General features: G+C 41.5%; 3 protein-coding genes across 6 annotated transcripts in view; 2 read left to right on the top strand and 1 right to left on the bottom strand.

Annotated features, from left to right (window-relative positions):
• Positions 1 to 37460: 37460 nt before the first annotated feature.
• ANKRD10 (ankyrin repeat domain 10) lies at positions 37461 to 75008 on the top strand. 2 transcript variants are annotated; one of them, XM_041418153.1, is made up of 6 exons: positions 37461 to 37778; positions 43814 to 43966; positions 52250 to 52341; positions 66655 to 66890; positions 70379 to 70474; positions 73351 to 75008. In XM_041418153.1, exons 1-6 carry the CDS (start codon positions 37578 to 37580, stop codon positions 73815 to 73817), a joined length of 1245 nt encoding a protein of 414 aa, XP_041274087.1. In that variant the 5' UTR covers positions 37461 to 37577; the 3' UTR covers positions 73818 to 75008. The 2 variants fall into 2 exon arrangements, with proteins under 2 accessions (XP_041274087.1, XP_041274086.1); XM_041418152.1 differs by having other exon boundaries at positions 73333 to 75008.
• Positions 75009 to 114505: 39497 nt separating this feature from the next.
• Positions 114506 to 120826, bottom strand: ING1 (inhibitor of growth family member 1). 3 transcript variants are annotated; one of them, XM_041418124.1, is made up of 2 exons: positions 120685 to 120826; positions 114506 to 116132 (listed from the first exon to the last, which is right to left on the bottom strand). In XM_041418124.1, the coding sequence occupies exons 1-2, from the start codon at positions 120824 to 120826 to the stop codon at positions 115429 to 115431; spliced, it is 846 nt and encodes a 281-aa protein (XP_041274058.1). In that variant the 3' UTR covers positions 114506 to 115428. The 3 variants fall into 3 exon arrangements, with proteins under 3 accessions (XP_041274058.1, XP_041274060.1, XP_041274059.1); XM_041418126.1 differs by lacking the exon at positions 120685 to 120826 and adding an exon at positions 117826 to 118048; XM_041418125.1 differs by lacking the exon at positions 120685 to 120826 and adding an exon at positions 117509 to 117763.
• Positions 120827 to 122232: 1406 nt separating this feature from the next.
• The window catches only part of CARS2 (cysteinyl-tRNA synthetase 2, mitochondrial), a 43371-nt gene continuing 21424 nt past the window's right edge, over positions 122233 to 144179 (top strand). The window contains exons 1-9 of the mRNA XM_041418027.1: positions 122233 to 122674; positions 129840 to 130101; positions 130675 to 130725; positions 134978 to 135095; positions 137658 to 137729; positions 138312 to 138417; positions 139133 to 139216; positions 141623 to 141752; positions 144013 to 144146. Coding sequence (XP_041273961.1) covers positions 122233 to 122674; positions 129840 to 130101; positions 130675 to 130725; positions 134978 to 135095; positions 137658 to 137729; positions 138312 to 138417; positions 139133 to 139216; positions 141623 to 141752; positions 144013 to 144146 — 1399 coding nt within the window. The remainder of the gene's footprint in view (positions 122675 to 129839; positions 130102 to 130674; positions 130726 to 134977; positions 135096 to 137657; positions 137730 to 138311; positions 138418 to 139132; positions 139217 to 141622; positions 141753 to 144012; positions 144147 to 144179) is intronic.

Genomic DNA, 144179 nt, shown 5'->3' with positions numbered 1-144179 from the left:
AGCGGGCGGTTGGCGCCTCCGCGGGCGCGCAGCGGGGCGGGAGCCGGAGCCGCCGGGCGCCGCCGGCCGCGGGGAAAAGTTGCGGGATACCTCGGCCCTCGTTTCGTCCTCGGACGGCGCCGTCGCGCAGAGAACGAACCCCCACAAGCCTTCGGCGCCAGGCGCGGGGAGGCTGGTTTCGGACCATCTATCTCCGGGAGCACCGGCAGCGGGTTCCGGCCCGGCCGGCCGCACTAACGCGATCTCTGCCTTTGCCCGTCGTTCCCCTGCGCACGGAAACCCGTTCGGGAACCTCGGCCCAGCGGCCGGGTGGCGGGCTCGCCCCGGTGCGCGCCATCCCCGCCGTGCGCCTGCCGGGATGCTCCATCCCCGGAGCGCCTCCTCCCACACCAATGGTCTGCGGCACCGCCTGGGAAGCCAGCGTAAACACTCACAAGTACTGTGAAGGCTAACCTGAAACAGAGCCTTCCTGTGCCTTTTATTCTGACAAAAACCATTCCTCAAGGCTTTGCTTGGACAGGACACTATGAGCAATCAGTAGTTTTTGTTAGGAGCTGGCTGGTGTGTTGCCATCAGCCTCCCTGATGCAGCACACACGCCAGGAGAGGCGATATCACCACAGCCTCTGCTTTCCCTTCTGGCCCCACCTGACCCCCTCGAGGGGCAAAACGCCTTCAAGGCAGAGGGAATAATGCCAACCCAAACTCATCTCTGCTGTTCTGCTTCCAGCCTGGCGTTCTGCATCCACCACCATCACAGTCCCCTGAGCAGCAGTTCTGGTACGTTCTTTTGACCCAGAATCTCCTCCAAAAGCACCGGCCAGCCCAGAAAGACAGAGATGCATTTCAGTTTGATACAAGATAATCTAATTGCAACACTCAGTCTCCTTCTAACCCATAATAGGCGCAGATTTCCTTAAATTCTGACACTTCGGATAGATACCTCTTCCAAAATTTGTTTTTCCTTTTGCTCCTTGTTTTTTGGTCAAGGTGAGAGCAGCAGACTGGCCTCTGCCAGTATTAATGCCCACCTGGACTCAAGCAGGATGAGATAAACAAGTACAATGCACACAGCAATGCACACAGAAGGCATTTATTACTTCAGCATTCCCAACAGGGGTTCCTCAGTAGCTTCCAGAGCAAGGTGAGCATCAAGTGGGGCCATCCCTGGCACTGGTCCATGGTAGAGAACCATGGGCATGAGTTTATGACACTTTTTATGTGAGAGATGTGATGGGTACATGAACAAGGTGAGAAGCGCATGGCTGATTACAGCAGAGAGCACGATGTGGGAAAACCCATCCAAAGGCAATGGAAGTAACAACATATTACAACACAGAACAGTGATCTTAACAAAGCATAAAGGGTTTCATTATAAGCAATATCTGGGTTGTCACTGACTGACATCCATCACCTATCTCCTCACCATTCTTCTGCACTTTACACCCTTCCACATTTATTTTGAGCAACAACTTCTGATCCAATAATTTTCCATCTATGAAGAACACAAACATGGCAATTTTTTGCTGTTGGGAAGCTGTGTGGATGGATTGCCTGGAGACTACTAAAAGAAGCTTGACACAGGACAGGAAACAATTTCCAGATCTTTAAAGGAAAAAAATTGAAGTGACCAAAAGATTCAGGAGCATGCCACACCCTTCCTGGCTTCCTTTCTTGTCAGACTTTCCCCTACAAGGTATTTACTGCAAAGGACCTGAACTCTCTGCACAGCTCCCTTGTTTTATTCTTTCCTCCTGCATGTCCCAGTACTGTCCATTTACACTACAACCTTGTAGGACAGACAGAAACTTTGCACTTGCGCCGTCTGGCGAGTGGAGCCCATGCCATGGTGGGAGTTTTGAAGCAACACAGACAATGAAACATACAATTACTGCAAGTCTGCACTCCTTCTTCTTCTTTGTTTCACAATTAAAGATGCTCTGAGTCCCTTATGCCCTGACTCTGGTCCCACTGTTACTCCTAAATCATAAACTCATTAAATCTTTATTCATGCATCCATTTTGATAGTATTTAAATAATCTAAATTCTTTCTGAAGTTATCATAGAGGGTTGATTTCAACCACTTTTTTTTTTTTTTTTTCTGCAAAACACTTTAAATTTATGCAAAGCTGAAAAAGTAATCTTGGTACTGACTCTCATAAACAAAGGATATATATAAAGTATGTGTGGAGGTTCAGGTAACTTCCAGGCCTTAAATCTGTTTACACAAGCAAATAGATTCTTATATTGGGGAGGAGGGAGGGATTTCAGTTTAATAATATCTGAACCTCTTTTGAACAAGAAAGAAATAAATGTTCTCTGAAATACATCAGACAGCTTTGTCAGAGGTCTAATAGATTTAACAGCACATAATTTTGTATAAATAAAGATTAAGCTGTTGACAATTTGGTCTTTTCCAAGCTTTTGTCATATTCTTATGAGAAGTTACTAAGGAAACCAGGTAGGCACAAGGTAGAAGGTAAATTTCTGTCATGGATTAGTGACTGGTTGAAAGAAAAAACAGCAGGAATAAATTGCCAGTTTGCAATTTGACCAAAAAGTTATCAGAGGAGCTACATCCTCTATTCTGTGGTATGATTTAACTGAAAGTCTCCAAAAGACGATTATAGTTCTGTGGATTTTATTTATTCTTTTAGCCTGAACAATTGGTTTTGGAGGAGGAGGAACAGGAGAGGAAGGAAAGAGCAGGTAAAGAAAGCTACACTTTCATTTTGGCCTTCCATTTGCCATTTTCCATTTTCAGCTGTTAATGCCTTGTCTACCTGCCCCTGGACAGCAAAGACATGCTTTGGCCAGATACACAAGTCTCTGTTTTCCCTGTGCCAAGCCAAGGTCAGGATTTCAGTGTGGAGGTAACTAATTAATTATCAGTCCAGCTTGAACAGAAATTGCCTTGACAATCTGTAATTAGCTATACAGGGGTCATACTGGATCAATTGCTGTGCTGGGGCTCCCATGCTATACGTAATTATCTCTGTAGTTTTAACCTAGGGAGGTTTACATCTCTCTGTAGTAAAAGCCTCACCCCAACAAAGCACACTTCTGTGTTAAACTCAGAGATGCATTTCCATGCCATTTAAACCTACCTTTCAAAGGAATCTTGAGGCTTGTAGAGGAGCTAGTCTTTTGCAGCTCCTGAAACCAGCTATCAGGAGCTCAACACCACCAGCTCTCTCTGCTGTTGATTGACTACCTGTCAGCTGAAGGGGTCAGTTAAAACCCATACATCAAAGATTGTGTTGGTGAATTTGGGAAGGCAGATCAATGAGCTGTGTGGTGCTGGCACAAGCCTCTATGAATTAAAAAAAAAAAAAAAAAACAAAAAAACAAAAAAAAACAAACAAAAAAAAAAACCACAACAGAGAACAAATTATTTCATCATCTTCTGAGTTGCAAAGTATTTTAATAGGTAGATGGAAAGTTTTTTTTGTCCTGAGAGGCCTGTCAATCGAACATAAATAAAGGAGTACCATACAGAGAGCAGCTAAAGTGCTGATGCAGAAACACAAATCCAGGACTCTGACAGCAGGTGTTTGACCAAGGGTGACAGCAGCATGATGCTCAGGACTGCACTGCTCAGCTCCAGGGCAGCACCATGGATGCCCAGGCAGGCTTGGGCCTCTCAAACAGGGATCACCGAATGTAGTGTGTTGAATACACTGGCGTCCAAGCCATCGCCAAAAACAAAACAAAACAAAACAAACAACAACAAAAAACAAACAAACAAACGAAAACAAAACAGGTGCTTTCAAACTACTTTCTTTCATGCAGGCTGCAGGCACCTGTTGCAGAATTTGAGGGAAAACAGGGATGCTTAGCACCCTGAGAGCTTTTAGCTGTGAGAGAGATGCCCTGGAGATCAGGTCCCTCATTTATTCCCCCAATCACAAATCTCAAATCTCCCAAGGATCTAATGCACTTGCTCTACTGCCTCCTGTGCAAGTGCCTTTAGGGTCTACCCAAAAGCAGATGTGGTCACCATGTCTTTACTTTAAATCAATGCAGCCTATTGACACTGTGCTCTGATTGAGCTGAATAGCCAAGTCTTTGGCTATCTTAATCCTAGCAGTCAAATTTTTTGTTAACATTTGCTTGATTTGATGAGGCAATCCTGTTTTACAAGCTTTATCACAGTCACTCATGCTTTTGTAGCTTTTACCCTGGCTATGATCTTTAGGAGGAAATATACAGAGTCCTCTGGCAAGTCTGAAGTAGCCCAAAATGTAGCTCTGCTTCTGCACTCCCGAGAGCATCAATTCAAGAGCTGCCTTTGTCTTCTAAGAGCAGTTCAGGATAATGGCATTGATCCACTACATTTTTTATACTTTCAGAAACCAGTAAGTGTCTCTGCTTTTGGTGGAGATGAATATAAAATGAAGGTCCTTGCCATGAAGGGCTTAGTCTAAATCACAGATGATGGAAGATGAAGGATAGATCTGAGAAAGGAAGAAATGAAGCAGGACAATAGGCTGCAGCACAGTTACACTTAGGCTCTCTCCACAGGAAGAAACCTGTTTTAATTGCCATTTAAAAAGTTTTATTCACATTTAATAAGGTCTGAAAAAAAAAATTAAGGACAAGAATAGAACAGTGAGAAATCAAAATTACTGAAATGAATGAAAATGTTTTGAATTTAAACAGACAAAAAAAGGAGCTGAGATTCTTGGATGTTTTTAAACAAATGCCTAACGAATGAACAGTATTTTCCAAATTCTGCCCCTCATTTTGTTAGCATGAGCTGGAGTAAGTGCTTTTTTAACACTGCAGGCTGGACAGAAGCAAATCAGTGGTTCCCCTGTGGAAGGGCTTGGGGGAGGGGAGTTGGCAGTGAGCTCCACCATTTCAGGCCAGACGCAGAGAAAGCTGTGTCCTGCAAGCTGAAATATCAGATGCAGATCCCCAGCTGGTGGAAGTTGTCACAGCTCTCTTAAAGTTGATGAATCTATGACATTTTTAAACAGCGAGCTCAACAATTTGCAAAGAGCTCTGATCACAGGGGACTGACATGACTATCCATAAAAAAGGCAAATTGGATTCTAAATTGTATCTGATGAAGAATTTTGGGCAGAGTAAATGTAAGAGTGTTACTGAGTCATCAGTAGAAACTCGTTTGAATTATAGCACAGAAACTTGGACACTTGTTCTTTGGAAAAACTAAATCACACAGCAATAGAGTCATTAGAAGACTGACAGTGATCTTATGGGAACTCGGCTTGTTTGCCCTGGTGAAACAAAGCCTGAGAAAGGGTACAGGAGGGCCGTCTATAAATACACCACTGGGTAAATATCACAGATAGGCATGCAGCTATTTAAGTTTCAGGACAATGCTAGCACAAGAGCAAATTGATGTAAACAGTTTCTGAATAAATTTGTGCTGGAAATCAGTAAAATATATTTGCTTCTTCTAGCCATAAAAATTTTCAGTGCTGAGAAGAAAGAGCAGGGAAAATAACCCAGCTGTTTTTCGAGGGGTGTACAATGTGCAGGCTAAAGTGATTTTATGGTTTGAGTGCAGTAGCAGGGACTGGACACCACCCAGACTCCGTTCCCCGGCAGACTGCGCGTTACGCCTACCAGAATCAAAGTGGGCCAAGCATTCATCATGATGGATAAGGTTTAGTGAGAGAAGTCAAATAAGCAGAACCGCAGTCAAAGCCATTCTGTCACTCTGAGTGAATGCTAATGACACTCGTTCATTGCCACTTGGAAAATGCACTCAGTGAACTAGGTTAATGGAAGAAAACCCTTTTCTCTGAGATATAGGCTCACAGAGTTGCAAGCTACACATAGTGACCCTTGGATTTTATTTTAGAGCCCTTTTGTATTCAGATTTTTCAATCCTATAAAAGCTTGCTATAGATTTATACCTCTTGTTTTTAAACACAGCAATTACCAGAGTGAAGTAGCGTCCTGCTACTCCACTGCTTGTTCTCCACTGTAGTCCAAAATCCTCAGCACCCGACAGACAGTTTTGAAGACATTTTTGAAGTGTGGGCAGATGGAAGGGCAGCACAGGGAATGAGACAGAGGAACAGAACACAGGATGATAGAAGCTCTTAGTCAATGGATTGAGCAGGAGCATCAAAATATACAGCGCTTCCATCAGTGTATTTATGATAAGATTTCCACACTTGGCTCAGGTAAAGAGAAGGAGAACTGATTTTGATGGGATTGGTTGGCTGGTGACGTTTACAAGAGGATTCTTATTTACAGTTCTATGAGTGGCCAACATACTGGATACATTTGATAAAACTATGAAACTGGATTAGTCCCCATTCACAGGGGAAATTGCTGTCTCCCCGTAGGACAGCCAGTGTCACCATCTGCTGGGTCACCCATGTGCTTTTCTGGGTGTGGGGGCTGCACTTGCTGCCACTGACAGCAGGGCATGCTCCTGGGAGGGGTTTGGGAACCTGCTCCCCTGGCACTGGGCCAGAGCCCCAGCCTGGCACGCAGCAGAGCTCAACAGAACATCTATGGCTCGATCAGGCTGTCAAGAGCTCTCTGGACTACTTTTGCAAGAAACCACGTGAGCTGACGGAGCTGTTATTTTTAGTCCTACAGTACTATTTGTTGACTATGGCTGTTTCCTATGCAGGAGCTACTGAAGGGCCAAGGCACGAGAAGCCTTCTAATGATTGACCAATAAGTGTTACAGTCAATAAATGTTACAGTCAATAAACTGCACCATCTGCCTTACAGTGAGCATCTGCACTCTTCCAGCCCGTAATGATATGATATGATGTTGTGTTATGTTATATGTTATGTTAATTAGCTTAAAGACCTTTGTATCATCACCAGTTCAGATTTATTTGTAACACCCTCAATCAGTAATAAGATGGTCTTCTAGTGCTCCTTTTGAAAGAAACCAAATACTAAGTCCTGCTGTAGGCTTACCTAGCTTATGGGAGCCTCACCTCCCTACACTGTAGGGTTTTCAGGGGTGCTGTCACTGGGTACCAAGAAAAGGGTGGGGGCCCACTTGTGGAAGCTGCTCAGACAGAATATACAGAGATGACAACAGCTGAAATCTTGTACTTTGCCCCAGAATCTCTGGGCACCTCTGGCTACTTTCTTTTTTGCTGATTAAAACTACAGCCACCCAACAAATATGGATTATGATTATTTGGCTCAGCTCTCTACCATTTTCTCTTTAAGCTCCCAGGGTTTAAGGACATTAATCTTGTTTATTTTTCCTTGGCTTTTATAGTCCTGTTGGCAGCAATTATAACTCTCAGTGCTCTTAATTTTTGGCCAAATAAAACTAATAAGTATACTCGGATAAATTAGTAGTTACTTGACAGGCAACTTACCAAACAAAGTCTTTTGGAAAGCTTGAATCCTAAAGTTCTACAATGTTACAAAATCCAAGGTGTACATAGTTACACCAGGGCTGATTAGAAAGGAGAAATAAGTATCACTGGCATGCTGAATTTCCTAGAGTTCTCAAGCTCAGGTGACACCACCATTTAGCAAACAACCTCTCTGTAAGGTCTGCCCTCACAGGCCATATTCTCCCATGCCATATTCTCCTTGCAACCTTTCCTATTTGAATTGGAACAGGCTACCTAGGGAAGTGGTGGAGTCACCATCCCTGGAAGTGTTCAAAAAACAAATAGTCATGGCATTTCACAAGGTAGTTTAGTGGGCACAGTGGTATTCAATCCAAGGTTGGACTTGATGATCTTAGAGGTTTTTTCCAACCATAATGATTTCATGAATCTAGGATTCTATGTATAATCCCACCAAAATTATTACCCCATATAAAATTATTCCTTATAAGGAGAGCATCAGGCTTTCATTACTTGATGGCCTTGTGTTAAATCTTGTTTCCAACCAAGTAATGGGATATTCCTGCTTTTAAACACAGGAACCGGACTATGAAACATTGAAAGGGTGAAGACTGTCTGAAATTTTCATCTCCTTTTACTTTGTCCATGATTTCTATGCTCCCAGTGGAGAGTTTCTGTATTCATGTAAAGACTGTTTTGCAGACAGATCTGCAGCCATTGCTGCCACATCTCAGCCAATTTCCAGAAGTTCCAGATATTTATCGGATATTGCTACAGAAAGAAACAACATTGCATAGGTAAGAGATTTTTTTTTTTTTTTTTTTTTTTTGGTAATTAAACAAAGTAAGATTTTCAGTGTCTACCTTGAATTTTCTAGGGAACCTTCAAAGCACTGCAGATCTCTGTATTTTCAGCATGTTACATGTGATGTTCTGATGTGATGATATTTATAAACCTGTACTAGATTAATCAGTAATTGATTTAATTGATTGACTCTATACCTAGTTATCTTTCAACCTGAAGAGTGTTCAGTCCATCTCTGACAAGAATCTCTGTCTGGTCAGTGAAACAGACCATGATAAATGCTGTGTAAAAAAGCTTCCTTCTTTACTAATTGGACTGGACTTGGAAACCAGAGGTTTCCTGGGAGCATTGCCTATTTTCCTCATAATTATTTGCATATTCAGTTCAACAGCAAAACAAGTCTGTAATTGTTAATTTCAGAAATTAAAATCTCCTTATCATGTATGTCAGTCAGAAGAAAATGTGCAAACACTGCAACAGTGCCAAATAGTACTAAATTGGTACTACCTGCACTAATTTAAGATTAGGAAGTGTATTAAACAATAACTTAAGAAGCAAAGGATGTTAAGGGAAGGAAGTTTGCTGGAGACATTGTTTAATGTATCCTTGTTAGTACAAGGAAGAATTTTTCTACTGCTTAACATGTAAATTATATTCACCGTCTAATTACACCAATTGAGGCAATCTGAGGTAGTTTAACATTAAGAAATGTTTTGTAACCAATTTGTATTTTATGTTTAACTCACAACAGTATGAACATAATCTTAACATTTAATAATATGGGCGGGATCAGATCTAAATGTGAGCCTTCTGCTTTGATGTCTGAAAAGAGTAATGTACACAAGAGGTGTTCAAATGCTGCTTTGCTGTGTTGCTGTGGCTTGAATGTCACAGTTTAATGCCAGTGGGAAGAAATAGCACCACCAAAATAACTTGAATCCACCTATTTAACCTTCCAAATATATACCAGGAAATGGAATAAAGCCTAAAAAAAAATGTTGGTGTGGAGGTAAAAAAAAAGCACCTGAAATAGAGTGTAGTTCTCACCATTCAAACCCACATTATTTTCTCATGACTTTGTTCCACCCAAACTCACAAGACTGTCTGGACCAGTAATGATTAGTTTTACACCACTACATTACATTATAAAGATTTGGTCAAGGTCTTCTTAAAACAGGATTATTTAATTAATTAACACAGAAGTCAAAACACCAAAGTTCATGCTCAAGCAAATTTGCCTAAAGTAAATAGGCGTTTTACACGAGAAAGAAGTAACAAAAAAATTCAAAGCCCACTTCTGACTTTTTTTCTACCCTAAATTTCAGTACAAAACAAAGGAAAAATACTGCCCTAAACATGAAGTATAAAATCTCATATTACCATTTATTCAAACGATGTAACTGCAGCAGACAAATTTCAACTGTGGCAACTTCTGTGGACGAGAATAAACCATTCTACAAAACTTGTAGCTGAATAATATTTAAAAAGTAATTTCCTTGGGTGCAGTTTCCCATGCTGAGGATTTGATCATATAAACCCGGATGGAATGAGCAGACGTGTGAGAGACAAACTTTCACCAGCTCTATTCCACCTTTGATTCCAAGCTCAGCTATGTAACAGATATCAATGTAACAGATATGGCACAGATGAGTCTGGGGCACCCAGAAAAGCAGGTCTTCACAAATGGGCTCCCTTGTGCAGTTTCAATATTTTGTTCTTGACAAGAAAGATGTTCAGAAGTTAACTCTGCAAGTCTGGAGTTGTTTTCTAAACCAGCAGGGAGAAAAATGCCCTTGACTACTGTCACACCTGTACAACTGTACTATTTTTGCTCAAACGAATATAAAAATACTCTTTTAAACAAAACTTTCATACGTATATTAAGTATTTCAAAGAAAAAAGGCAAGAATTGCTGTTTCCTGCCATTCATACAGTTCTGAAATGGCAAAAATAAATGAGAGACACCATTCACTGCTGCTGCTGCCTGAGAAGAGGAACTGGGCTGTTTACCAGGGTCAGTGAGCACACACCCCTCTGAATCTGCACTGAACGTCCTTCCAGGAAGGATGCTGCTCCTACATCACCAAACAGCACTGCACTATCCTGAACTGGAGAACTGCACAAGAATGAGAGAAACACTGGTGCAGGAAGATTGTACATTTCCCAAGCTTCATAGCTCATTATGTTGAAAACCAAGGTTCATTTTTGCCAAATTAAAAGGCATTGGAGAGAACTGTGGCAGGACCTTTATAGGGATTTTCCTTCCTTACTCTCTCCTACTGTCTTTAATGCATGAAGAAATAATTCATGTCCAGGAAAAATTGTTCTGAATTTCTCTGGATTTTGAATACTGGTTGATCTTTATGCAGAAGTTGCAACAAATTTTGAATTAATAAATGCAACATTGTGTTTGGACCATAGTTAAAGATCATACATATGTAAAAAATAAGAAGTGAAAATAATAAAATGATGAATTCTACAACAACATGAGGTCTTTATCTGTGCTCTTTCAGCTAGTACCCAAGTTGATTTAAAGGAAAGATGTAAACCTTTGAAGACTCCGACTCTGGAGAGAATTATGAATCAAGTAGTTCAATACCATATATATTTATTTAAACATTGCACAAAAACCGACTGTAATGTATTTGATTTAAAAAATAGCAGCCACAAAGTGATCCCATATTTTTTATTCAGTCCTAGACAAACACACTTTGCCTTAACAACTGCAAGAGCAGGTCTTCTGTAGCAGTAATGAAACATAATTGAATATTGTGTGACAAGGCTGGGATAGTCTTATTCACATGGAAATTGGCTTTACTCCTCAAAGAGACACAGCAGAGGAGCAGATACTGTTCCACAAAACAAATAGACCAAAATTTGAGCCCAAGACACTTTTATTTAAGACTTGGTTTGTACTTTTAAATTTGCAAAGCACAAGATAATTTGCTTTATTTTAAAGTACATTTTAGGGGTGTATTTATTTAACACTATAGGTTACCTGAAATATACTTATTTTTACATTTAATTTACAGCCAAATAACCTAACAAAACGAGAAAGAGAAACTATGGCACATCATGCCTGCAGGACTACAAAGCTGGCTATAATTTAGCTTCCTCTCCCAGAATGAAAATAAAAACTAAGCAAACAAACTTTGAAAGATTTCCACTTTTTGTAGTCAAATATTGTTCTTTTACTAGGTTTGTAAACACTAAAATCTCACATAAGCAAATTTAGCTTCCACAAAGGCATTTAATTGTTTACTGCTGTATATCTTTTTGATCACCATTCAAGCCAAGAGAAATCCTGTTTCAAGTTGAGACCTAAAAATAAGATGACTGTCACAAAATATTCACTTTTAGACCATGAACTTTGACACTGCCCTTTAGTCATAAGTATAAAAATAAATTTAAAAACTCCAATGTGCTACAACTGTACTTCCTGTAACATATGTTTGTGATTGAGTTATCTCACACAGGATGTGCTCAGATGAAATGGAAACTGTCCCTTCATGACAGCCAGCTGAGCTCCCAAAATAAGGGTGAGTTTGTTGACCACAGCACAATTAAGCCTCAGCTTTCTACTCAGGCAGGGAGGTATGACAGCAGGAATGCTGCAAATAATCTGAATATTCAGCTAATAATATTGAAACTTATTCTAGAAGCAAATGAGATGTGCAGACAGTGTTTCATTTAAAGGCTCAAAGTGACAATGCAAGCCTACAAATGGATCCACATCCCACCTGGTCACTAGGTACCAGGATCTGTTTAAACACATGGGAAGCGTGGGGCACTGGTTGCAAGAAGAAGTGGAAAAGACTTTTTGAGAGAGGCATTCAAAGTGATGCTGAACTCTAAATTCAAGCTACACATATGGAGACTAAGCAAAAATATTGTTTTGAAGAAAACTCATATAAGCACCTTGAAGTAGAAAAAATTAAAACTTTTAAATCCATACAAAAATTTTATCTGCTCTACATCAACCCCTGGTTGCCTTGAGCACTCAGAAAGTAGCAAGCTGGCCAAGAGAAGTGGGGTTTTTCCTCTCTTGCTCCCACTTGAGAGGCTACCTCTGGAGGAGTACCTCCTGCTCTGGGCACCCCAGCACTGGAGACTTGCTGACAATCTGGAGCCAATCCAGCACAGGGCCACAAAGAGGGTCCAGGGGCTGAAGCACAACATCCAAAAGGAGAGGCTGGGAAAGCTGGGCTTGCTCCACCTGGGAAATACCTGGCTCTGTGTTATCTCGTGTAGAGGAGACCACATGCTTCAGTTTACTTAAAACCCAACTAGAAAAAGTCCTTTATAAGCCTTGCTGGATTGGCTGCTGGACTAGAGACCTCCAGGGTTTCCTTCTGACCTAAGTTATTCTACAATGCTGTTCTGGGATTATGTGAGGTGAAATGATCCAGGTTTGTCGTGAAGGGAGCACAGATGTTTCATGGTGGGAAGCTGGGCATGGAAGGCAAGTACTATTGCCCAACAAGAGCTGTCTTCTAGGGGCAGACGACTCAGACTCTCCACCAGCTGGTAGCACAGACAATCTAGCTAATTCAAAATTAAAGCTTTCTGAGGGCAAGATACATAGCCCTGCTGCACAGGGCTGTTTCTACAGAAGGAAAGGCAGCTGCATGAAATCGCCCGGTCTGACATCCTGTAAACAGAGGCAAATGCAAGGGATATCTGTACTTACTTGCTTTTCATTCTGGAGAGCTGAAAACAGAAATCAGTCTTTAAAAAATACCAAAATAAAACTTTTAAGTTCCAATGACTTAGCAAAAAATGTTTGTTGTTCTGACCTTAGAAATCTTGTGTCTTTACCAGTGAATAAAATAATTTAGATAAAATACAAAAGCAAGTATTGATGTTTCACTATCAAGAAGTTACTCACTGTGAAGATTCTAACTCCAAGTACTTGAGGCAAAAATGAAAGAACAATAACAATAGCTACATGTGCTATTGAAGCTACTGATAATAGCAAGGGGAAAGTGAGAATGCAAGGCAGGAACAACAGCACAGCACACAAAATATATGACCAATGCAAAAAAATTGAACATATCTTCAGATACATAGAAGGGCTATTGCAAAGCATATGGAAAGAATGTGTTTTTCATGTCTGTGATGAATGCAATGGAAAGGAACTGCAGCAAGGCAAATTCAGATTGGACACGAGGAAATGTCCTTACAGGTTTTCTGGAGAGGTGCCGTAACCTTAGCATTGTTAGCAACCTTTAACAAACACTAGACCAGAATCTGTCAGAAGGGATTTATCTACACATGTTCCTGCCTGGCAACAGAAAGATGCACTAGATGAACTTTGATGTCCTTTCAAGCCAAATGATTTCATACAGAAACTTCTATATATCAAACAATTAAAAAATCCACAAAAAATTCCCTAAATCCAAAATACAATCTAGAATACAATCTGAACCATAATTACAGCTATAAATTAAAGATCAGTAATCATTGAATTTTAGAGAAAAAATAGCCAGTCTTTCCTTGTGATAGTATTTGCTTTTCGGAATTCATAGCAATCACCTTTACATTAAAAAAAAAAGTATAGGAAAAAGCTCAAGGCATTTTAATACTCAGTATTGAATAAGCAGATGAGACAGCATCCCCTTATCAAGCAGAACCTCTGTGACTCTGATTTGGGATGTGGCCTGTGTTGAAGAGAATGTCAGGCTAAATAATCATCATTCTCACTTCTGGTCTTAAAGTGCAGGCATAAAACAGGATTTCTCTTTGGTCACCAAAGATCAGAAAGACTGAAACAGTTATGGTGATTGCATATGATTTTCCAGGACAAGAAGTTGCATTCACAAGAATGTCTCTGATCTACTCTTCAAGAATATGCAAGGAAAAAAAAAACAAAAAACAAAAAAAACCCAAAAAAATTCCAAATTTTTAACACATCCTTTCTGATAAAGAAAACAGCAACTCAAAATGAACCTCTTGGTGTTAGCAAGACTCTATACGATTTCTTTAGCAGGATGATGTTAGGCAAACAGCATCTTTTTTCCTTTCCTCTCAGCTATTTCAAGAGGTTACCTCATCCAGATATCTAATAAAATCACAAAAGCTGAAAAGCATAGTTTGCTGAGCTCACTGATGTTCTTAGCAGTGCCTCTTAACAGTTACTCTTACAGTGCCTCCCCTTACCAGTAAGATGAGCTCAATGAAGGGGAATTAATTTCATCATGTGTCGCTGCCAGAAGCAGCTTCTCCTTCCTGTCACGTTCTGGCACTGAAAGGCTCTCCCCAACTGGGGAGTTCACACTGCTCAATACATACAAATTTTGTTCAGGCAGTATGAATTCTGTCCACACTGATTTTACATACACATGTGTGCAACAGTAGCTCAAAATAATACAGCTACCTCATGATTCTCTTAATTCTGTTGTAGTGTAATTGTCCTCCTCTACTTTAGCAGTGGACAAAGGCATTTTTGCAAGCAGTTAAAAATAAGTGTATTTGAAGGCTAACCATAGCAAATAAATAGTAATTAAATAAAACCTATTTATGTGAAGATCTTAAAAATATCCAAGTGTTACTAACAATCAAATAAATCTACTGATTTTGTAATTGTTAAAATAAGATTGATAAAAAGAATAATCTTTCGCAAGACTTACTGTAAGTGGTATGTGAATAAACATTTTAAACTTGCAGATAAGAAACAAGTCCATTCCACATTCACTTTTCCTAGCCTTTTGCTAAACAAATATATCTGGCAGTACTGTTTGCACACATAAAGTAGTGCAAGAAAATATTATTTGCATTTGCACAATCAGGAAAAATTTTTGAAAACATGAGAGCTATAGAATCATAGCAAACTCACTGAAAGAATATGTATGGATGATGTCTTCCTTAAGAATACCCTGCCTTATGTATCACTATGAATTAATTTTATTTAGCTGAAAAGTAGCATGGAATATATGGTACATATAAACTTAGATGTCTTTCCCGGCATCAGTGCTGGACACCAAAATCAGGGACTGAAGAGAAGACTCAAGCTCTAATCCAGGCCTGAGAGTCAAACCCCAAGAATAATCATTCCCACTCTGACTCCAGTCACGTGGTCTATTTCCTACTCTCTTTCTTGGTGTTCTCTCCCTCCTCTGTATACACTTTATTTATTCTCTGTGGGGTTTTTTCTCTTTTTCTTTTTTCATTACTGGTAGTAATGTTGAATTCTCTGCCCAGAGGAATTTGACTACACATGCACATAGAAATCGGTAGTTTATACTTCCCACACCATTTCTGTAACTCTAACAGTTCAGACAAAGTCAGGATTTTAAGAGATGCAGATTGCTGAAAAGGATCAAATGGAAATGAATGCCATGGCCACTTAAAAACAATTATAATTTTTTAAAAAAATAAATTGTATGCTTTGGTTGGCAGAAAAACTTGTTCTTTGGTCTGCTTTTGAAAACTGTCCAGTAAGATTAGTAGAACTATCTTCTGATGGAAAAGTGTGACATTGACCATGTACAAATTTGCCTTGAATTCTCCTTTTTAACAAAAAATAATAGAAGTTTTAAAATGTTTCCTTGAGTTTTCAAGTGAAAATACTTTGGCTTTCTCAAATTGTAAGCCAGAATCCAGGGAAATTTTTGAATCCAAAATTTTCTTTTTTCATAGTGGTCCATACCTTTTAGGGACAAGATTTTCCCAGATGCATTTTCCAGTTTACCCCTGTTCTTTTATCCCTGATTTTCAGCTGTGTGGTTTCTGCCAGGGATTGGTAACTACAGTCACAGCAGTTCACAGGCCTGAACAGTCATTCAGACCATTTCCAAAGTGTAAAGGCTCTCTACCAACTAGAGAAAATAACCCCCAGCCACCTGTTCCAAAGGTAAATGTTAGCTCATGTGTTACAGATTGGGAATCCGTGCTCCAGCATGGACATGGTGAATCAGCACATCCCTCAGCTGCCCTGACCACAGCCCCAGGTCCTGAGCACTTGCAGAGTCTTCATAGCAGGAGTGTGCCAAGTGGCTCCATGCCAGGCCAGCTCCTCTGTGGCACATCCCTGGAACCTGTGCCCAGGAGGGCTGCTACTGGTTATGCCTGAACCTGCCCCAGATTCTTCAAATAAGCAGCAAGGCCAATGTAGGACAGAGGACTGGAGGGCACATTTTCTGTGTAATGAAGCAATGACCAGCCAGAGAAGTGGGAACAGAGACAGCAACTGCAGGTTAAAAAAAGAAAGGTCTTGTGATTACTGTGTGTGGGCTCCACACCCTGACAGGAATGCCTGAGTTTGATTCACCATTGAGGCTCTAGGGTGTCAGCATAAAAGAGTATACGATCAATCCAAACAGGCAACATGTATGTTAAACAAATAGCTGGAAATAATAACAAAAATTTGACAGTGTTCATAGCTGCTTATTTAACAGGTTAGAAACACCATGAATGACTTCACAAATTGCTGCTCAGATATAGTGGCAGCATTCAGCTGTCTAGGTCACTCAACTGGACATTTAGCACCATCCTTCAAGAGAGTAACATGAACCTGTTACTAAACATGGTCCTAAAGTGTCAGCAGTCCAAAAAATGCATTAATCCTTTTGCTACACTTCAAGAGCTTCACATTTGATTGGAAATATTATACAGATAAAAAAATATCTGCAAAGAGAAGATGCATAGGCAAGTGGATTATTTGAAACAATACATAAACCAGGACTTTTAGGAAGCTTGCTCTGCCTAGCTTTCATGCAAGCTTTCCAGTCATGTAACATGATGTAAAATAGCAGAGAACACAAAGTCTACCATGTAGGGTAGTGACCCTTTTCAAGTGGCATAATAAATTCTATACAACCTTTTACATCCACAGACCTGTTTAGAATTTTAAAACTTGTGTAGACTTGTATCTTGGTCCTCCAAATAATTCTATAAAGTGCAGCATTTTTCCTTTTCAGGACACTTTTTTACTTTTAATCTAGCAAGATAAATTTTCCTAGTTTGCAAAACATGACAGAAATAATATCAGCACCTCTATGAACTGACAGAATGTCACCCATCTTTGACCTAGATACAAGACTTAGCAGAACACAGAAAACCCAGCTCCCTGTCAGCAGATTAAGAGTAATAAAATATATTTCTCTGGAGGAATGGGAGATGAAGAAATCCGTAGTATTCATAAATCTTGCTTCAAATCTTCATTAGAAATGAAAGAAAACTTAAAAAAATAATGAGATTTGCTTCAAAATCATGATATCTGCTATACAAATAAATTTGGGATAATTTATCTGCCGTTGAAATTTTGAGCCTCTAGAGTGTGCTCCAGCCATATTTTCAAGCATTTCCTCAGAAACTAGAAATGTGTAGGTAATTTATGTCCAATGAAAGCTGAGATGCATTCAGAAAAGAAAAATGTGATTTCTTAAAGAATCTGAACATTTGAAAAATATTTTTTGAAACTAATAAAATTACATAATTAGTACTACAGTAGAATATTAGAAATACAATAGAGGAGGAGATAATTAAACTGACAGCAGAAGGCTGGAAATGTATAAGCATTTCTGAAGAAAGGAAGAAAAATTTCTTTTGGTGCCAAGGAACATAAACTCTAGAATTTAGAGGGTAGTTTAGCAAGCCACTTGGGATACCAGTTCAGTTATCCACTCAATAAGCATTAATACCAACTGCACCAAAGAGAGGCTTTTCACAATATTGAATGCTCTATGCCTTTACAAATTCTGAACTGATTCCTCAAATATTGAGAGTTGGCTTGCAAAAAGTTTCAGATTTGCTTTACAACAATTCATTTTCAGCTGCTTTTATTTGCCTTCCAAGGTTCTTGCCACATTATTTTTGACATTTCAAGACATTCCAAAATCTAAGACTAAAAAGTTTGCTTTTATTTAAAAGAAAGTAGGCTTTTAAACAATAATAGAATCACAAAACATCCCACATTGGAAGTGACCTCAAAATATTGCCTGGCCCAACATCATGATGAAAGGGAGCCTTGTTGACATTATCTAGCACCCTGTCCAATGGCATCTTGAAAGTCTCCAGTGGTGGGGGTTCCAACAGAGGGGAAGTTGCTCCAGTGAATGATTGCTATCATCATAAAAAATTTCCTTCTTATACAGAGATGAAACCTCTCCTGCTGCAGAAGTTACTGGAATACTGTGATGATGTCCCCCAGGGCTTCTTTTCTCCAGGGAAAAGAGACCTGACTGCTTCAGTCTTTCCTTGTGGTCCTCCTTTGGACCCTCTCCAGCCCCTCTGCTGCTTTCTGGAATTGTGGGGATGAGAACTGAACACAGCACTGCAGGTGCAGCCAGAAAAATGCTAAGAGGAGTGGGATAAGCACGTCTCTGTCTCTGCCAGCCACAGCCCTGCGGATGCAGCCCAGGATCCAGGATGCCCTGGCTGCTGCAGCGGCACGCTGCCGACTCCCGCTCAGCTTGTGTCCACCAGCAGCCCCAGCAGTCTCTCAGCAAGGCTGCTCCCCAGCCACACTTCATTAAACTTCATAGTGCTCTTGCTTGCCCACTCTCGCCGCCTGGCCAGGCCCCTGAGTGAGAGGGTTTTCCCTTCTGACACACCCATCTCAACCACCCAGGTTGGTGTCACTAGCAAACTTGGTGAGGCTGCTTTCAACACCATCATCCAGATAATTTATGAAGATGTTGAATAGTATAGGGTCCTGCTTTCATCCCTGCGGAATTCTACCTGTGACAGGCTTTCAGCCTGAGTACAAACCATTGATCGCTACCCTCTGAGTGCCACCTCTCAGCCAATATCATACCCATCTCACAGACCACCCATGCAGTCACTTGCCACTTTGTGAAGGAGAAGGCTGAAGGAAAACACGTTGAATGCTTTGCCAAAGCCCAACAAAAGGCTGAAATCTTAAGGAAAACACCAAAAGTTGCACTAGAACCATGAAGGCTAGCAGCCCTGCATCCTCTAACTCAAGCATTTACTTGAGACCAAACCGACATGAGATGGCAGTGCCTGTTGGCTCTATCAAGTCCATGCTAAGTCCCAACTGTTCCGTTCACAAATAAGAAAGCAAAATTCTGTATTACACATCAGATGTATTACATGTGTATTACACATCACATGATTGATTACAAATCAACCATGCCAATAATCTTCTAATTCTCCCAGCAGTTCTGCAATAAGGATGTAGAATTAACCATGGTAACAGGCATAAATGAATTCAATTAATTTTTGTTCACTGACATGACACATTTGCTCACTGAATGCCTGCATGATAATTTGATAAGCTAGAAGCTTTTAAGTGGGAAAAAAAGGCAGGGCTCTGCTCCTATATATTCAGACTCAGGTGACCAGTTTATTTTCTGTGTAGAAGTCATGTACATTTGAATCCAATATTCCATTTTTCCTACTGTCCCCAAGCTGAACACATATAACTTGAGAGTCTCCTTAATTTTCCCATGTCATACACTGGCCAAGCTTCAACTAGAGCAATGAATTCTTTTGCCTTCAATTCGACCTATACCCCAGTGGCTGAAGCACTCCTACAGGCAATAGATGGACACCAGACTTCTCTGCAGCTTGTGATGTGTGTGTTGTACATGTTAAAAATCAATAGAGTCCTTCTATTGACCTGGCAAGAGTATGAAGAGCTATCAGATTATTTTTCCTGTAACTTACACCTATGAATTTCTCTATTAATGGTGGTAGTATTTATGTTAGATTGGTAAATGAGGATGAAAAGCTCTTCATTTCTAGCACAACAAAAAAAGAAAAAAATTTAACACACCTTAAAAGCTATGTGGATTCAGATCTAGTAGCAGGTAATTGTTGAATTGTGAAATATGGCTCCATAATCATCTGATTTGTCACTCAGCCCTCACCCAGGTAACACACACATAGATTATTCTGGAGATTTACTTAAGCACTCACTTCGGTATTCATGTGTACATACTTCATTCTGCAAAGCCACGCTTCCAAGCAGGCTGGAACACAGCCAGATTTCCTCATATAGTAGGGAGAGACAGATTTCCTAAGGGAGAAAAACTACTGTCCAGAGTCTGACAAACAGTTGCAGATGCATAAAGCACTTCAAAAGCACACAGGTGCAGTACGTGGGCCGGGAGAGGATAATGAACAAAGGACGGTGAAAATATCTTGGCAGAGACACGGCCAGGAAACAAAACCACATGACAGTAGGACTTCAGGGTGCATGGCAAATCGCTAATAGATTTTTGTACAGAACAAAAAATTAACAGGAACTGACGTTGGCCACCATTTTCCTATTCATACCCTGTGCAGGGCTCCATAAGAACAGCAAACACAATGCCTCAACTATAAACCAGCACACAATAGCCCCATGCCAGGCCTGTGGATCACAGAGAGCCTTTAGCTTCTGCAGTCTCTTGATTAGGTCCCTGATTGGGCCTTTTTCACAGTGCTAACACAAAGACACACTTTTCTACCCAGCGAGTTGGGCTTTGTCCTCCCCTCTCTTACACCTGCCACGTGTGCTTTAAGTATTAGAAAGACAAAGAGCTTGAAAATACTTCTGAAGCAAGCACCGTAATTCAACTCCATTGTGAATTTCATTATTTAAATAAATTGCTATTACTAAGCAAATCTCATGTTGCTCATGAAATTGTGCACCAGCTAGTAATCACAGTGATTTTTAGCTCAGCTAAAAGAATAGAAAACAGGCTGATAAATACAAGAAAGCTGGTACGGAGTTCAGGGGACACTTCACTCCAGTACAATGTACAAAGAACTGAAAAAAACCCTATGCTTTTATGAACCAACTAATGAGGAGTGCTACTGAATGCACACTGCTAGTGAGCTTGCTCGGGGATTGACCTTATAATCATCAGCTACAGAAATGTGTGTGCAATGAAATAACGCATCTATAGAGAACTAAGTTTTTTAAAAAAAAGCATATGATTTTGGTGACTCTAAAAATGAAAGAGTTTAAAACACCATGAATTATAACAAAAAACTGTAAGGAGGAATCAATGTGAAAGCAGGATGCAATTGAACCCAAAAAGTATGGGTAAATGACAATGAGACTTGTTATTCCCCAGTCACCAAAACAGCCTTGACAGTGAGTGAAAATCATTATTACCTAATAGTTGTGTATTATGACTTTTAAGTGAACAATTCCAACAGTCTCTAGACAAGCCTCCATGGGAATGTGCACACCCACTACCAATTTTTTATTGCATTTGGTCTCATTTCTGCATGAACTCCCTAAAGACAAACTTCTGCTATAACAAAGGCAATCTTCAGAAGCCTGCATGCACTGATGGTGAGGAGTGCAGACTGCCTCTTGCCTCTCTTTGTTCTGGTTCATGCTCCAAGGCGTGCAAGCACCTGTAACATTCTTCTCAGGGCACAGCAAACAAGAAGCCCGTTCCTTCAGTTTCTCATCTGCGTCCCTCACAATTCTTTAATACGTGCTTCTGTTTTCCCTCAAAGCTAAAGTCAGTTCTTCCCCTACAATCATGCACAAAACATACAAATTCTGCAACTGAGTTGCTTTGACTCAGGTAAATCTCCATCAATTTCTCCATATTATCCAGTAAATTTCTTGTGTTTATCACAGTTTGCTATTCCTTCATCTAGCATGCCAAGCAACTGACTTAAACCTTCTCAATATTTAAGTTCACATGGGTAGGGATTCAACACCTACAAGTAAAGACAAATCACATGTACAGTACAGTCTGTATATTAGTGTTTCTAGCCACAGGAAAATGTAAGGCAAAAGCCTTGATTTAATTATGTATCTCTGTATTTGTTGCCACACACATTTCCTGTCCAACTACAGTAGCGTAGGTCACTGCCTTTCCCCTAAAAAACTAAGAACCAGTAAGGTTTCTAAGCACGACTATAAGAAGCCACACAAAATTCTCATTGATCCATGTGACAAATTCTGTATTTTGCAAGATGGTTTTGTGACATCAAAACCATCCCTGATTCTCAAAATTGTTGGCAAACATGACTAAGCCATAAGAAAACAAGTTAGACTTTCTATTAAAACACATGTGAAATTCTGTTCTAAGACTACCTAACTTAATTTGAGCAGCTATACTACAGATTTTTCCAACTTCAGAACTAATTCTGTGAAACTCAGCTGAACCAGAAACATTGCATTTTGGTCTCTTATTGGTATTCCCAATAGAAAGAAGCCATAAATGGAGTCACTCTTCTAATATGCTGATTACTTCATGATCTCCCTCTCCCAAACCCTCCCGTAACAATCATCTGCTCTAAACACTGGAGCAGCCATATGTTGATGCAGAATATTCTTTTGTTAAAAAGCTCTCCTTTTCTCCAGACTAGCTGCAGGCACAGAAGTTCAGACTAAAAAAGCTCATTCAACATTTGTTGACACATAAACTCTTCAACGTATTCCACATTCGTAGATGGGCTTTTGGCTCTCCACACTTCTCACCATCTGCTGGAGGGCAGGATGCCCACTGATGTTAGCCAGATTCTGTGCCAGTTGCCAAAAGAAAGGGATATACAGTCCTTCAAGTGACATCTGTTTCACCAGAAGCCCTTTTCTCCCTGAACAATGTTTCGCTTTAATCTCAGGCACACTTGTTAAGAACAGCATTAAAAAGACAAACTAATGAAAAAACCTGGAAAGTATTGAAAGGAAAGAGAAGCATAATGATGGTCAGCATAAGGGTACATTTCACAGATCTGTGGAGAATTCTTTTAGTATTAACATGATGGGAATATTGGAAGAAAACTGTAGGTGCTCTGGCTATATGGACAACCTCATGGCAGATGAAGTTACCAAAGGACAAGAGTAACCACAAAGGACTCACTGTAATTTACCCCAATTCAACAGCTGTGCTCTTAAAGAGAACACTGGAGGAAAAGGCACAACTGAAGTTTAATAAGATAATGCCTTTTCACATGTATGAAAGACTGAAAAAAGAACAAGCCATTATGTACCCTTAATCAAATCTTATTGATTCAGTGAGACAAATGGCAGCTTGTGTGTGAGAGGAGGGACATCAAATGATGCAGGTTGTCTGTCTTCTGCTTGTAGACTTATCGGCACATCTAGAAGTTGGGTCCATAATGCAAACACTACTCAATCTACTAACATTGGTGAGATTTCTGTAAGAGAACACAAAGTCTCTGGCAATTACATCCCAACTAAACTTGAGAAACAAATGGAGCAGAGGAAAATTTATGAAGAAAAGAGGGAGATCATTCAGGAGTCATTAGCACTTATAAAAACAGAGAGATAAGTATGATACAGTGACTGTTTCTGGAATGGTGAATGAAAGGAGAGGATACAGTCCAACAACATACAAAACTCATCTCAGAGATCTATTGACTGCATTCACTGAATCTTTTGTGCACTAAACACATACATCACATGTAGAAATCTACACCATAGACATCTAAACTGAATCTGGAGCTGATTCCATCTCTAGGAGCAGGAACTCCTCTTTTCATTCAAGATCAGTGATGACTTGTCCTGGATATGCGCTTCATCAGAATATGTAGCTGGGTTAAGGCTAAGGCATGTACCCACACCAAAAAGCCTGGAAATGTTCCTGAGCTTCTCAACACAGGATAACGATATAACTTCTTTTCCATCCAACAATTTGAGTCCTTTGAGGACATTGATAAAAGTAATCTCTTCCATTACCCCAAGATTTTTGTTACATCTGTGTCTCAGATGGAAAACTGAAGTACTACTGTTGGCAGAACAGTTTAAGTTTTAATTTAGTCTAGTTTTAAGGTAGCCCAAAAATTATTTGGTCTTACCTTAATATGCTTGGCTGCAAATTAAAGAAATTCAGCAGCTGCTACATTGAACAGCTGAACTGTCTTTGCACTGAGGGTGGAAAACCCCATGTCATGGGATGGAAAGGACAGCTGGGAACAGGAAGTGTCACAGCCATCACTAGATGAGCCTCTCCATTTGTGATTCAGTACCCTCACTGTTCCTATTCTTAACACACTGCTCTTACAAATACATAGTTCTGAACAATAGGCTTTCCCATTTACATTCCCAGCAGTATGTCATCTGTATAATAGTAACTGTAGAGTCTAGGTGACACTAGAACACCTATATTGTGCAAGAATTACACCAGTATTAGAAAAAACATCATAAAGCATCATAGGAACTCTTGGCAGTTATGAGTTCTTTCCCACAAAGAAGACACAGGGGAAAACTGAGTTTCTTTCAGTTAAACTGCCTAGCAGTAAAACCATGGAAAATCTGAATAAAATTGAGGTAATGCTTCTAAGAAATAGCTAAGTATGTCCCAAATCTAAACTGTTGGATTAAACTCAACTAATGGAACTTATTACATAAGACCTACCCTGGCAGAGCTTTTTAGCATTTGGTCAGGATAGTTCAAAGGGGTGGCTAGAGGTGAGAAGTACAAAGTTAGGTGGAAAAAAATAATTTTCCTTCTGATTCTCGTTCTCAGGAGACATCCTATCTGTTTGAGACTCCAGCATTGCGCCCATTCCCAAACTGTCTGTTAGCTACATCTCTCTTTAAAAGCTCTGCTCCTAAATTCACTATAGGCCTGATCAGCAACCATCCTTACAATTCCCCAGTGAACTTACAGACTCATACTCCTATTTTAATTAAGCTTTTTATCAAAACTGAACATTTAAAATATACTTTCTTTTCATCGCAAGCACTACACATTTTGAAAAGTATGCAGACTCCCAGATAAAGTTCCAAATACACGTGGTATGTACTACATGCATAACTTTAATTTCCGAGGTCACACATCTCAGCACATCTAGTGCTAGAATATTTGAAGTCTAAAATAGTCTAGAATATTTAAAACCACAAACAGTGGCAAGCATCCTCTTTTTTTTTTTTTCTTTAGTCAAATCTGAAAGTAGAACAGCTATTGACAATGAATCATAAAGATCTTGGTCTTTGGTCAAGGCTAAAACAGACTGGCAGGGCAATGATTTTCAACACTGTGGTCCTGCTGCTGCCTTTACCATGTCTTATTCTGCAAGGGCTGAACTTGATTCCTCAGTCTAGTACCATCAAAAACTTTATACACTTGTTCTACAAACTGATTTAGATGGAGCACTACAACATCTAACCTTGAATGTATTCATACCCAAACAGGTGCCTTGGCTCCTCTATAGTGCAGTTTTGAATGGAGGGCTAACCCAACTCAGAATGAGCAGCTTAAAACAGCAGATTTGCTCCTTGCCTTCCCCTGAGAATGGGTATGGACCCAGTATGCTGAATTTGTCTCAGTGAGCCAGGGGTGATGCTGGGGCAAAGGGCATCACATATCTCATTATATACGTACCTCTCAAACTCAAGTTCACACATTGAAAAAAAAAATCAGAAAATAAGAAAAATAGAATTTCACTATTTTAATAGTGAAAAGTACTCCTTCTTGATTCTGACATACAGGCGAACAATTAATTGCTTTGGTTATGATTTATGTAACTTGAATGCAAATCATACATTGCATTCAGCTAAGAAAATACATTAATAAACATGTGAAATGTGTGAAAAAAAAATCATGTAATGATACACATACAGAAAGCAAAGAACTATTGTTCTGCATAACTATGTATCACAACAGCCTGGAATTATTTCAATACTAATTTGCTTATAGCACCAAATGTTAGGGTTATTTGAGCCAAATGGCTCTTATCCACACACAGGGCTTTATTTTCCTACAATTTCATTGAGGAAAAAAGCCCAAAGCATTTTTCAGAAGTTTTATAGCTTGTACTTTTTGGGTTTTGTCTGGTTTGTTTGGTTTTTTATTCCAGTGGTAATATGCCTTTTGATATGAATATATTACAGCTTTAGTATCAAAGATGTTTTCATGGGTGATGTATTATAGAAACTTGTAGGCTTTTGTTTATGTATTTCTATTTCTGTGTCCTTGGTAGTCGCTCAGGACTTTACATAAATTATACTTAGCCTCACAAACCTTGTGGAACAACGGAGACCCAGCAGTTCTCCCAGACTATTTTCCCATGAATATGGACCTAGGTGCAGATCCACTATAGGTTTTAAGGAGGTAACTGCTATTTAAAGAGGGTTTCAGCTGCTACAAATGTGAGCAAGAGTCTTTGTAGGTCTGGACCAGTATGTCTGGGACAACATAAGAAACCTCAAGTAGTGGATGAACCAAACCCACTCTACCATAATGCAGGCTGGTATCCAAACTGCTTAGATATTCCTCAGCTTCTCAAATGCTTGAAAGTCAAGGTGGATTGCAAGTTTGGCCATTCATTTAATTACTGTGATTAGCAGACAATTATTCCCCAAGCAGGGAGAAAATTATGTGTGTTTCAAAAAAGATAACACATTTTAGACATAGTACTATCCGTCATTTCAAAACCTGGTATGGCTAAAGATCTTCAGCACCAACTTTTATGCCAATGTGTGATATCAGACAGCCTCTCATGTCCTGTCTGGTTGCTTAAAATAACACATTGCCATTCCTTTGGGGTTACACCACTACTTTATGTTGATATAAATAATGGCTGTGGTTTAAGCTTCCTTGTAAGATGCTTCATACAACTTCCTAGGTCTAATTTCAGAAACATCTCCAGAATGGCAACACCATGACTAAACAAGATATATCTTTTCTCCCTGAAATCTCTGTACCTGTCAGAAAGATTGGTCAATAAAAAGAATATCTGCATGTTAGCACATTTTGACACAAGAATGTTGCCACTATGGCCAGCTAGACAGCATCTGATAGAATAAAAACTACTCCATGGAGAGGCTTCCAGGCTGCCATGTTGGTTTGCTCTGCCTAAGGCTTTTGCTTTCAGGCCAGCATTTACTCTTAGTAATTCCTGCTGAGAACTGTGTTATTTCAGAAAGTATTCTGAAATGCCCAGCAGACCAAGGAAAACATACTGAAGCTGCACATAAGGCAAGGTCTTTGCAGTCACTTTCTACACAGCTGCACTTAGTCCATAACCATTTCTTCAGTCCAGACAAATAGTTATCACTGGCACAGATTTATACAGTAAAATCACCAATCTAATTAATAAAGCTAACACTTCAAAGCTATTCTGTAATTTGGTGAGTTCAGTGCAAATTAGTATGATTCCAACCAGATCAGAACCCGGACTTAGATATTGCAGAAGAGACGGCACTGCTGAAAGACAGGCTGGTGTCTGGAAGAACCAAGGGTGTGCAATAGGGTTTTAGCAGCATTTAGCTGATTTAAATGAGATGTAGCATCTACTGGAGATGTAAAAATACAGTATATTTATCAATATTAAAGTTTTATAAAAAGGACCAAATATTCAATTGTTATAATACAATACCAAAGTAAATGATAAAAAGAGACAACACTCATCTGAAGGTGAATTCACAGCAAATATCACTGATTAACTTCCACTGGACTCTCACACTGGATATTCAGTACCATGTACATGATATCTATAAACTTTCAGAGCACAGATAAAGCTCATTTTCCTCCAAAGATGTTTGAAATGTCTTTCTGCATCAAAAGTATTTTATTTTTAGCAAATCAGGAGTTTACTATTGAAGCAAAAGATTTCAGTGAAGTAAATTATGCATTCATTTAATATGTCAAGGTACAAAGAGAAGCAGGGAGATAAATAGTTTCATTTTTTGATGAATTTCCAGATTGTGGCATTACAACATTCTCTTCCAAATTCTGCCATTTAATTATTTCACAAAACAATTTAAATACGCTTTCCTTACTGCTTTGAATAACATAATTTCTGACCGCCAACTCAGCATAATCCTAGTTAACAGAAACAAAAAAAATCTGGACAAGGGTAAGTCTAAGACTGGTCTGCTAAAAGCATCCATAAACAGTGGATGGCAGTGATTTATTCCTAGGGAAAATCTTACTCAACTTCTTGTTTATTAATATGGAAGTGCTGACCTAAGAAACGTATCTATGACTACAAATTCACTTAGCAACAAGAAGCTTCCGGAAGCTGAATCCAGGTAATTCTAATCAACCCTGATCAGTTCTGTTAAATGAGTATATGCTGATAATTTTCAACAACTTTCATAGAGTTTAGCACTTAGAGGGAATGCAATACTTTAAAAAGGTACTCACTTCCTAGCAGTCCATTTTTGCATTTGATCCTCTTTTAACTTTTTTACATTCCACATTTCTTAGAATGTGTGTTTATTCTCCTCTGAATGTGCTACAATTGCCAAATTTCTGGACTTTTATATGCCTTTCCATAAAAAAGTTCCACTACATCTGTCTGGGATCTATGAATCTATGATTTCAGTTTCACCAAAGTAAATACATGTTTTTGTGGAAACATAGGAAAAATAAGTTTTTGCTTCCAGTGCCACTCAAATATGTAGAGAACCAAGCTGTGGTTCTAGGTAACTGGTGGATGTCTTGAGAGATGAACAGACTCAGTTTTTGAAAGGAGACTTTCTGCATCCTAACAGCTACAGAAATTATGCAGGTTAACCACTATTATTTTAAATTGTTAGTCTAACGTGTTATCTTCCAGAATCCTGTACATTGAAAGACTTATAGCCGTAGATTATTTGTGTGAAAAATAATTCCATATTAATATTGTTTCTGTTGTTCCAGCACTCAGAATAATCATCACTGTCATACCAGCAACATTTTTGGAGGGAAGATATTATAACTCATTTGCTTTTAACCTACTTCCAAGAAATAGGTTACAATCCTCTCCTACATGTTTCATTCAAAAGATTGTATCTCCTTTACTAGATGCAAGATAGAGAGCAGTAATTAAAATAGAAAGTAAAGATCTATGATTTCTCATGAAAATTATTGTTGGCACAGCAGAGCAAACACAATCTTACTGATAGATTATGTCCAAATTCTACATGGCATATCTGTCATTTCCCTACTTACGTTCTCTACAACTGTGGTGCTTCGTTCAATTAAGTAATTTTCTCAAACTGTGAGGTGTCATTTGACTGTTTGATCTTATTTAGAATGACATGGAAAACAATTTTTCCACCTCAAGAAAAATACAATTTTTTAAGTCTCCTCTTTAACTGAGGAGAAAAAGTAAAGATATCAGTAAGATATTTTAAAAAATGAAAAGAAACTTAAGCATCTTATTTAACAGCTTAAAAACATTTCAATTTTAGTATGAAGTTTTGAAAGATTTCAGTAATGTTTTGAAAATCAGATTTTCATTTTAAAAATGTTATACTTAACAAAGAAAACATATTCTGAAGGAGCCCATGCATATTTTCAGTAAAAAAGCAATCAGAATTCCCTGATTGAAAATTTTATCAGGTCTAATTTTAATCCAATGTCTCAAATACTTTCTCAAAATATATTTTTACAATGTCTTTGCAATCCAGATATAGTAAAAACTATTACTAATCCTGTCTCTCCTAGATCTCAAAGTCTACCTTCTAGTTCAGCAGGAACAAATATTAGTCTCACTTCAAACCCCAATTGCAGATTTGCATTTTCCTAGAACAATCTTTTCTTCAACTCTGAGAAACACAATAAACTTCAAATGGCACATTCTAAAGTAAGTCTTATCTGTTAGTTGGTGTGTGTGCACAAATTCACCAGAAATATAGATTCCATGCATTTTTGCCCTCAATCAATTTCAAAAAGCAATCAAATAAAATCTGTAACATTTTTGCTCTATTTTCAGCAAGTTATGGTGATCCTTGGCCTGGATATTACATTCAGTTACTAAAAACTGCAGCAGGCAGATGGCTACCCAAGCTGAATCATACATAAATTTACGCAAAGTTATTAAGGAAAGTGAACATGAAACATAGCTGAAGCTTGTGTTTATATGGCTTAACTATGGTAATTTGGTGGGAATTTAAAAAAATATATTTAAATAAATTGATACAAGCCTCAGTGAGCTAATCGACACAAAATAAGTTTGCTTATCTACTCAGGATTTTGTGGATTTATCAAACTCTAAAATTGGTAAGTGCTACTGTGTATCAGCAAAGAGGTGAAGAAATCTAACTGTTGTATCATCTAAATGTTGGCTCCACAAAACAAGTTAAAAGTCCAGGAGCAAAGGGTAGGAATGCCTTGTGCCTGGAATGCCCAGAGTTCCTAGTGAGCACATTTCAATGAAGATTACATATCTATAGATAGATATAGATACATACATACATATAGACATAGATACAGATATAGATCACTCAGCATAACAAACAGCTCCTCTAAGAGTTGTATGTCAGAGGACATGCTGGTAATTGTTAGTTTAAAGCAAAATTTAGAGTGCAGATTACTGTGTTTGTCTGAACAGAGCTCAGAGGACTAGCAATTACTGGGATGAACTGACTAGCAGTGAAATCAGACTGGACACATCTAGTTTAATCCTGTATGAACAGACAGATGTGCTATTTTAGTTCAGAAGATTTGGTAGAACTGGGACCTGATAGAAAAAAAAAAATTCTCTGAGTAAAAACATTTGTAAAGTCAAGTGTTATTTGGAAGGTTACATTTCTAAACAACAGAAGAAAAATCATCACAGAGGTGTAGAAACATGTTTGACTTCAGCTTTTCAAGGAAATTTACTGCAACGTTTTCTTTGCAAAGGAGACAACCACAAGATGGCTCCTTTTATATGATGCAAGCTGAAATAGAAACCACTTCTGATAACACAGGCTGTTTAGATTTTTTTCAATCCCTCTCCTGAAACACCAGGCACCAATGTCCAATGAAGATGCGGTGCCACAATTGCTTTGTTAAATCATGGTTTGGGGAGGAGCATAGTCTTTTTGAGAAGTAAGAACTAGATCCCTCAAATATAAGCATCTGATCTCACTGCATAGGATGCAGGTTTCAAGAACACTTGCTAGGCTCAGAGACAGATGTTTCACACTCTTCACCTTCCTCTGGATTTTTGTTTCCTCTCTTTGTAAGTAGAAATGGCATTTTCACCTTTATTAAATACTTTCCCATGTGAAGGTTTCTAGATTATTACACAATTAACCCATCCAGTTTTCCAGATAGGAGTTACTTACTGAATCCAAGCAGTCAGCAAGTAAAATTTATATTCACCCTAAATGTTAACTTTTTTTCCCCCTTTATTTTTACAGTCAGGACACGATTTGAAGATGAGGACATTGAAGAACCTTCTCGTTACTGTGGTTCAGGCTCAATATAAATGGAAATTGTTTGGTATTGATTTCTTACAGTACTGTTTTTAACCACAATACTGGTATTTTGCCACTCAGGAAATGTTAATTTTTGGTTAAAATTGGTAAGGAATGTGGGGAAAAGAAAGGTAGTTTGTCAAAAAGCCAAGAACTATAATTAACTACCTTATCTTTTAGGGACTAGACTTCTCAGCTGAGTGCAGCCCAGATGATTCACACATATGAAGAAGAGAAGAGCAGAGTTGCACAGAGGCAGAATTGACAAAGCCTTATGATGAAAAAGGTCACTCTTCCCAGGCTCATAAAAGATGGCAGCTTTACAACTGTAGTGCAACAAATCTGTTTTTATTTATTACCCACGAAATCACATCGTTTCCTAAGCAGCAAAGTTTTTAAAAAAGGCTTCTTTACGCATGAGTAAATATTTTCCCAATGAACTCTTGGTTTGTCTTGCAACCCAGCCCTGGTTTATTTAACAGTGAGATTGCTTTCTCCAGGGAAGGCAGTCAGAAATGGGGGATGGGAAAAGGAGAAATTGGCTCTGTCTACAGGGCACAGCTGCTCTTTGCTACTAGCCTCCAACAGAGTAATACATCAGTAATTATTTGAAAGTCAGACAGATTCCCTGCTTTTCTTGCCAGACAAAACTCTGAGAACTGAGGAGTGGAAAGGAGGATAAAGGATTTTCAGTTTACTGTTTTTCCACTCATGACTTTTTTTTCCATGTTAGCCGCTACTGCTGCTATTAATTTTCTGATCTTTGTACCTCCAGAGGCCTTACATACTATGCACACTCAGTTTTAGCACTTGAACACCAAGGTTTCTAAGTTTATGAAATCAGATTTTACAAAATGTTTCAGCTCTTTTACCCATTAACTTCCATCTGAAAAAAAAAAAAAAAGTTTATTTCCGATTCTGTTTTAGGAGTGATTTAAATAGAACACTTGGTCTTTGCTGAAGAAAGGTGAAGACAGCTAAAGATCTAGATAAGAACAACATACTTCAAGTGGTGCATCACTCAGCTGTGGTTTAATTTAACCAAAAATAGGAAGTAAATCTAATCTTTGAACTACTCCCTGAAAATTATGAGTCAGTCTCTATTTACACTAGAAAAATGATGTAAAGTTCCCACCACTGCTAAAAAAAATCATGGCATCTAAAGAAATGTCACATTTTCATTACAGTTCACTGAGAAAAAAAGGAAAAAAAAAAAGAAATAAAACCGGAAAAAGAAAGAAAAAAGGAAGACGAATAACATCTTAATAAGTTTGTCCTTTTGGAAAGTCACCCTCAAAGACAGGAAAACAGAATAAACAATGACCCACAAACCCAGAACTACATTCAGGCATAATGTAGGGTGTAAACAGTGACTCTGTGACAACCTCCTTCAAAGACAAGAGGTTTAATGGGACTCAGGACCAGACAAAATTTGAGGAACTTCTTATGTGACTGGGCACATCAATTTAAATGATATTTGTGGAGAAGAGTTAGCCTAAGAAGCCTTCAGATTCCCAAGATATCTATCAGCTCTGTGCAGGCACAGCAGAGAACTTGTGTAAACTTACCTCGTTCTGCAGCAGCAGCTGGCAACAGGGACAAATATTCTTGGGCATCTCAAATGGCACTAGAAATGTATGTATGGGCAACTAAATAAAGCCCTAAGTGTTAACCAGTGCAAACTTGCTACAGCAAGAATGGAGGTATTTGAATGAATTCTGTTTTCGATTGAATTCTAGAATACTTTTTACCAAAAACCCTAAAAAACAACAACAACAAAAATCTAACAGAATCCTTACTTTGTCCAGTACAAGTTATTATAAAATGCTCCATATTCAACCTGTCTGAAAAAAAAGCCAGGCAAATATAATTTATTTGTATCAGTGGCATAGAGAAGACAAGTACACTACAGCTAAGTAACACAGCAAATCCTTTTCCACAAACCACATGTTTAAAATAACATGTTTACTTTTAAAATATATACTTGTTAGACTAATGAATATTCAGGAACCCTTCATTTATTGACCATTTTATTTCTGTGCCATTAGCCAAAACAGAACATAAAAGCAAACTTCTCTAAAATAGAGCCAATCTCTTCTTCCTCTCCACTTTGCCTATAAGCTCCTCTGTGAGTTCTGTTGTTTGAAATTTAATTCTGTTAAACGCCCCAACAAAACATGAAGTCTTCCTCCTTGATCTGACAGAAACAGAAACAAAGCTTCTCACTTCCCTTAAAAGACCAAGAATAGAACTGAGGATTAAATTAATGCAAATAACTACTTTTTTCAAATATACAAAAATGTGTTCTACTAAGTTTAGTAGGTGAACTCTCTGAGTAATTAAAAAAAAAAAAAGTATTTTTAAAAATAAATAATACTGTAAGCATTTGCAATACTAATTACTGCATTCCAATAAAGACTTCAGTTTAAAAAACATATTAAACACTAAAATGTCTTTATATAAACAGAAAATGCAAAGAACCTGAAATGTTACGTATTACTGTGCCCCTTTTTCATAAAAGTTTGTAAATCACAGTTTAACCCATGACTCTCAATTTTTTGAATTATGCCATGTACAAAGAGACCATAATAGCAGGTAAAGGAAACCAGATCTATCATCTAGAAAGAGGTTAGAATCACAAAACAGATTTCTATTTTATGTATCTGATCTTTTGCACAGCAAGTCTGTTGAAAATCTCTTTAAGATGTGTCTTGCTCTGTACAGAATTAAGCTACAATATGATAGAGAAGTACAAAAGAATAAATTATAATGTAATTGAAACAAAATGTTAAAAACTCCAGAATTTCCGTGGCCGCAGTTTCACAAGTTATGACAGTAGTTAAAGATTTTACTTCTATTAAATTTAACTAACTTAAGAAGTCCATTGCCAAAATATTCTAAGGAGGTCAGAGGAAATGCAGAATATCAAAACATACACATTTTTACATTTATCTGGATAATGATTCACATTTCAAAAAATAGAGAGACAAATGTGATTTCACAAGTCATATGCCAGCTACAGGCTGATTAAGGAATCAGTCTCATATAGAAAGCACTGTGCTGTGCTATTTTGGAACTTTTGGTGTAGATCACTAGCATGGAAATAAAAAAGTTTGACCTCATAACAAAGAATTTAGTCACAAAACAAGATATACCAGAGTTCATTTCCACATGCCAAATTCCTGCATAGTATTGTTAAAGACTCTTCCCCTCCCTGCATTCTTCCTCCACCCCTCCAAAAGAAATGCAGTGGTAGTTGTCTACCTCGTAGGAATCACTAGCAGGTAAATGAAGTCACTGTCCATAAGGAAAATAGCCAGACTGCCTTTGTCTGGTGTGGCACTTTCTATATCCCTGTATGACATAAAAAACAAATCTTGAATATTAAGAGATTTAAGGAACCGTTTTGTTCCTCTTCACTATAATCCATGTTCTTTACATTTATTGCCTTTTATGATTGTTATCACTAATATGTGAACAACTATGTCAGTGCTTATACACTACACTATAAAAAACATTGCTTTTTCAACATGGGAAACCATGTTCTTTAATACCAAACATTTTGGTAAGGTCCACTTTTATGACATAAGCTGTGGTATAGGTTGGGGTTTTTTGTTTTGGTTTGGCTTTTTCCTTGTTTGTTTTTGGATTTTGTGTGGTTTGGTTTTGGGTTTTGTGTGGTTTGGATTTTTCTCTTTTTCTTTCAATTGCTCCATTATATAGGATCTGCATTATTTAATCCCCAAACCAGGCATGCAGTTATAAAAGTGTTAGCATCTGCCTAGCTGCACACGGGAAAAAAAATCCCCATAACCCAGGATCAGAAGTGCATATAGGATGATGAACTTTCGGAGCTTTTGAAAACTAAGGCCAGCTTTTGAAAACTAAGGCAACATAAAATGGGCCAACAAAATGTTCGTTTTTGTAAGGCTAAGGATAAGGCACTGAACTGAAAGTTGCTGTAGCTGAAAGTACTCCCTCCCCTGGCCAAAGCATTTCGCTTTCCCGTGCTTCAGTGTCACCATCTATAAAAGGGCTGATTTGCAATCCATCCTCCTCTGCACATTATTCTCAGATCTATAACTTGGCAGCATTCTAGAAGCTGAAGCAACACTTTTTTTTGGTGAATATGTAATAATATATAGGGGATACAAATATTAGCTGCAGTAATGCCTCACATTGAAATGCCTCGTCTGTATATGCATATCACAGTGTTATGTTTTATACTTCAAAGCACTTTGATTAATTGAGCTTCTTAACACCACTCAGGACAGGATTTTATTATTCCCACTTTGCAGATTAAAAAAAATTAAATAAGCCTTTACAGTTTAAATAAAAAAGACAGCTAAGGTTAAAACAAAGTTTCTGAAAGCAAGATTTCCATCTTCATATTCTGACTTGATACAGCTATAAAAATATAGCCACGTTTCAAGTTAATTATTTTTATGAATTTAGAGTTAAATATCTTGATACCAGACTTGTGCTTCGAGTCCTAAATACAGAGAGATGTATGTTATGATGTGCAGATCAAAATAAAGCTTTGGGAACACAAAAAAAAAAAGGTGTTTAATTTTGCTATGATTTTTACAGCCTAAATCCATGGTTTGTAACTCAGGCCATCCCTGTGATATTTTAAGGAAAATCTTAAGCCAAATCTCCAGTTTGCTGTTGCAACAGCTTTCTGGAAAGGACCTTCTCTACATGAGAGCAGTACATTCCAACCAAACACCCACTCTTTGTCAGTGCCTTTCCATAATGCATGAATTCCTTAATCACCTTCTTGAAGGCTAAAAAATGGTGTATGCTGACTGTCCAATTCCTTTCATAAGATTTTACGTATGTACAAAAAGAGTATTTGCCATGGGATGCATATGTCAGAGGGGCGTTTTGTGCTGGGCTGTAAGCCAAGGTGCAGTTCTTTCTGTGTGCAGATGTTTTTCTTTGTGCTGGAACCTTATCTCGGAGCACTGGATACTGTACACACAGAGCTTTATAGAAGGCAAAATGAAAAGAAGCCAAATAAATGTGAAGAATGCCTACAGAATCACAATTTCTGAGAAGACAGAAGTCCTATATTAAGAAAAAGATATTTCACAGTATCTTAATGATCAATTTAGACTGATGTTAAAGAAAAGCTTTTTAAATACCTGGGTCTCTTGGCACTTTTAACAGAAATTTATTTGTTCCCTCTTTGCCTCAGAATATAATTCCTGGCTTGCATTGCTTAATAATGTATACTGAACAAGGAATACTCTTTGACACCCGGAGAAGTTGTGGAAGCCCCTGGAAGTGTTCAAGGGCGGGTTGGATGGAGATCTCAGCAATCTGAGAGGATTCCTAGTGGAAGGTGTCCCTCACCATGGCAGGGGGATTGGATGGTCCCTTCCAACTGAAGCCATTCTATGCTGCTGTTATTCCATGATTTTCAGCAACAGGTGAATGCACTTATGTTTAAACAATTGTACTCTTCATTAACATCAATTAAATTTTGCTGGTGTCAGAAAAAGACGTTCACAAATGCTTCGGACAGAAAACAATTAGGAGCAACCAACAGAAGCTCCTTAAAATTTCTGCGGAGCCATTACTCAAGGACTGGTTGTTGGTTTAAATAATTTAAAATCAGGCGTTGCCATTTTAACCAGACACTGACAGGGTTACCCTTTGGTTTGCAACCCACTGAGCAGGACAAACTCATAGTGATATCCGAGGGCTGAAGCTGCCTTGACAGCACGTCCGTGGTGTACGGGAACAAACCACGACAGCCGCTGCCCCGCGGCTCAGCCCTGTGCCGGCACCCTTCCCCGAGGACACACGGGCCGGCGCTCTCAGCCGCGGCTCAGCCCTGTGCCGGCACCCTTCCCTGTGGACACACGGGCCGGCGCTCTCAGCCGCGGCTCGGCCGGGAGCACAAAGCGCTCCCACACCGGCCCGAGGCGGCGGCGGCGAGAGCGGCTCTGCCGCCTCGGACAAAGGAAAATCGGGCAGCGGGCGAGGAGAGGGAGAGAGAAGAGCTGAATGGAGAAAGGGGAGGGACAGAATGAGGGAGAAGGAGAGAAAGAGGAAGAGGGAATGAGAAGGAGGGAGAGGACGAAAGGGTGAGGGAAGGGAAGCGAGTGGGGAAAGAGAGAGAAGGGAAGGGAGAACGGGAGGGCTGAGGAAAGGAGGAGAGACACGGAGAAGGAAGGAGGGACAGGCGAACCCGGAGCGAGAGGCGGGAGGAGGAAGGAGCCCGAACGGGGAGGGAGGGGAAGGCGCGGCCCCGCCCCGCTCCCTTTGTGCCGGGGCCGCGCGCGCCAGCCGCAGTCGCCGCCGCTTCCCGCCAGGGCAGCGCCCGCCCGCTCCTCTTTCCCCTTCTCCCTCCCCCATTCCTTCCTATTCCCTCTCACCGCTCTCCCGCTCGCCATGTCGCTGGGAGCCGGCCCCGAGGCGGGCTTCTCCAGTGAGGAGCTGCTGACCCTGCGTTTCCCCCTGCACCGCGCCTGCCGCGATGGGGACCTGCCCGCCCTGTGCGCGCTGCTCCAGAGCTCGCCCCGCTCCGACCTGGCGGCCGAGGATTCCTTCTATGGCTGGACGCCCATCCACTGGGCCGCGCACTTCGGCAAGGTGGGGCCTGGCCGGGCTCAGCCGGCGGCGGGAGCGGGGGTGGGAACGGGAAGGAGAAGAAGGAGAAGGGGAACGGGAACGGGAAGGAGGGCGCGATTCCCGCTCGCGCGCAACGCGGCGCCATCTTTGCCCCTAGCGCGCGCTGTGCCGGGAGGCGCCGTCGCCCCCCGCCTCTCCTCACCGCCTCCTGCCGCTCCTCAGGGAATCGGGCGGGACCGGAGCGGACGGCCGTGGCGCTTGGCTCCGTTCCTGTCCCCGCGGTCAGCGAGGCGTGGGTGGCCGCAGGTCACGGGGCTGGCGGCACCTGCCGTCTCGGCATCACTCATCCCACCCCCACTGCCGGCGGCAGCCGCCCCTCTCCCTCCTCGCCGTTTTCCCGGCTGACAGCGACGGCCCCGGGCCACCGGCGCAGGAGCGAATGACGAGGAGCAGCCGATACCCCTCGGCGGACGCCGGCCGTGCGGGCTGGAGGCACCGCCGCGGCGCGACCCCTTCCCCGCCCTCGGCTGATCCTCCTTCCCCGCGGGCCTCCCTCCCTCCCGGGGCGCTTGGCGCTTTGTCTGCGCGGTCTGCTCGCCTGAGGCTCCGCACCTGGAGACCGTGGTGTTGTGGTGCCCGTGTTATGACAACCGGCTCGGTAGCAGTTTGGGCAGAAGGTGCTTGTTGTGCCTGTGAGGCGCTCCCCTTGTGCCTTCAGTAGGAAAGATAAATTGTGGTTCATACGTATGGAATTTTGTGCAGTGGCGTCGTTGCATTGCAGAAAAGACCGAAACATAAGAAGTAGCTGTGCTAACTTCACATCTTAGAATGAGTGATATTCTAATTCGTCGATTTTAATATATGCATTTCCTGTTTCTGATGCAGTGAGTGTCTTAGACTATGCAGGATTCCAGCCTAGAGATTTGGGATCTGTTTTTTTCCCTCATTGATTTGTCGGAGTTCAGTATTCGAGGGGCTTTTGTTCTTGTTCTCCCTCCCATTTCCCATATACTTCTATTTGCTTATTGGTTGTGTGCCAGAGGAGGAAGATTGATGTACTTAGGCAGTTGTCATGCTTTATAAAAGGACATTAGGAGATGGTTTCTATACGTTATGTGATCTTATCTGTAGTTGCTTCTTCGAGAAGCTTTTCGAAGCAGCTTTAGCTAAGTAGTCTTCCAGTCCTAAAACAAAGGACAACAAAAAACCCTAAACTCAAAAAATCCAAAAGGTAGAATAGTCTTTTATGTGATGAGAAAGAAGCTAATAATCTGCACTCCAAAAAAAGTGGAGCACCTTTATTTTCCTTGCGAAGTGCACTCGCAGGAAGTATTAAGGTACTAATTGGCCTTACAGTCTTCTGTTTCTTTTTTCTGTATTTTAAGAATTTCTTTTCAGTATGAGCTTCTGGCAGTCGTGCTTTTGCAAGGTAGTACTTACTTAATTGTTGGCTATAGATTATGGATAGTGTATGTGTTGTGTTGTTTTTTCCTTTAAGCATCTTCAGCTTTCTGCTAACCATCCTAGGTTGAGTGAGCTTTTATGTGCATTCCAGTTTCTGTTGAAGAGACTCTTGCAGAAATAGCAAACAAAGGGAACAAGTCGGCCTGCAAAATGTTATGCTTGTATTTGCTGTTTTCCTTCTTAGGTATGGGCAAAATTTGATAGGTGGTGGTGTTACATATGGGGGGAAATCTGGCAGATGAAATGAGACTTACAGAGGTGGCATAGGCAGTAAATGGGTTTTTCTAGAATTTTGTTTATATGTTATTTCCTAAAAGCCATCAGATCCACACAGCAATTTGTAGAAGTTCTCTACGTACCTTATAGTCGTGTTCCTTTCTCAGAGCCAAAGACTGCACAACACTTTGAAGAAGTTACAGTAGTGTAATTGGATCCCAAACTCGACTGGCTTTGTGTTTGTTTGGCATAGTTACACTTGTACTTTTCACCAGTTAACTGAGTGTTGCCAGCAGTGACACAAGAGCTGCTCGGATACATGTCTTACGTTCACATTTGTGGCATTTTTGTTTCCCAAATTCACATTCATCAAAACAAAATAGAAAATTCTTCGGTTTCTCGAAGTACCACAGTTTTCAGATGTTAATTTTTGAAATGCTGATTAACAGTTACTGAACAGGTCTCTTTCTCTTCAGTTCTTTGTTTTTCTAGATTTTGTGGGATAATCACTTGCTTGTTTTTTTTTTTTTCTTTTCCTGGAAGAAATTATGTGATGACAGAACTTCATGTCTGTATGTTTGATATAGGGCCAATTAGTAACATGGTCCACCAGACCATTGCTTCTCACTGCAGCTCTGTAGAATGCTGAAAAGACAAAATTGATTTAGTTCTTTTCTGGAACTACTTGTAAGCAGTGAAATCTAACCCAGTTCATACACGTACACACATTTGTGTCTGCGCACACAGCAGGAGTCCAGGTTTGGTGGACTTCAAACAGAATTTTCTTTCCCTCTGCCTGTGGCCCAGGTTGAACATAAGGATGGCTCTCCCTGCATCAAAGGGCAGTACAGAATTACAGTGAAGCTGTGTAGAGCTAAATGCTTGCATGCAGCTGTAGATATGTTTCAGGAAGGAAGTAGCAGCAACAGTCAAGTTGGTTATAAATGATTATGTGAAACAGGAAAGGTGGCTTATGAGGGAGAAAATACTGGTGTAACTGCACCAGTACCAGTAAAAATGGGGTCTCTTACAACTAAAAGTGAAAACACAGAGTTCTTGAATAACTTGCTCCAAAACACACTTCTACAGTTTGCAGGTAATACTTAAAATACCAGCAAAGTCAATTGGAGGGGATGGATATTGCAGCTTGTGTTTCTAGTTGTAATATCTGGGCATTTAATGACAGTATGGAGCTCCTTTTGGAAATAGTAGCAAGTGCAGATTTACTGGTGTTGAGTACCTGTGGTGCATTTTCAGGACATTCCCTGACTGCAGAAAAGTGCTTGTCTTCTGAGATGTGAATTAATTCCCGTTAGAGTTTCTGTATTTTAATTGGAGTTAATTATATAGTGCCCTAAATTACACTGGTATTCCACAGATTTCTGAGAAGATGGGTCAGAGTGTAAAAATGTTAATAGTCTAAAAAAGCTACCAGAGAGGTAGAAAATACAGGGCATACATAAAAAATTGATTTGGATCTTAATTTTAATTAACTTTATTTTGGACTAATATGTTAATAGTCTAAAAAAGCTACCAGAGAGGTAGAAAAACAGGGCATACATAAAAAATTCATTTTGATCTTAATTAAAATTAACTTTATTTTGGACTAACATTAATTTTCTTTTTAATCACTTGCAGTTGAATTTTTATTTTCTCTGACCACGTCTCTTTGCTTGTGCTCTTCGCCTGCTTTTCTTTTTTGTCGTTTGACTGTTTACATTATTGGAAGCAGTTTAGTATTAAACACGTTCTGTTTCTTTTGGAACAAAAGCGGTAGAGATGAAAATGCCTGTCTCCTGCTTGGTACTTTGCCAGTGTTGTGGTCTGTATGGAGGCCTGTCTTTCTTCACTAAATCAATTTGACCTCTGCTTTAGGTTGGAAAATATCCTCTGTATTAAATTTAGGTTATTTAATGAAAGTGGACTTGTGTGTCCTGATCTCAAGCATAAATGATCAAGTGAGGTAGTGTTTTTGTTGTGTTGACGTTCCCTGTTCATGGATGACATTGATCTCGTTCTTCCATAATGTTGCAAGAAGCAGGTTTTTCTGACAGCCATGATACAGAAGATCCATTCTCAAGCTTTTAATGGGATGAAATGTATTTCTAGTTAAAGGCCTATGGCTCTATAGTCAGAGTATGCAACAAAAAAAAAAAAGGAAAAACAATGTTTAAAAATGAAGTTACATGGATAATCATGGTGTGTGGCTGTCTTAGATTTAAGCAGTGCAGGACAGTGCTGGTGAATCAGTTTGTGTTTTTTCCTTTTCAGTTGATGGGCTGTAATGCCTGTCTAATTAAGGAATTCTTTTAGCTCGGTGCCTGTGCAGGAAATATTATTCTTTCCTGAAGTTGTAATGCTTGTCTGGAAGTGTTTTCAAATGAACTCTATTAATAAAGTCTATTGTTCTAAAAACTGGCTGAAATTTATTTTTGCTTTCAGTTACCACAGACAAACCCCTTGGAGTAGCTGGAGGGATGTTTTCTATCACATGACTTACTAATAGTTTCAGGGTTACAGTTTAATTAATAATTACAAAGGATTGACAGTAATATTATCGGTGCTAACGTGTGAAGATCATGGGAAGTCTAATATTGGCAAATAGAAAATGTAGTTCAGTAGTCTAGCGTTGGAGTTAGAAGTTTTCTTAAACAAGTTATTGGATGTGGGGTTTTTCCCCCAACAAAAGTTCTTATTTTCTTTTCAAGGTACTTTCTCTTTGGCAATGTTGATGTTTATGGAGCTAGACTCATTAATATGCAATATTCCAGTTATCTTCACCCTTACTTCATGCAGTTAGAGAGTTCCTGGTACAACTGTGTCCAGCCTTAACTCCAGTACAGTCCAAAAAAATGGCTTCTGTATATCCCAAGGGATAGGGTTCACATGTGTTTGTTTGAGTTATATGAGGGAAGGAAACAAATGAAGTTGACAACTTATTTGCAAAATTAATATAAAATACTTAATTACAGTGGTTGGTACTTTTATCTAATTTGTAATTCAGCAAGATCAGACATTTACAGGTTAGAAGAGGGAGAAAGAAAGGCTGACCTACAGCGACAGAGAAGAATGTTATAATCCTGATGTTGATGCTTCTGTCTGAGTCAAGCTGCCAGCCCACATTCAGATACTTAATTGCTCCTTTATGGACAGACTGTTCCACAGCTGTGGTGTGGCTGATGTTTTCTTTAATTGTGATACACTGAGACACCCACAGATTTGTTTTATATGAATCAATGCCTGAGCTGGTGTAGGGATCTTTGTTTTGCTGTTGGTATTTGTTTTGTGCAGTGGTATTTGTTTTGTACCCACAGTAAATGGATGCCTAGACTAAACTGTTTATTTCAGCATAGTGAGTTTCTTTTCCTATCAACAAGACAATGTTACTGTGTGACAGGAAAGGAGTGTTGTTTTGACTATTTTTGAAAGTTGAGGTCATTGTAGCTGTGGTTTGCCTAGTTTCTACAAATGAGAAGTTATGAACCTTTAAAAATAGTATCTGGTTATCTGATGCTTCTGGTTAGTATGTTAGGAAAAAAGGCAGAACATAATTTGACAATTATTGCAATTTTTCAAAAGAAAAAAGGCTTTTATTATCTTTGTGGTGCCACAAACAAGCAGCCTGTTTTGTTTTTAACAGTTTCTTGTCTGAAATAACAAGAAAATGGTGGAATTAATTCATTTTATAGATTTAACATATTATACATATTCTTAAGTATTAGTTTTCTTGACTAATCTGTCACTCCAGGAGTGCATTAAAGAAGTGAAAAATCTTTTGGTTTTTCTGATCTAGCTTTATATAAACTCTGCTGAGAGTATGAATCCAGCATCTATGTATCTCCTAACAACACTTTTGTTTTGGCAAATGTTACCTAATAATGTCTGGTTAGTGTCATGTTTGTTGGATCAGAACCCTCCCCCTTTTTTCCTCCTTTTCTTTCTTTCCTCTCCACCCTCTTAACAAAAGTGAACTGAATATCTCTTCCAGTTATGACTGAAGCTTATGCCCCCTTTTCCTCTTTTCTCAAATTAAAGATGAAATTCAGGTTTGGAGGTGAGAATTAAGTACTTCTCAGGTGTGGTCTATGACCAAATGAGGAAGGAGTGAAGGAGGAGGGAGGAAATCCTAAATTTTGTATTCTGTCTTGTTTTTCATTATGTAGTCTTACTGGTAAGTTTAGCAGTCTATGACCAAATGAGGAAGGAGTGAAGGAGGAGGGAGGAAATGCTAAATTTTGTATTGTCTTGTTTTTCATTCATGTAGTCTTACTGGTAAGTTTAGCTCTTCTAGGTTCTATGTATTTATTACTGCATGCTGATTGTCACAGCACATCTGTGTAACGTTTTTGGTTTTATTTTCCCTCATGTCTTTAAAGCTGGAGTGCCTAATGCAGTTAGTAAGAGCTGGAGCTTCTGTAAATGCCAGTACAACACGTTTTGCTCAAACACCAGCCCACATTGCTGCTTTTGGAGGACATCCACAGTGCCTGAATTGGTTGATTCAAGTGGGGGCCAACATAAACAAACAGGTATGGATTAATGTGTGTTTCATGTATGCATATAGTTCTGCAAGGGTTGTCTTGATCCCTTTTTATGACATGTATGAGCCTTACATTAACATACAGATGCTTCATTTTTGACATCAGCTGAAGTCAAGTGACTTAATTATCAGTTAGATACATTGCAGTAGAGGTAGGACTAATAAATGTCCTTTAAGCCTCTAGGGGTTTGGAGGATATTTGTTTTAGGAATTGACATCTTGCTGCTTCTTGAAAAAAGTGGTAATGTTGCCTTGGTATTGGCAGCATTAGCAAATACTCTGATATTGTAGTGCTGCTGCAGGGGCAAGAAAAGACTAGTGAGGAACATAATAAATATGCTAAGAATTGAAAAATTTACTATTATCTGCAGAACCATGAGACTTTTGTGGTGCTTCATGATTTACTCATACATCTAGCTAGTAAGAGCTGCCTTGATTTATTTTAAGGTGCATCTGGTTTTATGTTGTTTTTCTTTTAGATTTATTTCTGAAGCTTTTGTAGTAGCTTTGTGAAAGTATATGGGAAACATGTACTTGACTAACAAAGAATAAGTGATTTTAAAAATTTCATTTACCTTTTTTTTTTTTTACTATAACTTTCATTAGTTTTAGGTGAGTATGTAATGTATTTGGTAGCAGAGAGTGCATTAATGCAGCAAAATTCCTGCAAAGAAGTGTTGTACTCTGGTACAGTAACAATACAGAATCAATACTTAAAAACTATCATCATGTTTTTGAAGAAACTGTTTGAAGTACTGAATGAATCTGTTATGTATGCTGGTCATACATAACGTCCTTTTTAAAGGTAATAATCAAAAGTATTTTTAATAATATTCTGGGAGTAATTATTACTACAGCATATGCTGTTGTTAAAAGCTGTGGTATAGCACAGCATCCATAAAATGTCTGGCCTGTTAAATCCTGCATCATACTTTTCTTAAAATATTTACGGGCCAGACTGCGTTTTATATGCAGTAGAGTTAAGCTAAGTCTGCTGAAGAACTAAAACATTTGCATTTCTAGAGTTTGGTTCTCTTTTTTTTTTAAGCTGTGCAAAAATAAGAAATGGGGAAGTTTGTGTTGAGTTTTCAGAAAAGAAGTCTGGTGCATTGAGAACAGCTGTGAGACACCAGGAGAATTGTAGAAACAATGAAGGTGGCTGGATGCAGAGGCTATAGATCGCATCTTCTCCTTGATACCTGACAAAAGTAACTTATGCAAAAAGTTATTGCTGCATAGTGGTAGAATCTTCAGAAGAGAAAATACAAGAACTGTAAATGCATCTGGAGACCAGGTAAGAATGTAAAGAAATGGTGATTAGAGAGGAAACGTGGCATGCACAGAATAAAGATATACAAATAACTGCTAAATGAGAAGAGAAGAATGAATGAAAGTGAATGAATGAGAAGAATGAAAGTTTCCAGCTATGAGGATAAAGAGAAGAACTGACCAGTGAGGTTGAAATGGATTTGAAGAACAAGCTTGATGTCCTGGAACATGATGAGGGGGAAAAAAAATCACATGTTGAGTGTGAGTGAGGTTGTAGCAGAGAAGAAAATAGCAGCTAGCTCCCAGAAGAAGAGGACAAGAGTGTGGAGAGATCTGTCCATGGGCTGAGGGCAACATGCAGATGGCTGTAAAAGAAAGCAGAAGGCAGTATAATATGCAGTTAAAAATGGGCAGGAGACTCATTCCAGCTTAAAAGAAGTTGCTAAGGCAAGCCAGTGACTCAGGAGTCTGCATGTTGCTGGCTTGTTGCCAGAGCAAATGGTCCTCCACATTGTCAAGTTCTCAGATAGTGATGATAGTATCCTATAGACTGCTAGGGGCAGACTGAGGCAGTGACAGACCACGGACACAGCAGAGATGGGTCCTGAGAGCTGACACGGGTGCCTTCTATGTTGTTAATGGTAGGCTTAAGTTACACTTGAATGTAGTAAATTTTTTTTGCACCCACAAAATACTAATTGAACATATGACCAGAGATATTTCAGACTCAGTTTAGTGACAAAGTAAGTACCTCTGGTTAATTAAAATGGTAGTAGAAACAAAAAAGTCTCTGAAGTTTGTAGGATACAACTGGTCAGTCACACTGTTTTCTCATGCACAAGCACTGAACGCTAGGCAGCGTGCCTTGGTGATAACTAAAGCAGAAAGCTCATCCCACAGATAGTTGGAATGTTTCATACATGGCTATGTAAAGCACAGTGCATGCTTTGCTATCCCCAGTTCCTTCAGCTGTTTATTGAACTGTAGTCAAATTCTACTATTCTTGTTTGATTTGAACTCCTTAAATGATCTCTATTCCTTATTTAACTTGCAAGCACTTCTAGGTGATCATCTAGGGCTTCCACCCACACTTTTGAGCTTTTGGAGCGCTATTTCCTGATGTGTATTTTGTTTATTCCTTCCAGCTCGCTGACTGATGCTGTACTCCAAACAGACATAGTCACTGGCTAATGCTTGTGTGAGGACAAGTGTTCCATGGACACTGGATACAAAACACATGCTGAGAGAGATCTGGGAATGCTTGATATTTAAACTAGTAAACTTTTCCTTCCAAACTGACTTCTGGTCATTGGCTACAGACTAACCCTTCACTTCTGGAAAAAGAAAAGGATAGCTTCTGAAAAGGAATCCACTCGAGTCTCTCAGTTTTACCGTAAACCTCCGGTACTCAGTAGAGTTTGCATGCATGCTTTCATATCTGCCCTGAGGTATTGTATTGTAGCTCATGCTGCCTACCCTGAAGTTTAGGAAAACTTAAACATGTCTTATCTCGTTGCTGGTGACAGTTGCCCAGGACACTTCTCAGGCAGCAGCAATGAAGGACAAATGCTGAAAACTGCTTGTCCCAACTGCACTTTGTTCCCCAAATAAATTATGTGAGTATATCCTGTGATGCCCAGCTCTCTTATGTAACTGTATGTGCTGGCTAGAATCACATCTGTCTCTCATCAGTGGGCAGTTCCTTACCCCCAGGATCACCATATAAAAGTACACAGGAAGAAAGCTGAAGTGCCAAGCAATGGTGTGTTTCTACCCACCAGTGTATTCAAGACAATGTCCTACTGTTTCTGATTTTTCTTTTTTTTCCCCTCAGTGGGCTGTGACTGCTAATAGTTCTTAGTAGTGTGACTCAGGACCTGCATTTGGCTGGCTGCCTGCTCTAGTTCACTGTATCAGTGCAAAGCAATTATCCTGCTAGTTCCTGAGGATTTTTTTCTGATGTTTTATCCTTGTCACAACACATATGGGTTCTGGGCTGTTGTATATATTAGATACATCAGATAATAAGTACTTTCCGATTTAGGAAACCGCTGACTTCATTTAAATGTATTTTCCCTCTAGCCTCAGCCTATTAAACATTTCTTTTGTATGTTGCCTTTGTTGATTGGCCAAAATAAGTGTTGTGTGGCCTGTCATAAAGGGAAAGGAAAAGAAATACTGCACCCTTTCAGGAGATGCAACTTGCTATTCATGTGGTCAGTTAACATCACATGGCAGTGGTGGCAGATAGTTTTAGGAGGGTTAGACTACCCATAGGAGCAAGAACTATATATAGGCTGATATCCTTGGTGGAGAGGAAGAAAATGTTCTTTGGGTATATTACAGTTTTTTTTTTTAAACAACAATTAGGTCTAAATCCAGATAAAAACATTCTGTAAGTTCTCAATTGCACACAAAAGCCTTTTAGCAAAGGAGGAAAAGTACTCTGTGTTCTCTAGTTTCTGCTTCCTAGCTTCAGAAAGGATAGTATACGGGTTCGAAGAAATGTAAGAAATGAGAAGTGTTTGGAAATGTGATCATCTGATAGATGATTGAAATTCAGTCAGTTGAGTTAAGGAATGGAGTTAGTTTGCAATTATTATTGCCCTAAGTAAGGGCTGCTGTGTCTTAGTCAGGTATCACTACTAGAAGTATTTTAGAAGTGCTTGTGCAGTGTTGAGGTTTAACCCCAGTGGAATCTAAGCACCACACAGCTGCTTCCTTGTTCCCCCACCCACTGAGGTGAGGGGGAGAATCAGAAGGGAAGCGTGAGAACTCATGGGTTGAAATAAAAAGACAGGAAACAAAGAAAAAGAAATCCAAGAAAATCAAGTGATAAAACATTTTCAAAAACCTCAGTGCAAAAAGCTTTGTTGCTCACCACTACCTGACTGATGCCAGCCAGTGCTGGAGCAATGACAGCCCCAGTTCTACTTGCTGAGCATGATGTCATATGGCATGGGATAATCCCCTCGTCCATTTGGGTCACTGGTCCCAGCTGTGGCACTGGTGTACTAAAAACACTTCGCTGGTCACAAACCCAAAACGGATACTGTGGAGAAAATTAACTGTCCCATCCAAAACAGCATACATAGTTGAAAGTTTTCAGTACTAATGTATGTGGAAGCTTTTTATTTTGAAAACAAATTCCTGCAAGTAAGTTAAGTTGCTTTTGGTTGGTGCGTTGTTTTGGTTTTGGGGTTTTTTTTTATGTTTTTGTTTGTTTGGGGGGTTTTTTGGTTGGTTTGATTGTTTTGGGGTTGTTTTTTGGTTTTTTTTTTTGTTTTTTTTTGTTTGGTTGTTTTTTTGATAAATGGAAGGAATGTAAAGGTACCAGTGAGTGAGATCAATTGAATCATGTCCAGGGACTTGGAATTTGGAGAACAAAATAGGAAATGTGCTCTAAATTCAACTGGACCCATCCTTAAGCTGTCAGAATCCAGGTCTCAAAGAGACACGAGGAGGAAAAATTGAGTAAAAAATGGCTTTAGACTGAATTGAAAAAAATACCCATACATGAAAGAGACCTGGGAGGAGAGTTTGAGAAAAGTATTTAATTGGTAGAGGAAGTGTCTTTCAAGGTTAAGAGCATAGTGAGGAACTGGAAACTGATTAATCAAGCTGAGATAGATTTACTGATTAAAGCCAAAAAAAGCAAAAGACTCTTCAGCCACATAAATAAAAAGATAATAAGGAAGGAAGCTAGATGTTTATTCAGTAAAATGAAATAGAAGTCAAGGGTAATCTAGTCATGATCCCAAGCTAGAGCAAACTGCCCTTGTCTGTGTGAGAGGGTAGCCATTGTTTCCAAGGGCAAGGAGGAAGGCATTCAGCAATGAGTTGCAAAAACTAAATGTCTCTGTGATGGTTCACAAATTCTTTTTGCCATTTCTTCAAGAGCACTGTGTACAAAATATTTAGTAACCACAGAACCAATCAAATGTATTATCTTGAATGCTAAATTAATGAAACTTATTTGAGTTTCTACTCATTTATTTATAATGCATCCTCTAGATTGTGAGACAAGTTTGGGCTGTTTGTTCTGCTCTAGTTGTGAACGGCCACTACAAGTCCTTGATGCTTCTCTTCCTGGAATATTATTACAGACTGAAGCACAGATGGGGAATGTGACCAATTTGAAGGACTATGAGGGGTAATGAGGAATTAATAGAGCTTCTCAAAATAAAATAACTTTTGTGAGATAAAAGAGATAGGCAAAGAAGTATCTTACACATGAGAATGTGCTAACAGGCTATACCCTGAACAGCTCTCTGGAACTTCTTGGAAAAAAATGTTACTTTCTTTTCCTGTTTGGTCACATCCATTCCAGTTGAAGCAAAACAATTGTTTTGAGACTCATACAGAGTACTTTTGTGGTCTTCTGTATGCGCTGAAAGATTTAAAAGCCATCTTTCGGTGGGATATATATATTTTTCCATATATATTTCTTTTCCATTTAGTCTAACTTATAATCTAGAGAGAATTTCTGAGGAAAGATAATTTCTGGGAAAGTGTTTCAGTGCAAATATATTTGGCCCCTTACGAGAATTTCAAAGCCGCATAATGGTACTGATGACTAAAATTTGGGTGCTGTAATTAAAAGGAATGCTATAAAAATCTAAATCTGTGTATTCTGTCATTTTTTAAGTATTACTTGAATTCCTTAACTTTAGGCACATGGTTTTCTGGGTCAGTGATTAAAAGCAGCCCTTCTCAAGACATATATTCCCTTCTGAACTACTAATCTTTTCTGTTTGGTGATGGAAGTGGTAGCTGCTGTAAGCTTAGCTCATTCTTCTAATGCAGTGCTGGGGAGTCCTTTTGCAAAGGTCTTCTCTCATCCTTTTTGTGTTTCCCCACAGCAATTTTGGAATTCAGTTCTCTAGATCTTACTGTGGGCAGTGTGCCAGGTTTATAGGGCTAGAGATTTTGTTATCTCCGTCATATGCATGGCCAACTAACCCTAACCTGAACTTCATATGAGTGACTCTCTTGTAACTTGGGCTTGGGCTTGTAGATACTAATGCTGACAAAAGAGGCAAATCACTTACTTACTGTACTTTGACCACTTCAACGAAGGGGGGGAGGGGAGGACACAGTAACAGAATGATGAATCGAAGACAGATTTTATGGCTGGAAAATTTATTACCCAAAGAATTTGTTTCTGGATAAATCAGCCTCAAATAAATTTCCATGTATGATGGTTAAAAAAATTGTATTCTCTCTTAAACTTCTTGCTTTTCCTGTTACTTCAGGGGAAGTTACAAATAGGAAAAATTTGCATAAACATGATTGGAAAGCAGTCTTCTATCCATCAGCTGCATCCATTTTGGAAGAAAGGCTTTATAGCCCTTTTCTAATCTCTAAGACATTTGCTGCTCTTTCCTGTGTCCAGACTTTTTTTAAACAATTTTCCTTGTTTTATAAGAAAGTAAACTTTGTTTGGTGCCATTGTTGTTCCCTGCTGGGTGTGCTAGGTAGTTCACTGTTTGGCTGAATATATGTCTTAAGCACTGGTAAGCTGGCTTACCCTCAGTGGTTTTGTAACTTGTTATAAAGATACTTCACCATGAAATAAAATTGTCAAGTAGAAAATTGAGAATACATAACTTAAAATCCAAAATTAAGTTGTACTTACATGGTCTAAAAGATAGGATTACATTTCTCAAAAGCTTGGCAGACAATTTAGGACACTTAGTAGCTTCTAGGTAGTATGATCATATTTTGCATATATTCACATTTCAAGGAGAGCTCAAGTCAAGCCAGTACTGTGGAGTTAGGCATGAACACTGTTGTGTGTAAACACTGTTGAATCAGTAAAGGTGCTGCGTTAATTTAATAGCTAGTGTTGATATTTTAATAAAAGGAACAGGGAAGCTAAACTGAGGCACATACAGTTAGAACATGTTTAATATCTGGAACAGACTAGTGAAGTCTGTCAAAAGTTTGGAGACAAAGAGAGAAGGGGGAAGAAAACAAAGCAAAAAAAACCCTTGCTACACTGTGGAAGTGCTGAGGATGAATCACGTTAACAGACCAGTAAAAACATTTACTTGCTATTCCAAGGCAATGCTTCATTACAGATTCTTCTCTGTGGTTCTTAATACTGATGGCTAATTGCAAGTACTGAATTTCCTCTGCAGCCTGTAGATCATGATATATGAATACTTGCTGCTTGCTTGGGGAGGGGGGATTTGTAAAATTGTTGTAGATTCTCCCTGTTACCTGTAAGACAGCTAACGGTGGGGGGTTGTCTGAAAAGCAAAACTCTACCCCCAGTATGTCTGCACATTATGCAAAAAAAAAAGAAAGGATTGGATGTGCTGGTTAATAATAATGGGATATAAATTGACAAAGAAAATCAGAAGACAAGTATATAGTAGGATTGGATGTGCTGGTTAATAATAATGGGATATAAATTGACAAAATCAGAAGACAAGTATATAGGATGTGAATCAATGTGTATGTGTTGGGAGAGATCTGGCCTGTCCTATGAACACTGGGCATACCTCTATTACAGCAGAGCTCTGCATATTGCTCCTCTCCTGCCAAGTACTGATGGTGCAGCCCTCAAGGACTGAGTCAGTGTGCCAGCAAGATCTGAAAGCAGCACAGTCCCACAGGCTCAGCCTTGCTGCTACCAAGCTCAAGAGGGCTTGTGCAGCCCAGTGCATTGGGAAAGGAGTGCCAGGAAATGAAGGTGTTAGAAAAACGCGTTACGGTGGTGGATGCTGGGAGGGTTAACCAGTTTTCTGAATAAGAGTCTGCTGATTGTTGAGCTATTCTTGTGAGTTAAATGCCTTTAATGTTACTTCTTGCTAAAAGTCTAATGTACTTGGCAGCCAACTGCAGACTTTAAAGTAATGATGAAGTACCTGGTGTATTTGCTAGCTAATAATAAATGCTTCTTTTATATATCTGCTATCTTAATTAAAATAATGTAATAATATTATTTTAATTTCAAGAAAGATTATGCTTGACAAAATGTAGTTTGTCTTTACAGGATTATGTTGGTGAAACTCCTATTCATAAAGCAGCACGGTCTGGTAGTATGGATTCCATAAGTGCCCTTGTGGCTCATGGTGCGCAAATAGAGTAAGTGAGGTATTTTTTTGTTGTTGTTGATTGTTGTGTGTGTAGCTGACTAACTTAGATTGGTAAACATAGATACTAATTTCAGAAAGAAAAGTCAAAACAGCAGGCATATGATCCAAAAAATAATGACAGCTAGACATGTCCAATTGTAATGAAGCCTAAGATATTTTGCATGTCTAGTAATAAAGTTAATTCTCCTTAAATGATACCACTGTGCTACATTAGTGTTGCACATACATCTGATATAGTAAAATATTTATTGTGTTTGTCAGATGACCCCAAACTGTACACTTTATTCAGCATGTAGTTATTTTTTATGAGAAATCTACACCTTGCACGGGTGAATAAATATAGAAAACAATGCAAAAGCAACATTATGTGCAAAACAGCAATTCACACACTTCACCATTAGTTTATTACTGTTTGTTAGTGTATTGTGTATTTGCCCTGTTAACTTTTTTCTTTAAAGGTTTATGTACTGCAAAAACATTCAGAAAAGCTCACAAACTTTTGCAACTTACAGCATGGACAAAATGGATGCAGTTTTCACCTAGAAATGTTGAGTATAAGCTCTATGGCTTATAAATAATATCAATACTTTAGCAATATGTTTTAATTAGAACTAGCTTTATTATCTTGAATGGTAACTAGTTACTGTATTTTAACCTGCGCTATGAAACTTTGAAGTTGTAAGTGAAATAAGAATCATGTAGTTAATTTCTTGTTTTACCCTTTGGTTTCCATCTTACTGTTTTTGTAATGCTGCCTTGATAAATCTACCATAAAATTTAAGTCTTTTAGTTGTGTCATATCAGGAAATATATTGCCTTTAAGTTAATAGTAGTGAACTAATTGCTTTGTGTGAAGAGATTTCCTTATAGAAAAACAAAATAAGCTCAGTTACTGACAAGCACATTAAATCAGTCTTAAATGTATAATTTCCTATTTTTCACTCACCTTTGGATATTTTTAAGATAAACTTGGAATTAAATTTACTGTGGAATTGAGCAAACCTTAATTATCATCATCAATTAGTATGTAATCTTGTGGTTTTAACAAAGTAGCCAACCAAAAGAAAAGTTATGGAACTGCATAAACAATGTGAAATGGGTGATGCCTGTCTTTGACCAAAGCTATTTGCAGCAGAAGCACTGTAGGTTTATAGCAGTTTTAATGAACAGGAAATAACGTGAATTCTCAGTTTTCTAACTTAGAATTCCATCTATGTTTCAGATAAGTAATTAAACATCAGGTCCTATCATGGGATTGATAAAATCAGGGATGCAAATATAAAAGGCTTGTGGAGCAACCCAAGTTTAATCATTTAGAGAATTAGGACTTGACCCTGTCACCTTAGGGAGTTAGCTATTGACTGATAGGAATGAGAATTTTTTTCCTTAGAATTCAGTTTCAGTATGTTAAATTAGGCCAAATCCATGTATATGCTTTTGACACTGATCAATTTTGGGTCATCTGGTTTTGAAAGCTGGCCCTGATTAATGGTTATGTGGATTTCCTCATTTTTGTAAAAACATGAACATGTAGATGCTCTGGAAGTTCTGACTCCTTTATTTTATGACTCCAGTTAGAGGAAAAGAAGAGGGATTTTAGCCATGTATTTGGGTTTTAATTTGTATATATTAACTGAAATTATAATTGACTGATAAAATTAACTGATAATTGATAGATAAAACCAAGGCAAGAACTTTATGAAATACAGAACTAAGCACTAAGTAGAATTAAACTGCTGATCTGTACTGATGATGACTAAGTACTTTCTATTTTTACTGGGATTAGTTCTTCTAATCCAGTTTTTTCTTTATTTCTTAGTATAGTTAACAGTATTGAAGTCTGGTTTCATAAGGATGAATGAGATACCCCTTGGGACTGCAAATAGTCAAGTATACTACTATTACATGATACTTATAATGTATGTGCAAAATGCCATCATCCCTAGTTTTTTATAGCAAGTAGAATAGGGATGCTAAGATTTCATTATTACACAAACACTAGTAACCACTAATGTAATATTGCAAGAAATGTGTTTTTTATTAATGAGTGATTATTGCTGTTAAAATTAAGTAACCTGGACTAGAGAAATCTTGTTATTGGTGTTTACCACATTTCTACTTTATTTCCTCCTTTGGTTACATTGGAAGACAAAGAATATTGATAATAGTCAAGGATAAAAGTAAGAATTTTTATTTTAATAAAATAGCATCACTTGAATTTTTCTAGCTTACTATATTTCAGGCTTGCTAGTGTATTGCTTTTGCAGAGAAAGACAGGATATTGCAGTATAAATATCATTAAGCTGTTGCATTGTTTTCCTAATTGATGAGAGAGAATTTGGGTCTCTATTCCTGTGTAAATTTTTAATAATATTAAAAAATAATAATTGTACCCTAGTGAAAATATTTTGATTTTTTTTGTGGTATTTACCTTCTCATTTTAGCTGAAGCATATTCTGTGCACAGTATGTCCTACAGCCATAAAAATGGTTGCTCCACTAACTATGGTATTCATGGACCCTTGAAGAGGGGGAAGCAGGTGGTCACAATGTCCTCATATGAGTGAAAAGGTTTGCTGTGTAACTGACTTTTTAATGTGGATAGTACCTTTTAAAGTATCCATAGTTACTGCTGGATTTTCAGTAAAAGACAATTGATGTATGGTTAATTGTGTATTATTTATCATGGTGACAGACAAGTGTCCACAGCTCTTTATAGAGGAAAAGCCTTCTTGGTGCCATGTTTTGTTTTGCTCTTTTGTGCTGTTACGTAAATGCTGTGTTTTAATGTAGTTATGTAGATTGTATCACAGCATATATAAAAATACAAAATTTAGCTGTAAACACAGGACACGCTTGAATCAAAAAGAAGCAGATGCAGGTATTGATTATCCTGACTTGTTTCATGTCCACTTGCATGTGGTGCACTTGTACTTGTGTCCACTTGCATTGTGTCCACTTATCTCTGAATAAAAATTCTTCTGCGGCTGTCATTTAAGCAGTTCTGTATTCCTTAGTGTCTTGATTTTGAGCTAAGAGGGGTGTTTCAAACACTGTGTTATCCTGGGATAGAAAGAGGTGTAACTTGTGGAATGGGCTGTGGCTTGGTATGCACCCATCCAATTGAGCACAAATTCTTGCTGAGGTTTTACTCATCATGATATTTGAATAGCATTATAGAAAAGCTTTTTATTTGTCTGCCAGAAATCTTCAGGTTTTGAGTAAATTTGGGTTATATACTATGATGGCATGTTATGAGACCCTAAAGAGCTAATTTCCTTTCTAGTTCAGTATACTCTGGTCTCAAGGTTGCAGTAGAAGCAATGACATGCTGAGATAAATAAACCAGATAAATAAACATCTGTTTCCACCAGATGACAGATTCGTACTGTGATGTTGGTCTGGTTTAGGCAGACACTTCAGCCACTTTCTTGTTAAAGCTGTCTGGCATTCATCTGAGTGTGCAAATTCAGTGCTAGAAATGTCCGATCACTGATACTAAGTTTTTCAGCAAGACCTTTATTCTCATTCTTTGACAGGGATTTACTTAATTCTATTTCTTCTTTTCAAACTTGTATGTCACAAACTGCATTGTGTTGTTCAGAAAGGCAATATTAATATAATTTTTCTTTTTCACAACTGCTCTCCATCTTCCATAACAAAAATCTGTCCGCTGTGATTTTTTTTAGTGCTGCTGGATTAGTCCTTTGTGAAATTCTTGTATTCCTGTTCCACATGACCATTCTTGTGATATCTCAGCTTTTATTCTTCTCATTTGTACTTTTGAGATTTCTTGACTTCCTGAAAATAGGTCTCCTGTAGTGAAGAGACAGTCATGTGTTGTTTGAATGACAGCACAGAAGTCGGCCATTCCTTTCTCACGCAAACCCTCAGTTCCTTTTCAGTCTGGAGGAGAAGCTTACATGGCCTGTTTTCTTGAAGGGGTCTCAGGGTTCAGAAATCTCCTGTCTTAGTTAATGGATATCTTCTTGATTTCTTAAAGTCTTGGGAGCTATTTGCAGGTTTTTACTGTGAGCTTGTTTTTCTTGCCCAGCTAACAAAACTACCAAACTTTTGATATTGAGTTGCAGTCCATTTCTGGTGTTAACATACTTGTGAAGTGCCACAACTGTGTCACCTCTTTACTTCAAAAGCTATATTACAGCATAGGTTCATTGCAGAAGAACCAACATTCTACTTTCTTACAGTCATTAAATCAACCTCATCTTGAGATGCTTCAGGATCTTACTGATCATTTGGATTTAGGTGCTTTTTCAACTGAGAGGTTCTTATCTGTTAATTAGTATATTAGTGCTTGTATAATCTGTTTGGTACTTTCCAAACTCAGACCACATCATACACATTCTTTTTATAAACTTGATTGCCTCCATGTACTAGTTAAACTGTTGGATTAATTGCGGTTGATGCATTTTTAAACATTGCTGTATAATTAAGGAAGAATATATGGCAATTCTTGTTTAATTGTATGTAACAAGCATTTTAAGGGCCATCACTGTAGTATTCTTGTAGTGACCATTTTTCCATGTAGAGGATATACAAGTTAAAATTTATTCTGCCTTTCCCTTTTTATATAAGTTGTTATGGGAAGGCAAATTCAAAGTGGCATGTACATTTCAGTGGTAAAACACTAATTCTCCTTTAAAAAAACTGCAACTAAATCTTGGTAATTTCTTCCATGTTTGGTTTCCTGTTTGGTTGCTATGGTTGTAGCAGTTCTTGAGGTGGTTTGTAGGAGCTTGTGATCACGAAGTAGGGCAGTAATTTTGATTTAGTCTGAAGAAGAGATTTGGAAATACCAAAGCAGAATGTATATGCATGGTTGACTGATAAAAAATGAGAGAGGCTCAGTCTTAGAGTAAACCAGTCTGAAAAAGTGTAGTTTTCAGGGTTACTGATACTTCAGATAATTGCAGGAAGCTGAGGCAAACTTGTACCACTGAATTCCTATTCTGTTTGAATGCAGATTATTTTTAGTGGGTGGAATAACAACAGTGATTACTGACATCAGCTGGAAAATAGCACAGAATATGAGACGCTGTGCTTTTTATGAATAAAGTAAAACCCATCATTAAAGCAATGACACTTATGACCTTTCTGAAACATGGAGAGGAAATTCACTAGATACGTGTGAGCTTGGTAGTTTAGCTTATTCATTAGTGAGGAAGCTTTATAGCACTTGCAGATAGCTCAGATTTCTGACAGGAATGTTTGGGGTTTTTTGTTGGTATTAATCTGCCTTTGTATAACATATTGTGCTGATGTTCACATTAATGTGTGCAGTTTCCCTTAAGATAGATTTTTTTTTTTTTTTTTTTGTCTGCAAGATTGCAAGATAAGTATTCTGTCGCTGTTCTGGCTGCAGAAACCTGGGTACAATTAAGTCAAGCAGAGAAACCGAAGTGTTACAAAGTGGAGCTTTGCCAGAGTTAAGTACAGTGAAAGAAACAATTATAATCCTAATATAGTAGTCTTACTAGTTCTGATGGTTACTCCAGGTGTCAGTGGTGGTGATCCGTAGGGGTGCTATGCTTGGTCTGGCAATAGTTTTTGACTAGATAGGTGATGAGAGTATTGTTTATTGCAACGTCTGCTCTAGCCTGCCATGTTGATTTGGGTTTTGTTTGCTGATCTGGTTTCTGTCTTTTTAGTAAAGTTGTTCATAGACCAACTAGTACCTAGTAGCCTCTGGACAGAAAAACCCAGGAGGTAATTGTGGTGTGGCCCAGAACATGTTCAGGTTAGTCAGAAAAGTTTTCTAATGTGTGACATGCACTGTTGAGTATCTCGTGGCATGGAGGCTTAACAAACCATGGAAGAGTTTTGGTAATCATAACTTAGGGAAAGTATTACTCTTCAGCTTCATTCTCTTTTACTTGATTGGGTTTGTGGATAAATTTTATTATAAAGGGAGAAAAATGTAAGTTCAAAAAACTTTTTCATGAAGCTCATTTAAACTGGTTTTATGCACTTCAGCAGTTCCTTAATCCAAAAGATTTTATGTCTGCTTGAGTAAACACACCAAGTTATTTTTGACCAAAAAAACCCCAACAAAACTGTGTAGTTTGATAGTGTCCCTATTATGGGAAAATAATGAAACCATCTACTACCTATAGTCCTTTCATTCTTGATTTTTGCCCTGCTTTTGGCACAAAAGTACTTTAACATTAATTTACCTCTTCATTTTTATTTCTGGACTTCCACTGTCCATACTTTTTGTACTGAACAGTTTGAACTTTCAGGTTTGGCACAGTTGAGAGAAGCTTGCTTCCTTGATTTATCTAATTCTAAGTTGCCTTTGGGTTTCATTTGCTGTGTTGATGAGCAATAGTACTAGAGTCATCTTGGTGGATATCTGTGTTGCAAGGTTGTTTTATCTTTTCAAGCCAGAGTTTGCTCTGAACCTGTCCTCAGTAATCTTCCGTTACACTTTCTTCATTGTTAGCAACTTTATTTGCTATTCTTGCTCTGTTTCTAGAAACATGAAATCAACAGCAATGACAGTTCTCATTGTCATAAGGTTGGCTAAGTAACTCTTACATTCTTTGTGTTTAAGATGGCTGCAGTACTATAAAGATGCTCATATGGAATTAAATTTCGCTAGTGATCTAGGAAATACTTTCATTTTAGTAGGAAAGGTCTTTTCTGTTATACTGTATTGCAATCAGACTAAGAATTACCATAGTCTTTCCTTCCTTCCCTTTGTGAATTTTTATCAGGAATCACTTCTTAAATAATGAAATAGGAATTTAAAAATATTGTTGCTGGAACCAGGCCAAGTCAAGCCTGTATTGGTCAGTTTACTTGGAAATGTGAATATTTTGTACAAAAGGCACTGAAAATGAAGTGCACTGTTTGAGGTCTTCAGTAAAGCATATAAATAGGAATACAGAGAGAAGAAAAAATCCTGATGGCGATGTTTGCGGTAACTGCAACATTGCCTACCATGGTTAATGAATTCTTTCTTCTGCCAATGTTTGCTCAGTCAGGAGTTGAAGTATCTAGGAGCTAATTATAGCTGCATAATTCATAGTGAACCTTGATTTTCCTGTGGAGAAAGTGGCTTCATAAAACACAGTCCTTCTGTTCAGTATATTCCTCTTATGATTTTGGATGATGTTCACAGGAACTCTGCCACTGGTTTTATAAGTGTAAAATAATTTCAGCTGCCAGATGCTTTGTTGTGAAATAAAAACTTGGCACCAACTTGTGCTTTTGTAGATGCTCAGTGTGTAATTCTAGCATGAATTTGTATAGCTGCCCCAGCAGTGACACACATCTATTTAGTTAAGATTATTTTTCTCTTGGTATCTGGAAAAAAAAAAGTTTGAAACAATTTTATAACTTCTGTATTTGGACACCAAAGGGTTAAAACACTTAAAGTTTAGTATTTTAAAATAATTTTGCTTTAGAAATTTTAGACTAGTATACTACTGTTTATATAGGAAAGAGTTTTTCTCACTGTGGGCGTTGAAGTGTTCTGATCTTTTTTTTCTCTTTCTTCTTTTGTTTTGTTTTAATCCTTGTATCTGCTAATTTTTTTATATAGGAATAGCTACTAATTCTTTTGAGATACAGACTACTAAATTTAAAGTAATTGAAGCCATGAGTTGACCGGTAACTTTAATCCATTCTATATAAATTTCAGTGAAGAACTGAAAAATTGGTTTCAGGATGAAAGTTATAATGCTTTTAAAGGCATAAGAGGCTTAGTATCTTGTTGTTAAGGTGGTCACATGATAATGGCTTACATATTGAATAATGTGCTACAGCACTTTATGTATGTTAATGTACTTTTAATCTTAATGTTGCCTGCAAATATGTGATCCCTTATAAGTTTCCTGTTTATGCACCATTGCCCGTTTAAATCAAACAGAAGATTCTGAAACTGTAAAAACTACACATGTCAATGTTTTACAGCTACGTAATTCGAATTGACTTGATTTTTTCAAGTAATCCTAGAAAGGGGGAGCATTCCATATAGAAACTGCTGAAACTGCCACAGGTGCTTCTCCGAAAACCTTACAGTTGTGGCATTGAATGTTCAGTATCGCTTCCTTTCTGCACACAAGGCATACTGTTGAGGTATTTGTTGCGGTGATTGGTTTTAATGCTAATCTAGGAATTCAGATATAGAATCTATAGATTTGCATGCTTTGCTTACCCTAATTTACAATTATCTACATTTTTATTTGTAAACTAACAATAGATAAGTTGAGATCAGTAATTTTTAACAGATATTACATTGATATACGAAAACTGTGGTTTATTTTCTTAGATTGTCGCATGGCATTAACAAAAACACAGTAAGCTGTAGGTGCTGTAATCACTATTTCAAATTAAACATTCAGGAGAATTTTTTTACATATATGATTTTCAAAAATATTTATTGTTGACCTTTTGTGTAGCAAATGTTTGTTTTGTTTTTCAAGGTATGTGACATTATAAGTTGAAGATAGATTTCTGTCTTTTTAATGTAGAAATATCTTGGAAATACACTATCTGTTTTTTTCTGCCAAGGAATATGAAAAATGAACAATTGAAGCAAGTTAGAAGCAATTTTTTTGAAGTACATTCAATGGTATTTACAATTCAATATGAGAAGCACAAGTCTTTGTTTTCTTTCTACAGATCTTTGGAAGAGTAAATTCTGTACATTACACTGAAGTAAATCTTCCTAGCACAAAGTGATATTTAAACAATTCTAAATTTTGAGTGTTTTGTTGGGTTTTTTTTTTTTTTTTACTTTCTGTGGCTTAGCCATAGTGGAAGCATCTTGAATAATTTTTAAAAGGTTGCCTCAATTTTTTTCTTCCTTTAGTAAACTTCTTAAATTCGGTTAAAATAATAAAAATCTCCTCCTAAGTAAAGCTAAGCTGAAAGTTAAATTTGTGCTTCTGTACACCAATCCTGTTTGGCCAGATAATGGACTTGTCTCTTGGTTTAGAGCAACAATTGCACTCGCAGCCAACATTTTTGAAAAAGAGTTTCAGAAGAAGGAAATACCTAAAGTCATGCTTCATCAGTGTCCTCTTTATAGCTACTTTAATTGGGTACCAGAACTCTCAGATGAACAGGGCATTTAGAATGGGAGTTCAGATGATGTCAACCCAGAGGGAGAAGAATGGATCCTAAAAAAAAAGCCCTCTTCATGCCAAGATCAGTCAGTTTTGAAGACTGCCTGTGAACATCACTTGATGGAAGAAGAAAAACGTGTTATAAGAGTGTTTTAAGCTCTGTAGGTCTGTAAATAAACGCATATGCAAAAGTCAGAGCATTAACTCAATATATCAGTGTGTGTTTTGAGTTTATTTATGAAAACACCTGTCACTGGAGTGTGATAAGCAAGCGTCATGTCAAGAAACTTCAAGATCACCTGCTCATCCATATTCAGACTTTCATCGTCTTTTCTCATGTTTTTTTTTTCTATTTAGAATAGCTTTATAATATGAAAATGTATCCTTCCTTACATTTCACTTTCATTTTTTTGTGTTGGAGTTAGTATTTTATACTTGCGTCTATCTATATGTTAGCATCTTTGAAGAAAACAAGATGTTTTTATTCCCATCTCCTGGATTTTAGCCTACAAGAAGGCTGAGGGTAATTCTCATGCTTCATGATTTTAATTTGTTTCTAGTAATAAGCATTACATGGAAACAGTGAATAAAGTATATAGCAAAAAATTGCTGCTTAGTGAAAAGCCCTGAACAGGACTCAGTCATTTTTCAAATACTTGAATTGCCTTGGAAAGGATGCAAGGTATGTGTTTTCTAAACATGGAGTGAATTGCCTTTCTGATGACTGCCTTTAGCCCTGGGCAATGTTAAGTAAAAAATTTTTCTCCTGTTTGTCAGTTCGTGCCTTCATATGTATTCCTGTCTGAAGCAGGTGCCAAAAAAGGAATGACATTTTCAGAGCTTTTGTTTTCAGTGTCCTTTCTTCATTTTTTCCACCTGTTCCCGTAGCTAGACTGATCTTCAGAGTTGTCTTTAGTTTTTGACTTTTTTCTTTTTTACTGAAAAGAGAAAGAAGTACATTTTTGGAGCACTGCTCTCTGATTTGATAGTTACTAGGCCAGCCTTTAGAAAATTCTGCATCAAGTCAATGAATACTGTTTAATAAAGGCTGACTAAACATAAAACACATGTCACTTTCTAAGACTTATTCTGATTTTCTTACTTATGTCTTCCTTCCATCCTTCCACGCCTTCCTTGCTGCTGGCTTCTTCCTTCATAATGAACTCGTGAAAAATGCAGTGTTTGTGACCTGATATTTGTCTTGTTTCAGCTAGAAGCCTAGCCAAGAGATGAACCTTGGAAAGATACATAAGCTTGTCCTGAAGTTTGGCATCTTTGTCACAAAACAAGAAGTTTTTTTAAAAAGCCAACAACAACAAAAACCCCTACAAAACAATCTGTAAAACCTGCTGGAAATTTCTGTACTCATTCTTTAATTCTGCATAATGCAGTTGCAGAAATAGACCTGTCATATTTGCTGTATCATTAGGAGTAACAAAAGGACAGTTTGCCTGAAGATTTAATATCAGTGTGTTCTGAGCTTCTTGGAGCTTCCACTATTTCAAGGTGTTCAGAATAAAAGATCAAAGCTGGCACCAGAGGGGTTTTTAACTAACTAAAAAAAGCAAAGGATGGGTGGAAAAGAAGATTTTTTTTTTCCAAGACCCATGACCTTGAGGTAGTTCTGTCCATGTTGTCCACTGTTTTTTCCAGTGTTTTTCTTTTGCAGCCCAGGTCTTGAAATTACTTTTAGTTATAATGTCCTTTACCAATCCTTTTTCTTTATGTCAGCAGCTACAATAAATGAAGTACCTTTCAAGGAAGAGCTGTATATTTACTTGAATATAGTGATTATCTGTGAGTTTCCTGCTTGTTGATTTTTCTTCCATTTTTTTTAGCCACGCATTCCATGTCATGTGGCTACTACACTATGTATCCAAATCGGTCACATACTATTCCTTCTCTTTTTCACTTGGTAGTTTACATATAATTGCCGTTCATAACAAAGGGCTGACAGGGATCGCACATAAGAGGTTGAACTCCTCTTATGTGTGGCTGGGACAGTGAGCCATTTCTATTTTCATCTGTATGATCTAGTCTGTCTGATGACACTTAAATTCTTAGCTCCTGGGAGCTCCTCAGCTCGTCTAAGCTGAGGCAGACACTTCACTGCCAGACATGGGCGGCAGATTTAGTATTAGATGTGTTCCTAGTTCCTTGTAATTACAGCTGTAACAGGGTGCTTCCACTCCAAGTTCAGATTAACACTTTTAAAGAATGGGCTAGTGGATATCTTAGTTTTTTTAATTCATTCAAGTACTCCAGGCTTTCTGGAAGGACTGTGTTATACTGTTTTTCTGTTACAGACTCAGAATTCTTACAGTCGTTGACAATATTTCTAACTTGTTTTGAAAATACATAAACTATTCCAGTCTGGTAAAACTCCATGCTATCTGTTAAGAGCATTTTCTTTCCTATTTTGTTCCTATTTATATTAGCAGGTTTTTTTTATTACTTGCATTTTGTTATGATAGGCTAATATACCAGAGCTACCTCTTGCTGCCTTTTGTGTTCCCACTGACAGGTTTTTTTCCTCCTAGAGAAATCAGCTGAATAAGTAGGTCTTTTATCTTTCTAGCCTGTTTTTGAGAAAGTGACGGAAGGTTTTTGCAAAATTTGTCAGCTTTTCCTTTACTGCATCCTGTTAATGTTGGAGTGCAAGGCAGTATAACAGAAATTTGAATATATGAAAGTTAAGAATAATCAGGCTTTGATTAAAATCATGGACATGGACAAGTGGATATTGGAAATGTATTCAAATTAGTTTTCCCACTGTAAGTGAGCAGAGAGGATATCTGTCCTCTTCCATAACATTTGTTCAAACAGTTTCCAGAGTTACCTAGAACTTGTAATCTCTTCTTTGAACTTTTTTTTTCTTTTCATTACCAACTTGATAGGCTAAATTCAGATTCACACTTTAAAATAGGTGTTTCTAAACTTCAGAAGCAAGAATATTAAATCCAATAGGCTTGAGTCCCTTGAAATCTATGCAGTGCTTCCAGGATATTTCTGTAAAACAAGCACATCTTTGTCTATCTGTTAAGTGTAATATTAGTTCCAGAAGAGGTAGGAATGGGACAGATCTTTAAATATCAAAGGTCATTACATTTTAGAGTTTTGCAGTCTCTAAGTCCTGTTTATTTCTTTCTGGGAAATTTAGTTTTTCTTTCCCAGAGGTTGGTTGTGTAGCTTTATACATTTTGATCTTAGTTTATAAATCTCCAGATGCCTCTGGCATCTTACATTGATGATCCTTTGGAAAATGGTGCCTTAACTGTGGTCTCTTACAGTCAACTTTGAAAGGCAGAGTTAGTGTTCAGTAGTACTTGCTAAGTAATATAGTTACTTGAACTTCTCTTAAATTAGATGGCCATTCAATACCATATTGGTTTTGTCATTTTTATCTTTGCATAACTTTGTTTATTTTGCTCTTGCTTAGATTTCTCTTATTGCTCTCTTGGGGCTCAGAAATTTAAAAAAGATGTCGGAGAACTAAGCTTTTCTTCTTGAACAGAGCAGATCTGTTAAAATTTCTGTTTCCTAAGCTGTAGTTTCATTGTTCTACATCCTTATGCTGACAAGTAAATCAGAATTGCTAGAGGAGTGTCAAATATTTGTTGCTTAGCTGCAGCTTCAAGAGATCATCTAGTTCAGCAGGGGAAAGGATTGACAGTAGAATTTCTGGTATCATAGGCAGCTCTTACAATGAGGAGAAGAGATCCCTATCAAGATTCAGCAACCTTTATACTCTAAAACTTTCTCCTGATGCTAGCTTTTATTCTCCTTTTTTGATATCAGTCCCTTCCATACACTGCCTACCCTGGATGCACAGTGCTTTGCAGCTCTCCTGTAAGCATTCAAAACTAATACCACCTCAGTGTCATTTCTTTTGACTAACTAGGATTTCAATATTCTGAAGTCTTACTTTCTAGAGTGCTCTTGACTGCTGTTCTGTGGATTTTCACTTGTAGTCCAAGTAAATAATGACTTAGAATAGTACAGTATGGAATGAAATTAATCCTGGTTTAGATTATGAGTTTTGTGATTCTGTAATGGTCAGTTTATAAAGGTTTTCTTATTTATAGCGAGTAAGTTACAGTGATCTAGGAAGCAAATCTGGGCTTTGTTCTTTGATTTCTTAGGAGATTGAGTTTCAAGAGAGTCAAGTCTTCAATTCAAAAGAATCTTCTTAATGCTTATTCTGTTAGCTGGTCTGTTTCTGGATTTTTAAGTAAAGAACTTCTCTAAATGACTGAAGCCAAGAAAAAAAACCCTGCACTTCTCTGACTATTACATCTCTGGAAAAATATTAGGAAAGATTAATGGGCATCTTTTGCATCACCATCTAGTTTTGTCACTCCTGGCCTTCTTGTCTCCACTTTTATGCTCTTCCTGATGAAGTTAGCCTAAATTACTAAGCGCAAGACATCCTCTGGGTTTGTGTAAATGCAAGTGATACAACACTTTTTGAAATGAAACCTCTGCGTATCTACATGTCCTCCCTGATTTCATTCCTAACCTCCTTGATGCACTAGAATATGCAAAATCCAGTGCCATTCTCTTGTGCACAGAAAAGTCTTGGTTGAAATTACCAAAGCAAGTCCCAGTACTTATGATGTCACACACTTTGAAATGAGAAACAAACCTGAAACAAAAGTATAAGCAAAGCACAGCTAAGTATAGCATCTTTATCTATCTTTTACTATATATGTATGTATTTTGTTGTTAGGAAAAATAGTGATGTTGTTGTTACCTTAGAAACCAGAATGCCATGGACAATTGCCAAGTCATGTTAAGTTTGTTTTGAGTACTTGAACTTTTGCTCAAGTTAAAGCAATAGCTTGCAGAATAAACTGCAGAAGATGGTAAAATTCAACACTTAGTCTGAAGTTCATGTAAAGATCAGCTACTTCAGACTATTTTAGAATAAAGCATTTTGAGAAGTTTAAATAGGAAGATGGTTTAAGGCACATAGTATATTGATTTTATTTAAAAGTGTATTGTCTCCCAAATTTTGCTTAGAAGTGAGATATATGTGCAAAAAGTTAAGATAGTTATAAAACTAAGATTGATAACTAATTTCTTAATGGAAAATTTGCTAAGTGAATGTTTTCTCTCATCGCCAGCAGATAGATAGTCAGTAAGGGCAGCAGCAACAGCCAGCTAGCGTGATGAATGAGTGTAATCCAGTTTCTTTGTATTGTACAGCTTGAGAAATGCCAGTGGCCTGACAGCAGCAGACCTTGCACATACCCAGGGCTTCCAAGAATGTGCCCAGTTTCTCTTGAACCTCCAGAACTGTCACCTGAATCGTTTCTATAGCAATGGCACCTTAAATGGGGTTCATCAGAATGCAGGTCCCAATCCATTCAGTGGTGGGACAAGTCGAAAGAGATCCTTTGAAGATGCGGAGTCTGCTGGAGTAAAGAAGGCTAGAACAGAAGGTGAGACCCCAGAGGTAAAAGGGATGGGTTGATACTGTTGCTGGGAAAGGAAAATAAACATTTTAAAGTCTTTTGGAGTGGATGTTGAGTATTATTGACTAACTCACATATCTAAATTACATATTAATACAATTACTCCATGCTGCAAGATCCCAGTCCTCCCTGTCATCATCTTGGCGTGTTCAGAAATTTCTGTTTCCAGAGAGTGCTAAAGCTGCATGATGCTGAGAATAATTATGCAGAGGAGTAGGAGCTGAAATAAGCTTCTACTCCTTCCTCAGTTTTTTCAGCTTTAGCAGGGCCAAGTAGTGTTCCATTGATTCACAGAGATACTTTGATGTTCTGATGGTAATTTCCTATTCAGGGATTAATTCACAGTTCAGAAACTGCTGCATAAGGTGTATGGAAGAAATTGAATGCACAAGGGCTTCCCAAATCAAGAGGGGTTATATCTTTGAATCAACATACCCTAAGTTTCCAGGATTGTTTTCCAAGGGGAGCTGCTATCTTACACAATGTGTAAGAACAGAATGAACCTTAAGGTTTCCTATCCAGCCTTGTATGTTAAGGATACTGCTTTGCCAGCTATGATGAAATAGTACAACCTAAAGATACTTTTTGGTAGCTCTATGTAGAAATCTTTTTAGATTTTAGATGTTCTAAGAAACACCTTGAGTAACATGGTGGCGGAGCGTTATCTTCGTCCTTTTTATTGGTCATCTCATTAAATTTTTACTGAAAACAAGGGAGTAATTCTGCATTCAAACCTCCTTTTTCCTGATGATGCTAAACGATGCTTTTCTTTAGCATCATCAGGAAAGGGACTTCATAGGTCTTCATTGAAGGCTCTTTGCTCAGTTGAAGCTGACGTTCTAACATAAGTGACTTTCAGTGAGCCAAATAGAATGGGCTTAAACAGTGCTTAATTCCAGATAGCAAAGGGGGAATTGAGACCTAAACCATGTTTCTAAATATGACATAGGCAACATCAATCACATCAGTATCAACACTACTGTTTGTTCAGTACTTGCTATCCAAACATCACTTCACCTATACCAGGATCAAAGACCTTGACTGGATACTCCATGGCCAATCATAAATGGGATATGTTGCTTCATGTAGCTGGTCTAAATGATAAATTTCATTATGGAGAAGAGTCTCTGGGCAATTAAATACACAACTTCAGGAATAACTATTTCCTAAGTAGCTACATAGAATAAGAAAACTTGCCCAGTACACAAGTGTCCATAACAACTGCAGAAAGACATTTTCAGTCCGTTGATCTACCAGGAGGCATTGCTTGAAGTCAAGTTAACTTTTCTTGCATTTTGAAGAGCTGCCCCATCTGAGTGTTCCTAAGCAGCTGTCTCTTTCAGAATATGCTCCAAGCTAGTCAGTGGGCAGCATTTCCCCACAGTCAGGAGGGATATGCTATATCTGCATTACCTTTCACTGTTCAGAGTTGGTCCAGCACCTGAGTTAGACTGAGCAAATAAACAGAGTGCTTGAAGTGAACAAGTGCTCCTGAACAATTACAGAAATGTTGGAAAAGCAATCAGAGCAGATTATTTTTGAAATAGTTAACAGTATGACTTTTTAAGACCTTCACAAACAAATGCAAATGCAAAGGCTTTGCTGTTTTTGCTTGAGGGCTTTTGGAGTAACTAAGAGATGCATCCCAGCTGTGGGAGTTTCTAATATGACGTGTTTGCCCTCAAAGACATCAGCATCAGTAATAACTACTGCATCGTTGTAAAAAGTCTCTTGCGCTGAGAATGAGTCACTGTTCCTGAGGCATTTTGGTAAACAACAAATAGATATAATACTAGAGCTGAGTAATGAGTTATCAGTACATCTTTGTGCTTAGCTGGCCTTTTTACAGAACAAGCCCAATTTTGAGTTATTTTTAAGCCCTTACTAAAACCACACTGATCTGTTGTCCTTTAAAGGCTATTTGCACAGGAGATTCCAGATGTTTAGAGAGAGAAGCCAACCTGTATTTGCAGGGAAAAGTCAGGTTTTGACAGCCATACCCCAAATCACTGCTTTGAAATTACTTGCTGCAACAACATATGTCCCTTACAAGAAGCTGTAAGCACTGGAGTTGAGAGAAGATGAATGCTTAAGGTGTGCTTTGCCCTAGAATAACTAACCTGGGCAGTGGATGGGCATTACTTGTAATTGTTTATATGCACACAGTTGTATCTGCTAACCAGGTGCATAGTAGTAAAAAAAGCCTTGAACCTCAAAATTAGGCAATACTGATACATGATACACTGTATCAGAAACTAATTACACAAGTGTAATTAACAGAAGTAAATTGGTGACCACTTTTAGAATATATGCCAGATAGTTTTTAATTTTGATTTAGAAACATAAACTGAATTTTATGTCCATCTTTCTGAAATCAATTTCAGAAATTTCATTCTGCTTCCTGGGAAGATCAGCAGAGGGTGCACAGGTTCAGTGATGATGGTGATGCACCCTGGGCCAACTGGTTACACAGCTGTGTTTGTGTCAGTCATAATCCTGACCCCTCTAGTCCAGCCCTCAGCAGGTTGACTTGTGCTCTGTGATGTGTGTGCTGCTTACAGCCAATGTTTTGGTGTCACAAGCCTCAGCACAGGTGCTTTGGGTGTTCTGTGTGATGGAGGGCATTCCTGGAACTGGACCTTGGAATTGGCCAACATGAAACTGCACTTAGATATTCCTGTAGTTAACTGAAAAAAAAAAAAAGTCTTTCCCTTTCTGGTTTAGGGCAATTTGAAGCCTGCTCATCCAAGGGCCCTGATGTCATTTAAGCCCTCGGTGATCTCTTTGGCCCTGGAACACTTTAGGATTTAAGGTTCTTTAAAAATGAGTAGCTTATGAAATTTTGGTTGTGCCCAAGGTAATGGGAGCTGAATTGCAGTCCACCAAAGCAGGCATTTACAACCTAATACTGAGAGTGTGTGCAGTGTGTGTAGGAAACTGTTAATGTCGGTGTGAGAGCAGGGCAGGGCCTGCTGGGATAGTAGTGGAGCAGTGCTCTGGGTAGGTACAAGAAGTAGTAGTGAAATCAAGCCCATCTTGCTTATTAAAGCGTTCCCCCCAGCAGTCTAACCACTTGGCAGTTTATTTCAGAAGACAGTTCTGCTTGTTCAGCTCTTGAAGAAATCCCTGAAGCAGTCTGGTGTGGATAAGGGTGGGGTTTTGGGACCTGGCCCTCGACAGTGAAAAAGGGAGCAGTCTAAACTGACAGTAGACAAATGTGAGTTGGGCAATGTGCTGGTTTTGCCACATCACCTGTAAAGCCTAAGTATGAGTAACTTAAATTTCTCTTCATTCAACCTATTTGTACATCAGACTAGTAATTTTAATATGTAGGTGCAAAGTCTGATAGGTACCCTGGTAGTTTTCTGTTTTTCTTTAATAATCAAAGTACTCACCTTTTTGTTGGCTGAGTTTTCAAGTGGGCACTTATGACTAAACATGACTTTTTTTGTCAGCCTGCAGCTTTGATGGCTTAATACCAATGCTGAATGGAGGAGCTGAGGACGATGCTGACAATATGCACGTTGATAGAGAGTTTGCTGTTGTATCAGGTGGGAGTGGACAGTTTCCTGTTAACTACAACACTCAAATGGTTGAAGACACGAAACAACAGGAGAGTACTTCTGTTGGACCAAAAGAAATTGAAATATACACTGTTTCTGCAATGCAAACTCCTTGTCGTTGCAAGAATCAATATGCGTTTTATTTTTAATTTAAGTATAAAACTTAGTCCTTTATTTTTGCACATTGTTGTCTGGAGTCTTGAAAACTATTGTATTGCTGTAACACCCATTATATTGGGGGTTTAGTAGGTATCAAAAACTAGCTGTTTCATGAAATGTATTGTAATGGTGAAAGAGAAGGTTTATTAGTAATTTCTTAACATTTCAAGTAAACAAGTCCGCGATGGCTGTTTCACTTTTAACCTGAGGCTTGTATTACGTTGTGCCTTGCTTCTAGTTGCTATAATTTTGAGTTAAAGGAAATTCAGAAATAAGATAAATTATTTGTTTAATTTTGATTGAGTGGATAGTAAGAAGACTTGATAGGGAAGCATATTCTAGCTTTGAAAACAAGGTGTTGTGATAAAACTATAGTACAAAAAATACTATAGAGAATAGTCTACATATAAACCCTGTGTTCAGAACTTGCTCAGACACAATGACATAAGTGCAGAATCTTGCTGTGGGGTTTTTTATGTAAATATAAGACCAGACATCACAGTTCTAATCTCCTATTTAGAACTGGTGTACCTGGGAAAACAGATCTTGTGTTTTGTACCAATCGTAATAAAACAGTCAAAATGTTACTAGGATTGGTCAATATTAATGCTCTAGATTTTTTAAGGGCTGCTTAATCAAGATGCTTTTGGTGACAGGATGTGTATAGAGCTTGATTAAAACTGTCTTGGGTCAGCCTTTTTTGCACTTTGTAGGTTAAGACATGGAGTTACTGCAGTCATGCATTATTGCATTCAGAAATTAATTTCCTATTTATTATTTTTTTCTGCCAGAAATATGTTTATGCTTTGTACCACAGACCTAGTTCAACAAAGGGAATGATAATGATAGATATTTTAATATATTAGGAATAAATAGATATACCTATATATAATCAATACTTTAAAAGTAGACTATGGTATTTTCCAGTGATAATTACTAAGTGTTCTTATTTATGGAAAAACTATTTTCTTTCATAAATATATACTATTGCTGTATTACTATAGGTGCTCATTTTTAACCAATAATAACATTCTATAATTATCACTAAAACTATCCATTACCTACTTTTGCATATTGTCTAATAGAAGTGCCAGATTTATTAAATTTGATTTGGCAAAACCACCCTATAATGGGTTACTTTAAACAGTTAAAATTTTGCACTTTTAAGTTAATAAATACTATATGAAACTCCTTCTGTGCGTTTTTATCACTGAAGTATTAACTTCGATGTCGTAATGGGTTTGTGGGGGTTTTTTTCCACTTTTAATGAGAATTCATGGTTAGTGAGGTTAGCTGATGTGGTTATTTTAACTGATGTAGGGACTGAATGGGAAACTCCAGTTAGTACATCCAGGGAGTTACAAATTGGACACATTTCTTGTGTAACATACTGGTGTCTGTGAAGTATCAGTGTTGTAATTCGTACTTCAAATAATAGCCATGCAAAAAACAGAGAGAACCAAAACTCCAGATTCTTCCTTTTCAGACAGTGGTACTCATTATGTGTCACCTAAATGGGAACCCAGTGTTTTACAAATGTGGGAAGTTGCCAACAGACTAAATTAACTGAATTAATTTGCATACACGCAATAAATGCAATCCTGTTTTGCACATGGGTTTATGCATTCATGGAGACATAAACATATGTGCATGTATCCAGGGATAATCACAGAATGAAAAACCTTCAAATGTCATCACATAGCTCTGCAGTTGCTATGTTTGCCTTGCTCATCTTTACAAATATAGGCATAAATTATATTTTAAAGGCAGAATGTATCATGCATTTTTTGTGCTTGTACTTTTGAGTACCACTGCAAAAACATGCATTTCAGACAGACTGATGAAATCTGTTCATGGAAACAAAACCTACTGTAATAATTACTAACTTCAAAGGGGAAATTGATTCAAAACAGTTGTCAGTGATTTTTGCATGCACATTTTTAGAATTTTGTTTCCTACTACTATTTTTCAGTCTTCTGTACACTCTGCTGTTGCTGTTGTATGGCATTTTGCATGTGAATTATACACATGCTGTTACAAACATAGCATTAAATACAAACCTGCCCAGTATGTTATTTAGCAAGCTTCTAGGTACATTGAAGTACTTTCTGAATAAAGGAACTTGGAAACATTTTATATTAGTACTCCAATGTAACATTTCTTCATGTGACTTACTTCAGTGCATACTGTACTGTGAGAGTTACAATTAAAAAGAAAAAAAAAGCCACAGTTAAATTACAGCTGAAAAATGGAAAAAAAACCCCACCCTTCACCCTCTCACAGATTCTCAGTTCTTGTATGTACATTATCTTCCAAGAGGGCATTGTAGTTAAGGTGGAAAGATCACTTTTATTCTTGCCTTGGAAACACTGCCCAGAATGTTGTCATCTGCACTTACTTCTTACAGTTAAATGAAAAAAAAAAAAAACCAAACTGAGAAGTTCACACTGTCTTTGCAAAGATTAATATAGGCATATTTTCAAAACAAATGTGGAGAGATAGTTGCGTTTTCAACATAAGAATACATGCCACAAATATACTGGTCAGATCTCATTACTTGGAACTGCATTGTTATAAAGAAAGGATAGATTCATTTTCAAAGCTGTGTATGGAAACATCTTTAAGTAAATGAAGTATAGTGGAGACATTTTGATGTATTTCGATTTATTCTTAATTGTTGGTGACAGGTGTATTTCTTAATGCAGATATGAATAGCAGTAGCTCCATATTGAATGCACTGACAAATGGATGTGCCATCAATGGACATTTGGATTTCACCGCCGCACAACAGCTCAATGGGATGGATGCCAGGCGTGAGGAGTGCTTAGCATTAACACCTAACGGAGTCATTCCTGGAGTAACTTCTCCCAGCAGGCATCGGATTCATACCAGTAACGGCACCGAGGAGCCCGAGAAAGCCATGAGTAATTCCACCGATATGTGTGGATCTCTGCACCTGAATGGAAGCCCGAGTAGCTGCGTTTCTAACCGGCCCTCGTGGGTGGAAGACCCTGGAGACACTTTGCACTATGGACACTATCACGGTTTTGGGGATACTGCTGAAAGCATCCCTGAACTCAGTAGTGTTGTTGAGCATTCCAATTCTGTCAAGGTCGAACAGAGATATGACAATACTGTCCTAGGCACAATGTATTTGTACCACGGTTCCTAGATCGATGACATTTATATCTAATGCATATTGAAATTGCTACCAAATGAAACTGGGGGGACAGAATCCTCACATAGCATTAAATTTGAAGATCGCAACTTGTTGCTATTTTTACACTTTGTTTATATGAAAAGTAAACCTTTAATTTGATGGCCTTATACAATAGTTGTAGTTTGTTGCATGTATGGGGCTTATTTAGTGATAAAATAGGTGCTGTCATGATGGAATGTTTATTGTTTTTATTTTTTTTATTATGGAATGTTCTGGTTTTGTATTTTTTTTCTAAGCTTGTGAACACTATCTTTCCCTTTTTAGAGCTGCTTTCCCTTTTGTTAAAACAATGTTTAACTGAATTTTGTGAAGAAAATGCTACATATGTGCATCACTTAGAGGTAAAATTTTTTCTTTTCTGTATCTTCTGCTGAAGCTATGGTAGCAATATCAATGCCAGCTCTCACTATGCAAGGTTGAAAGTGGCAATCTTCTGGAGCTTCTCTGATTTTATAGTTTGTACATTTGTTTGGTATAATTAGATGTTCATCTTTAAATTTTTCGAACGAGTTGTTTAAAAATGCGGAGACAAATTTGGAAGAAGTTGCTGTTTCACTTTCTGTAGCGTAGAAGTGCTTTTTGTTGTTGTTGGGCTCTTTGCATTACAGAGTGGGGACGTGGGCTGCCTTTGTTCGGTCGCAGTTGGGTGTGCCTCGGGTTAGCTCTGTGGTGGGTTTCTTTGGCTTCTCTCCTTTGTATGTGTGCTTGATGTTTTACCATAGCTCACAGACTGGAGGCATGTTGGCACTGTTCTGCTTTGTACACAGTTTAAAATTGCTGTTACTCGTTATAGAATTTGCCAAGTCAAAATATTTGAGTTTGACTGTCCTGGATATACATTTATTGTCTTTTTCTTTTTAACATATGCTTTGAAAATGTAACGTTGTGTACTCTTTGGGCTATGCTCACGGAAAATACATTGTATTTAATGCTTAATACACAAATCAAAATTCATATAAGTGCACTATATGAGCACTAATACTATAAGTTGCTGCTTGTGTTATAAGTGAAGAGTGGGGAAGAATATGGTAAATGAGATAAGCCCTCTGAATTGTGTTGATTTTTTTTGTTCTTGTTTTGTTTATAAAGGGACCTTTACAAGTTGGATTTTAAAAAAATAAAGAAACATATTACATTGTATCTGAATATTTTGTTCAGATGTTATTATTTTAGCAGCAAGTTGAGAAAGCGTTCAGTAGTTTATAAGTCACAATTCTCATAATCTTGCTCAGTGCTGCTGGTGGATTTTTTCTTATTGGTATGTGAAAGCCAATGGGAACAGCCCAACAAGCTATCCTTGATTGAATTACAGAAACAAACTGGATACCCTGGTGTATGACAAGTCTCATCAGCCTTCAGCTTAAAAAATACTGGGTTAAAATATTGCCTGTCCATAAATAAAAAAATATAGTCTCGTTCAAACATTTTTAAGCAAAATGCTATTCATTTTAGAGATGTCAGTGTTTCAATTAGCCTTTACACTCTGAATGGTTCACTAGGCACAAGTTGCTCACAGTGTATTCAGATTGAGAGTGGGACTGGCAGGAAACTGGACCAGTTCTTTTGCAGACCAGCAGAACTCCTTGGTGCCTTCTGGAAACAAACAGAAAAAAAAAAGACCATTAATGAAAGCTGAGTGTCACCTGAGATGAGCTCTGGCATGCACATTAATCACGTGGGTGTGCTTGGACAGCTGTACCTGGGCCCTGGTTTTGGGTGGTTTAATTTGCTGTGCAGTGCCCAGAGGAGCACAGGCCATTGCCCTTGTACTGACAGGAGACAGTGGCTCTCGTTTGCTGTAGCACTTGGGTTTCGGGATCTTTTTAGTATTTGCCAAGTTTGCTCCACATGCTTTCTGGTACTTCTTCAAATAAATGAAAGCAGCTCATAATAAGCACTGCCATCTTTCCTTACTCCATGTTACCATGGCTGTAAACTGATCCCTAGAGAGCTTGCTTTGGGTACAACTTTGGTAAGTTGGCATATGAGGGTGTAATGTTAGGTAGATAATTTTAGCAAGATAAGATTTATACATTGTTCAATCTGTGTACATTTTGTTTTCATTCACTTGCTCTTCACACATTTTCACCTAAAAATACCTTGGAAGACAATGTACTTCAAATTATTTTAAAAAGCACTTCTGTGCCTGTGTGTTCAGCCACATGCTGACAGAGAGACAGATTTCAAGGTCTGTATCTATTGTCAGGCCCCATTGAAGCCAAATGTTAAATTAGGATTATGTGGAGAAAGAGCCATATGATGTAGGTGTGTTCACATATGATGATGTGTGTCCCCCAGGTGTCTTTGTCTACAGTTCATGTTGCAAAGGCAGAACTCTGTGACAGAGTATGACTCAGGCAAGAGCTGAGATGTATAAATTTTAAAACATCAAATAAGCATAAGAATTCAAAGATGGCATTTTTGCAGATGCTCTTTGAGACAATATATTTATTTACTGCAAAGGCCATCTAAACTCTTGTTTTTAAATTATCTCATAAATCTTCAATGAAACATGAAATAAGGAATCACAGAATCCCAGCATGGTTGAGGTTGCTGAATACATACCCAAGTGTATGCTGATGTTGTGAGCCCATACCACACTCACAAGAAAAAAAATTTCTCATGCTTCCTTGGAATTTTCTGGATTTCAGTTTGTCTTCTAATTTGAGATGCATGTGACAATAAGGTATACAAGTAATGAGCTCAGCAGATCCAGCTGCACTCCTGTGCTGAACTGGTAGGTAAAGGATTGGCAAGCACAGAATGAGTTCTGCCGGATGCAGCTGTGTCTTCCCGTACCGCAGAATCACAGGATGGCCTGGGTAGAAATGACCTTAAAAATCATCTTAAAAATCATCTGCTTCCAAACTTCCTGCAGTGGGCAGGTACATACAGCTCTTGATGGTGCAGAGGCCTTGTTTTTAAATATGTTGCTGTTAAAATGCAGAAGACTTTCCTGGGGTTGCTGTGCTAGAGCAGCTGAGGTAGTCTGAGCAGCCTGTCGGTGCTCACAAACCCTCCTCAGGCCTGAGTTCCCGAGTCTCAGGTTCTGCTGACAGCAGTGCTGAGCCGCTTGAATGAAGCTGTGCTTTGCAGTTCTGAAGAGACTGCTGGGTTTGAAACACCTGGAGCTGAAGTCTCACTAGCTCTTTGCCTGGAAAGGTGGTTTAATTTGCTGGGGTAGGAGTGTTCATGCTTGGGCCTTTTGTCCAGGTCTCAAATTCTCAATACTTCCATCAAGCAAACCTTTTTTTTTTTTTATTTTTTTTTTTTTTTTTAGGTATTGCTTTGTTTTACTCTTACCTTGGTTCTGGAAATGGCTGTCCAAAAGCAAAGTTTTCTTTCCATCTGCCAGATGCAACTCGATAGCACCACTGCAAATGTCATATGGAGTTCATTAACTGGTTATTCTCACCATCTTCCTCATAATCTCATTGACTCTCAATTTTGTGTGAAATTTCAGTTTATTTCTTTCTGGCTGATGCAGTTGTTTTTTGCCCTAATTCCCCCTAAATGTAGCTCCTTTCCTATTTTGTTTTTCAAAACCATTTGCAGAGTTTTGGCAGAAATACAAGTCATTACAGATTCAGGCAGTATTTTGATACAGAATATTTCTGAGTGAGTAGTTAAAATTAGCAACATTGGAAGAGGGAAGAGGGAAATGTTACACTACTTCTTACGTAGTTAGAGTCCTTAATATTTTTAACAATCCCCTGATTCCAAATAAAATCTATTCTAAACTTCTAACAGTGATGAAGGAAGGCTTCATTTGAGACAGGTATTAGATTAAGATGAGATGCTGCTTGGCTTCAAGAGCAAATGCAAATAACTTCCACACCCCGTGAACTTTCCTGGTTGCTGGTCCTGCATCTTACTGATCAAATCCTGATCCTTGCTCTGGCTCTCATTCGGTAAGCTAGCAAAAGACACTCTGAAATACAGTGTATTTCACTGCTTGAACAAACACTTGCCCTCCTGCAGTCTGAAACTGAACCCCACTTTCCTGCTTATATCCAAATTACAAATCACTACGGAGCTTCTGCCACTCCAATTACAAATGTAATACATCCAAAAGAGCTGCCTCACAACACAGGGAAATAAGTCCTGAGGAGAAAACACACCTATATGGAAAAGAATTCCTTGCTGTCCCACCAGGGACAACCTACAGCACAGCTGCTACACACACACTTTCTCAGCCACAGCCTTGCACACATCTCCACCTACTGTGTGCACTGCCACTTTCTCCCAGTCAGTGACAAACCACCTTCCCAGCACAGAGCTGCCCGGTTTGTTTCCATGCTGACCCAGCCAGTGCAGCACATCCTCTGTGTGCCCTGAGCTGGGAATGCAGGGCAGCAGCGGCAGAGGGTGAGGTAGCTGGAGCGCTCCTCCCTTGCTGCCATTACAAGTGACACACACGCACACTGCAGCTTCCCACTGACAAACCCTGATACATTTTCTCCAGGCTGGTTACTAACCCAGTGAAATTCTTTTTAATTGTGCCTTTAGGGGCCTTTGTTACAAAAACCCGACACCTTCTCTGGCACTCTATTAAGTGATTGGCTTTTAGGTGGTTTTTGTTGTTTTGTTGTTGTTGTTGTTATTTGCCCCTAAATCCAAGTATGGCTTAGTGTCAAAGTGCAACTAAAATTAATTTCTTGATGTTCCAGGGTGGAAGTCCTGGATGCCATGTTTGGGGTCAGGTAATCTGGGGATGGAGCAGGGTTGTGGATGTCCTACAGCAACAAAAAGGAATAGAAGTGGCACCTTCCTGTGCTGGACAGTGCTGTGCAGCAATTAGGCTGAAGCATAAGAGGCAGGAGTGGAGGATGGTACCCTGGGAGCATCCCATTTTGCTGCTGCTGCAGGACTGGGGAACACAGATTCACAGAGCCAAAATCCTTGAGACCCAGCTGAATCGGAGGGGAGAGAAAGTCTTGTGTAAGCAGGATTTACTATTCCTGGCAACTGGTAACTACATTTCTGCTGCACTGCTTAATGACTCCCAGACATTTCACACCTCTCCTTCCTTTCCCAGAGTTTCCTGTCTCATATTGGTGCCTGGTTGTTCACAGGCAAGGATCAAAAGAACTCTGGTTTAAGGCAGATGGTTTATTTTTAAAGCATATCTGGCTTTCATTTTTTTTTAATACAGTGGAATAATTTATAAAAGAGCCATCTACTTCAGTCTGTTATGGGAATTATTAATATCCAATTTTAAAGCTTTACCACTCTCAAAATCATACCCCACCCCCAAAAAGCATAATGAATGTTACCTGTGAGATGAGAATGAAAGCTGGACATCATCTCTCTCACCAAAAAGCCTAGGAATTGATGAGTAACTTCTCTTTGCTTCCTTGAGATGGAGCTGCACATACAGGACTTGATAACAATTTCCAGATCAGTAGGAATTAGGCTTGACTGGCTGAAGTGCAATCAGAGGAGACACACATTTGACACTGAAGACAAGTGCCCTGGCTCGATCACTAATCTGAGCAGTGTTCCACAAGGGAAATAACCAAACACTTGAAACTGAACACAAAATTAAGTTGCATAGTCTTAATTATATTTCTCCTTGCCAGCTAAAACTGTAAGTTAAAGGAGAAAAATAAGTTTGTCTGAGTTTGTTTTGCTGCAAAGGCAGGATGTAATCTTACTGCAGAGGAAATACCACGTATTAGAAGAGTTCTCTTTTTTATGTTATTGAAAGGTCAAGCGCTGTTAGGGCTAGCTGGCAGCTCAGTCTCACCAAAGATACTTGTGCTTCCCAACCACAAACTTCATAATGCCTGCAGCTTTTATATGGGGGAGGAGAAGTTGAGGTTTGTTCCCTTTATTCTCATTGTTTCTAAAAGGTGTTGCGAGTTGGATCAAGTGTCAGTAACATTAACTACCTAGCTTAGAACTGAATTTATTCTGCTTCATATTCAACACACAGTATAATACAAATATTTTCTAGAAATCAGTACCAAAAAGACAAATTATGAAAATCAGGCAGGTACACAATGTAAAAAGAACCAAGCAAAAAGTATATGATGTAGAAAAGCACTTCCTTAAATGGTAGCTCCTGAGATCAAGCAGTTATTCCTACTAGAAGATGTCCAACCAGAAAATCCTGTAAATTCTAGGAAGTGTAGAATCCTTAGGATTTTTTTATATACAGTACATCTAATAAAATGCCTAGGGATTTATTTATTGGACTATATTCATAATTAATATTTCAGTTCTGCATTTTCAGCCAAAATTCTAGTATTGATAAATCACAGAGGTGTTTTCCATTAGCTGATGGGTTGGACACTGTTTCGTTGAAACTGTCACCATTTCCTAGATAGATCTTCACTCTTCATCTTGGAGCATCATCCTGCAGGTAGAGGTTGTCATTGCTGGCAGTAATCAAATAAAACATCGTTGCTCACCCCTTTTTTGAATGCACAGCAATTCTCTACATGAGCAGTGCTGCCTCCATCGGTAGGGGCAGCTGTCTTGCCACATCTGGTAGATGGCAGTTTTACAGGAGGCAAGAGTATTCCAACTGCTCTTCTGGAGCTAAAGAATCGCCATTGTCCATGCTGGTGTGAAAAGGAACAAGGATCTGAACCACAGTGGCAGCACCCCCCTTCACATTTCCAAGGTGCCTGCAAAGCCAGCTTCTCCTGACATGGACAGCCCCTGCCCATCAGCAGGATGGAGCTGTGCTAGGCCTGCCGTGTGGCCTGCAGGGGCAAAGGGCTGGAGGATGAGAGGTTCCAGAGGGAAGGAAAGCAGCAGTGGCAGCATGACCCTCACCCCTGGCAGATCCCTCTCCACAGCAGGACCAGCAGCCCTCCCAGTCCCTGGTGCCAGGCATCCCTTGCTGGGAATGGCACAGGCTTGCTGGGCACATGGGCTGCAGCAGCCCCGTGTTCCTCAAGCTGTGATGAGCTTCTCTGACCAGCACTGCACAGCCCCAGCCAGATGTGTGCCACAGCCCCAGCCAGATGTGTGCCAGCAGGATGCTCTGTAACCAGGTTAGCGTGGCACCAAGCCCAAAATAACAAGCTTTATTTATTAGGTCTTTGGTAGCCTGCCTGAGGTTAAGCCTGCCATGACCCCAATAGTAAAAGGCAGAACAGCTGAGGGAATAATCCTGCTGAATCCAGAGACTGGAGAACAGGATCATCCCTTGGACTCAATTTGCAGAGTGCAGGAACCAAGTCATGCACAGGTGACCTCTTGGACACGTCAGCTGGGTACTGTGAGACTAAAGACAGCAAACATGAGCATGATTGCCTCTTTTCATCCTGAAAGTTCAAAAAACAGCAGCTCCAACATGGAGTAGCAGCTCCAACATGGAGTGGCAGTAGCACTGAGATGTTCTCTTCTCTTCTTTTATATGTCCTCCCATAGGAACCTATTTGAAAATATCAAATACTCTGAATGTTACAGATTGTGTCCCACTGTGATTATGTGCAAGAAAAGTTTGATTTATTATACATTTAGGAACAGTCTTCCTCCATACTACTCCTGTAACATGTCAGTCTGAAAAAAAATCCTTTACCTCAGATTTCATTTTAAGACCCCCTTCTGACTTTTTAGTCAACACAAATGTGTAGGATTCCCCATCCATCCTTACTCTATTTATCTGCAGCCCTGAGTGCAGCTCTGCTCTAACCCCACCCTGGATTCTCTGCTGCTCCCTTAGGGTGTGCAGAGCTTGGGCAATACCCTAAAACTGAAAGTGAAGAGGAACCAGCAAATAGAAAGAGAAAGAAGCCAAAACTGAATATTCCAAATCTGCTAGGAAAAAGAAACCAAAACAAGGACAAACAATACTTAGGATATCAAATTGCAGCAATGGAGGTGCATAGCTCACAGGAGGCGGGAGGATGGGAAGGAGGTCCCAGTCCTGGAGAGGGCTTCCTTGCTTTGTGGAAGCCTAAATGCTGCAGGAAGACTCTGGAGCGAGAAGCAGATTCCACATCCAATTTCCCACCTGGAAACAATTAACTGGATCAAACAGGATTGACATGGAGGACAACCAGTCAAGAGGTTGGAAGAACCCTTCCAGCAGCTTCTTTGTCCCTCTGTCCCTTCCCAGTGTCTGAACCCAAAGGTGTGCAGAGCCACTGGCTCTCCCTAGCAGCATGCAGCACAGCTCCTTTGTCGCTGTTTGCAGCAAGCAGATGTTCCCCCACACTCCTGGGACTGCCAGCAAGGGGCAGTTCCCCGCACAGCTCCTTTGTCGCTGTTTGCAGCAAGCAGATGTTCCCCACGCTCCTGGGGCTGCCAGCAAGGGGCAGTTCCCTTGCTCAGCAGAAGCCACAGCTGCCAGGAGAGAGTAGGTGCTTTCTGTGGCAGATCACGAGCAAGCTCCAGTCACTCCCATCATTTCCACCAAGGCTTTCAAGGAGGTGTGCTGGTGCAGTGAAAACAAAAATACCTCTCAGATGGTGAGGGGAGTAAATTGGGAGACAGTTGTGAGAACAGATGTTTGACACAGAAGAAAAATGGGAAAGGACAAAAGCAAAGTGGGCAAGGCATTTAATGAAGCCCCAGCAAACATTTTGTGCACTCCCACATACTCTCTTATCTGCTCCAAATGGATAGAGGTGAGTTTCAGTGTACTTGGGAACCTCTGAAGGAGTTTAATCGTTGCACACTGCAGGAAGGGGAGCTCAGCATGTGCCTTGTGTGGCATTGAAGATGTGGGAGGTTTCTTTCTGGCAGATTATTACATGTTGAGCGTACTGGCTGAGTTGGTCTCTGGTTGCACCTATATTTCTGCTGTGCACATCAGCTCTGGTGCCCTCTTGAGAACCTTCTCCCTGAGACTGCTTTGTTCTGTAAATGGGAGTGGGATTGTGCCAAGGAGTGTGTTTTGGCTTGCACAGGGGACTGCAGAGCACTCTTTCTAAATAGTGGCTTGCTATGCTTTAGAGCACATGGGCTATGGAAACATATGGGCCTCCCTGCACAATTTAGATGTTAGGAAAACAAGCCTTTGTAAGGAAAGAAATGGTATTGTATAGGCAGAGAGACAGACTGAGTACTGTGCCAGATCCTGGGTCAGAGCTATAGAACTAGGAAGCAACTAAATGAACTGAAACCCCAGTGAAATGGGGAGAGAGAAATTATCAATAAAAACCCAAGCAAACAAACAAACAACAAAAACCCCAAAACAACAACAACAAAATAAAAGTAAAGAAAAGGAAAAAAAAAAAAGACAGACTCTCATCAAAAGAGACTCATAAACAAACAGCAGGTGTCAGTTGGGGTGCACAGTAAAAGCCAAATCCATAGAGAAATAAACCACTATTAGCTGAGGAGCCTGAAGACAGAAACATGCTTTCTATTTCAATGTCCAGAATGAAGGCATCTGTTTCCCATGGCCATCAGGAGCTGGTGGTGGCTGTCCACCACAGGCACTGAGCTCCATCTGCCCAGTGCCATGAGGAGTGATCAAGCCTGCTTGGTGACCTGCCAGGGGATGGAGCAAGTGGGAACAGAGAGAACACCACAGCACTTCAGTCCCTACATGCAACCTGTCGAGATCAGGTCACTGGAGCTCAGGAGAGCTGACTCAGGAGAGCTATTTCTCACTCTCATAACCCTCACATGGCTCTAAGGAAAGCCTGAATCATCGCTACTCGCTGCCATGATCCAGACAACAAAGGCAGCAGGAAGCTCCTTGGGTATTGCGGCGGTTTCCAGCCGGGCTGTGCCCTGTGGGCTGCCATGGCCAGGATAGCTCAGTGGGCTCAGCACAGCGGCCGAATTCCCAAGCAGATCCCAGCTACAGGCAACATAAGCAAGCTTAAGTGATTTCAGCTCTTAGTGATTATCAGCTCTTTGTGATTTCAGCTCTTTAGCTTGCTGGTGCCACAGCAGCAGACGCAGGGAGAGAGAGGAGAAGCGCTGTATAAGCTTCCACAGGAATTCTTTATTGGTGTCCCCCACAAAAGTTCTCAGTGACAGCTTCTTCTCCTAAACCAGGCAGAAGTAGGGGTTTATATACCTTAAATTGTCCAATAGTAAGGGTCAGGGGAAAGTGACCTATAGGCTTACAGGGAGATAAGCAGGTTCCGAAGACAGAAGAGAGGGGCTTCTAAGGCCCGGTCATCATGACTTGGCATTTCCCAGCTCAAGCTTCTGACCGCCAAGGAGGCCTTGCAGGCCCTGTGCCTGCTACACTTGGGGATCTCTGCGGATTACTGACTTCTCTACCCATCCTCTGGCAGGTGGCTGTAGTAAAGCATCAGAGAAATATTCATGTCTGTTCAGTAAGCTACTGACTCGACTGGCTGAATGAACAAATATCCCAGAGTCCAACCACTTATCTCTGCTATGCTAAGCAAGATCTATGCGTCGCCTCACTCCCTGAACCCCTTACTGTCATGTGAGCAGTTTAAATCACTGCTTGTTAATGAATTTATGTGCATGTTTCACCACCTTTCCCCTTTTGAATATATAGTATTGCACATGTGGAACACTGTGGCCAAATTGTCGCCTCAGTCCTGTGTTTATTCTCAGGAGGGATCGAGTGCACGTACTGGCAGATTGCCTTGTCCTCCAGTTTTCATGACACCCCTCCTAGGATTGTCTTGTCCTTCATTTTTCATGACACCCCTCCCAGAGCAGCCAGTACTGACCGTCCCAGTCTCAGCCCCAAGGAAGTCACTGGCCTGCAGCTCCTTCACCCCTCTGTCCGTACCTCATGTGCCTCATGAGCCCTGTCCTTCTCCACATCTTCTTTTACTTTGTGAAGACAAGGTGGAGATAAATATCAGCCTTCAGCAGATAATGATGAGGCTTTCTTGGGTTTCACTGTCACGTCACCTAGTGCTGCAAATCACAGTGAATAAATGTTTATTGAAATAAGGTTTTGAACTCTGACATTCAGTACTCCAGTCCCTCCTGTGGAGGGACTAGGGCAGCTGCTGGAACCAAAGGAGATGGCCCAAACAAAAGGCCACTTGTGCAGCTTTCATGTGTTATGTGTAAGTATCTCTTGTGGAACTGCTTTAGTCAATTCAGAGGTAGCAGAGAAAAAAAAACACCTTACAAAACCTCCAAAGAAAAATAGAGCCCAGAATGCATTTCTGTTACCAGGTGTATTTGCTAGAGAGAAAGTTGGATGTGAATTGAAGACTTGAAAGAAATTAAATTACTTGAGAGGGTACTATAATTGAAAAGAAGAGAAAAGTGTGCGTTTGAAATAAATTTATTTGCTACCACTGGAGAACTGTAATTGAAAAGAGGAGAAACTTGTTGAGTGAAGCATTTGGAACTGATTTGAGAGGGAAAGAAAGTACAGGGCTCCTACACTCTGAAATTAATTTCTTGCTTGATTTGTAGTATCAAACTTTGGAAACATCTCTATCGATTAATTTGGAAGTGTGATGTCTTGCCCTAGGAAATCAGGCATTGCTGTTTAGGGACAGGAAAACATGATGCTCTAAGCCTGCTCCTCAGCTCTTACACAGAGTGGAACAAGGCATTGATTAAGACACAATGGTGTCCCAGTCTGGGCTCCTCAGCACAAAGGAGACACAGGGTTCCTGGACTGGGTCCAGTGCAGGACTACAAAGATGATTAAGGGACTGGAGTATCTCTCTGATGAGGAAAGGCTGAGGGAGTTGGGGCTGTTCAGCCTTGAGAAGAGACAGCTGGGAGGAGACTGTGTCAATATCTTCAGTATCTGAAGGGAGGGTGTCAGAGGATGGAGCCAGGCTCTGCTGAGTGGTGCCAAGCAATGGGACAAGAGGCAATGGACAGAAACTGAGGCACAGGAAGTTCCACCTGAACATGAGGAAGAACTTCCTTACTGTGTGGGTGACCATGCACTGGAACAGGTTGCCCAGAGAGTCTCCCTCACTGGAGATATTCAAGAACTGCCTGAACACAATCCTGTGTCCTGTGCTCTGGGATGATCCCTCTTGAGCAGGGACGTTGGACCAGGTGACCACTGTGATCCCTTGTAACAAGACCCATTCTGTGACTCTGTGGTTCTGAGATGGCAGTGCTAGGTATAAATTTTGGATGCAATGTCACCAAGGTCTTCTCTGCTGGGAAAGCCCACTCGTGCCCAAAATTTACCTGAGGGTAAAATGAGTGTTCACCCTGAAGTGACCCATGAAGACACAACTATCTCAGAGAGTCCCATGGCATGAGAAAAATATTTGCCAGCATCTATCTGGCACTTGATGGAGGAGCTGATTTGTCCTTCTTATAAAAAGCTATAAAGATAAAAAGAAAAAAGGATGAATGCTGCTGAACAGCACAGAGATTTCTCTGTGACCCATAAATGGTTGGGAATGTCTCTCACACTGTTCCCACCTTGCAGTCCATACAGCATCTGTTCTGCACCAGTAGGTGAGCTGCAGCTTCCCAGCACCATGGACATTTATGAAACATCACCCTGGGACTTCCAAGAGACCAACAGCTCTTTAACTGTAGTTTCCACTTCCAGCCTTTTCAGGAATTCACTCAGTACCAAAACATGGGCTGAAATTAGGTGAAAAATGGCCTTGTGTGAAATTAGTTGAAAAACACATCTGTGTTTTCTACACTACAGATCCAGTATCTTGGGTCACTCTGGAAAACACCTGTGCTAGGTCTTCTCAACCACAAAACTTCCAAACTCAGCCTGTGACATAGGTCTGAGCTTGTTTTTTTTCTCTGCCTGACACACTGCTGAGTACATTCAGGACTGTGCAAGGTACTGAAGGCTTTCATTGACACCTCTGCAGCCACAGGGCAGGAGTGATTGATTGGCTGAGTAATAGGAACTTGCAGAAGGAGCCAGCTGAAGATGTACAAGACAGAATGGATGCCTTAAACTACTTTCTCTTCATTGAAATAGCTCCTCAGGACAGACATGAATCAACTGCAGTTCAGTTTTATATTGTCATAAGGCTCAGGTCACTCTCAGGCTTCAGGGTTTCGCTTCACATCCTCTGTTATCCCCAGAACTGTGCTCCACTTTTTATAAAGTTTAATTTTTTCCTTACTCTCTGCATTTATTTATTTGTAAGAACGCATTAAAAATAAACAGATGTATTGAATTCAAATCAGGGGCAGTCTTGTTCAATATAATATTTTCCCCCATATATTTTCCCCATTTCTGACCTATGAAAATTTGTCCCTAAAGGAATTAGGATTAGAGAATCAGAGGATAAGGGAAATTCAGGCTGGAGGGGACCACAGGAGGTGCCTCATGCACCACAGCAGGGCCAGCAGCGAGGTCAGACCAGGTTGCTCAGGGCTTTGCCCAGCCAGGTTTCATAATCCCCCAAGGGTGGAACCTGCCCAGCCTCCCTGTGCAGGACCTGCCTGTCCTCATGGAAATGTTTCAGTGCCCAGCCTGAGCCCTCTCGTTTCAGTTCCTCTGCCCAGGGCTCGGCTGCCCCCTCTCCCTCCCCTCCCCACAGGCTCTGGGTGTCTGTGAGGTGCCCCCAAAGCTGTCTGTGCCCAGGCTGGACCAGCCCCAGCCTCTGCTCACGGGGCCAGGCTCCAGCCCTGAGCACTGCAGGCTGAGCTCGCTCCGGTTCTCGGCATCTTTCTGCACTGGGGCACCAAACTGGTGCTGCCCAGGTGGGCTCTGACAGCGAGTGCTGGACACGGGCTCCTGCCCCGAGCTCCTCATTGTGCTCCTGCTGCTGCAGCCCAGGCGCTGCTGCCTGTCTCTGCTACCAGCTCCTGCCCAACTCCTGCCCCAGCCAGAGTGTGTATCTGCACACCAGTTTCCCATATCCCTTGACTGCCTCCTCTCCATCAGTTTGTCTCATTACTTTTGAAACTGCTCATAATTTTGACTACTATAACATCCTTTGCCAATGAGATAAAAAAAAATCAGTATTCTGTGAAAATTCAATTTTCATTGAAAAGTGCTCCTTTTCATACGCTGTCTCTGGTGGTTTCATTTGGTGACCCACAGTTCTGTGAGAAGCAGTGAATAAATTTTCTTATGCAGCACACAATTTTGTAGAGCTACATCATATTTCTCCTCAATCATCTGTTTCCAAAGCAGAAGAATCACATTCTGTTCAGTGCTTTTTTGAAGTGGATCTATACAGCATATTCTTGTTATTTCCTGTACCTCTTTTCCATTTCCATGATAACCTTTTGAGAGAGATGACAGTATATGAAAAGAGGATGCATCATAAATTTACAGTGTAATGATGCATGCTGTTTTGTGCTCCCTTCTTTTCCTAGTAATTACCAAGAGTCTCTTTATTCCTTGACACTGAAATGGTGTTCTCAAAGCACTATCAGATATTTCTTATGCACTTGGAGAGCCCATCAATACTTGTATGTATGTAGTTAAGATTGTTTTCCTTAGGTGACCTGTGGTGAATGCTGTAACACCAGCTTTCACCTCTGCCTTTATTTCCATTTACTTTGTACCATGAGATCTTCTGCAGCTGGTCACAGTTCAGATTCCTTGGGATAATTTTGCAGACGTGGCCTTAGGAACATGGTTTAGTGGTGGACATGGCAAGCTGCTTTAACAGGTGGGCTCAATGATCTGAGAGGTCTTTTCCAACCTAAACAATCCTATGATTCTCTGAACAACAAATCCTCCCACCTCATGATGGATGCTTTTTTTCCTACATCACTTACAAATTTTTTCAATAATGTAGATAACAACATAAATTTCTCTCAGACTTCACCCATATCCTCCTTTCAACTGCTTATTTATCTCTACTTTTATATCCCTAAAGCTAATGTTAAAGCTTTTCTGTATCCTTGTTTCCTCAAAGATCTTGCATAAAGTGACCTGAGGGAAGAACCAAAGGCCAGCACTGTCCACTGGCCTGAACTGAGAGAATGGTCAGTCTGCAGCAGGAGGTGTCCACAACCTAAAATCTGCATCACTTGTTAGAAACTGCATGGAACTGGCCTTTCTCAAATAATGCAGGCTCTAAATGAATATTTAGTACAAAGTCACTTTTACCAGGGTGGGTAAGTGGCATCACATCAGTGCAACCCTGGTAGGGGGAGACCTGGGTGTTTCCCTTTGGGCAGGACAAAGCCTCCTTTGAGAAAGCTGTGCTGGGGTGAGCTGCAGGCTGTGCTGCCATATGGTTATCACAGCACACAAGGGGGAGGTTCCTGCTCACTAGCTCTGCAAGGAGAAGCATTCTCATCCCTGAGACAGGAGGACATTCCCACTACTTTGTGGAGACTCAGGGCTGCCCGGTTCTGTGCTGGGAGGCACCACAGCCAGGCTCACCACATGCCTCTTTGCAAGCCATTAGTTATGGCTTTGTTAGGGAAGAGTAGCCTCTGCCTGGAGCAAAGCCAGCATTTTTCTATAACCTTTCTGAAACCAAGGTGGACCTGGTGTAAATGTGCCACCTGTGTGCCTTCTACTGTAACATTTGAGAAATGCTTTTACACCTGGGGAGACTCTCTTAACAGGGAGAAGGTGCATGTTTTAATGGAAAGCCATCAGGAGATCTCACCCAGAAAAGTCCTGAAAGCCTGAAGCAGATAGCAGACAGCTGCTCACTGACATGGGCTAGGACTGTGTGGCTGTCCCCCCGTGGGTCACCAGCCTGACAGGCGATTCCTCTTTATGAGCAGAGCAGGTGGACTGGGGAAGTCGAGGGAGATGGAAAGTTGGGAATGCTGGAGCTGAGGCCATCTCTGTTAGAGCCACAAGACCTCTACATTGTCAGCCCCAATAACCTGTGGTGGCCTGTAGCCATGATATTATGAAAACCCTTTGCTGGGATTTTTCCTCTCCTGAGAAGCTGAGGAGCCTCAGGAGAGAAATGTAAACAATTACTATCTGCTGCTGTGGAATGCAACAGGTGCATCTGTGATTGGTCCATGTGGATTGTTTTCCATTGATGACCAATCACAGCCACCTGTGCCAAGGCTGTGAGGAGTCACAGGATTTTTGTTATTCTAGTCTATTCTGTTCTGTTCTTTCTTGTTGTAGCCTTCTGCTCTCTGTTCTTTTAGTATAGTCTTAATGTAGCATTTTAATATAATATCTAACATAATAAATCAGCCTTCTGAAATGGAGTCAAGCCTCGTATCTCCACACACGGAGAAGAGTCATCAACAGTGGCCTTGCCAATCTTCTGCCCTGAAACCCCAAAGGTGGCACCTGAGGGCAGACCATGCATTGATTCCACGGCAGCTCCGGGCACTCTGTGCAGACATGCCACAGAAACTCATGTTTGTGCACACAAAGCATCAGTCAGACCCCTGTCCTTGCTCCAGCTGTGCTGTGAAAGGCATGGGAGAGAGCTGAGATGGGGCCCTGGGAGAGGACTGCTCAGAAATGCCTGCCACAGCCTCATAGTGTCATCTGTCCAAGGGCAGCCTGGTCTGACTGACATGGGTGGAACCTGAAGAAGCACACTATCCCCTAAAGGGGCTCTCCTGCAAGCCCACCTCCCCCATACACCTTCTGGGCTGTCAGGATAAAGGGAGGAACCCTTGCTTCTCCATGCAGGATGTGCAGGACACAGCTCTTCTCTCAACACAGGACATGGAGAGCAGCTCTCCCTTAGGCAAGACCTGCAGGTGTTTCCAGCCACAGCGAACACGGCATCCCCATCCCATACACTCACACTGCTCGCTCCTGGAGCGGGCTGCTGCAGCAGTGAGACAGAAAAGCTCTCTGGGCCCAGCCCTGGTCTTGCATGTCCAGTGCTGGGGGAACACCTGAAGCATGAGGGATTTCTTGAGCTACTCTCCACCTGGATGAAACTAACAGGGGAGTAAGAAAACTGCTGTTAACCCCATGTTTGTCACAGCACAGACAGACCAGCTCACCCACTCTTTGGGTTTTTTTGCCTGCTGTTTCTCCTACAGCCTAATCTAAGGGCTGCAGAACTTAATTCTGAACTCAGTAGTCAATATAAGACAGAGGTCTGAAGACTCTTCAATTTTTATTATTTTAGTGGGAATGATTACTGTGCAAGAGAGACAAAAATCCCTTTAAATAAAAAATATTTTTTGTTTTTGTTTTTGTTTTTGTTTTTGTTTTTTTTTGTTCACTAGCCTCAAACCATGTTAGCATTGAATTTTAAAGGTCAGGGCTGGAGTAATACACCTCACCAGTTAGGTCTTCACTAGTGTATTATTGCACCGATTTCAGAAGGAGAAATCTGAAAAAATTGCCAAGGGAGATCGAGATCAGACTGGTGACAAAAAAGCTGAAATGAAACAATGAGGCTCATTGTGTTGGTGACTTCATTAGTTTTTCAACTTTCTCCTGAAGCGCACTTCTCTCACAAAACTTAAACACCAGTGCTCTGCCAGAGAATCCCCTGGCACCTGGCCTGCTGGGTCAGACATCTGTGATACCACAGTCATGTGCAGCCCCTGCAGACACTGAGGGCACCACATGAACTATACAAATAGAAGTGTGTCAAAGTCATGCATTTTAGACTCTGTAAGTGGCAAATTTTCATGCAGCTCACGAAAGGGTTCCCATCATCTCTGAGAAGACAAAAAAGTGCTGTCCCCCAGGGCTCCTTCTGTATGTGTGATTTGTAAAATGTTAGGAAGTCATCTGATGGTTGCAAATTGCTCGACACTTGAGAGAAGGGGTAAATAGATGAGGAAAAACTGGAGATCAAGGACTCTCTACTCAAATAGCTCACATTTAAAAGATACTTCATTAGTATAAACATATCAACACGACATGGAGGCACTCCACTTTTGTGAAGCCACATGCTTTGGCACATCAAGAGCAAACATAAAATGTCCACATGCAAACAGGAATAAAACAGTTAAGAAAAGGATTCCTTGCTAAAAATATATTGTTTGAAGTAAAGCTGTGCCAAGCAGGGAGAGGAGTCAAAGAGAAAAGAACAGCTAAAACACAGGATGGGCAGCAGGTACGGTCCTTTGTAAGCAGGCAAGCACTTTACACTTGTTTAACACTTTGATCAAATAAACCTGGTTTATTTCCGTTCTGAGCCTTGTCTAGCAATAAAGTGATCTCAAGGTAAGCCAGGAGGTGGTGATGTTCCTTACAGAAACAGCAGACTGCTGAACAGGATGCCTTGGGAGAAAGTAACAGTGCTTACAGTTCAGCACCTGTGTTGAGGATGCCAGACACAGAGAGGTTTCTGTCATAAGTCATCTGGCAAGTGTAAGAGCTAGTAATATCAAGTGGTAGCTAAAGGAGAAATATTTTCTCTAACAACATCTTTGGAAAAAATCTGCAGCTTTTCCACAGCTGAGAATATGTTCAATGCTCAATGAGTAATAAATAAGCTGAGGGCACATGAAATGGGAGACTCCAATACCTGGGTGTGCAGTGCCTTCACCCACAAATCCCTCTGTTCAGGCATTGCCCAGCAAAGAGGCCCTGGCAGCCAGCCTGTGGCCCGTGCAAATGCCTCTGATGGAGAGTGACTTTCAAGGGAGGGGTTTGTGATTTAAGGGGACCATTTATTGCCTCCTTGGCTCTAATCAGGTTGATTTACGCCACTGAAGGATTTGGACCTTGTACATGTCTGAAAAGTGTTTGCAATACCTCTGATTTGATGATGGTTATTAGCCTGACCTGCTGACCCTGATATCCACACTATGGACTGTGATACATTCAAAGTGTTCAAGTACTTTGGGCCATTTGGGGTAGTTTTTTTCAGAAGCCCTTGTAGGTGGTTGAAATATCACAGGTTTGGATTTTCCTGTCTCATGTCGGATGGCTTTTGCACTCCAGTGCTAACAAATTACTGCACTGGCCCTTCTGAACCTCAGCTTTACTACTAGAATGTATTAGAGAAAATCACAGCTGTGCAGCATCTCCTGAAGGTGGGCTCATGTTGCAATATTAGTGTCATGTAATTCTTTCTAGGTCAACTTTGAATGGCATTTGTGCATTTGTAATGGAGGAACAGCCGGCTAAAAACGAGGTTCTGGACTTTCAAATGACTTGGCATAGCCTTCTGAGCCTGAATGTCAAGTCCAGCTAAATATGTCCTCAGGGGTCAGATTTGAGTTTTCAGTCTTCAAAAACATGTTGTAGTATCAATATCCCTCATGCTTTTGCTTCCTGGGGCATTTGGAATGATCATGCTTTGTTTGTGTTGTATTTAACCTCCTAAAAGTTTTTTAAGAGGTGATTCCATCAAAAGCAATGCTGTTGCTATCAGGGAGGTAATTTTTTTTTTTTTTTTTTTTTTTTTTTTTTTGTGCTTACTTCTGGGCCTTACACTGTGCTTGTCCACCATGTATGGGTCACATTGCAAAAGTGACACAGAATCCACTTAATATATGGCTCAAATGCTGGCTTTGGAACTCCATCCAATCTTTCCAGACCCACATATCTTGTTAATTAATTCTCATTTTCAAATCCCAAATACATTTGTGTGTATTATAGGAGACCACCTGTTTGCTGACATTGGGATGATTGAAATGATATGATTCACTGTTTGGGAATTGTGAACATACCCTACGATATCTCTGAATGTCACTATTCATTTTAAAATGCTCTAAACTAATGGCACTGTAAGGACTAATTACTGTGCTGTGACTACGTGTGTTACAGCAGTCTTAATAATTACATGCTTGATTTAAGATTAACATGTTGTGAAACATGTTTTTATTAAGATATTGTTTGTAGCAAATGGGGCATCAAATATAACAACAGTTCTCTCCACAGTGTTAGAAGAATCTTTTCTCTTTTTCCTGCGGGGTATACTAAATCACCATTTTCCTCACTTCAGTGCTGAAGTTTTCTGACATTGTTGGGAAGTCAGAGGGCAGCAGGATTGTATGAAGAAATGTGTAGATTGAATGGAATAGATAGAAATTATATGAGTGAGGATGAATATAAGAATTCTTATTCTTGATATAAGAAAGGATATGCCAAAGCCTTCACAGGTTTAGGCTGAGTTAAAAAGAAAATAGCTGGGTTGGTCTCTCTTTTCCCTGAAGAGAAAGTTATTTTGCTTACAGGAATTAAAATGAAACATACTTCAGAGCCCAGACATAAGTATTTTTCAAAGCTTTGGCACTCTGCTTATGTGCCAGTTTTGTCTGGAGAAGCTTTCCTCTTTTTGCATGACTGAGTTTGTAGCAGCAATCAGCAGCATCCTGCCGAAAGGGAGGGCTTCAAATTCTCCGTTGCATTTCTCCTGCAAGCGTGGGCACCTGGCACCCTCTCACAGCACACAGCAGGTGTCTGCCTCAACCTGAGGGCTCTTCCCTTCTTCCTGGAGAGAGACGGCACCTGGGAAGCACTTGCAGAAAGAAAGCTGAGCTGCTGCTGGCAGCTGAAGCTGGATGCCCAGCTGAGCCTGCAGAGCTGCCCATGGCTGAGAAAAGGGAGTTGGTCCCACTTCTGCTGCTGCTGACCCCACTACCCCAGCACTTTGCCTGCTTAGCGCCTTCTTAGACCCTCTCCTGTTCCCATTCACCTACAAAAATGTCTAAACCTGGCCACTGCTTTTGCTCAGAGAGGAGCCTGGAGCATGCCATCCCTGACAGAGGTGGTGGTAGGAGCTCTGGCCAGGGGCTGGGATGGGAACCACCCCCTTCTGGCAGCAGGGAGCTGTTCTGTTGGCTCACACCACCTTAGGAAACCTTACCCCAAGACAGCTGCAAAAGGAGGAATAGCACAAACAGCAACCTAGAAAGGAGGCAAAGCAGCTTCTTCCATCTCAGCCTGGCTTTTCTTCTGTGGCAGCTGGCTTTAAGAAGCTGGTGAGGGGACAGGAGTAGAAAGAGCAATAGCAGTGGACACAGGTGCCAAATAAAGGTGCAGCACACAGGCAAAGAGCAGATTGAAACCCCGTGTGCCATCTCTAGTGATGTGTATTTAGAAAGAATCTATTCATATCCAGAAGTAAAATATAACTTCCCTTAAGGAAAGGAAAGCACAAAGATGAATTCTCTGGATAACCAAGAGCTCGTGGGACTGCCCAGGACAGCATCCCTGCTGCAAGGGCCATGTGGTCTTCTCCTTCCCCCTTCATAAAGTGCAGACTTTTGGTACCCCAGAAAACAGCCCCTGACACATCCATGACTATAAGGGCAGTGTGCAGGTCTGGGGCTGGTGCTCCACAGCGGTTAAGAGACAAAAACTCAAGCCAGATTTAAAAATCCCTAAGACGCAAGGGATATTGATAGTAGCTTTACTCCTATTCCTTTACTCTCACTCTCCATTCCCCCTTATATTTCTTCAGTTGATATCGATCCATTTAAAATGTATAAAGCAAATAACTGTATTTAACAGCCCTAGTTGTGAGCAATCAAAGAGCTCTCAGAAAATCTCAGAATGTGAATCTACAATGTTTACCCTCAGGCAGGAATTCCATTAATAATTTAAGATGTCTGTGTGCAATTGAACAGTAATGGTAATTTTCAGCTACAAGGGATCAATCTAACAGTGTATTCCAGATGTCTCTATGCTGTGGAAACAGTTCTCCTCTGGGTAAATGTCATCTTTATATACAGTGAGCTCTGAAAAATTACAGCCATTTTTCTCTATGGTTCATTTACAAAGCTTGAATCCCAGGAAAAGCCCTTACAATGTGACCCTCAGCTTGCATGCCTGTCATTGCCTTGCACAGCCAGCAGAGCTGCTGCTGCCTGGACTTGGAAGTCCAATGCTTTCTAAGTGTCCAAAGCCTCAGAAGTGAATGACAAAATCACAGAATATCCTGAGCTGGAAGGGGCCCACAAGGACCATCAAGTCTAAATGCAGAATCTCACCATGTGCCTGAGAGCATTAAGTGGGGGGCACTGGCTCCAGCACGCCTTCCTGAGGAGCAGCACTAGATCCACCCAGAGCTGGATCAGCTGCTGGCTCATCCAGGGCACAATCACACTTTGCACACATATGGTCAAGTGATGCAGTTATGCATCAGACAACGTGCTGTTTCTGCAAGAAAACATCTTTCACCAGGATGCTGGGCTATCAGCCTGGTTTCACAGTGGGATCCAAGGTGACAAATCCATCGTCTGTCCACCGCAGGGTCAGCAGTTCCATGCCAGCCTGGGGTCCTCCCTTATGGGCAGGGCTAGTTGCATAGGTATGGAAAAGCTCCATCAAGACCAGGGTGTAAACCTCTCCAAAAAGTACTTTCAGGGAGGACAACAATTGAGAAATCAAGTAAGGAACATATCAGTACAAAAAAAATCCACATGAAAGTAACAGCTGTAAGAACATCCAGCTGATGGATGGAGGCTCCTAAAATCCCTGCTGACATGGTTTCTCAACCCTTCAGGTACTGTAAATAAAATGCCACAACTCCCTCTGGAAGGAGTACACCATGAACTGGGCTTTGGTCCAAGGCCTCTGCTGGCTGCCTCCAGCTGGAGGATGGTGCCTTCATCCTCAAGCCTGCCTTCATCCTCCTTCAGAAGATTCCAGATGCTTTCCATGCTAGCTGTCCCTACTAATGGCCTTTGAGCTATTGAAATTATACCAGCTGTGGTTAGCACTGTAACAAAAAAAAAAAAAAACAAAAAAAACCCAGCCTGATAGTCAAGGCTAATGGTGCAGGAGGGGGAAAATAATCAGTTTTTACTGGACTTTTCTGAATTCAACCTCCCTCAACAAGGATGATTATAGCTAATTAGGCAGAACATGGTAACAACACTCACATTTGGATGTGTGGTGTCTCGATGGAAGAGGAAATTAAATAGGATGTGATCAGAGAGCTGCAGACAAAGAAAATGAGGCCAGTCCAAACAAGTAGGTGTTCATCAGAGAATGGATGAATATATTAGTCGATTTATTTTGTTGTACCTAGAACATTAATAAGCATTACATAGTATTGTAATTTGCAATTCAAGGAAGCATCTGACATACCATCCTTGAGGGCATTGTTTTCCTCCTGCCCTGAGCAGACAGACAGACAGACACACACACACACACACACACACAGACTCTCTTCACCAAGTGTCCAAAGCAAATGCAGCTGTTAAGCACCCAGGATTGTCACACTGGAAGGAAGCCAGGGCTCAGTAAACTGGGGAGCAAAACAAGGATTACAGAATCATTAAGGCTGGAAAGCCCCTTGAGATGAAGTCCACCAAGGAGGTGCAAGGTGGACCAGATGACTGGGTCCAGTGAAGGCACTGGCAGTTTTGGGACAACTCAGAGACCCCCAGCTAAATTTCTTTATGTCTTTTGATATAGTACAAGAACTTTAAATGTGAGCAGAGACTTGTGCAGGTTGTTAGCAGGTGTTATCCCAGCTCTGAGACACACAGGTCTGGTCTGACCATCCTGTAAAACTACTTCCCCAAGCTTGTAATAACTTTTGAAAATGTAGATCTCCAGGCAAAGGTATTTTTTTTATTACTCTACCATATAAGAACTGGGAAGCATATATGCCTTGAACTGACAGTACTTATTTCTTGTCTGCTGTTGGCAGTGCCCCCAGTGTGGTCAGAGACAAGAAGTAGGAAGAGGTGGAAGCAGGAATCAGGCTCTGTCATCCTCCTCGGCATGAGCAAACAGCAGGATTGCACCTAGTGGTCACAGTTTGGGGTCATGATCAAACACCAAACGCCTGTCCATGTGCTGCTAAGGCAGAAGGCAAGTGATTGAAAGAGTCTCGCTAATGAAAGGTAATGCCAAGGGAAATCCCTCAGGCTATGAATTCTGCACAGCACATATTGGGAAATTTCATCCAGAAATTCCTGCTTCACACTCTCTCCATACCAAAATTGCATCATACTTTCAACTGGGCAGCTGGCTCTGAATGCCATTTTTGGACAGTTATTTTCTCTCTCCTGTGAGCTGAAAGAACAAAATCACAAACGAACATATGAGAAAATTATTGCCTCAGCAATAACCTCTCCATAACCTAGTGGGGGGAATTGTGTGCAAAAAAGACTTTGCAGTAAGATATAACAGTTACCAATAAAAGCTTCAGGCTGTGTCACTGAAGCCCTATATTATCCATGCAATTTACAGAATCTGTTTTAATTTAGCCACTTTCCCAAGAATATGAATGAGGCAAATAAAAGGCTTCACAGGAGCAGAAACAACAGTGAAGGTACAGAGGTGTCCCAGAAGGGACTGGCAGCTCAGGCTTCAGGCAAGATGAAGACAAATAACCCAAGACCCAGAGGCCAGCAGAGTGTGGTTTCTCCCAGGTGCCTCCTGCTGCAGCATCATTCCTTGCAGGAGAGGCTGGCCACAGCCACGCGAGGAGGGCAGCTGAGGCTGCCTGTCCAGGGAAGGCTGGGCAATGTGCATGGAGAAACTGTGCCCAGCCTGAGGGACATGGCATTGCTCCCTAGGGCTGCCAGCCACCCCTTTCTGTAAGTGTCCTGATTGCTAAACAGTGTTTTAAATAATAAAAAAATAGAGTTAAAATTTAGCCAAATCTTAAGATAAAGGGAAATAGTAACCACAGCCCCATTTAAAAATACACTGGCTGCCAAAATGTCACCTTCTGCTCTGTCCTCCTCAGAACATGCTACAAACTCCCAGCTTGTTCCATCCATGCTTCCCCATCAGCTTGCTCTGCCACTTGAACACATTGATACCTCCTGTCTCCTTCAGCCTTCACTTCCACATAGGGATGGTGTGATAAACTTATTTTTGCAGACCACATGAAAATTCTCAAGTAACAACTTGCTGGTCTTTCAAACTATTAATATTTTAGACTATTAATATTTTAACTCTTTCAAAAATATGGATTTCATTTATTCTAATGCTGCTGCTGTTTTTTAAATTTTATTTTCCAAACACTTTTCTTCAGGGAGAGAAACAATTGAGAAACCAAGAAGAGTTAAAGGTTTGTGAGAAGCTGCTTGAGCAATGATGGACTGAGAACATCAGTGTTCAAAGGGGGACCCGGCCATTCAAACCTCAGCCTATTCACATTCCATTAAAGCACCCCTTCTAATACTGCATGTTTGCTCATTTGCTTATTTCCAAGAGAGAAAAAACTTATTTAATACCTAGTTCAGAAAAAGAAAAAACCAAACAAACCATGCACACACAATTTATGGGTCTACAACAGTAGCAAACAACTACATATGGAAAGCTGGCCTGCAATTAAACAGTTTACCAGTTGCCCTGCCCAGCTGAACCAGGCTCCAGTCAGTACCTGTACTCATTTGGATCAATGGTTATCCCAGGTTGCAGAGATCCCACCAGCATCCCAGTGTCAACTTTCCACTCACAGAGACCTTTTATTAAACTCTCTTCTTTCCTTCTCTTTCTCTACCACTAGCTGCTAGCTGTCTTTTTCATTTCACGTCTTCCTTAAGGGTGAGTGTGACATAACCCTTGTAGATCTCATTCCTGCACAATGGGGAGGAGAGACAAGGCCAGTGTAACTGCCCTAGCTCCTGATGCCATTCCTTCACTCTCCTGCTAAAAGGATCATCTCATCGTCTGCTAAATAAACACAAAGTCGACAGAGCCAGGTCTGCTGGGGAGGTGACAAGGAAATGTGTATCAGGGCTCCTACTCACCGTGCCTCACCCACTGACTGCTCCGGCTCCTGCCAAGCACAGCGTGGCTGGCCCTGGCCCCACGGGAGGGAACTAGGGCCGCCAGAAGCTTTTCCTTTTTGGAGTCTCCAGACTCTGTGTGTGTGAACAGGGACTTCCATGAGCCCAGTATGGACTGCAGGTAAATCTGCTTCGGGCAGAGGTCTGGCTTTGAGCTGCAGGCTGCAGCGGAGGGATAGCCACCATTCCCTGGATGGGAAAAGGTGTGGGGCTGCCTGAGCTGCCCGGCTCAGGGCAGGGCAGTGTCTGGTCTTTCCTGGTGGAAATTTAGGTCTTGGATCACAACACAGTGATAACCGAAAAGTGTTGATGCTGGTACTGGAAGTGAATCTGATGTGAGGCAGGTGAATGCAATCAGGTCTTTGCTTGAGTATGGAACAGGACACAGGAGAAGAGATGTGTTTTGGTAGGAGTGTCTCAAGGTTTTTATCCATATTGACTTCAATCTCTGCTTCTGTCCTTTTCTAAAGAGTCACACTTTAAGTGCTACCATCCTATTACATTAATATTTTTTACATTTTAATAAGCAATTTTGGCTAACAGACACCAATTTATTTTCCTAGTTGGTCTGCTTAGCAAATTTCTTTTTCTTTCCCCATGGTATGATTAGCAAATCTGCACTTACCCAGGTATTGTGAGCAAGACATTTCATGATGACAGGGGAATCATAAGGAGTAATTTAGTGTGTCCAATCTCAGAAAAGCCCACTAATGTTTGCATTGTGAAAAATCAAGACCTGCTAATACAACAAAATGAATTTCCAGTTGTATTGAACCTTGTGAAAACAAGACTTCCACTTAAAATATAATGGAAAACATATTTGAAATTCCAAGTGGCTTTGGTGAAAGCTGTAGGAATTCATTTGATGGCAAATTTGGTCACAGAAGATGGAAAGGATGGCAAGGAGAGGGTGACAAGACACTGTTCATGTAGACAGTAGAGATATGAGGTATGAAATCAGTGAGAATTGTGCTTGTGCATGTGAATCACAGTTTAGTCCCAACTCCCAGTCTTCTACAGCAGCACCTGTTTTTTGGGTTCATTTATGTTCATCTTCACTCCTGATTCTTACAGTAGGCTTCTAGTATACACAGGAGAGCTGGCTGGTCTTGCTTTGGGCTAAATAAATTCAAAAGTTGCAGAAACAGCTCTCTATTATCATAAAGCAGATAAATTGCAGCAAATCAATAAACTGTAGCTTCACAGGCACACTACCACAAGAAAAACAGCTCTTGAAGGTCTGCATGTTCTCTAGGGCTGGACATGACCTCATGGCCCTCTGGAGCACCTTGTCCCATGTCCTTCCAGGGTGCACAAAGGGACAGGGACTTGCTCATTCCATGCTTGTCCCACGCCAACCCTCCACAAGGCTCAAAGCTGATACTTTTGCAACAGGATTGAAGTGCCCTTCTCCTGCTTCATGACTTTTCCAGACACTTGCACCTCTCTTCTGGCCTCCTAAAGAAAAAATGAGACAAAATATCCAGCAGCACCTTGCTGCTGCGGAGGGCTGTTTCCCAAAAGGGTCCTGAACATGACTGTGTGCCTAAATAAACCTGCTGTGTGGGACCCTCTCCCCAGCTTCTTGGACACACTTTGGAACACAGAAGTGGACTTATATCACCAGTGCTTGAGTCTTTCACGCCCAGGTCCCAGGACATGCAGCCTTGTGCACTTAATCATGTGGCACCCCGTAGATGTCTTTTGGATTAGGTTCATCTCCATTGGAAAAATTTCATTTCTTCCCAGAGCCTACAGCATCACTGTAGTTTGGGGAGGTGTGGTAGTGCAGCTGTGCCCACCCACACACCCTCCAGACATCCCAGCAAACACAGCCATTCCAGGTTGGGAGCTCACACCTTGCACAGAGGACAAGGTGACAGAGGAATCAGCTCTCAACACACAATGTAGGCCTGTGTGTAATTCTAGGCCGTTTTTTCTCACCTTTTTCATGAAAAATTTCACCTTCCTTTCCAATAAATTTGGTGTCTTCACTGGAAATCTCCTGTTTCCTGAGTTACAGGATATATAGAAAGAAAATTGCAATAATGAAAACACCGCTCCAACACCAGACAAGTTCCATGTTGCTCCACTCATATGGAAGGCTAAGCTCAGAAAATCCCATTGCTGTGGAAGTTTATTTGAGAAATTCAGAAGTAGTGTGCTGGCATGAAACTTTTTGCTACCACTGTGAGCATTTCAAACAGCTCTGTTCACTTCCAGGTGCTGAAGTAGTAGTAAAAATACAGCAGCCCAAAATAGTCGTCAAGTTTTGAATCTGTCAAAAATTTATCATAAACAACATGTGGGAAGCTGTGAAGTTGCCTGAGGCACAACAAAACTAAAACACAAATAATTACATAAAAAATTACATAATCCAGGTTTTCCCTTCTCCTTCATCCCAATTACAGGAAAGGTTTAGAAAAGCTGGTGATATATTTTCATCCATTTCTCTTTGAGAGATAGCACCAAGGAATATCTTTGTCCAAGGAAAAAAACCATAGAAGACACTTTGCAGAGCTGTAAACTTGTGTCAGGATCATTTCAGCATGGGCTAATTGGTTACTCTGCTTATTTGCTCTTTCTTTATGGTGCTGATCCCCACCGATGAAACAACAAACTTGTCTCCAGTGCTTCAGTGGATTCTTATCTCTGAAATAAGAGTTAGTGGGTGTTTCCCTGAGGACTTCAGCTGCCTGAATTCAGCTGTCCTTGTTGAACTGCACAGCTTCCTGCCCAACGCCCACGCCAGCCCGTCAGGTCCCTCTGGAAGGCAGCATGGATGGTACCCTCATCCCAGCTCAGTGACACTGGCAGCCTTGCCAAGGTGAAGGGCTCTTCTTCACTCCCTCCAGGGTAATGGTGTCACACAGGACAGCTCACAGGACAGACCTGCAATACTGCACTCGGGACCAGCTCCCAGGAAGAAGGTAGATGACCCAGTAACCATGATCCTCTGAGCCCAGCCATCCAAAGAGCTGGAACCCATCTGGATCCCCACCCATTCAGATGACAAATTCCGAATTTAGATGCATGGATATTATGGGAGACAACATTTTCAAGCCTTGCTAAAGTTTACAGAACTGCACCCACATCATTAAAGCTGCAGTAAATGGGATCCAGTGCTCTCCCTACATTCACAGCTGTGGTCATTTTATCACAGGAGGCAAACAGGCTGGGCAGGTATGATTTGCCTGTGTAAAGTTGTGCTGAAGGCTCTCTCACATTCTTCTTCATGTGCCCAGAAATGGATTCCCTGATTTTTCCCAGAGACTGAAACAAGGTTGATTTGCCAATCATTCCCCAAATTTTGCTTCTGTTTCTTTTAAAGACAATCATATATAACAACCTTTTCCACACGCTGCTACGTACAAAAGGTCATCACACCTGGCATAATTTATGTAAAGTCTTTTCATATCTCTCCCATCTTTTTGATCATCACAGTTTACCTAAAATTATTGGGGGAGTGGAAGGTGGAATGAGAAATGCTCATGTCCCTTTAAAGGGAAATTCTTCTTCAGACAGCTGGGAATCCAATCCTATAACAATCTTTTCTGCTCCTACTGCAGAAACGCAGCTCTGTTCCCTAAAGCAAGTTTAGCAGTGCTGGACAAGGAGAAGTGGCCCTGCTGTTACTGTCACCTCATGATGCAAGCATGTACAGAAGTTGCCAATCCAGTGTGAATCCACTACCACAGACTGTCCACCAGAAGCAAGTGACAGGTAAGGAGAAAGATAAACCTTCAAAAGTTAATTCAGTATATTGCAGAAATATCACTCATCTTGTCTACTACACCCTTCTGAAGCACACACCCACACACAAACAAGGAGTGGGAAAAAAATTGTGTGTCCTTGTCTACCTGCCAGGAGGATGTCTCCTAAGTGATTTCCATTAAAATAGAGATCCCAGAAACAAAAATCTTTGCTGACCAGGGTTTTCAAGGCGCTAATGAAACAGCCTCCAGCAGCTGCCTGCTGCAGAGTAGAGATGCCTTACCTGTGTTTTCTGTGGGGGAAATCTCTGCTGTCCAAAAAGACACAGGTGAAAGTCCAGCTTAGAAAGGAGCGACCCACACTGATAGCAAATCTGAGTCTGTGGCTCTACTTCTTACTTCAAGCAAGAAATTGATCTAAAAGGCCCTATATTAGAAAGGATGGGGTAATGAACCCTCCTAAAGTTAGATGAAACTGTTGAAATAATATTTGCATCAGTTTTACAAATAAAGATATACCTGCCCTTTCTGAGCTTTGTTACAAATCTATTGAACTTGTCCTCCAGAAGTTCCTTTGTCATCTTTTGTCACTAATAGCACTAGATAACTGACTTCTTCACTTAATATTTCCAGAAATACAAATGCCTGACATTTGCCTCAGTCACCCATGGAAAATATGAACATTTTATTCATGGAAGCTAATATTCGTGTTTTTTTGAGAATCTTGCTTAGCCATGGCTTGACAGTGAGTTGTCAAATATAATTTTGTGTGTTACTGTTCTGTCAGACACAATAAGACAAGCCTTGGCCTCTGACTTGAACAAGGAAGGTTCTTTGTCTTCCCTTGAAATCTCCATGGACATGAGTGCTACCTTCTGGCCAGTGGTGCCTTCCATAAGATAACAACTGTGGATGGCAGGACACCCTGGAAATCCATTTCTAAAAGTTCTTCTGTATTCTCTTGTACAGCATGACACAATTCTGGCTTTGCAAAATGTCACCAGTGCCCTGACACATAACAACCTCCAGTCCTTTCATCAAAGCTAATAGGAGTGTCACATAATTTGTGTTTATCTTTTTTTGGAAACTTGATGCTCTATTTCCCTTGAGCCCATTTAGATAGAATTCCTTTAAAACTATTATAGCCCAGGGAGGATTACTTTTGAAAGTGAAGTCCCACTGTTTACCTCAGTATTGTAGCCTTACTTCCACTCTTTACAAGTCTCTCCCTTTTGTAAAAGTTCCTTTGTGCTGAATCTAAGGGCTCAGCATGAAGGAGCTCTCACCACACCTTCTACATTTTAAAAAACCCAAAACATTAGTGTGGATAACAAAGATGGAAAGTATCAGTAATTTTACTTTAAAAATACTACTTTTGTCTTCTTGAAGCTGTCTCCAATCCAAGCAGAATAGGGTCAGCAGACAAAAAACTGAGACAAAACATAAAGTACATAAAATCCTGATAAAGCATGGAAATGAAAAATCAGGGCATTCAAAAAATCATACTGCTCTTCTGCAGTGAGTCTATGCCAAAATGATATGAACATGACCAAAGTTTTAAAGTACCTCTGACCATACATTAGACTTGATTAAAGTTTAAGACATTTTACATTTATTTCCTTCTACTTCCAATGTCCTCCAGAGACACTTACAAATTAAAGCATTAGAACTCAGGGGACATTCTTGAAAGAATTGCCCTTAATCTTTTAGTTGTTGAATAAAATCAGTGTGTGGAACATGAATCTAACAATTCATCTTTTACTGATAGGGCTCTTGCTAAATTGTCTGTTCCCAAAGTCATGAGACTGAAGAAGCTATTATGAGAGCAGAGCATTTTATTTCAGATGCAACTACACAAATCTCAAGGAGAGAGGAGGCTGGCAGAAAGAAAAGTCCCCTGATATATATCTTTTAATTAACATTGCAAAACATCCCTTTCTGTATGCAGGTGAATAATTTACACACAATTCACTTGTATTTCTAATCCTTATCACTAAATACTTTTTTTTCTTCCAAGTTTGATTTATTTTGACAAAAAAATCGAACCCGCAAGGTGTATTGTATGATGAGGGAATTCAGGATGTATACCACTGAGGGTATTTAAATTGCATTAATTCTTCCACAAAGTGAGAGCATAAAGGTGACTCTATCTGTCTTACCCAAGTTTTACATTACTCACTTAATGGATCCGAGTTTATTTTAAGGTTTTTGGGGTTTTTTGGTTTTGGGTTTTTTTCCATAATGCTGAGCTATGAGCCTGGGACATATTAACTTTTTAGGATCCCATTTGTCAGCAAGCCAAATGCAAGAGACAACTCCATATTCTTTGCATCAGGATCCTTTCCCCAGAGCAAGAAGCACAAGCAGAAGTTCAGGTCCAGTTCAGCCAGCATCAGTGTTGGACAACTGATGTGCCACCACCATGAAGTCACCTACTGCCTGCATCCTCTGCAGATTCCATGGGGTCTGTTCAAGCCCTCACTCCCAGCTGATGGACACAAAAGGCAACTGACTTGTTAAAGTAAACTACAGAAAATAAAACCAACCATTTAAAGCACCTTAAAAATTAACATTATTGTCCATAGGGCTACAAGGAGGAATTGCCTTGAAACATTTTTTGAGTGAGACAGACTCAGTGCACAGGCACATGGTGCTTACAGCACACTCGCATGTTACGCAAAATTACTGTACTGCAAGGAATTCTGCAGTACAGTAATTCTGCAGTAAATGAATTTCAGACACATCTTTTGCTCCCTACTTCATTAGTTTCCTAAAATTTGGATGGAGGTTAGATTTTCACCCCAGCAACTAAAAAGAATTTTGACTTCTGTGAAGCGTCCATCCACCTGGGTGGGAGTAATTTTATGCTCTTTCTTACTGCAGTATCTGTAGTAGTCATCTACTGTGACTACATGTGTAGTATGCAAGGTCTTTAAAATTTATTACCCTGAACTACCAAGGTATTGGAAAGGACAGCAGAGCCAGCAGACCTTCTCAAGGGTTTGTAAGGGGCTGGCTCTGGCTGGATACCAGGTGCCCACTAAGCCACTCTATTGCCCCCCTTCTCAGCTGAACAGGGGAGAGAAAATAAGATGGAAAACAACTTGTAGGTCAAGATAAGGCAGTTTACTAAAATCAAATAAAAAGCTGTGTGCACACAGGCAAATGCAAACACCCCAAAGATTTTATTCTCTACTTCCCATCAGCAAATTATGTCTGGCCACTTCCTGGGAAGCAGGGCTTCAGGACACATAGCAGTTGCTCCCTACTTCCTCCTCATTTTCCTAGCTTCTATATCCAAGCAGACATCATATGGTATGGAATATCGCTTTGGTTAATTCAGTTCAGCTGGCCTAGTTGTGTCCCCTCCCAAGACCTTGCCCACTCCCAGCCTACGGATGTGGGGGCAGAATGTTGGAGAGACAGCGCTGAGGCTGTGCCAGCGCTGCTCAGCAGCAGCCAAAACACTGCAGTGTTACCAGCTCCTGTCGAGCTCCCAATGCAAAGGGGAAAACAAACTCCACCTCAGCCAGACCAAATACAATCTCCACCCCTTATTCCATACCATTTGTGTCATACTCAGATCCCACAAAATTTAATCTTCTAACTATTGCACTGTATTTACTTCTCATTACTGAAATCCCTTTTTACCAACACTTACACCTTAAACTACATCCTTAAACCATCTTTATACCAAACATACAGATCCATACATTTTCCTTAACTATTATCCCCAGTCCTTTCACACATAGATATCATTTTCCCATTTCATGGGCTTCCTCTGCCCCTCCAGACATTCAGAAACAGTCCACGACTTGGATTCCATTCCATCAGGATGGGTGCTCAGGACAGGAGAAGCAGCACACTTGACCATTGGGCACCGACATCGGCCTGGCTCGGGTTGTTGTCACACTTGCCTTGCTCCCCGCAAAATTCACTCTTCACCAGTTCATGTCACTCCTGCTTCTTTACTTCCTGCAACATAAAACTCACACCACAGATTATTTTTCCCCCAAGGTCAAATCTCCTTGAGGCACACACCAGGTCTCCCCATCCTTCCACATTACCCACCAAGTACAGCCAGGTCCCTGGGCAAAGACAATCCCACAAATGGGTTTGCCTTTTCCCATGGGAAGAGAAACCCACTCTGACTCCCCCAGCTACTTCCCTGTGTGTAGTACAGGGACCTTATCTCCTCCCACAGCTTGGGCAGGACCAGGGCGGTTAGCAGATCCCCTAGTGTTAACCAGCCAAGTGGCTTCTGCTGAACTTGCATCCCAATGCTTCCATGTCCCATTGCCCAACAACTCTCAACATAGTCTTCAGCGGTGCATTATACCTTCCAATCCTTCCATAGGCTTGTGGGTGATGAGGGATGTGATATGATCCTATGAAAGATCTTAGGACTGTGTTTCCAGCCCCTGAGGACACCAATTCCAGGTTTATTTGACAGTCTCCACACTGGATAACATGTCTGATGTCTGATTCAGCAGTACTCAGGGGTGCTGTGACTTCATTCAGGCCACAATAGCCTATGCTAACCTCTATTCTTCATCAGACTTTTGCCAATTGCCATATGGACAGTTACAAGGTGAGTGAGCCTTGGTGATAACTCCTTGGCTCTCCAGTTGAGGAATCAGCTCATGGATGGGAGCCAGGGAATCTCGGTTGGTGCCATACTGCTGCTGATGCACTGTCTTGGTAGTAATTGTCACCTGCTGTTCTTCACCTTGCAGCTCTCCTGCAAGGAAGGGATGTTCTAAGAGGCCAGGCGGGGTGGATAACTACTTGATCTCTGTATTCACAGTAGCTACACCAAAAGCCATTGGTTCCCCTTTACGTCCTTGAAGTACCCTCTCCTGAGACAGTCAATTCCAAGGATACAAGTGGGCCAGTCACAATGGGTCACTTTTCCCACTTGTCCCCTGTTAAGCTCCCTTCAGCCTTCAAAACGGACAATTTTTGGCATCCCCCTGTCAATCCAGAGATCCAGATGGGTTCTGAGCCCCTGTACCCTAACAGCACCAGCGTACACTATGAACCAGTATCTACCAAAGCCTTGTATACTTCTCTGGGTCAGATATGCCAGGCTATCAAATCCAATACATCCAGTCATCCCTTTCCTCCTCCTGGCAGAAGGGAGGGACCCTCTACTCTTTTTCCTGGTTAGAGCATTCACTGTCTGACCCTTACAATGCCAGACCAGAAATCTCCTCACCAGGATCAAGAGAAGTAATGTCAGTTCTGTGTCTGGGAGGTTGCTGATTGCTGTCTTGTGTCTGCAGAAACCACACTGACAGCTTTTTTGGATGGCCCCTTCTCTCTTCTCTTATAGCTCTCTTCTTTCTCAGCTTTCTTCTCTCTCAGTTCACGGACACGGGCTTCCAGTTTAAAGGTGGGTTCACTATCCCACTTTCTCATGTCTTCCCCCTGATCACAGAGAAAGAACCACAGTGCACCACGTGTCATGTGTCTGGGGCCCTCCTTCCCTCTGATCAGGGCAGGAGAAGACTGATTTCTTGGACTACGCTTGACAGCTGAGGTGCTGGCCTGGGTACAAAGAGTTTCTTCTAAGTTTTGGAGCCAAAAAGATGCTCTCTCCACAGTTGGTGTCTCCATTTCTGGGCAATACATTGCTGCCAAACTGTTAGAATATGATGCAGGGGCACTTTGAATTACCTTCCTCCACATGGCCATTGTGCAAGGAACATTCTCTGGATCTTTAGAGATGTTATCATTTTTTAGATCGCTATAGATGACTTCCAGCACTGCTAATTCTCTCAGGTACCGGATACCTTCATCTGCAGTGGTCCACCTTCCTGGGGAGCTCACAAGATCTTCCTTAAAGGGATGTTTTGCTTTCACACTTGAGAGGAGTCGTCTCCAGAGACTACAAATTGCCGTCTCTTTTCCAATTCCTCTTTCAATTACCCGATCTCTAGCGAGGGATCCCAGCTGCTGGGCTTGCCTACCTTCCAGAAGGTGACCATCAGCCCCACAATCCCAGCATCGAAGCAGCCAGGCAGAAATCCGCTCACCTGGCTGGCGGCTGTAATCTTTCTGTAGGTCTTGAAGTTCTGATGGTGTCAGAGACTGGGTAATTTCTGTTTCCTGATTGAATTCTTTTGCTCCTGTCTTTGATTTATTTGTTGAAGGACCGGTTTTTTGATCAGACCCTTCCTTTCCTGATAATTCTTCTTTTTCTTCATTTTCTTTTTCTTCTTTTATTTCTTCTTCCCTTTCTTCTTCTTTTTCTTCTTTTTCTTCTTTTTCTTCTTTTTCTTCTTTTTCTTCCTTTTCTTTTTCTTCTTCTTCCTTTTCTTTTTCTTCTTCTTCCTTTTCTTTTTCTTCTTTTTCTTCCTCTTCTTTTTCTTCTTCCTCTTCTTTTTCTTCTTCTTTTTCTTTTTCCTCTTCTTTTTCCTCTTCTTCCTCCCTTTCTAATTGACAACAAGGACTTGTTGATTTCCTTGTCCACCTTTTCTTCTCCATTACAGGGACAGTTACAGTAGTTGTTGTGGTCTGGGTTCCTATCTCAACCATCACGTCCTCACACACAGTTTGTGTCCCAGCCTCAGTCACAGTCCTCTGAGAGTGCTGGACTGTGGCTCGGTAGGCACAGGCCAGGCCCCAGCACAGGGCAGGAAGCTGCTGGCTTTCATTGGGCTGGGCAAGGCACCCCTCTACCAGCTGACGGGTCAGTTTGTCAGGGTTCATTGCCTGCTCATGTGTAAACTCCCAGGCAATGGGAGGTGATAACCGCCCTAGGAACCTGCCCAAATCCTTCCACACACCCTGCCATCCTGGAACTGACTTCTTCGGGGAATATTTTGGTATCACCTCACTCAAAATTTGTTTTCTCATACACCACCATGACATCAGATTCCACAAACCCCATGACATGCTTACAGTACTAATTAAACAGATCATGTAAGGATGAACAAGGACCGCAGGAGCCTGCATAATAAAAGAATCCACATAAATTCCGGCCAGGGAGAAAGAGATGTATTCCCTCATTGTCTCCACAAGATAGCTCCCCCAGCACAGCAAGGCCATCAATGCCAGGGAAAAGCACAGAGCCATTGTTTGTATTAGCATGTTCCCAAACTCAGCGAAATAAAGAGATAAGCAGTGCAGCTGGCAAACTGCACTCTGCACAGGAGCTTGCTACCGGATAACTAACACTGCTATAGCATGCAACAGATATAAATAGGTGTCACTGCCTCATCCCACATCAGGCACCACAGAGGACTGTGGTGGCTTCACCCAGGCTGGATGCCAGGTGCCCACTAAGCCGCTCTATCACGCCCCCCTTCTCAGCTGGGGAGCTGGGCAGGGGAGAGAAAATAAGATGGAAAACAACTCGCAGGTTGAGGTAAGGCAGGTCAGCAAAGCAAAAGCGAAAGGTTGTGCACGCTCAAGCAAAGGAAAAAAACGCAAACGTTTTATTCTCTACTTCCCATGAGCAAGTGATGTCCGGCCGCTTCCTGGGAAGCAGGGCTTCAGGAAACGTAGCAGTTCCTCTGAAGGCAAATGTTGCAAAAAACAAATGTTCCCCACTTCCTTCTCCTTTTCCTAGCTTTTATATCCCAGGAGACGTCATATGGTATGGAATATTCCTTTGGTCAGTTTGGGTCAGCTGGCCTGGTTGTGTCCCCTCCCAAGACCTTGCCCACTCCCAGCCTACGGATGTGGGGGCAGAATGTTGGAGAGACAGCGCTGAGGCTGTGCCAGCGCTGCTCAGCAGCAGCCAAAACTCTGGAGTGCTATCAGCTCCTGTCCAGCTCCCAGTGCAAAGCACAGCCTGTGAGAGCTGAGCTCCATCTCACCCAGACACAGTGTGGGATCTTAAGCCACAAAGTTAACCCACAATTCTCAAGAGCTAGAAATTTAAATATAGGTACCTGTTTTTAAAAGTTTGGTATCACCCACCTTTCTTCTCCTTCCACCACTGGCAACCTGTTTATAAAGTGAACCAAAGGAATAAATTAATCTGGGAATCCTGGCTGCAACTGGGGAACGCCACCAGCTCCCCCCCTGCCAACTGTCCTATCCACTAATGCAGCTTTTCTGTTGTGAGACAGGACAGAGATTCCTTTGGTTTTTTAAACTTAAAAAAAAAAATGCTTACTGGGAAAAGTAATCTTGGAAACATAATCTTAAACTTGGGAGAAAACCTTAATCTGTTTACAGCACTTTCTATACATACTGCATTTGCTCTCTTGCTCTTCCTGACTATATCATTCCTCCTGCTTGTTATATTTGGGACTTCAGTAACAGCCAGGAAGGTAGGAAACTGCATGGATCATTATTAGCTTGATTCTTTTTTGACATTATGGTACTCAAATTACTCTTTTGATACTCACACTACTTTTGCTTTTCATACTCAGAAATTACTAGCTCTTTTGAGCAATTCCTGCATAAGGGTGAGGGGGGTTTATGTACATATAACAAATAGGCCATGAGAAAGATGATAAATCTAAACAATAGCATTCACTACAAAGATACATTATTTTGAAGCACTTTTTTTACAGAATTTTTTTATTATATTCTTTGCAACTGTTTACAGTGTTTCTATCTCTTTCATTGTTATAGCAATTTAAAAGATTAACTAAAAATATCCTATGAGAATTAAAACAGTGGAGCAGTCCTATTTGATTGCATTTATTCTGCACACTCCAAGAAATTAGGATACAGGTTATCAGCAACTGTGCTTAATTAGTAAGAAACCTATTTAAACCTAATGATATGCATGGTCAAGGTTGCTGCTGCTCAATGGAGACAGTAGTTCTGCCTGACTGGGATGCTTTCGGATGGTGTAATTGTTGAAAGTGATGCTCTGCTCTGCTGGTTCAGGCCTGCAGTGGTTCTCTTGCTCTCTCCCCAGCTGGCTGGGAACATTTTGCAATTGGAGCTGACATAGCACCCAAAGGGCTCCCTGACTGATGCCTTTTACTTCCCAGCTCGTGCCTCCAGCACCAGTTCTGCGCTGCCAGCTGGCCCACTGCACAACAAATCTGCTGCCGAGGACAGGGACAACTCCGGGGCAAGGTCTGCTGTCAGCTCCCTTGAGTGTTGAACCGCCCCTTTTCAGTCGTTGGAAGGACTTTATCATCAGCTCAAGGGTTCAGCAACACAATACAAACATAGCTGCTACCCCTACCACACAGAAGAGCAGCAATTACAGCTGCCTGAATGATTGCAATGAGAAGTTTCAGTCTGTGACTCCTGCTGCTCTGAGTTCCTCCTCAGCAGACACCCAATGATTTTTATGCTTTGCATTGATGCTACAACACCTGAGAGCCGTTTACTAACCCGTGAGAAATGGAGATGAAGTCTCAGCTCAGCTCCTAGAGGAACCTTCCTCTCACTCAAACCTTTTGTTGGTGGCCTCACTGGGAAAGGGTCACCAAGAGAGTCACACATTTTCTCAAACCAGGCAGATGATCTCCCCAAATCGTTGTGCTGGGCAAAATAAGAGTTTGCAAAATAGCTGATCTGTCACGCAGAAATTACAAAAATTGGCTCAAAAGACAGAAGATTCTTGTGGCCATTAAATTCACTACAAATAACTAAGACAGCCTTTTAGACAAAGTACCAAAGCCAGGACAAAGTTTGCACAGTCAGCAGCGCTTGGCAGTGTGTCAGTATAACACAAGATGGCTCCACTTCCATCAACAAAGAGCTTAGTGCCACTGCAGAGTCCCTCGCATCCAACTAATCGTGCCCATCGACTGAAACCAGACCTTCCAGGCTGTCCCGTGCCAGTCCACTCAGCCCTCAGGGCAGCAGAACAGTGCTGCAGCCTGCAACAGGCTGAGTTGGGAAGGTAACACAAGCCTGGGAAAAAAATGTGGAAAGGGACGTAACTCCAAGCTACTTTACAGATCAGCAGCTGTCTTCAGCAAAAGACTGAAAAATGGGAGACCACAGCCAGCCTTCAGTGGCTGGAAATATCTAAGAGCAGTATAAATATGGCTCTACTGATCCATCTATAGCTGAACATTCTTACCATCCTCTTTTGCATTTTTATTGTTTGCTTCTGGCTTTTCACATTCAAAATGTCCCTCAGAATCAATGCAGACATTTTGTGAAAAAGGCTTGGTTTGAAACCTTGTCTGCACTAGTTCCTATATAAAGTTTCACTGGGGTTTTGCTAGTACAGTCCTGCTGCTAGGTATTGATGTTCTCAGCATAGGCTGGTGGGAGAACGCCAGAACAGCTGAGGCAGAAAAGACCAGAAACATCAGCATCAGCCACAACAACAGCAGGTGGAGAGAGAGAGGGGTGGGAAAGATCACTAAGTGTGTAGGGAGAATGGAAAACCAGTAGGCTTTGGAGAAAAGATGAAAGGAGAAGGAAATGTAAGAGAGTAGAAAAAAAAATTACACACCAACCCTAAACCACCTCAGGAGCAGGAGACTGACTCGGAGCAGGCACTTGCCCTGGGCACAGGTGGCTCAGTGTAACCTGACAGTCTGAAGGGACTGGAAACACGACTGCAGATGCACACAGTGCACCTATTCAGAAGTAAAACAGGGCTACTTGTCACTGTGAACATGTTTGTCTGGCAGGGAATATCCATGCAAGGTGATGCAGTGCATTTTGGGGCCCATCAGTACATTTTTAGAAAACACTGAACCTCTTCAGCTGTCTTGTGTACGGTTAGAGCTTTACTTCCTACAGAAGGATCTTCTGGAATACAAGGGTCATTTCATTGGTATGGTTTCACTGTTCAGAAAACAGAACACCACCATTATACACAGAATGTTCTAAAAAAAACCAACCCCAGGCTCCCATATTTTTACGTGAGTCTTTCACCTGATCCACTGGATTTCACAACCTTCACTTCCATGGCCTTCCTACTGCTGGTCCTGCTCCCTTCTCACCTGGATGAAGGCCCGCAGGGTGACAGGGGATGAAATTTGCTCACCCAGAATGTCAGCCCCTCCAGCCACGACGGTGAAGCAAACAGCCTGACCAGCTTCACTATCCATCCGAGGGACAGAGCACTGGATCCCTGGCATAGCTCCTGGTCATGGCAAGTACGTTTTTGTATGGGGTGACCATGAAGAACAAAAAGGCCTGCCCTGGAACAGCGGCAGTAATGCTTTGAAAATGCCAAAACGCAAAAGATCCTAGCAACAAACATGGAGTCATTTCTATCCACAGTGAAAAAAGCATTAAAAAACTGAACAAGACCGGCTCTGTACTATTGATTTTCAGATAAATGTCTGTGTCTGGGAGTGACTGCAAGCACAAGATGAGAAGATTTGGATGGAAAGTTGAATGCTATTTTGGCTCTCCTATGACCCTGCTGGCCATACATCCTATGAAGATTCTTTATCAGAACTGTAATTTGGTTACCACTACAACAGTTTCAGGCTTCCCAGCAGCAGCTTGCTGGAGCTGCTGAGGTCAAAGATTAATTTCTTGGGTTTTTGAGCTATATGAATGATCATTAAACAAGATTGCTAAAGAAGCAAACTGTCAAAGTCATTTCATTTATTTCTTAATATCACATCTGTACAATTTTCATACATACAGCAGGAAATGCACATTGGTTACACAATGGCATTTGGCTGCATTTCCAAGTATAATACAGTAAGTGCAACTCCACTTAAAATGTACATTTATACAACTTAAACAAATTAAGGATTGCTACACCACTATCTGTGACAGTATAAAGCTTCATTTATGTTATGTCTCATTACTAAACCACTTCCTGGTTAAATACAAAACATATTCAATCATTTAAAAATGGCCTTTGTGGTACCTGGCCAGCATATAAAATATTTGTTGTTTAAAATTTAACCATTAACTTTTTTGTTTTAAAAAATAATCCTCTAAGCCTATTTAAACATTTGCTATTGAACTGTTATACTGACACTTTGTAGCAGGAACCAAATTTTACCCTCCTTTTGTTTGTTCTTGCTTATCACCAAAAGAAGTTACATTTGCAATGTACTGCAGCTTTATTCAGATACAGCCAGGTGGTTAAACTATTTATCAATTTTGTTCAAAAGGTAAATAACAATTTTCATTAAAGAACATAAAATTACATTTCAGAGATATTTGTCAAAATTTCAATGGGTAGAGTGCTACCAGCACTTAAAAAAAAAAAAAAAAAAGAAATAAAGAAAAGAAATAACGAAAATTTATCTTTTAAGAAAAACCCGAATATTCTCATAATGGTACTTTTGGAATACATTGGTCCACAGACCACACTCTTGTTACAGCTTACCAAATGAAACCCAAAATTTCTTATTGCCGTCCCTGTAACAGGAATGGTTCAGTTTTAAACCTTCTTTAAAAATATACATTTTACAATCCTTTCACCTCAACAAAGGTGACACTGACAATAAATACACTGGTTTGGTGGGTTTTTTCCTTCACTATGAAAAGTCCACAAACTACCTGTTGTATGCCCTTTCCTTTTTAGATTTCTCCAATGCCTTGTCCATAGTTTTCTCGTTTTCTCCTCTACATTTGGGGCAGTACCATTTGCCCTTTGGTTTATGGTTGAGTCCCACACAAGAAAAGTGAAACCATTCAATGGGGCACTCATCATTATCACATCCTATCATTTCTCCATAGGAGACTTGGTTGCACAAGCAGTATGTCGGCTCATTAGGGTCAATAGGAAGGTCAGGGGGAGAAGCTTCTCGCTCTGCTTTAGCCTTGGATCGTTTCTTCTTCTTGGATGTTTTTGCTTTCTTCTCCTTTGGTGTTCCTGAGGTGATGTCATCATGATCATGATTATTTGAGGCATTTTCTCGATTCTCATTATTCCGTTGCCTCCTCGATCTCTTGTTGTTGGGCTTTTCAGCCTGTGCGATTGTCTCATTCTTCGACTTATCCTGGCTGGCCTTCCCGCTGTTTCCAGTGGTGTCATTAGTCTCTTGACAACTCTCAAACAGTTCCACGTGGCTGTCCACTTGCCTTGTTCTGTTCTCAACGAGCTCCACCATCTGACTGACGATTTGGATCTTCTCGTCCCCCAGTTCCTGACTTCGAATCAAGGCTCTCTGTATGCAGTGCAACATTCTTCTCTTCTGCACAGCATCTGTCTCCCGTTTAAATTTTTCATAGTAATCATCCAGATCCTTCAGAATCTCTGCAAAGAAGAAATAAAAACTATAAATATTTTTGACAGAGAGAATGGCAAAACAAAACCTCCCATTTTTTCTTTCATACACCAACAGCTTCTTGCAGCACGCAGCACCGATCAAAGACAGATGCCCTGAAGCTTGTATCTGACAAGCAGCTCATGACCCTGCTGGACTACTTTTGTTCTAGGTGGTCCCACAGGAATGGAATGCAAATGCTGATTTAGGAGGAAAAAAGTGACTAAATATATTTTTATATATGTTGATAATATTTCCCTTTAAACTTTTAATTAAAAGGAACTAACTAAACCAATACACATACCATCAAAAGTTCCAAGGTTAACTGCAAAATTAGAGGTGAAATTAATGGACATTTTCTGCATAACAACATTAATGTTCTCAGTGAATGACAGAGTGGGAGAAAGAGTGGGACGGAAAGAAAGCACAAACCAGTGTAGAAGCACGTTGCTGGGTTATTTGACAGGAGATGCAGAAGCACCAAATAGCTTTGGTCTAGACCCAAAGCTATTTCATTACTGTCGAGCTATTTCTACTGAAAATATGAGGCCATGTAAATCCCGGGATTGCAGGATTAGGATTACAATATCCAGGATGTTTAGATTATTTCCCACCTATCCTTTCTGTAAAATACATATTGCTATTCTTTAAAACACAAAAATATTATCTTCATTAGATATTTCCTGCAGAGTAGGAGGTAAAATTGAAAGGTAACATTAAAGATGATAGGCAACAATGGGGAGCAGCTACAGTGTCTGCTTTAAAACATGCTACATCCTGAATTGCACCTCAAGGATTGTTCTAACAGTTTACAGAAAAGCAACAATGCACAAAGTTTCAAGAATGGCTCTGGAAACCTATTTTTAAGAAGACGTTTCTGATTTTCATTATGATACCCAAATCAACTACAGTGCACGGGACACTCAGCACTCCATATTAAGTCCTCAAAAACACACTGAATGTTTTTCCTGCATCTCCTTTCTTCTCTGAATTTTCCTTTCTCACAAGTTAGAAAAGTCTGTCTTAGAGAAGCAAAATATATTTTAAAAAATATATATGTTATATCTGACCTCAATTAATCTAACAGAAACTAGGATCTCTCATACATGCCATTGGCATTACCAAAACTTTTAAAAAAGTATTTATTTATTATTTATTTATTCATAGGAGAATGTGACACATATGCAAACCAAGAGCTACCCTGTGGTTTAGCTTTTGGCTTTCCTCAGCAGTTTTTAAACATACATGATTTCCAGTGAAGACGTGGAAATATTATGTAAGGCTTGCTTCAGATTTTAGAGCTGCAGCTTGTGTTTCACACCTTGGTTAAGCAGGACGTGTCAGCTGGTTCTGCAATATAACCTACCTGACCAAATCAGCATTCCGATGTGTTACTAACAATTTTAAGCAACTGGTGGGGTTTTTTTTAACCTACAAAAAAATCCTCAAACAAAACAATAAAAAACTACCAAAAAGAAATCCAAGATGCCACCAAAAGACCCTTCAAACATACGGCAGATTCTACATTCAGGAGGGCAGAAAAAGCAGAGTTAATGATTTCAGTGGCTGAAATGCAGTTTTATGCTTTGGCACTTGACTGATGTCATCGGCTTAACCCTTCTGAATCTGGCGGGTGGGCCGCTCTGTGAAGAACGCTCTGTCTGAAGAGCACAATACAATTACCGACTGAAGTTCGGCGTTGGGAAAACCTCGGTTCCGGCAGCGGGAGCAGCCCCGGTGCAGCCGCGGTCCCGCACGGCGCCGCCGGCTCGGCATGCGAGACACGGAGCGGCAGCGGCCGCAAAGCCGAGGATGCGGAGCGCGGCAGCGCGCCGCTCCCTCGGTGCTGAGGGCCCCCGGGCCGGCTCGGGGCTGGCGCAGCTGCCCGCCTCGGGAGGGAGCCGCAGGGCACGGCAATGCCAGCAAACCGCGCTCCAACAGCGGCAAGCCGCGCTCTGAGCCCCTGGCGAACGCACGCTCCGGGCGTCACGAACGGCACTCAAGCGGAGGGAAGCCGTGCCGCCACAGCCTCACTGCCAGCGCAGCTCCGCAGCCTCACGGGGGCTGAGACACGGCGGAACGACGGCGAGCGGCTCCCGGGCGAGGGCCCGGCCTCCTCCCCGCCCCTCTGCGGCGCCCGGGGCCGCCCCGGAGGTGACGGAGCCGCCATTGTTCTCGGGCAGGAAACCGGGACGTCCCCTGGCACCCGCGGCGGTCCCGGGGGCGCGGGGGGGGCGGGGCAGACCCGCCCCCGCCGTCCCGAGCGGAGCCGAACGGACCCTCGCGGGGTAACAAACGAGTGATTGACACGGAGCAGCGGCCAATCACGACGGGAGGGAGCGCGCTCGGCCCCGCCCCCTCCGGCCAGTCACGAGCGAGGTGCGGCTGGAGCAGCGGCGCCCCCCTGCCATGGTGACCGTAGGCCCCGCCCCCCGACCCTGTGGTGTTTCCCCCTCCACCGGAGGTGTCGCGGCCGCCGCACCGTGAGGGATCGGCGGGAGTTGCTGCGGCCTCCCTTGTCCCTCCCCGCCCCCGTCGAATGCCACAGCCCGCGGGTTATCGCGACAGCCCTCCGCCGCATCGCAATTAACTCCGGCGGAAAAGCCCCGCTGTGCTTCCGGCACTGTTCGGGGCGTGTCTGGCCGCGGCGCCACCCGCGTTCTATGGTCCGCGGCGCTCCCAGGGTCCCCCGCGCCGCGGCCGGTACCCGGGAGGAGCGCGGCGGCGGGCGCTGGCCTGTCCGGGGCCTGTCTTGCCCCGGGGCTGCGCCTGCCCGCGGCCGCCATGGAACTGGAGGTGCCTGAGGAAGCGGAGGGCTCGGCCGCGGCGGGTGCCGGTGCCATCAGTCCGGAGGCCGGCGTGGGGGGACCGGACGCGTCAGGAGGTAACGCGCCGCGAGCACCGGGGGCCGCCCCTGTCTGTCCCCTACCCGGCCGCGCCCCGGCGTGTCCCCGTGTCCCGCCGGCTCGCAGTGGTTCAGCCCAGCCGTAACCCCGGCCGGGCCCCCCCGCGGGGCGCTCGGGGGGGGTCGGGCCAGGCCCCCCCCCCCCGGGCGCGCCCCCCCCCCCCCCCCCCCCGGACACGTCAGTCACTCTCCGGACGGCCAAGGTTGCCCCGCCCCCTGCTGCGAGCCCGGCCAATCAGAGCGCGTCGGCCGGGGCCGGCTGAGATATTCAAATCAACCCCACGGAAAAGTTGCTTCTCGAAACGTCACAACGGGGCGGGGGCGCGAGACGGGTCGGCGCGGCCCCGCAGCCAATCCGCGCGGGGAGGCGGGGCACGGCCGGCCCGTGGGGACGCCCCCGCCCTATCAGCGCCCCCGACGGGCGTGGCCAACCGCGATATGCTAACGAGACCTGTCTATAAAAACAGCACGGACGCCCCTTCCTAGCACAGCGCGGAGGTGCTCGCTGGACGTGGTTTTGTCGGGCGTGATGCCCGCTCTGTCCTTTTCTTCCCTTCCCACCCCCGACAAACCCCCGCGGGCTCCTGAAGAAGTTTCCCCCGGACCCTTCCCTTGGGAGCTGACGGGCTCCCATGGTGAGCTGCCCGAGGAGAGGCTGAGGCAACGGCAGGCAGGGCTCGGTGCCCACCGCCCCTAAGGCCACATGCACGGCGGCGCGGACAGGGAGAGGGGGTCCCCCCTCCCGGCACCCCGGCTGTCACCGCTACCTGCGGCACAGAATAAAGCGCCCCCCCCCCCCCCCTCCGTTCTCGAGCGGACGCCAGCGACCAAGTGACAAAGCTGCCCCGAGTCCCGCAAACCGGCCTCCCCTTCCTTCCCTCCGCCCGTGGGGACGGGGACGGCGTGCCCCGAGCGCGGCGAGGGAGGGGGCGCTTCAGCCCAGCCGTAAACGCGACCGTGTGTGTCGTTCCCCCCCACTCACACCGCACACGCCGGTCCTGCCCCCTCGGCCCCCCCGCCCAACGGAGCGGGGCTGTTTCACCGGGTGAAACGAAACCCACCGAGGAGGGAGCGAAGAAAGCACACCCTGCCCCCCGCTCTCGCCTAACCCCCCTCTCCTCTTCTCCCTCCCTCCTTCCCTCCCTCCTTCACTAGCTGCCTCTCTCCCCTACTACAGCCATAATGAATACTGTACATTCCTAAATGTTGTGCTGTAATCTCTACCCCCTCTATCCACCCAGCACTTTCCTCCGTACCCCCAAACGCTTCCACCTCAGCCCCACGGCCAGGGACGGCCCCCCTTTGTGCACCGTACACCCCACTTCCCTGCCCCCGCCTTCTTGGCCAGCAATTTACACAGAAAAGCAGAGTCCTTGCTTAATAAGAAAAGCCGGAGACCTTTTGTTCCGCCCCATGACAAGAGCTAACGCTGCAGATCAGTCCCTCTCTCTCCTCGGATCTTTCCTCCCGGCTTTCTTCCTCCTTTTACCTCTCAAAAATAAAGCTACCATCCCTGTGGGGTGCAGAGGGGCAAACGGAGCCGAGGCTCAGCTCTAAAGAAAAGAAAGGGAAAGACACCCTTCCCCCCGAGCCCCAAACCACACACACGGACACACACATACATAGAAAACACTTACCTTGATATTTGGCGTCAATTTCCCTCATCAAGGAGACATTTCTCTGCAGATCGAAGGGCATAGACTCGATGGAGTCCAGATAATCCTCCACATAGTTCACTAGGTGAAGCTGGTCTCCGTTTGCAGGACTCAACATTTTCATCCGGCAAAGAAACAAAAATCCTTCCCCACACCTCTCCGTGTGAGAGCAAGTGCTGCTCCCTTCAAAGACGGTAACCCCGATGAAGGTCTCACTCCCTGCCCACCTCTCTCGGTAGCTCCCCCCGAAAAAACCGAGGGAAGCTACATCTGACTCCTCTTGTGTGAAAAAGAGGGAGAGAGACACACACACACACCCTCCGCTAGTCCCCTACAGCCAGCAGCAGCTGATTGAATGGCTGTCGTTGTGGGTAATTCACGAAGGAGGTGGTAAGAACAATCAGAGGGATTTGTGTGTGTGTGTGTGTGGGGAGGGGGGGAGGAGGAGGAGGAGAAAGGAGGGGGGCTTAAACCAGCTCCTCCGAAACAATCTGGAAACAAAATGTGCTCTGCAAAGTGTCTGTCAGAGGCAGCGGCAGCCCCTCTGCCTGCGCCAGCGCCGCTCTGCTCCGCTTCTCCTCCGCTCCCCCCTTCCCCGCTCTCCTCCTCACCGCCGCCGCCGCTCCCCGGCGATATCAACGCAGCCTCCTCGCTCCCATACGCCGCGCTAGATCCAACGTGGAAAACCCAAATACCAGTTTCAAACACTTGGGAAACATTCGGCCCCGCCAGCCAGGGCGCATGCGCTCTCTCCCAGCGCTGTGTACACACACACACACACACACACTCTCTCTCTCTCTCACACACTCACCGCACACACTCAATCCCTTCCCCCGCCCGGAACCTCCGCATATCCATCGTCCCGCCTCCCTTACTCACGTTTAGAGAAGGGAGGGAAGGCGGCGGGGATGCGGGCCGAGCCAGGGGGCGGGCGGTGCAGGGCCGGCGTGGGCGTGGGGTGAAGGAAGCCCCGGGGAAGGCGGAGGCTCCGGTGAAGTTGCGCGGAGGCTGCGAGGCGAGCGGCCCGAGGGGAGGCTGGGGGATCGCGGGGGCAAGTGAATGCTTTTGCGGTAGGGTACCGGGACTTTGGAGGAGTCTCGCCTCCTGCCAGCTCGCCCGGGATGGAGCGGCTACGAAGCCCTTCCTAGGAGAGGGGAACACTGAGAACCATGCGACGCCACCCCGCGCTGCGACCAGGGCTGTGCCCGGCGCGGCGCCGGACGCCGAGGGGAAACGGGGAGCGTTCCGTCCCTCCCTCCTCAGCGGGCACCCGCATCCATCACCCCGCGGCGCCTGACAGCCGCCGCAGCCAATCACTGCGCCCCTCGCGTCCCGCCCCGCGGCGCCCTCGGCCAATCCCCGCTGTGACACCGCTGCCCGGGATACCGCGCGCCGCGGCAGAGGGGGCGGTAACGCCCGAGGGGAGGGGGCGGGCCTGCGCACTCGCGATTCCTCTGGCGACGGGGAGAAAATGGAGGCGTTAGGGACGCAGTAGGACTACGTTTCCCAGCGGTCCCCGGTCGGTTGCGCATGCGCGAGGGCCGGTCTGGCTGGAGGGCGGGAGGGGAGGAAAAGGGAAGGAGGGAGAGGGCCCGAGCGGACGAGTTTGCTGCGGCTCCCTTATCCCGCGCGGTGGCGAGGGAAGGGTCACCGGGGGACGCCGCCGGGGGCTGCGTTGTACAGGAGGCCGGCGGCGGAACGCCCCCGCTCCGATGGTTGCCGGCGGACAGGGCTTACTGCCGGCGAGGAGGAGCAGAAGGAGAGCCCGAGTACAGCCCTGTGCCGCCCGCTTTCTCCCCGCCACAGTGTCCCGGCGGCCGTGCGGAGGAGCCCCGCTGCGGTCAACATTGTCTTTGTGTCCTGGAGTCGCTGCCGTGTCCCGGAGCCTGCAGGCTCTGCCCGGATCGGGGAGCCAGGAGCGGGGAAGGCGGGGCTGGAAAGACCTTCCCCCGCTCTGCTGAAGCAAAACAACGTGCGCTTTCTGCCTCTTGTTTTTTTTGGTTTTTTTTTAGCAGACGTCACTGGCAATCCCCTAATTTAGGGGAGACTGAGTCATCACTTGTGAGCGCCCGGACTCGCCGGTGCAGTCGCTGCTCGGTGAGGCGCTGGCGTTGCGCTCGCCGCGGCGGCGGCGGCCTGGCTGGGCACCTCAGCGTCTCAGCCCCTGCTAACTGCCTCAGCTGCTGCCATCAGCGTGGCGTGTGAACGCCCAGAAGTGGGGTGTTCAGGGAGGAACGGGCAGCTGTTTAGCCGTACTTCCAGTATCCTCCCTCCCACCCTCCAGTGGGAGACATGCACCCAAATACTTTCTGAGGAGTGGAGACGGTAACACAGACCAAACTTTCTGAACTGATACCGGCCCGCTGTTTCGGGCAGATGTCAGAGGGCACTTCCTTGTTTGCTGGAGATCCCTGTAAGTTCTCCCCTTATTTTCTTCCTCTCATTTTCTGTTTCCAGGAGTTGCTGTTAAAAAAAAAAAATGAGTTGCTGAAGTAAATAAAACCCCCATACACAAGGTCTCAGGTTTTTAACTTAAAAGCGCCATGGCATCTAGGCATTGCTCCAAGCCAGTGTTTCTGGACGTGTGTGCTTTGCTTTACTGTGGCATAGAGAGGGAGTTGTCTAATGGCTGCACTAGCCTGGGAATAGGTATTCCTAGTCCAATTCTAGATTGTTGGCACCTATCTGGTAGTTAAAGCCTTCTTGTCTTCAAGAAGGTGAGCCACTGTCAGCAATTAAAGGTAGTTAACAGTCCCCTGGGTAGTGTAAGAATCCAAGCCAATAATTATGACTCAGTAGAGGCAATCTGAAAAGAATACAGATGAGTCCTAAAAAGAGTCATTCTTGTAAAAAAGGTAATCATCATTCTAGACACACACAAGTAATTACACATATGAATAAAAAATGATTTTGTAAAAGTACCTGCTAATTTACTAAACAGGAACTTTTGTCCCACCTCTTAGTAGACAAGAAAAAAAATTAGGAAGGGAAACACTGAAGTGTAATAGTAGCCTGCTAAGTTACAGCAATACTATCTTTCAACAAAAGTATTGATAGTTCAGATGTGCTGAGTTTGAAGAGCTTGTTATCCTCTGGCTTTTAAAAGTGCTGTCTACTAGATCCTCCTCTGTTAGCTTCTTGTATGTAAAAAGAAGAAGAGTGACAGAGAAAACCATCACGGAATTTGCACAAGTCCTTGGGACAGGAAGGGACTGAGCTCTGTGATGATGCTCAGTGCTTTGTATAGTGCTGTAATCAAATATATACCTGTACCCAGACATCAATTCTCTGCACCCCCCTCTAAGCTCAGCAGCAGGTCAGTCATTGTTTTAGGAAGCTGGGTGGGAGGGGTGGGAAGGATAAAATCAGGTGTACAAGTACATCTCTAGCATGGAAAGTTTTAGAAGGTATGGGGCTGATGCCCAATGCCCATCTCTGCTTTTCCTCCTTCTCCTCTGCTTTCTTCTTATTTTGGCCTCTTGCCTCTGAACTACAATAGATGAGAGATGGGAGATTTTGAATAGAGTTTCAGACATTCTTTTCGTATTAGGGGCCCATTTCTTACTCTGGAGAAGGATTCTCAAGAAGTGAATGTCATGTATCAATGAAGAAAGAGACTCCTGGGGTTAATTTTCTTCCTATTTCCTATATTTGACAGAGGATAAAAGTATGTGTCTCTCCACCTTGGGCTCCCAAGCCCCTGTGCTCTGTTTATAAAAAATCTTTCCTATTTAGAACCCCAAGTATCTGAGGTTTTCAGAAGTTTCTTGAAGCTGTTGCCTTACTACAGATCTAAACTCACAGCAGTTGGAATCAAGGGAACTTACTACCAGATCAACAACTTGCACAACTACCGTGTCATATACATACCATGGGTGTATATACAAAATACACTTCATATAACAGGAATGTTTTAGTAATTATAGTTGTTCCAGTCATTATGGTTATCCCACCTAATCATCACAAAGTTCAGAATACTCAGTATGAGGAATGTAAAATCCCAAACCTCCAAACGTTCCACAAATGCACATATTACGTAGCTGGTACAAGGAATTCTGGCTGCCTCCTTTCTCCTTCTCTGCCTTAGCTGAATATTGCTATGTGAAATACTATGTAATCATTACAGCTGTGTCTCTGTTTATTAGAAAATATAGTGTCTTCTGATAATTTGTCATTATACTTTATAGTACAGACGAATCAGATGGGTTTATTCCTGCTAATGAATTGCTGTTTCCGCATCATTTAATAGCTTAATCCCTCTTCTATAGTTACATATGCTTGGAGGGTTTTTTCCTTGCTTGTTTGTCTGTTTATTCTTTATGAGGCTAAATTCATGCTTACGTGGATGATGGTAATAGAATTTTACAAGCCTGTTAATTTTGCTTGTGGTTGTAAGTTTTGAAACAAAAGCACAAACAATTAACGTGCAAGATGAGCAGAGCTGAGGTTTGCAAGTGTGAAGACCAGCAGAGTCATGGCTCACCCTCTCATGCAATATGCATTGGCTGTGCCCTGGATAGTATATACTGTTTACAGACATTTAGGCCAGAAATACCCGTTCATGTCACCAAGTAATGTTGGATTAATAGATTCTAAAATCTGGAAAACAAATCTAGTTGTTTTTGTCCTTTTGCTGCTTCCCAGTAAAGGCTCAAGAATTTAATGAACTTTCCAAATGCCTACCTAACATTGGCCTGCTGTTTTAAACTTCTGCCTGTTTTTATCAGGTATTTCACATCTCCTCCTCTGCTTGCCCCAAGGCAGTTGCACTCACTGCCTCTTCCCACACCTGCTTCCTGGCTACTGCCTTCTTTTTCTTGCACCTGCTGCACTAGTGCACTTCCAAAGCATAGTGAGCTTAAACAGCATTACACTGATATTAAAGGTCAGCAAAAAATTTTGACTGGAACAAGTAAATGTGCATTTAGAAGAGCCAAGAAAATGCATAGAAGGCCAAGGAAAATACACAGGAGTTGTCCCAGAGTGTCAATGGAATGAACACAGATCAAGGGCAACATATTCCATGGGCTTCACATTCCTTTAGTGAATTCAAGAGAGATATACCTCAGCAGTTGGAAACCACTGACAAAGACACCTGTCTGAACCCTGACTGAATTCATACCAACCCTCAGACTTGTGGTCAGCTGTGGTGCAGGACCCAAACACTGCCAATGAAAAACAGGCAATGTATGTCAGAGCAGTTGGTAGGTAGGTTTTCTGAACAGTAGTAGGTTATGCTAAGAGCTAATAGACTTCTGGTAAGAGCAAGAAAGTTTAACTGGTTATATATGTCCACCACTAATGATTTTTCTTTTGCAGTGTTACTCCCTATCCCCAGAATTACTCTTTTCAAATAGATTTCTCAAGATGATTTCTCTTTTATAAAGCATACTCTTTACCTTGTGATTATTTGGTGGAATGGCCACTCAACATTTACAATATTTCTGAGCCAAGCATTTGTAACAAGATTGAGGCAATTTTTAGTCTCCTTTTAAAAATCAAACAAGATTCTGAAACAAACCAGTAAGCACCTATATTTTCGAAAAATAAAAAGACTGTAAAAGTCAAATGTGTCTGTAATTACAGATTACTACAGAACACCAGCAGAAATTCAGTCCACTGCAGTGGATTTAGCTCATCTTTGCTTCTGGTTTGTAATTTGTCTTTATAACCTTTGCCCCCGTATTTTCTCCGGTTCAGCTTCCTTGTCAGGTTTCTGAACTATAACTTGATGAGAAGGGCCACAGATAATGGAAACATGCTCTTGCTAACACAGCAAATGCAACCTTTTTCCTCTGCCAACAGTTCTAAAATGGTGTGGTTGAATTTTTTAGAAATGAAAATACAGCACCTTTAGCAGTAGGGGGGAAACTGTAAAAAATTACAAAGCATGTGTCTCCGTATAATACATGGAAATGGAAAATTGTTTTTTAGCTTTATTCATGTATGATACAAAACATGCTCTGGGATCTTACCTCTGGGGGCAAATCTTATAGGTATTCCTGGGACTGGAAATTGGAAAATACAGAAGCCAGGTGAGCCAAAATCCCCAAAGATTCTCCCTGCTCACCACAGAAATGTTGCCAGCACTGCTGATGGACAGCACACAGAGATGTGCTTCTAACAGACTTCCTTCTTGATCAAGGATGGAGGGGAAACATTGCCTTTTACACACGCAGATAAAGGAACAGAAAACATAGAGATTCCTTCTAAGGTGTTCATGAGTCACCCTTTTACCTTTGAGCTTCAGTTTTTAATTTAAAGGAAGTTTTAGCCTTGAAACATGACCTGACAATACTAAATACACATGTCCCTTTGAAACAACAGTTTACCTGAAGCTCAGACAGACATGCTGCAGTGGGATTGTGACTAAGAGCTGTACTGCTCTGCAGATCACATTTCCTCCTGGCTATTCAGCTAGTGCTGAAGCAACAGGAGTACAGCAGGCCCAGGCCTGGCACTGATCATGTGTACTTTGGCTCCAACTGCTTGAAACCTCCAAAGGCATCTTCTACTCCAGGTGGAAGCAAAGGTCTCCTGATGGCATAAAATCTTCTGCTGCTATTCTCCCTTTCTGGTTGATGACTGTTGTGCACATGTCCCAGAACAGGAGTAAGGGTACAGGTATAGGTGGCATAAAATGGAGGTATGCTTACAGCCACAGACCAATTGATTCTGAGAATGCTGGTATTTTTAATATGAATAATTTATGGGTTTTCTCCACCAGTATTAATTTTGCTTTTATTTGAAATTAGGTTCTTTTTGTACTTCGGTGTTTGAAGAACACTTTCCACCATTCCACTAGATGTATTCTTTTGCATTAAATCTCAAGCATGAATGATGTTAGCTGTTTATTTCAGGCATTTAATAATTGTGGCTTTTCCCACCATCAGAAAATAAGATTTTACAGCAGGACATAGAGGTTTTGGGACTAAATGCTAAAAGCCAGTCTGGCTAGCACAGACACTAAGCCTTTGAAACCAATGGGGAAGAAAAGGCTCTTGCATTCTTCTGATCTGTTGGCAGTTTCACCCATGACACCTAAACCTGGAATTAAGCCTAAAAAACATCCATTGTTACTTAGTATTGATTTGAACTCCGTCAAAGTGCTTGGAACCGTACAGAACAAAGAAGACAACAGAGTTAATGACAACTCTTAACTAGATGTGTGTTGAACAGCAAGACATCAAAACCAGCTCATTATGGAAGCTGAAATAATTGGCTTGTGAAGCTTCCTGAGAAACATACAAAGCAAACATTTACAAAGGTTATTGGATGGTATCCTGAATTTCATCCTAGGTAGTCTTAAATTAACAAGACCATAAAATAGGTTTCTTATTTGATCAAAAAGTTAAGATTGTTAAATGACAAATTCTATGGAAAGTACCTATTAAAATAAAAAGGAAACATTTGCCACTGGTAAGTCTTTATATCTGATATGTTCTAAAATTAAGAAAGGTGTAGACAGACATCAAGTATTATGTAAAAGCAATAATTTTAAATTATCTTACTACTTATGAGAAAAATCTATTAAAGTCATCCCTGGCAGATAGAAGAGGAAACAATACAAACACTTCTGTGAGACAGCTCACCACAGGCAGACCTGCAGCATCCAGTCCAGAAAAGCTGTGAGTGTTCAGTATTGCCTTCCTCCCAAAGACCAGCAAGGTGCCCTTAGCAGGTAACACGGTGGTCTGAGAGACCTGAAAAGGCTCTGCCCTGAACAGCCTGTTTAGAGGATTGGGTGGAAGACAGTCAGGAGCAAGACAGACAACATGCTGGCACTGGCAGTTCACTCACTCTCCTTGTACAAGAGCAAGGTGGCTATAACTGGAGCTCACAGGCCTAGAGTTCAACACATGCCAAGAGGGTGCTTCCTGAAGATGCCACTAGACCTGCAGTACTCCTTGCAAAGCCTGGGACTGATGTGGATTCACAGAGAATGGGGAAATTAATGGCATAGCAATCTATGAGGATGGGTACAAAAACTTGGGGGTGTGAGGCAAAAAAAACCACCACAAGATATTCAGCTGAGGATGCCATCTGGTTGGAAGCTGGAAAAATATCTGGGAAAATATTCACAGAATCATAGAAAGGCTTGGGTTGGAAGGCACCTTAAGGATAGTCCAGTTTGAGCCCCTCTGTCATTAGCAGAGACACCTTTCACTTAGACCGGGTTGCTCAGAGCCTCATCCAGCCTGGCCTTGAACGCTTCCAGGGATCGGGCATCCACAGCTTCTCTGAGCAACCTGTTCCAAAACCTCCCTGCCCTGTGAGTAAAGAATTTCTTCCGAACATCTATCTCAGTCTTTCCTCTCTGAGTTCAAAACTGTTCCCCCCTTGTCCTATCACTATCTGTACAAGTAAAGAGTCACTCTCCCCTTTTTCTGTAAGTCCTCTTTAGGTACTGGAAGGTGCTGTAAGGTCTTCCCAGAGCCTTCTCCAGGTTGAACAGCCCCAACTCTCAGCTTGTCTTCAGAGGATACCTGTTCCATCTGTCTGATCATCTTTGTGGTTATAAACTTGTGGAATTCTCACTTGTTTCCTTGGTAGCTGCTCACAGTCACTTTTGGAAACAAGATACTCATTGGTACCCTTATGTCTGTTCCATTACACTGTTATTCATTCTAGTTGAGTAGCTGTGGTTTAAGGTACTGCAGCCAGTTAAGCTTCATTTCCTCCATATGCTCTGAAAGAAAGAAAAAAAAATCCTCAGTGAGGAAGCAGACCTTGACAGTCAGCTGGGTTAAAGGCCAGGGTACCTCACCAGATACTTGGCAACACTTGCTGTCATTTTTTGACAATGTCTAGGTCAGGTAACACTTTATACAAATACGTGGGAGTCTGTACAAGGGGGGCGCATTAAGTGTTTTCTGAGACTGATTTATTAAGTCCAGTTTGGGAATGTCACACCTGTTTTATTTTCATGAGCTAACAGGCTGCCAGCCGTTCTCTGACCTGAAAGGCAATGCAAAAATAGATTCACTCCTAAAGTGACCGAACTGACTTGACACAGTGGAGACCATTATGCTGAATTAGTCACACATTTCCTACAAACATCTCCCTTAAAAACCTCGCTAAGAAGAAGCCGCGCTGGGGTTATACCGAAACACAAGGCTAGGTACGCGCCGTGCCAGCGGGACCCGGCCGGCCCAGGCCGCGCACCGCGGGCTCACCCCAGCAGCGCTCCGCGGACGGCGGCCGGAGCGGTCGGAGCGGAGCAGAGCGGCCCGACGCTGCCCCCGCCCGGGGGCAGGCGGGGGCGCGGCGGTGCTCGGGCGCTGCGCGGCGGCGGCAGTGGGCGCCTCCGGCGGGGCGCGACAGCGGAATCGTGGCTTACAACAGCCGGAGCCAGAGCAAGGAGCCGCTCGTGCTGGCCACGGAAGGAGTGGCGACCTGGTAGCGCCTTGCGGCGCGGCGGGCGGGCGTGGGGGTGGCGGCGGTGACAGGAGCGGCTTGTGTCCGCAAACAGCTCCGGTGTCCCCTTCTGGGCTTCAGTACACGACAGACATGAAGCTGCTGAAAAGGTCTAGCGAAGGGTCACAAGGGTGATTAAGGGACCTGAGCGTCTGTCTTGAGAAGAGAGACTGCAGGAGCTGGGCCTGTTAGTCTAGAGGAGCAAAGACTGAGAGGGGATCTCATCAATACGTATAAATATATCGAAGATGGGTGTCAAGAAAAGATGCCAGGCTCTTTTCAGCAGTGCCTAGCGACAGGAGCAGTGGCCTTAAACTAAAATACAAGAAGTTTCACCTCAACATGGGAAAGAACTTCTTTATGTTGACGGTGGCAGAGCACTGGGACAAGCTGTCCAGGTGGTGCATGGAGACTCCCTCTCTGGAGACGTTCAGAACCTACCTGGACACATTCCTGTGTCACTTGCTGTGGTTACCCTGCCTTTACAGGGATTTGGGCTGGGTGATCTTCCAACCCTAGCAATTCTGTGATTCTGTTTGCCTCTCCTCTCTGCAGGTACAGCTGCGGGCCGACAGTGTATGACCATGCACACCTCGGGCACGCCTGGTGAGTCGTGGATTGCAGCATGGGGGCATCCAGGCAGATACACAGTGCTGGACTTGCCCACACCAGTGGTGCCGGGGGATCCAGGCAGATACGCAGTGCTGGACATCCCCATGCTGCAGTGTGTCCTACTGACAGAGCTGTGACTGGTGACACAAGGCCCAGCCCTTCACCTCCTGTGCTGTGCAAAGGGCAAAAGTCTGCTTGTTACGTATTTTTTCCTCTTGGGCTGGGTAGTCCGTAACGGGGCTGTGGTTCTGCTGCCTGGCTGAGGCAGAGATAGTGCGTGTCTGTGTCTTGGGAAGAAGCATCAGGAATACGTGCAGTTTGTTTGGGTAGGGTGAGTTGTTTCAAATCATATCAGCATAGTGTGAGCTCTCATGTGGAGGAGTCCTGATCCTGGAACAGAGCCTCTCAGCTGTGAGAAAAGATAGTTTCACCTCAGGTTAGGTCAGGCACTGTGTTGGCACCAAGGAAAAGCCATACAAGGTTGGCTAATGGAAAGGTACTTTCAAGGTTCGTACACATCGAACACATCGCATCTTAAGAAAGTCCAGGTACCTTAAAGACCTTTCTGCAGAGTAACACTGCTGTGGCTTACTATGTTTAAAAATAAAACACCAATCCAGAACAGCACAGGTTTTTCTCTGTAGTTCATTAGGACTGTTAGAACAATAAGCTAATTTCATTATAAGTAACTTTGAAAAAGTACTTTAAACACACCAGAAGAGGTTGCTGGCACCTGTTTCAAAACAACACACCTGATGAGTAGACATGCAGCGTGTCTGCTATTCCTGTGAAACTGCGGGGAGTTGCAGAGGCTCAAACTGCTCTTAAGGTTCTGTCTCTGCATTCTTAAAGAGCAAGTTGTGTTGGGCTCTTTGGTAGAGCAGGGGTTTATCAGATAATTGCCATCTGTATGAAGATCAGATATTGTGCATTTCAGTAACCGAATAATTCCCATTCAATGTAAGGGATTTCACAGCTTCTCATCCTGTCTCAACTTCATTCAGAAACTTGTGTTGAATCTTGCTCAAGTTGAACTGAGCCAACACAGTAACTGCATAACTGCTGCTTTGTTCTGTAAAAAGGAAGACTTAAAATACCAGTTATGTGAAAGTACTGTTGTCAGTGCTAATGTTAATGCTACTGTACTGTTAATGCTACTGTACTGTACTCTTGCTTTTCTTTTTTTGTTGTGGTGTCTTTTTCCTCGTTAATGCTACTGTACTGTTAATGCTACTGTACTGTACTCTTGCGTGTATGTTGTGGTGTCTTTTTCCTCTCTGCTTTTGTCAAGTCTCAGCAGAAAACTGACCTAGCTTTTTACTGGTGACCTAAAAATCAAGAACATGATATCTTGGCCTTGTTGTTTGTACTAAGTATTTTCAGGGGAACTTTTTTTATTTGAAAATCATAGTAATTTGTGTATTTAAATTGACAGCTCTTTGTGATACAGGCTCCATTACAGTTTACGTTGAAATAATTACGATTTAAAATCTTAAAAAATCTTAAAACTTGAAAGTGACTGTGTAAAAAAGATGGTTATAAGTTTCTTTATCCCTCATTTGAGGTTCTCTTAGTGTGGTAGGGCCTGACGTGGTATAACAGGGAAGGGAATTGCAGAGGTGCTTCTGTCCTAAGGGATATATTTGATCTAGACCACAGTGTTTTATAGACCCTTTGGTCTTGCAGCTCTCAGGGCTTTTAAATGTGTTTTTTTCAGTGGTTCTCTTGCCCTCAGACTTTCTTGATTAAAAGAGGGAGTAGAAAGGCCTTGCTTATATTTGCCTGTTTTTTACCCATCTTTTCTTACCCATGTCTAAACTAGCAATTTCAAGCTTTCCCACTGTGGAGGTTTGCTGTATATCTGTGTCACCCGGGCCTGACCTCTTCATGTGCTAATTTAAGAAAGAATGGTTAGTGCTGAATATTGCCCTTGGTGTATCATGCAGATACACCAGGTATAATTCTCTCTTTTATCACTTCTTTAAGCACCTTCACTTGTTGTTCCTGCTGCATGACAAGGTGTCTGCACTGGAGACCTTTAGCTCTCTTTTCTCATCAGTTAAACCTTCTAGCATGGGAGGAGTTGGCTCTTCCTTTCCAGTATCTCTGGTCTTACACATGTCAGTGTTGACATCGTGTTGCTCAGCTGATTTGTTCAGGATAGTGGAGCACTCTTGGTTCTATTTATTTATTTATTTTTAAAAATGGTATTTTTCCCCCCAGTAGCTAGGTCCAGCCATAGAACAGCTGAAATGTAGCTGCTGTTGGGGCCCAGGAGAGGCACCGGGAAATAGCATAAAGTCAGATGGAGTGGTGGCTGTTGCTACTCTGCTGCTCTTGTTAAATACCATCATTTTGTTGTACTCCTGCCACATGTTCTCTTCTCACTAGAGTTCCCTTTTTCCCCTCTGTCTTACACTCGACTTGTGTCAAATACAACAAATGGAGCAGGTAATAAAGTAGAAATGGATAATGGAAATGAGTTTGAGATCCTTGAGGAGAATTTGGAAATAATGGCATTATTTTTCTCCTGTCCTCTTTCCATTCCACAAGGAGTTCTTATTTCTCTAAATAATTTAACATTCTTTAGTATGTTGTGCTTCCAGTCTTAAAACCAGATGCTCTGTCTGCCTCCATATGACATCCAACACCCATTCTATATAGAGAAAAAAGTAAGACAGGCAAATAATACTATTTTTTTTTTCCCAGTTCTGGGTCTGACCTTGGTTGTACTGGTTTGACCTGCAGCCTGGTTGGCATCCAGGTTCCTGGCTGAATGCTTTGAAGTAAGAGTAAAACCAGCCACAAGAGATTTCTCTTGCATGTGCTCTGCCACCCCCTGATCTTCACTGTCTGTTTTGGCTGTTTTTTTTTTTTTATCAGTCCTGAAGTGTTAAAGACCCTGTGGTATCAGGAATTCTGCTCTTGTTCTTGCAGAGTTTCTTTCATTAATTCAGTTGGAAGATGAGAGGAGAGGGAACAGTGTGAAATTTGTGCCTGCTCTGGGAACAGTGACTGCAGGGCTGTTAAATCTAATATCAAGCTTTTGATGCTGGCCTTGTTCCTCTGAACAGGATCCAAAGGCCAATTTAATATTCTTATGGAATCGTGTCACCACATTAGATGAGCCTTACTCCCAGTGAGCTGCTATTCATTAAAAACTGTCTCCCTGGCAGCAAGGCTTTCAAAAGTCTTTTTTCAGCATGGGCACAGCACAAACAACAACTAAAAGTATTTTTCTTCATCAAGGTATTATGCATCTGTAAATCAGTATCTTAGTGCTACCTGGCACCTGCTGGGAAGGGTGCAAATCCATTTCTGTAGTTGCTTACACTTTGTTCTGACGGCCATGGGAGTTGCAGTTTGTGTGATGCTGTGGGTGAAATGGGAACCTGTAGGTCTGTGAACCTCCTTGCTGGCTTTAGAGAAAACAGAGCCCAGAAAGGCTGAGGATTCTCATCATCTTGCGGAGCAGACACAGAGATTATAGTCACCTTCTAGTTTCCCACCTAGTAATTTGGTTTAACTCAAAGTGTGTTCTGAGAATTACAAATGGAGAGTCTGTGAGCAGAAGGAGCTGCAGCAGCCCTATACAGCTTGTATATCCATCAGTCTATCAGCATTAAATACTCTGCTTTGTGGCACAAGCCCTGAATAATTTTCAGAATAGCTTCTATTCTCAAGTGTAAATAAAACAGAATAAGCTATAGAGCATCTATTCTTTGCTCTCAGAAAAGATCTGTGATGGTGTGCGATTGAAATACTTTATTGGTGGCTGGTATCTGTTGTTACTCAACCCTAAGAAAAATTAATTTGAATCCTGCTTTATTTGTCCGTGTTCTTCTGCTGCATGACTTTTGAAAACCTGTTAGGATATACTAAGCCCAAGGGATGTATTTCAAGAACATCTGATCTCTGTGTCTTGTTTTGTCGTGTTGGCTTTGAAAGAGTCTCCAGGCTCATGTAGCTTGTGATACCCTTTGAATAAAGAGATGCAACAAAAGAAAACTCAGAAAATCTGATGTAATGTGTCACTAATGCCAGAAGAGGGTAGGCCAGTTCAAGAGAAATTTGCTTGACTTTTGTGCAGGTAGCAACTGGTTTTGGAAAAACACCTTATGCACTGAAGATCTTTTCATTGTAGGTGTTGAGATGAATTAGATTGTCCGTGTGGCTGTTGGTTATTTTTGTTTAAGTTTATTCTTACTACTGCATGTTCAAAAGCTCATGTTTCTTTCTCTTCCAGCTCCTATGTTAGGTTTGATATAATTCGAAGGATAATGACAAGGTTTTTTGGAATTGAAGTTATCATGGTGATGGGGATCACAGACATAGATGACAAGATAATAAAAAGAGCCAATGAGGTAGGTGTTTGCTGCAGTCTTTGACTAACCTTTTGGTATTTTCTAAGCTTCTTATATAGGAAAAGTAACCTGGCTTTGGGGTTCTTTTATTGAGTTATGTTTGTTTTAATTAGTAGGAAATAAATGTTGAGATTTTTGGTCCCCTAGTGTGGCTGTAGTGGGTCTGGGAGTGAGGAGGGCTGAGTGTCAAGAACTGTGGTAAATGGGTACAGAGCTGTGTGGTGGGGGAGGCAGAGAGGAGCTACCTTACAGCACTCACAGCTGGGATTCTCCTGCCCTCTCCCCCTGCCTGAGAGGCTGGAAGGGAACAAAAGCCCTGCGTGAATCCTCAGCACAGTGGAATTATCCCAAAACTTAGCAGCCAGAAGGGTTCTGAGCAAGTTCTGTAGGTGTTGTGTCATGAAGGGCGGTACCTACATGCCACATGGGGAGGAGGGCAGGTCCTGGAAGGCGCCGAGCACCATCTAGCTGCAATGTCAGCACCTTGGAAAGCTTCACCAGGCCTGGCTGAATTTGTCACCCATAGGGGTAAGTCTTGATAAGACGGGTAAGTGGTTCTCAGCTGAATTTTAATCTGACCTTTTTTACCAGATTAGCTTGGTGAATGATTATTTAAATTATTTTTTTAATGGTTTTAAAAACACTTTTTGAACCCTGAAGCGCTAAGAATGTATTCTGTATTTTTATTCTGCATTTTGAGTCCTTTTTTTAATTTGATTTTAGAATCTATAACTCATGTGTTTGGGATCATAAGTGAATGTATTTGATTGAATTGCAGTTGCAAGCTTTAAGATAGTTTCTTGGAGCCAGAGAATTTGACAGCTGTTCCTTTTACTTACTTTTAAGTAAACAGTTGCTTTCTCAGTTAAATATAGGCCCCTGCATTCAAATGAATACTAGCACACCACTCATGTAGAAATATGTCTGTTCACTTAGTCCATTTACTTGCTGTTTTCTAAGGCAGTAAACAATTCCAAAACAAGCAACCCCCCTCCAAAATTCAGCATTTTAAAACCATGTTTGCATTTTAAAATTTTTCCTCATTAACAGAACATCTTAGAGATTTTGTGTTTGAGGAGGGGGGAATGACATGTTTTTGAAAGATGTGTTCCTTTACTACATTCTTTGGTTCTATGAAGTCATCTTTTCTTGGCTTTTTTTTTGGTAACTTTTTCAAGTGTTTGCTCAGCCTTTTTTTTGGATGGTCAGGCCTTTACCTCAGTAGCCTGCTTTTGTTGTTGGGACCTGTGCATCTGAAGCATTACAGTGGTAGAATCAACATGTCTAAGCTTGTTCATCATCCCCTGGTGGGGTTCATCTGGGGGAAACCTCAAAATTGGGTACTAGTTTATGATGAACTGCATGCCATCAGTGGTCCTTTGAGAGAGAGATGAGTCTCTGTGTGTTGAACATCTGTCTGGATGGGAGGAAACTCCCTGTCTTCTTCCTGGAGGCACCTTTGTTTCTGTCTTGATCAAAGAAGCAGCTGAGCTGTCTAGGAAGAAGAATCCAGTCACTGGTCTGTAGGCAGAGGCATGTCTTTGTTTTTTGGTGCTGAGCATTGTCCTAATTTCCTTGCTGCATGAACATCTGTACTGTCTTCACCAGAACCCCTGCTTTATCCAGGAGTTTGTACAAACAGTGGTAGCCACCTGCTCTCTCAAATCGGAGCCCATAGAGATGCTCCAGTAATGAATTGGAAGTGATGAAATGGGATTGATATTGTTAATGATTCAGTTACCTGCAAGATGGAGAGACTGACAGTATGTTGTCTTCTCCCCAGTAGTTTGTTCTCAGAGAAGATGTAAAAGCATGCATTTGAAACACTTTGATACCATGCTGTTGGTTACTAGGGCAGGTTTTGCTGTCATGCATCTTTCAATCCCTGGCCTCTTCTGGGTATTTGAGAACAAGTGCCTTACCATGGGCAAGTACCTTTCCTTTTGGGTTGCATTTTCTCATCCCCTCTGCAAGAGGAACCTGTTCATGTGCCATGAATGAGAAACGGAGAGAAGGTGCTTGAGAAACGCTGGGCTTGGCAAAGTGTGGAACCGGCTTTCAATATTGAGATCTATGAGTACCCATGATCTGCTGAAATAGCTTATTTTTCTTAATCACTGAAAATTAATATCTTGTCTCATCCTGCAAGTCTCTGATCTGTCTTTCTGACACGTAGGTGGTATTGGTGTTTCCTGTCAGTAAGTTGAATGGTTTTTATCTCCTGTGTATGGTAGTATATTTTGTCACTGGAAATGAAAGACTCTCTCAAAAGGAAAATAATAAGAGAGGGAAGGAGTTTATTATTTTAGTCTTTAGTTGCTTTCTCTTAAAAGAGATATATTAATATTTTGGAAATTGAGAAGCATAAATGAAATACTACTTCTAAGTTATAAATAACTTAGATCTCCTCCCTGTCAATGTTAGATTAATAAGCCTTTCTGACTCTTTACCTTGGGGGCTCTCTAAGTCTTTCAATTAGCTATTAGCTGTCTGAGGAAAGATTGCCGTATTTTATATCATTACTCTGATTTATGATTTGCTAATCTGCTTCTCTTTTTTCAGATGAATATGTCACCAGTAGCTCTTGCTCGTATTTATGAAGAAGACTTTAAACAAGATATGGCTGCCTTAAAGGTACAAATACTCAAGATTCTAAATTCAAGACTATTTCTAAGCAATTATTTTGGTAAAGAATCTGGTTTTGAGAGTTTGATCTGAAAAAATAAATTTGTTGCTTGGAAACTGAGTGCTGATTTACTTTTTCATTCTTCTGGAATGATATTGCACACCTTTTGAGGAAGGAAATGTGGGGAGCTGAGCTTTGGAATAAGCAAGTTACATTTCTATAGGAATAGTTTTTTTCCATATTTAGTAGATCCTTGATTCACAGATATTGCATATTTACTATAATGCAGAAATAGCCTGATTGAAAGCACAGGAAACATGAAATCTTATTTCATTGATTTCAGGTGACTTTTCTTCTTGTCTCGCTGTCAGAAGCAGAGTGAGCCACTGGGAAAATCAGGCTTTTTCTTTGCCACCTCTCAGATATTTTTTCTGTGTGTGTATTATCTTAAATATTGCTTATGAATTTTTTTATGATACCTGCAACTTTTTTTTAAAGATACAATTGAGGAGAATGTTCTTTTTAGTTTGTTTCTTAGAGCGAAGGAACTCATCGGCAGTGTGTTAATGCGGTGTTACTCTTTCTTTAAGGTCCTTCCTCCTACGGCATATATGAGGGTGACTGACAATATTCCTCAAATAATTTCCTTTATAAAAACAATAATTTCCAGTGGACAAGCTTATGCAACCTCGCAAGGTAAGACTTTGAGCAAAGTAACTCCTTGTTCAGCACATGTATAGGAAGCCAGTGCTCTTAGTAATCCTGTTTTGGAATCAGATGAGATACCTTGTGCCGGGCTTTCCTTCTGTTGCTTAACAGGGTGTGAGTGAATTGTTTGTCAAGACATGAGTGGGCAGAACAACTATTACTCAATTTCTAAGTTAAATGTAGCTCATTATTTATTGTAATTGTTTACTGTAATAAACTGCTGTCTAAACTCCTTGGGGAAATCCTGGCCTGGTTTCTACAAGAAAGCTGGGGGAACCTCTGAAGAGGAGCTGTGTATCTCCTTTGTGCTGTAAAAGATGTGCCTGCAAAGCAAAATGTGTGGATTTCTTTTTTAGCAGAGCTGGTGGTTGTAGAAGAATTCAAGTGCATTGTAACTGAACTAGGTGTAGCTTGAGCTGCAGTAGGGGAGGGCGTTGCTGATTGTGCATGGGCAAGGAAGAACCTGGGAGATCCCCAGAATTCAAAGTTATGCTATGGGTAGAATGAGCATGTGCACAGAGGTTACTGCAAAGCTGGATAATATGGGACATCTGCTACTACTTTTGCAGTATTTCTGAATTTCTAAGTCAGAATTTCACATGGGAGTGGAAGTGCACTTTATTTTGCTTTCAGGGAAATGTTATCAAGTTCTCATCAATGTACCCCATCTTTGCTATGCAACTAAACATTTCTTTTGTATTAGGCAATGTTTATTTTGATGTTAAATCCTGGGGAAAAAGATACGGAGTGTTCACTGCTATTAACCCTGATACCCAAGATGAAGCAGGTAAGTTTGTGGCACGAGCTTGTTTGTGTTAATGCATTGTTTGAATGCATTTTGCATCTACATGCAAACTTTCATTCAACAGTCTGATACAGTTTTCTAACCCATTGTGTATAGCTAGGTTTCTGATTAATTAAGGTTACAGTGCTTTTGTAGTTATTTTTTTGAAGCATTCACTGTTGCCAGTGCAGGAGGAAACTTGGGTTTTCTTCTTTCTTTCGTCCTTCCCTCTATACTTTTGTTCTGGTACCTTAGAACAATTAGGATTCTCAAGCAATTTTAATTATATACTTGGCAGTGGTACATGGAAACTTCACAGTGAGGTGGTGTTCTTGCTGTTGCAGTAGTCAGCAGTGAGGTACTCAAGGGAAAACACAAGGAAACCTCACCTACCATGTTCTTGTTGGGGTGGTTGCACTGCTCTGAAGTTACCTGGATGAATTGCTTCCTTCATTACTTGTCACTGGGCTAAGCAGCCTCTTTGTGTGAGAGTGAGCAATCTCTTCATAGGCTGTGCTAGAGCAGGGCTGTACCATGGCTGTGGGGATTTTGCTCCAGTTCCTGCTTTGCAGGATTTGCTTTGCTGAACCTCTGTTAGTAAGGATCTGATCAGGTCTCTGCATCAGAGAATTTGATTCAGGTTTTCTGCATCCTTTTGCAAACTAAAGTTCAGTATTTAATCGTTAAAAAAAATCTGTTTGTAATTACTGCAAATGCCTTGGAGGCTGATGCTCAGGTGCAGCCAGAACTTCTCACAGCTCTGCTCTGGAGTTGTTTCAGCGTTACAGCTTTCAGAGGGAATGCGTCTTGTCAACAGTTATTTAGAGGTAATTACGACTGCAGAGAGCCAGCAGCCTCCTGGGCTGCACAGGGAGGAGCATTGCCAGCAGCTCAGTGGAGGTGGTCCTGCTCTGCTCAGCACTGGTGAGACATGCCTGGAGTGCAGGTCTGGTGCTGGGCTCCCCAGAACAGCGGCGGAGAAAGGCCAGCAAAGGGCCACAATAATGATGGAGGTACTGGAGCATCTTTCATGTGAGGAAAAGCAGACAGAGCTGGACCACTCAGCCTGGAGAAGAGAAGGCTTGGGGGAATCCTACCCATGTGTACTCATACTGATGGAGTAGAGCAGATGGAGCCAGGCTTTTCTCTCTGGTGCTTGGTGATGGGACAAGAGGCCCTGATCACGACTTGAAACACAGGAAATTCCATTTAAAGCTAAGAAAAATCATTTTTACCCTGAGGGTGGTTAACACAACCCATGTTGCTCAGAGAGGCTGTGGAGTCTCCATCCTCAGTCAAAGCTTAACTGGACACCATCCTGGGCAGCCTCTGTAGCTGCTCCTGCTCTGAGCAGGGGGTTGGATTAGACTGTTCCCAGAGGTGCCTTCCAGCCTCAGCTGAGCCTGATTACGTGTTTTACCCTGCTTCCCCTCTAGTCACAACTAAGTGCGTTCTTATTTCTAAAGATTTTGACACTTGTTTTGCTTACAACTGAGAAGTTGAAGAGTGCTCTTTTGTGGCAGTATACTCAGAACAGGGCAAAAGAGGGTTGGAGTCAGCAGATACTGGTCACTCAGAGCTTGGCAATCTAGTGAAAGAGCCCAGGTGAAGATTCAGTGGAAAAAACTAGGGTTACATTTTTGTATCTTTAGTTCTTAGGAATTTTGAGTTGTATGATTCTAAAAGTGAGATCACGTATTTGTCAGAAAGAAAGTCCAGAGTCTAGAGCCCTGTTCTGTGGCTCCTGCCAGGGGTTGCTGTGTATTTGACTGGAGGTTAGGAGTCAGCAGAGATGAACAGCCCTGCAGTATTGTAACAAAGAGGACTGCATCTTTGGCAATGTAGTGAAGGAAAGAGCAAATACAGCTGTGAGGAAACCTTTGCAGAGAACCCATTGGTGAAAACGGTACCGAAAAATTCCTACTGTCCAAGAATAGTTTTGATTCTTATCTCTGTACACTTTGTTTTATAAAATCTAAAATACAAAGTAATTGTGTCCCAGAGAAAAAATTGTAGGGTGTTTGTTTGTTTGTGTGTTTTGGTTTGGTTTTATTACCTTTTCTGCTGTAGTGCAGTCAATTTGTCCTGGGGAAACTGGCTGATATGTAACTAAATGAATGAAAAATAAGGCAAACCAGGGAAGGCTAAAGGGACTGATAGGATAGGATATATTAAGGAATCTTGAATCCATCTTTGTAGCTTGTTGAAATCTATTTCAATATTCCAATATTTCAATATTTCAATTTTCCCCTGTGTGAGGGGGAAGAGAGGGAAGTTGTAGTGAAAAGAAGTTGATTGAAGGGGATTAAAATCAGAGTAGTTCACTAAATACACATTTCCTCTTGCTTTCATTTGGTCATTTTTTTTCTTTGAGACATATCCCATTAACAAATCACTTATTCTTGCCAGTTGATTCTGATAAACGACATGGTAAAGATTTTGCCCTGTGGAAGGCTGCCAAGCCTCAAGAGCTATCTTGGAATTCTCCCTGGGGAAAAGGACGACCTGGATGGCACATTGAATGTTCCACAATATCAAGGTCAGATTTCTTGGATTTTGATAAATCTAATGCTATTTTTCGTTTTCAGTCACAGTACAATGGTAGCAGCAGTACTGAAACTGTTTTCTGATCAATAGGTAGCACTGGTTTTAATGTGACCATTTTATGCAACTTGGGATGTCACATGTGGCCCAGATAAACTCTGCTTCACGTTACTGTCACAGCTGTCTCTATGTTTTGGCACCTTCTCTTGAGTCAGACTTGGTGCTTAAAGTATGGCACATGGGATCACAGTCCATTAGCAGTCTTTTAACTTGAGCTGAGTAACCAAAGGCGTGGTGGAAGTTATGGTACCTCTTCCATTCTCTTCCCTTCCACTTCTAGCAGTCTCCATCAGACCTAGTTCAGGATGTAGGTGTCAGGAGGACAGGGTGTGGGATTACAGCTTGATCTATGAGATCTTGCTGGCCTTATCTTAACAGCAGCTGTGGATGTTCATGCTAATAATCTAAGTGTTATTCAGCATTCTTGCTGAGTAGTGTTTTGCTTGCAGTTGGTTTGATGTAATTTGCTCTTAATTTAAAGTTTCATTTTCACCACAGGAGAAAAAGTCTTCTCTCCTGGAAGATTGATAGCGTACTTAGTTTTGCATTAGACTCAGATCTTTTTTTGGAAGCTAAGAAGAAATAGTTTAGATCTGACCTTGTTCAGCTTAAATTTTCAGCTAAAGCTGAAAGGAGATGGAACCAGCTGCTTTAGGTTTTTCTTTCATATGCTTTTCTGGTGCACCTGGGATTGTTAGTCTTTTCCACCTGCTTGTGGAAAGTGTTTATAAGGGTGATTTTCTGTCTGTGAATAGTTTCAGCATAGTGAGGCAGCTCTTAAAGCAATCACAGTGCACAAAATCATGCTGTGTTTGATGTACAACCTGTGACAGAAGTGCACAGGTAAGAAATGCTGGTTACAACATGGCTTGTCTGCTAATGCACTGCTGTTTATAGTCTGCATTTCTTTCTCTAAAAATGTGTTTTACTGGGGCTGGATGAGGCTCCTGCCGTATAAATAAAAGACCCACTGAGAGCATGATTGTAGTAATCTTGGACTGTGAAAAATGGAGAGCTTACTTTGGTAAGTGACTAAACCAATTTGCTGTCCCAGTCAGCTGCTGAAGGCCCATTTTTAAGCAATACTTACTTAACTGTCTGTTTTGCCAAGTATCTCAGAGCACTTTAACTATGTTAGGTGAGTTAATTTTGATAAGTCTGTGAATGAGGAGTCTCTGATCTCCAGAGCAGCCCTGGAGGAGGGAATCTCCTACTTTGTCCCCTTCAGGTCTGATCTTCTCTATTCATTTTCCCTTGTGGTGAGGTGGGTGGCTCCTCCTGTCCCTGTGTATTTGCCATATCTATCTGTCACCTCTCTCCAGCTCTTAGTGGTTTTGTTGGAGGAAACAGCAAGTGCTCCTCGGTAAGTGGCACAAGGGAAGGTGAGGGTCAGCCCTGGGAGGATTTGTGCTTTAGCTGGTTTTGAAGCAGGGAGAATAAGAGAAGGATGAACTTGGGAGATAGTGACAGCTGCTCTTTCTTTCCTCCTCTCTTCTCCTCCTTGTCTTTTCCTTCTGTGCCCCAAGAGCTTCTGCAAAGCCATCATGTGGCATAGTGTTAGCAGGGTGTTTGTCTCAAAAAGGGACCAAAGTATTAATGTTTAGCCAGCTACCAGGAGCACCTTGTTAAAGTAACATATGGGAGGCCTGTGTGTTTGTTTGTAGGCCTTGCATCTTTCCCTGCCTGAGTACTCCTGGTTTCTGAGTAGTTAAGGTTGACTCACATCCCTATGAGGCTGTAAGTGTAAACTTTAACAGGCAAAATAAAGTTGCTAACCTGCCCAGCTTGACATGACTGCACACACTATTGTTTGAATTCTTACAGGAAAGGTACAAGATAAGGAAGAGTAATACCAAATTTATAGAAATAAGTTGTTAGGCTTGCACATAAAGGCATCTGTCTGATACTGAAACTGTAGCAGAACAAGGAAAGGAGACATCCTCTTTGCTGTCCTTGAAGGTAGAAAAATAATTGCTCCTACTAAGGAGAAGTAATTGTGAACAGATAAGGGTCCTGTCCATACATGTTCTGCTACAGTTTTGGTATCCAAGGTATGTGTAAAGTCTTGTTTTAAAACTGCAGTTACTAAGTTGTACACTTAAATATATGTTGTTTCATCTTATTTTTGTCTACATTTCTTTTTACAAAAAGCTTTTGTGGTGTTCTACTTACTGATCAGGAAAATATTGTTACAGTGCAGTGTTTGGAAAGCAGCTGGACATCCATACCGGTGGAATAGATCTTGCATTTCCTCATCATGAAAATGAAATTGCCCAGTGTGAGGTGTATCATCAGTGTGAGCAATGGGGGAATTACTTTCTGCATTCTGGTAAGTAAAATATTGATCACTTGAGAGGCCTGT

This window comes from Onychostruthus taczanowskii, unplaced genomic scaffold (genome assembly GCF_017590055.1).
Source record: "Onychostruthus taczanowskii isolate IOZ18803 unplaced genomic scaffold, ASM1759005v1 scaffold58, whole genome shotgun sequence".
Lineage (NCBI taxonomy): Eukaryota > Metazoa > Chordata > Aves > Passeriformes > Passeridae > Onychostruthus > Onychostruthus taczanowskii.
The sequence above is the reverse complement of the archived record's forward strand: the minus strand, read 5'-3'. Positions and strand labels throughout refer to the sequence as shown.

Coding starts and splice junctions, on each gene's coding strand:
- ING1 (XM_041418124.1), bottom strand. CDS start 120,826: ATGAAAATGTTGAGTCCTGCAAACGGAGACCAGCTTCACCTAGTGAAC. Junction 116,133..120,684: donor AATTGACGCCAAATATCAAG/GTAAGTGTTTTC, acceptor TCTTCTTTGCAG/AGATTCTGAAGGATCTGGAT.
- ANKRD10 (XM_041418152.1), top strand. CDS start 37,578: ATGTCGCTGGGAGCCGGCCCCGAGGCGGGCTTCTCCAGTGAGGAGCTG. Junction 43,967..52,249: donor GGGCCAACATAAACAAACAG/GTATGGATTAAT, acceptor TTGTCTTTACAG/GATTATGTTGGTGAAACTCC. Junction 52,342..66,654: donor GCTCATGGTGCGCAAATAGA/GTAAGTGAGGTA, acceptor TGTATTGTACAG/CTTGAGAAATGCCAGTGGCC.